This window comes from Xenopus tropicalis, chromosome 2 (genome assembly GCF_000004195.4).
Source record: "Xenopus tropicalis strain Nigerian chromosome 2, UCB_Xtro_10.0, whole genome shotgun sequence".
In the NCBI taxonomy this organism is placed as follows: domain Eukaryota; kingdom Metazoa; phylum Chordata; class Amphibia; order Anura; family Pipidae; genus Xenopus; species Xenopus tropicalis.
Window position 1 is genome coordinate 55,858,203 of NC_030678.2, and position 127,820 is coordinate 55,986,022.

The window sequence follows — 127,820 nt, forward strand, 5'->3', positions numbered from 1 at the left end:
GGTAAGCAACAGTAAAAAGAATACTGTCAAAGGGAAAACATGTTTTTGTTTAAATAGAGCTTCTCCAGCAGAATCCTGCATTGAAATCTTATATTTTTTAAAAAAAAATTATATTGGGCTAGCCATATTCTTCATTTCCCAGGGTGCCACAACCATGTGACCTGTGCTCTGCTAAATCTCAGTAACATTTTACTGCTGTGTTGCAAGTTGGTGTGATATCACCCCCTCAGCAGCCAATCAGTAGAAAAATGGGAAGGAAAATAAAAAAAAAAGTACACCATACATATCATGACACCATCCCTAATTCTCAATCTTCTCTACTCCTTCAGTCACTTCTTCCCCTCTTTGAGCTTTAATATTTGCTCAGGGCCTCCTTAGTTCATAACAGGTTTACAGATATATGGAAAAAACTGGTACAGGTATCGGACCCCTTATCCGGAAACCCGTTATCCAGAAAGCTCCGAATTACGGAAAGCCCATCTCCCATAGACTCCATTTTAATCAAATAATTCAGAATTTTAAAACTGATTTCCTTTTTCTCTGTAGTAATAAAACAGTACCATGTAATTGATCCCAACTAAGATATAAATAATCCTTATTGGATGCAAAACAATCCTGTTGGGTTTGATTAAAGTTTTATTGATTTTTTAGTAGGCTTAAGGTATGGAGATCCATATTACGGGAAGACCCCTTATCCGGAATACCCTTGGTCCCGAGCATTCTGGATAATAGGTCCTATACCTGTACCAGTTATCCTGTTAAACATGAAGGGGTATCCAGGGTATAAACAAACTCACCCAAAATTTCAACCTAATGGGTTTTCAAGTTGAGCTTCCATGAGTATCCAGGAGAACAAACACATTCTCCAATAAATGCCCAGCCCCATAGTTGAAACTGTCCGAGGACCACATTACTTAATCTCCTTGTGATCCTTCTGTCCATTTTTTCAGGTTTATTCAGTTAGGAAACCATCTTTTACCTTTGCTGATCACTTGTCAATATTTCCAATGTGAATAATTCACAAGTGAACTGAACAGAGCTATTAACACCTTCTTTCTTCTGTTTATTTGCTACATTATTTAATCAATTTCCAGCTCTGCATTATTTCCAGTATTTTATCTCCATCTTTTCTGGCAACTTGTTAATTTTACAACAACTTCCTTAAACTTTCTTTAAACAAGCTTTTTAGTCAGTTTGAGTGGTGTTTAGTGATTGGGTTTATGTAGAAAAAAGGAATTACATCTTTTCTGGGAAAAAAAAAAACTTTCTATTTCCATTTTCTTTATTCTCTAATAAAGAGGCTGTCGAAAGATGTACTTTCCCAAACACATTTCTCTAGAAAAAAACTTATCGTTTACCTAATATTAGTATTTATAGTTGGCATTTACCCTAAGCACAGATGCAGGTATCAGCAGGGGATAACAAAGTTTCCTCTCAAGGCAACTTTGGGGACAGCGGTGCCGCGTATTCCATCCCACCGGTGATTTACATTATAGTTGGTGGGATGGCATATCGGAGAGATTAGTCGCACGCAACGGAGATTTGTCACGGCGTGACTAATCTCCCCGTGTACCGCTGCCCTAGGGATTGCATGGCTGTTTGCAATACTGTTACGTCTGGACTACCACTATGGTAGAACTTTTCAGAGCTCCATGTGTCTCACCCTAAGGGCAGGGGTACATGGGGACATTAGTCGCACCGCGACAAATCTACGTTGTGATGGGCGACTAATCTCCCCGCAATACCATCCCATTGGCTAGAATGTAGATTACCGGTGGGATGGCATACGCAGCGCCATGATTTGCCAAAGTTGCCTTGAAAGGAAACTTCGGGCAGCCTAAACAAATCGCGGCGCTGTGTATGCCATCCCACCAGCGATTTACATTCTAGCCAATGGGATGGTATTGCGGGGAGATTAGTAGCCCGCAACAACAAAGATTTGGCCCACACCAACTAATCTCCCTGTGTGTCACTGTCCTATGGGTCAGGCAAGGCATAGAATAGCAAACAAGCACCTAAAGAGTTAGTATAACAGATCTATACTATCATATTATAACATCATAATCATGTTAAAGTACAATTTCATACTACTTATAAATCATTCATATGGGAAACATGGAACTCCTCAGCTTGACTCGGTTTTATAGAAGAACGGCGATATATTATCAGAGAGCGTCACAAACTACCGTCCTTCTTCACAATTTTTACAACACAGAACTGGGAGTGTCGGAGCTACACTGCACGTATGAGCGTGAGCCCGCCTTCTGCGTACGTGACGTATTGCGTCACTGCAATAGGGAAAAAAAAAAAAAAAAGATCAGCAGAGGAGAGAATCATGGCTGCCCGGAGAGGTAAGCAGGTCACCGGTTAAAGAAAGAGCCCGTGTAAGGCAAAGAGTAAATGAATTGTTCTTGTAGCTTGGCTAGATGAAAGTGTGATCATAGCGTGTGTTTATTGGCGGCCTGTGCTTAACTTCATAAGGTCTGAATTATTTTGTTTACAAATTACATGTGTGCGTGTAATTGACACAGTGTTGACAGATATATGTGAAACTGCGTAAAAAGTGTTCATTTTTCCACATTGCGCTAATAAAGCAGTGGAAAGAGAGAAGAGGAACAACCTCTCAGAAAGAAAGAGCCAATGATAGTGATGGAAACCTAAAGATACATTTTCATAATTAACTTAACTTAAATGTCCTTCTAATCCACATAAATATATATATATATATACCCATAGATTAAATGTTTTTAGTGTTATTCTAGGTGAAAGCTGTATTTTGCTTTCACTTTTGTGCTGATTTCTCCAACCACAGATCAGTTGGGTTCTGCTACATTGTTTCAATAGTTAGACCCACCAGGGCATACAAAGTAATAGATGCCGATTTGAATAGCAATTGCATAGGCAAAAAGTGATACACTTGACTATTTGCAATTACGTGTATAATTGAAACCTGCTAAGCATTCCCATTTCTTTCATTTAGGTTGGACTGCAATTTTCACCCAGTACAGGAGTAGATCCTTAATAGCTTTGAAAGCTTGTTTCTTGTGCTTAAAGAGATACTGACACCAGAAATTAAACCTTTTTTTACATCTATCATAACATTGTCTTTGCATGACCTTAATTTTTGCCATAAAAGCATTTGCCCAATGCTTTTATATAACCTGTCTGATCCCCCATGTTCCCCTATAAGGGGGCTGCCATATTTGTCTAGCAGGAGGCCGTTAGCATTAGAACTGACAGGCTGAGAAGGGACAGTCAGGTTGGCTAAACAGTCAGGTTTAGGGACTTCAAGTAACAATTATTTACAAAAGCAAATCTCTCAGCGAAAATCAATCAACATGACCTATAGGCAACTTTTAATGTACATTCATATTTTGAGGAGTCGTTTTTTAGTGTCGGTATCACTATAAGAATTACATTTCTATAACTGGTTGGTATCAACATCCTTTTTGAATTTCAGCACTGCTCAAATATTTTTACTTTGAGAATAAACACTGTATCTTTTGCTTCAGTATAGCAGGGCCAAGTCCCACTTTTGCATAAACCACTATATAGTTTTAATAAACTTGGTTCACCAACAAATGTTTGTAATATTGGTGTGTTTATGAGCTTCTGCAGGTCCTTAAAAACAACTAAATGATGCTTTGCACACTGTATTTATTGTAGCCTATTGTGGTCCAGACCTGTTCTTGTGTTTTCTTGTGTTTTGGGGTCTTTTTCTTTACTAAAAATTATAACCCCCTGGTGTAAAATATTAAGTACTTAGGGAATCCACAAAGCCAATGTAAGCAGGTAGAAATATTTTTTAAGGAAACATCCCTGACAAAGCTATGCACGTTTCATGGCGCTTGGCTGTGGATATGACACATAAAGGCAATTCACTGTTCACAATTCACTAGGACAAAAACAACTGTGCTATTGCACAACACTTTGCTGGCTCGGGTGTATAATTTAAAGTAAAGGTATGTGGTATTTATGGAGGGACAGTTTTTTTACATGCATACCCACTGAATGCAATCACTTTTTACCTTGACACTCCTCTTTTGTTAAAAAAAAAAAAAAAAAAAAGTGCCGTCCTGGAGAAATTTTCTATTGAATGCTGAGCTGCCCTTTTTTTTGATTCACAGCAATCCATTTTGGGTGACATAACCTATGTGTGTGTGCAGTATAGTATAATATCTGGCTTTAATATACTGTAATAGACCTAAGTATTTATGTATTCCTTTGTCTTTGGAGCACAGAGTAAATAGTAATAGGTAGTTTCATTTAGATGGAAACATTTTCTCAGTATATGTTTGAATTTTTCTTAGAGCCCAGCAGTGACGATGAATCATATGAAGTGTTGGACCTAACAGAGTATGCCAGACGTCACCATTGGTGGAACCGCTTGTTTGGGCGGAATTCTGGGCCACTTACAGAAAAGTATTCTGTAGCTACACAAATCGTCATGGGAGGTGTGTCAGGCTGGTAAGAAATGCATCTTCAAGGCATACCTACAGTTGTGTTAGCTCTTTCTTAACAGTTCAGTGCCACTCTGTAAAAAAAAAAAAAAAGACTTAATAAATTAGTCAGGATTTAAGAACATTCTTGGTTATAGTTATTTTCTTAAGGGCCAGTATGCTGCCCGGCCACATAGCGCATTCAGTAGACATGCATGCATGGATGCATCACAGAGGTTTCCAGCAAGGTTCAATAATATAATCCAGCTGCTGGATTACAAGTGAGTTTTGCTGATAGTTTTTATGTATTCAAATACAGTATAGAATGTGCCTATATTGTGGGCATTTTATACACAGATTTGCATGTTTATATATCATACAGACTTAGAAATCTTAGAGTATATATTGATATAACTGCTAAATGTATTCAAATATGTTTATTTTATTTATAGGTGTGCAGGATTTTTGTTTCAAAAAGTTGGCAAACTTGCTGCAACAGCAGTAGGTGGGGGTTTCCTTTTGCTTCAGGTAATAAATAACATTTTTCTTATTTTTTGGCAGCAAGTGACGATTTTTACACATATAGGATGTGATGTCTTAAAATGTGGAGCCTTACACAGTTCTGCAGTGATCAATGATACTATGGGTAGCAGATTGCAAAAATGGTCTGGGCCTGGGGGAATAAATACCTATTCTCTGACTTTTATTCCATTCTATTGCTGACACTCCTCTCATGTTACCTATTAAAGGACAAGTATTCATTGTGGGGGTGTGAATGTGTTCGACACCCTCAGTGGATATAATACCTTAGACACCTGCTCTGAGTACTAGTTCATGAGTGATTCTGCCATGATTTCCTGTTGCTCAGCAGTCCTCTCCACAGTTTTGGTGCAGTTTTAGTGCTCATGCACAGTAACTTAATACATTTGCTTTAAAGTTCCTATTTTCCTGTACAACCCATTCAGGCTGTCTACGACACCAGAAGGTTTCTGGGGCATTGGGCAGTCATGCATCCTACTTCATGGCTAGTGTCTTACTGGGGATCTTTCTGTAATTTGGATCATTGTACTTTATGACTACTAAAAAATAATTTAAAAATGAATTGAACTCAATGGGATTGTTTTGCCTCCAATAAGGATTAATAATATCTTGGTTGCAATCAAGTACAGGGTTCTGTTTTATTACTATAGAGAAAAAGGGAATCATTTTTATAAATAAAAATTATTTTATTAAAATGAGAAATGGTCTTATCGTAATTTGAAGCTTTCTAGATAGCAGGTTTGCTGATAACGAATCTCATGCCTGTTATATGGTGGGACTAAGAAGAAAAATACCCCAGGACAGATTACTGCAAGGGGTTTGTTTGTTCTTGCCTTACTTTTGTGCAGTTTCTCCTACTTCCTTAAAGGAGAACCATAGCCCTGGGCGCTAAAAGTCCCCTTAACTATCACTGCCTTGACCCCCCCCTCACCTCTCCTTTATCGCATAGTTCCTAAGTTTAAACGCTGTCCCTATCGCTAACCCCTAGCTAAAAATGCAGAGTAGTGCAGCAGCGTACCTGGCCAACTTCTTCTTACCAACTGAAGACTCTTTGGTTCTTACCGCTGACACAGACCCTGCTTGCGCATGCGCAGGTGAAGCTGATTTCCTGCTACCTTATTCTGCGCAAGCAGGTTCGTATTGGCAGAAAGACCCAAAGTGTCTTCAGTTGGTAAGAAGATATCGGCCAGGAACACTGCTGCGCTATTTTGCATTTTTAGCTAGAGGTTACCGATAGGGACAGCGTTTAAACTTAGGAACTATGCGATAAGGGAGAGGTGAGTGGGGTCTAGGCAGTGATAGTTAAGGGGGCTTTTAGCGCCTGGGGGTATAGTCCTCCTTTAATATTATTCCACAGTTCTAAAGCCAGTAAGTACTATGGCACCCCTGAATCAATAAGGGCACCATAATGAAAGTTACAGATCATGCCTTTGGACACATAGTTTATCACTGTAAATCTATGAGCTGGTATATTAGCCCTATTTAACACAATTTTAACCATTTGACTTACACCGCATACTTAACACATTGAAAGTAAAAAATATATTGACACAAAATGAAATTGGTAGTTCAGTCCTTTTGTAGTATGATGTAGACATTAATATTCTGAGCCACTTTGTATGTAAGCATATATTTATACAGCGCTACTTATGCATGCAGTACTAACAATAAGTACTGATAGAACAAACAGGGTCATTACAATAATAAATGCAAATAAATACAAAGTAAAGTTGTGCTAAATATTAAAGAGACAAGAGAAATGAGGTCCTTGTCCCACAGAGGTTTACATCCAAGTACAATCAAAAAATCTGCAGTTAATTTTGTTGTTTTTGAATTATTCAGCTTTTTTCAGTCGGGGGTTGTGTTGTCCCCCCAATTCGAAAGACAAATAAGGCAACCACTATAAAAAATGAAGACCAATTAAAAAAAATTCTTAGGAATATGGCATTCTGCAACATACTAATGGGTGAGCAAAATAGCAGACGTTTCATTCAGTCCTTTTGTAAAACCATTTTCTGCAATTACAGCTTCAAGTCTTTTAGAGTAAGTACATACCAGTTTTGTACACCATTCAGAATTGATTTTGGTTCATTCATTTATTCAGATTTTCTCCATATTGTTTGCATTAGCCGAATTACATTGATGCACCTCAATTTACTAATAATGCCCCAAGTTCTTGAGCTTGATTGAGATCTGCACTTTTACTGAGCCTCTCCGTTGTTACTTTGGTCTTGTGTTTGGGATAATGTAAAGTAGGGTGGTGCAAAAGAAGCCATTAATAAAAAAAAAAAAATGTTGAAAAGTTGTTGAAGGAAGCATTAGAGCAGCGTATGTGGTGCAAATTTACCACTGTCCACACCTCAAAATTTTCATACCTACAAGTATGGTTTTGTATCATTCTTTATGCTCTAATCTTCTATCTTTATTTTTCTTTCTTCAGATTGCCAGTCATGGTGGATATATACAAATAGATTGGAAGAGAGTTGAGAAAGATGTAAACAAAGCAAAGAGAAAGATTAAAAAGGAAGCAAATAAGTCTGTACCCGAAATTAACACTTTAATTGAAGAGGTAAGAGCCTAAAATGTTGCTTAAAGGGCACATATTGCGTGAATATTATCCCCCCTACTGCAACTGTGGGCTTATAGAAACCGCATTCCGAATGTCCCAAAGCCCAATACACTTTTTTTTGTTTTCCCATCCAGAGTGCAGGCTCTATCAGGCTGTGCTGGGGGAAGAATTATTTTTGTACAATTGGTGCCTTTAAATGTGTTTCAGAAGCCATTTATTGAAATGCAATCTTTTCTAAAGGAAAACCTAGCCAAAAATTTTTATTGCAGAAGAATAGAGCAGACATAAGTGACACAGGAACACCACCTAGCTAAGCCTTTTGTGTATTTATCTTTTACAAATCCCTTGATTTAGTATGCGGCAGAGGCACCTACAAGAGGTTACCAGCTCTTGTATCATTTCAGTGTTATACTCACAAATTTAAGTCCTTCAAAATATGCATAAAGTTAGTAGTGTTCCAGTAATAGGTTTGTCAGTATCACTGAATTATAGGTGAATAATTAGTAGATATATACCTATTGCACATCTTAGAGATACCATGTGGTGGTGTCTCTGTGCAGGTCCTCTAGTGTGACTCTTTTATAGGCTGGGGTACATATGTAACTAGTGCTACAGCCTTATTGGACAATGCCTGCAGAGAAACAGCAAGTGGTGTCAGACCCCAAGGTATCCCTGGTTTGGCATGGGGTTATTCCAACACTGAACACTACCCCACCCGTTCAATAGTGATATGGTTGCAGTTCCTGTTATTTTTAGGAACGTATCTGATGCAATATATGTAGTCCATATAACCGTGAACAAAGCCGCTATTAGTGAATGAAGTTCACTATGTTAAGTCCCACAAAACTTGTCAAACAAAAAGTGATATAAATCAATTCAGATGTGTGAGTGATTTGAAATGCTTTGGTGAACACAGTTCTGCCAAAATCTATTGGGCGTGGCCACAAGCACTTTTCACTTTATTTAGCCTAAAAGAATAAACTTGAAGCATTTTGTGTTGTATTCAAATTTCCTAATTTCTTTTCTTTTTTTCTTTTGCAGTCTACTGACTTTATCAAGAAGAATATTGTTGTATCTGGAGGGTTTGTGGGTGGGTTCTTACTAGGCCTTGCCTCTTAAGAAACTACTTGAAAACGGAGAATGGATCTGGAAATATGGACTTAAACTTGTGTAGAACAAAGGTTGTGTAAAATACACTTAAAAACTGAGTAATGCCTGTCAGAAAAAAAGACACTTTTTATTTTTTAGGATATTCGTGGTATATGCTTATATGCAAAGAGGTCGTGGCATTGCAGAGTGCCTAATCTGTACTGATGGACTAATTTTTGGCTAGTTCATGTATGCGTTTATTCTTTGCACTACTGTTCTTAATGATGTTAGTATCTGAAAATTTGTGTGTTTCATTTGGTTTTATTATGTGTTTTTGTCATGATAGACCAACAAATCCTCATGATACCTTTACTCCATAAATTTGCATTATATATTTAAATGTACATTTGTTTTTCTGAGTAGTGCCAAAACAATGTACTGTAACTGGCAATCAAACCTGGTGGTTATTGTTATTTAAAAAAGGAAAACATGCGCAATATAGATTATTATGCAGAAATATATAAGTAGCAAGAAACCACTAGGTTGTATTGAACAATGGTGTAGAGTTAAAGAAAATATAGGTCACATTGTTAAGTTGTATTTGGAACAACAAAAATGATTAAAAAGCAATTATTCTAATTATATTTGCATTAACACGAGAGGTTTTATTGATGAAAGGTGAAGCTGGAGGTGAATAGAAATAATACCACTTATTATCCTGAGAAGCCTTTGAGAAAATAGAAGCAAATCAAAGCTGTAAGATTAAAGTACTTGTTTGAAATTAGATTTGAGTAGCAGTCATTGGATTTCTCTTTTTTTGGTCTATTTATTCTATTAATAGAAAATATATTACAGCACAGTACAGTCTTCTATCTTGACTTTAACAGAGGTCCAAATAAACCAAAATCTGTTACACTTGAGCCAAGGTAGCTGTACTGCTGCTCTAAATCTGAAGGTTAAGCATGCCCCAAGGTATGTGCTCTGCCATTTCTAGGGTACATACTGAATGTGGAACAGAGCAGTTTGCAAAGCATTGTACTGACATTACGTTTATCAAACTGGAAATATAAATTCATTGGCCTGAATTCATGTTTTTCCATTAAATGTGTTTTTTTTTGTATATATATTTTTAAGATATAACATAGTACTGCCACCATATAAAGCATCCATGGCTATACCTTTAGTTTTTATATTCCTTATGAATTTGTTTAATGAAATATTAAGAGCTTAATGTATTTATAACTTGCTCACATTGACATTTAAGAATTTCACAAGCTTCCTTTGTAACTACAATTGATTAGAACAGTTGTGGATTTTGCAATATCAAGTCCCTAAAGGTGGCCATACACGGTAAGATCTGCTCGCCAAACGAGCAGATCTTCTCCTGATATCCCCACTTACGGCGGCTAATTCGGTCGTTTTGCCATCGGTTCGGGGACCGCATCAACCAGCCGATGCGTTTCCCGATCCGATGGTAAAATTAAACCTGCCCAATTTCACGCCAGATGTCGGGTCGGGCAGTTCTGTTGTTCAGCTGCCGAATTGGTCTAAAGGACTGATAGCAGCTAGAATGGCCACATTTAGTTTTCCTATAATACAATACAAACTCAGACATTCCCCTGTAATAAGCATAATTCTGCAGGTACTTTTAAATGAGAAGGAAAGCTACTGAGGCATTTTATTGCCAATAGATTAGTCATCATAGTGGAAGCTAGAACGCTATATGTATTATGCAGGATGCATTACCATACCTGAGTAACTAGCCAAAGAAGCTCTCTCTGTTTGTTTAAAGCAACAGTAACATCAAAGATATAACGTATTGTTGCCCTGCACTGTTGTGTTTGCGTCAGAAACACTACTGTAATTTATATAAAGAAGCTGCTGTGTAGCCATGAAGGTAGTCATTCAGTCTGAAAAAGGGGAAAAGGCACAGGTTACATAGCAGATAAGCTCTGTAGAACACCATTGCAGTCTACTTATTTGTTAACTGTTATGTATCCTGTGCCATTTAGCCATTTTTGAACTTAAATAGCTACCCCCATGGCTACACAGCAGCTTTGTTTATATAAGCTATAGTAATCTTTCTAAAGCAAATGCACCAGTTTTAGCAACAGTACAGTATATGTTAAAGGAACAGTAACACCAAAAAAAAATGAAAGTGTATTTAAGTAATTGATGTATTATGTACTATTGCCCTGCACTGGTAAAAGTTGTGTGTTTGCTTCAGAAATCCTACAATAGTTTATATAGATAAGCTGCTGTGTAACTGTGGTAGTATTTCTGAAGCAAATTCACAACTTTTACCAATGCAGGGAAACAGTACATTATATTATAACGTCTTTAAAATATTTTCATTTACTTTAAAACACTTGATTTCATGATGTATGTATTGAGCCTGCATTCACTTAAATTACTCAAGTCAAACTTTTAACTTTTGCAAAGTTTTGTAAAGTGCAACAATCGTTTTTTTCTTCTGCAGCATAAATGATAAAAACCATGGTGCTTCCCCATGTATCCTATTTAAAACAGGTAAGGTGTGGTACACTGAGTGACAAACGAGCAATCAGTGCATGGTTGGATGCCTCTCCCAGACACTTTTGACCTCATTATAATTAGATGAACAGCTCACTGTTGTGTATAGGGACAAAGGCCCCATCATTTAGGAAATGAGCATTAAAGGCTGGCTTCACTGTTTAAAGTTAAATCCGCCATAGATAGCAATATGATCCAGTTACTCTGATATTTACACCAGACAAAACCCAGTATATTTAAGAACTAATTCATAATTCTTACTCACAGATTGAAAAAAATTTAAGTTTACAATTCTTCACTGTGAATATGTCTCATTGCATGAGAATAGCTCATAGTTTCATTCATTAATTTAGAAGTAATTTATTTTTGTGTCAATGAGAATATAGATGAGCAAAACTACTACTCCGTTTTGAAATTGTACTTATCTAACACACACGACCAATCAGAATGCATACATTTATCTGGTAGCTTTTTTATTACAATGCATTGTCCTGCAGCTTAGGCTAATGCCAGACAGGGCTAAACATCAACCTCTATGATAACTTCAGCCTTCTCCTGTGCCTGCACGGGGAGCCATTGCATTGGCCCAGGTACAAGCATGCGCTGTGGATTTTGGTGCCAGTTACAGTGCCAAAATCCACTCTGTGTGCCTGCACCCAAGCCAATGCAATGGGTCCAGTTGCAGGCATGAGGAAAGGCAGATGCCAACATAGGGCATTAGGCTTTGTGTCATTTGGAATTATATTCAAGTAAACTGTGGGGCTTGTCCGCACAGGAGACTAAAGCAGTTGTTGGAAATCCAAACCTGAGGTAGGTTTTGAGGTGAATGCTTTTTTTTGTTCTAGACATTCGTAACGTCCCAGCCTGAAGACCAATTAGGTTAAGGCTGAATACTAATTTGATGTCCTACATATTCTTGGATCTACTGTAATGTAAATAACAAGATTTTCAGATATCTAAAACTTGTTTCAAGTTAAGGGGGGTCCTGACCAAATGATGAACTAAAAATGGTAGTTTTAGCCAAATAAAATCAAAACCACTAGGCTATTATGGAAAAATTGGTGTGCTTATATTTTATCTTCAGTAGAAGTGACTGGAAGCAATAGTTGCCTCTCACAACTGATATCTTTTCAACACATCAGTAAATTCCCAAACTAGAGGCAAGGCCTAATTTGTTTCACTTCATGCTCTTTTCTATACAAGGAAGTTTAAATGCTTATTCTGCCTGCAAATCAATCCTATCGAAAGTTTAACTCATCATACAACTGCAAAAAGGCTTTAATAGTCACACAGTAATACTCCATTTTAAAAGTATATGTTATGGTGAAAAGAATGATGAACAGTGCACTCATCTCATCTTAAAACTTGCAGTACACTAACATATCTCGCAGCTGTTTTAAAATGCAGGTCGGGTGGGGACAAAAAAAGGCATCACAAATATCCTCCAGGACCTCCATTTTTCTCATCCAGAGCCCGAACTAGGGGTAGGTAGACATAAATACATGCCTAGTGCCCCTCCACTTTTGTACCCTAAGTATGTGCCTCTTCTGCCTAACCCTAGGTAAGCCCTGATCATCCGTTAACCCATTTGCTTAGGTGTGCTTAAACCTGCAGGCGCTCAAATGTTCTTTATAAGGATCCTGAATAATATATTTTAGTTTTCTGGTATTATATTCTATTTGCTTACATAAGAGATGAAGAGTTAAATCCTGTTGTGCCATGTACAGGATCGTAGTTGTGAATGCCTGCCATGTGTAAGGGCCTTAAACCTGTTTAGGAATGTAGTGTGGGACTTCTGTCTGAGTCCCCCAAAAATTAAATGGACAATTATTTCCGCCTCACTCTTAAAGACAGAAGGTAAAACTTGCCTCAAGCAGCAGCACCCCCAGGAGCTTAAATCAGAATTTTTTTTACATGATAGGTGCCATTTAACTTTTCTTTTCACTTCTACTCAAAAAAAAAAAAAATCATTTGACTTTTCAAAAGGGAACTTCAAGAGTGAGGCCGAATAATCATTCAGGAGGAAAATTAGGCAGAAGCTTCACACTATTGTAACTATATATCCATATACATATACATGTGTTACAAATGCAAGTCTACAGTGTGCAGTGTTTTGTATAAATACTTTGTTTCCTATGTAATCAGGTTTGTGTTTGTTGTTAAACTACTGAAGTCAATAAAGTTGCACCAATAAAAAAAGCACTGTTGGTCTGTGGTTACTAGGCAACATGTAAAACAATGCTTTCTCTATAGCAGCAGGACAGAAGTGTTATATACCAGAGCCACAGTGAGAGACTCTGCAGCCTGCCAGCACAATCATTCCACAATTTCTTTAAGATCATGGCTTTGCCATTTCTGCCAGGGAATTCCTTTAATAGAAATGTAAGTATAAACAAAATGTGGGAAAAATATGAGTGCTGAATGGAATTTGTGATGTTTAAAAACAGCAAAAAAGACAAAATCACAAATAACTAGGAAGGGCACCTCAAGGGGCTAAAATAACTGATGTTTTATCCCAGGTCGAAATGTGTCAATGTAAAATAAAAATAAATTAGCACCCCCAGTGATAGATGTAAGGGAATGATTTGCTGACATTGTTTATTTTAATTTTTTTTTTTTTTTTTATATTTTCATTTTCTTAAGCTTGCCAATTTGTTTGGTTGTTAGGACTTAATTATCTTAGTAACCAGGGAGCATTTTGGAGGTTAATATAAAGGTGAATGTGCTCTTAAAGGTGCGAGAGCAGTTTTTTCACATTATATTACAGGGGAAAGAGAGTAGAACTATATCTTTTGGAACTATTGTGTTACATATCCTTTACAAAATTGTCATTAAAATGTAATCTACTCTCTTACATATCGATGCCAGAAATGCTTTGCTTATTTTTCTGGATAGTATTAAAGGCTAAAAAGATATTATGTTATAGTATAAAGAATTGCTTAAACTATATATATAAGTTCCCTTGCTTGAAGGGTTGTGCAGGGCAAGACATTATTTGCTGTCTGTTGTCCCACTAGCTAAACTAGCAAGCAGAATCCCAACCTTACAAACATTTGCCTGTTTCCTGACAATGGAGCTTATTTACAAACATAAGTCCTATATGTCAGTTGCCAATAGCAACCAATCTATTGACTGACTATAGACTTACAAAACCACCACCCTTTATACCACTGCTGAAGTCAACAGACTTGGTCTTCCAATCAAGTGGAGTCTTCTCTTTCAGCCCTAAATGCCTTTGCCCCTCTCTAAATATCTGCCTTTTTCTGCCAGTACACTCCCTTACACTCAGCTCAGGACAATTTGGTGTTCATAACACTTCACCATGACTACACATGTACTATACTAGTACCCTTAAAAGGGAGAACTGAAGCTTAATAAAGAGGTAAGCTAACAATGCTGCACATTATGTTTTGAGATTCTGTACCAGCCCAAGGCAACCACAGCCCGTTAGCAGTAAAGATATGTGTCTTTAAGGGGGGCCCAGTGGCTTCCCATCTCCTTTTCTGCTGATTCATTGCACATGCTCTGTGCTGCTGTCAGTTACCCAAGCTTAGGGACCTACTTACAATATACTGTATATACAGAATAGAAATTTCATGATATAGGGCAGTGATCCCCAACCAGTGGGTCGTGGGCAACATGTTGCTCCCCAACCCCTTGGATGTTGCTCTCAGCACCACCAAACCAGGTAGTTATATTTGAATTCCTGACTTGGGGGCAAGTTTTGGTTGAATAAAAACAAGATTTACTAGCAAATAAAGCCCCCTGTAAGCTGATAGTGTGCATAGAGGCTACCTAATAGCCAATCTTAGCCCTTATTTGGCACCTCCATGACCTTTTATGATGCTTGTGTTCGGGATCCCTGATATAGGGCATATCTGTAATTATTACAGATAATCACTACCAGCCTAGATTTGTGTCAAGGCTGAAAAGGGCAATTTTACGGGCAGCATGCCGCCCAGCCACATTTGATTTTTTTACTGATCATTGGGGAAATAGGAAAGCAGGATATTTAACTTTCCTGTGCGCCAATTCCTCAGTGCTCTGGGACCTGAGGAGGAGCATGACCAAGGAGTAGGTACTGTATGTGCAAGCAACAGGCAGTGGGGTAGTGGTGGGGAGGAAAGGAGCAACTGTGCATGTGTACAAGTGGGGGTGGCGGAGCGACGTAAAGTGGCTGGCCTAGGGCGCGAGATTCTGATTAGTGCCAGAGAGCTTGAACTACTTCCCTTCAGGTCTGAAAAAAATTCTTACCATTTCCTCATCACTGTTTGACCCTCTTGAGTAAAAAATGAATAAGGGAGAGAGAAAAAATATATATAGTGTAGTATGTTACAGATCAGTTATAATTAAACTGAAAAAATACATTCCTTAACCCTTTTACTGCCAGCCATTTTGGTCAAAGCGGAACTTGTATTGCCAGACAGTTTTTGAACATTTTGCACTGTTTCACTTTAGGGGCCTTTCCTCGGGGGGACTTTTAGTTTACCCAGGAAAACAATATATCGTTTTTTTTAGAACAACCTAAGCTTTCAAAATATGGTAGAATTTTTGTGTAATTCAAATTCTGTAACAAGATATAGGCTTCTAAAAGTCTAAAAATGCAAAAAAAAATCTAATTTTCCATAATATAATCACACATACTAGAAACAAAAATTATTTTATGCACGAATATACAACTGATTTGGAAAGTCCCATGTCTCCTGAATGTGCCAATACCAAATATATATAGTTTTATGTAGATTTTTCACTTGTATAGGTCAAAAACTCCCAGCAGTACACTACCAAATTTCCAAAGCACTGCTCCAGAAAGCTGCATACTTTAGATTTCAAGGCCAAAAATTCCACTAACAGAAGGTTTATCCCAGAAAATTGTACATTTTTGGAAAGAACAGATTCTGGGGAATACAGAATAGGCACAACTGTCTGTCTACTCCAAACTATCAAGTTGCAATGCTTTCCTAAAGGTATTGGTTTTTATCAAAATTTGTGATTTTTTAAAAAAAAAACGCTTCAAAGCTTCCAGTCTATAGTATCTTATCTCCTACAGGTCATAAAGTAACCAAATAAAACACCCTAAATATGAATGCCAGGGGTCCACTGAACAGTTTGATGCCCAATATGTATAGGTTTACTTGAGTATGTAGCATGTAGGGGCCCCAATGTGAACATACCCCATATGTACTGTCATTTCTGTTATTTCAGCTCCTGCAAAATCAACACATTTACATCATTATATGTGGGATAAAGCTAGTAAAAAGTACGCTCACCCCAGAAAGTCATATATTTTTGGAAAGTACACATTCCCCCGAATCTAAAATGGGTACCCATGTCTTTCTACTCCAAAGTACCAAGCCACATAGCTTTTCTAAAGTTAGCAATTTTGATGACATTGCCAAAAATCTCCTCAAAGCTTCCACTTTGCAACATCTTATCTCCCACATAGCATTAGGTACCAAGATAAAACACCCTGAATTTGAACACCAGGGGTCCACTGAACAGTTTGATGCCCAATATGTATAGGTTTATTTAAGTATTTGGCATGTAGGGGCCCCAATGTGAACATACCCCATATGTACTGTCATTTCAGCTCCTGCAAAATCAACACATTTACATCATTATATGTGGGATAATGCTAGTAAAAAGTATGCTCACCCCAGAAAGTAATATATTTTTGGAAAGTACACATTCCCCCGAATCTAAAATGGGTACCCATGTCTTTCTAAAATTAGCAATTTTGATGACATTTCCAAAAATCCCCTCAAAGCTTCCACTTTGCAGCATCTTATCTCCCACATAGCATTAGGTACCAAGATAAAACACCCTAAATATGAACGCCAGGGGTCCACTGAACAGTTTGATGCCCAATATGTATAGGTTTACCTAAGTGGCATGTAAGGGCCCCAATGGGAACATACCCCCATATGATCTATCATTTCAGCTCCTGCAAAATCAACACATTTACATCCTTTATGTGGGATAATGCTACAAAAAAAGTACACTCACCCCAGAAAGCCATATATTTTTGGAAAGTACACATCCCCCCAAATCTATAATGGGTAAACATTTCTTCTTGCTTCAAAGTACCAAGCTGTAAAGCTTTCCTAAGTTTGCAGATTTATATGACATTTCGAAAATCTGCAAAGCTTTCCTAAAGTTATTGGTTTTTATGACATTTCAGAAAATCGCCTAAAAATGTTGCAATTTGCCGCATTTATCTTACACAATTTCTTGCGTACAAAGGCAAGTCACCCCAAATAGGAACACCAGAGGCCTACTGAACAGTTTGATGCCCAATATGCATAGATATACAAAAATCTGCGGTATGTACTGACCCCAAAACAAAAATAGCGCATAAGGATTTCTCGCCTGCCAACTCAGCTTTTGCACACACAGCCCCCTGTCAATGTATTATGTGCCAAAACTTCCCCTAACTATACAGTGACCCCCACAAAACCATATATTTTTGGAAATACACATTCTGACAAATCCAACAAGGGTAAAGAGTCCTTTCTACACCAAAGTACCAATCTGCAAAGCTTTCCTAAAGTTATTGGTTTTTATGACATTTCAGAAAATCGCCTAAAAATGTTGCAATTTGCCGCATTTATCTCACACAATTTCTTGCGTACAAAGGCAAGTCACCCCAAATAGGAACACCAGAGGCCTTCTGAACAGTTTGATGCCCAATATGCATAGATATACCAAAATCTGCGGTATGTACTGACCCCAAAATGAAAATAGCGCATAAGGATTTCTCGCCTGCCAGCTCAGCTTTTGCACACAGAGACCCCTGACAGCGTATTATGTGCAGTAACCCCCCCAAACTATACCGAGATCCCCAGAAAACCATATATTTTTGGAAAGTACACATTCTGATGAAAATAGGCAAAGTTATTTTTGTACACCAAAGTTACACCTGGCAAAGCTATGCTAAAAACAGATTAGGAACACTTATACAGGGATAAAATGTGATAAAACCACAAAAATTGTGCAAATCAGTGAAACAACAAAATAAGTCACATGACAGTGTAATTAGTGGTCAGAATATCTGATCCAATAGTCACGCTGTCAAAATAAACAGTTTTTAGGTAAAAGAAACCAAAAAAAAACAAAGTGGTAAAATGAAAACAAAAAAACAAAATAAAAAAAAAACCAAAGTGTTTGTGTATACATGTGTGTACATGTGTAAAAGTTGTGTGATAGTGTTTAAGTGTGTATATGAGTGTAAATAAGTGTATATAAGTGTGAAAAAAAAAAATGCTAAAATGTGTGCTGTAAGTGTGTGTAAATGTATGCAAGTGTGTATAAATGTATTATGTAAGTGTGTGTCTAAGTGTGTAAATGCAAGAATAAAAAAAAAGTCCTTACCTGTCCTGAAGACCCGATCGCTCCTGTTCAGTTGGGCCGGCGCTGGGGAGGAAGTAGGAAGCAGGAAGCAGCAGACGCGATGCGATCACGTCTGCTGCTTCCTGGAGGGTCCTGCGACCCGACCGATCGCAGGACCCTCATGACAGCCCCCCTGGCACATTGCCCAGGGGGGCTGTCATTGTTAGAAGCTCTCTGCAGCGGCGGCACATTTTTATTTGTTATAGTTTTTGAGTTATTTTGTAAGGCCACTCACCGCTCACGAGGGCTCCGGCGATGTCCAGGCGTCGCAATTGCCGCGGTCACGAGCGCGGTCGCGCGCACGACTTTACGCGCGCACCGTAACGCACGCGCCTTGACGCGCGCACGCGTGCGTATTGACGCACGTACGCGCGTGTATTGACGCACGTACGCGCGTGTATTGACGCACGCTGCGCTGGCGTATTGACGCACGCTGCGCCGGCGTATTGACGCAAGAAGGCCTTTAAAAGGTCAAAATAGCTAACCATCAGTGCTCGGTTATCTTACCAGCTATCCTAGTGTTTATACTATTTGGAAACCTGTTTTTGACCCTTGCCTGTTTCTTTGACCTGTGAACCTCGCTGCCTGCCTCGACCCGGACCCGTCTGACCACTCTTTTGCCTACTCCACGGTACTTCGTCTCTCGGCCTTCCAGCCTCTCTCCACTGCTGTGCTTCCTGTCTCATCTCCAGGTTAAGCCTCCAGCCTAGTGCGAGGTGCTTGCGGGTGTCATTCTCATCTGACCAGCTCGGCCTGACATATTTGCCTTCCTCTTTTGACTTTTTTCAGCTTTCAAATGTGGGTCACCCCAGCAACCAAAAAACGATTCCTCTTTGAGGCTCCAATTGTATTGTTATATTTTATTAGTTATCTTTCTATTTAGGCCCGCCTTCCGAATACAAAAAAAATCGTATTTTTTCGTACTGTGTTTATTTTTTGCGACTTTTTCCGTAAATCTGTGCAACTTTTTTGTACTTTGCGACAAAAAGCGTGACAATATGTGTGACAAAATCGCATTCGTTGCGCCGAGTACAAAAGTTTAGGATTCATTCAAGCTTGTATCGTGACTTTCCTTGGGCCAGGTTGGAGCTGCAGAGTGCCATTGAGTCCTATGGGAGGCTTCCAAAAACATGCACAGAAGGATCAAAGTCAGAAAGGTTTTACCACCATTTACGATCGTTCGGATACGAAAATTTTGTGATTTTCGGATCGCCAATACACTAATTTTTGTGATATTTACGATCATCAGAAACTATCGTATCTAATCCAAATTTTACCCATTTCGGGATTCGAACTCTTACTTTGATGAATCAGCTCCTATATATGTTTCTGTGTGCAGACTACAAAGTGGGCCATGAAGAAGGGAAGTATGTGAATTTGGCACTGAATTTATATATTGCTATGTGTATTTGTTAAACATCGATTCATACTTTTTCTTGCTTTTTATGACAAATAGACGTCAAACTATTTTAACTGTTGTAGATCTCATGACAGAGGCCAGGTGGCAAGAGTAGGTCACAGGGTAACAAAGTCTGGGCACCCCTACTCTGAACTAAAGTTGAACTAAAGTTTTGGGAGATGTAAGATGATATGGATTGAACATAATGATCTTTTTGGGCTTATTTCTTGTGCAATGAGAACCAGACTTTGAGATTGAGTCAGTGTATGGATTTTTTGTAAACTGATCACTTTAAATGATGGCACTTTTTAAATTTCAGAACTTGTAAAGGAAGCTTGAGATTGAGTCAGTGTATGGATTTTTAAGCTGATCACTTTAAATTATGGCATTATGGCATCCCAAAATGCCCACCTAGAGATGGCGATATAGAAATGATATGATCGTTTGGCCCTTGGGACGAACAATTAGATCACATTGATGCAATACAAGTCATCGGGACGAGGAGCGCATTGACACATTGATAGGGTCCTTGCATCATGGGATGGGATTTTTAATCCTGCTTGATCAACATCTGTCTGATTTTTGTCAAGATTCTGGTCAGGCAGGCCCATTTTAGGCCCCATACAAGGGCTGATAATGTATGTATGCATGTATGTATATCTTTATTTATAAAGTGCTACTAATGTATGCAGCGCTGTGCAGTAGAATACATTAATGCATTACAGGGGGTTATTAAGATAATAATAGATAAATACAAATTATAACAATAAATACAAATAAATAAATACAAGATACAGTTGCAATAAGTTAAGTGTTAAAGACACAAGAGGATGGAGGTCCCTGCCCCGTAGAGCTTACAATCTATTGGCAGCTTTTATAGCACATATATGGCCAGCTTTAGAATATATACTGTAAATATTTATTGATATAGTATACCAGTGCTGTGTACATTTGTACATAGTGGGCAAATGGATTTTCATCTCCATATTTAAAGGCCAGATTATATTAAAGTTATGTCATACAAAGAAATGTAAGGAGCACTTGAGACAACTTGGTACCATTAAAATCCCTTGAGGGTCACATCAGGCCTATGGGCTTCCAGTTGGGCAGCCCTGTTCTACATTATAAAGCTCATTTACTAATAAAAGCTTTAGTGCAACTCACAAAATAAAAACACGATTCACAAAGTAATTTTCCCGCATATACTTGAGTATAAGCCGATCCGAATATAAGCCGAGGTACCTAATTTTACCTAATAAAACTAGAAAAACTTACTGACTCGAGTATAAGCCAAGGGTGGGAAATGCAGCAGCTACTGCTAAGTTTCAATAATAAAAATAAATACCAATAAAATTACATTAAATGAGGCACTAGTGGGGTATATGTTTTTGAATATTTATTTCAAAGAAAAACAGTAAACTAGCTCTGTAAGTGGAGAAGAGGGTCAACAAAAACAATATGGTATCAACAATGATACCTTAAGAGTACTACCCCCTTAGCTCAATCAGCAACTGGAGGGTCTGGTTGCGGGTGGCCTTATTTGCACACAAAGGACAGAGGGTGCTAGTCTGTAGGGACCCATGGCACCTGACTCGAGTATAAGCCGAGGGTGACTTTTTCAGCACATTTTGGGTGCTGAAAAACTAGGCTTACACTCGAGTATATACAGTACTTCTTGCCTGTCTCACCTATCTGATCGTGTCTTGCATTAAATTTATGGTTAATTAAATTAATTTAAAAGAATGCTTTGCTTGATAAGGTAAACAATGCAAAGTACAAGGCATATGGACTAATGAGAGCCATGGAATTAATTAACAGTTGCCTTAAGGAAGTGCTACTTCCTGGACATCCATTATGTGGTATGCCTTTACACACAAATGATTTATACCTTATGATTTACATGTAAAGGTGGTACCACCCACATTGATACTGTTGCAATGTATGCACCATTAATAAATGCGCTCTATAATTTGTGTTTGTAAATAGCAAGTAAGGTGGTTGGTACAATGAAAATGGTGAGAAAAAGTAAATCCATATTTCTATATAGGGAGTCTTGCTGTCATTCTTGCTTTTGTGGTCCCTGTGCTGTTTTCAGATATGTAATATGGCAGTTGATAACAACGTTTATATAATACATTTTGTACATTAATTTAAGCTTCACAGTCAATGCATTTGAAAGAAAATGCAACAATAATAATTAAATAGTCTGAAAACAATCCATTGCCTTAATAATTAAGGTTCTGTCACACTGGGGCACATTCACTAGAGAGTCTCTCTTTATCTAACTTAATCAAAGTTCACCTCAATTCACCAGGCATATGTTCACAATAAATATGTTCACATATGTCATATTTACTAAAAGAGAAATATGGTAAATTTTCTCCTGGCATAAATTCTCTGAAAATGCACCAGTATATTTTCCCCATGCACCTGTAGTGGGGAAAATTCGCTAGAAAAGTTTCCCCATGAATAAATGACAAATATGGGAAATTTACATGGCGCAAGTGATACAGATAATGAGATTCAAAAGTGTCTACTCTGTCTTTATAATGTTAGTTCACCAGCTTAAACATGTTGAAATTTCTCTTGGCGATAGCACTTCTTGTGCTTAGTAAATTGGAGAATATTCACTGTATAATTTCACCCGGAGAAGAGGTGAATTTTCAACAATGCAAAGAGAAATTTTACCACTGTGAAGTTAATTCTGCAAAACTTGTATTGCACTTTTAGTAAATTAAGGGGAGTATTCATTTTTGGTAAAACTACTTAAAATTTTCCCTTTTATCCTAGTAAATCATCCCCATTACCTGTTTTTCACACAACTAGGGGTTATTCTTGTCACTGAATATACAAATTAAGGCTCCAGAATACAGTTTTACTATATCTGATTTTTCCTTTTAGTTAGGAAAAGAAAAATTTCACAAATCTCAACATTTTGGCTACAGCAATGACATTTCCATGTGGCTTGGGGAAGAAAAGCCAGGAGTTGGAGGAGCGCCTCTTCTAGGACAGAATTTAAAACCTAAATTTAGTGTATTTCCTAAAGGAGTTGGCAGCGATGCCCCATCCTGGGTGGCATTTGACAAGCAGGTACATTATGGTTCTTTACTTTTTTTTTTTAATGTATTTATTTCCTGCCATTATATGGCATATAGCACTGACATATTTACAGTGATTAGACATCATTTACATCAGTCCTTGCCCCAGAGGACATGACAGTCCATTACATTCACACATACTTTGGTGAGTAGTGATGAGTGAATCTGTCCCCAAAATGGCAAAAAATGAGTCAAATACATTGATGTCAATGGGCATCTGTCCTCACTCCATATGCATTGAAGTCAATGGGCATTTTTTCATGGTGGTTTTCTTGCGTTTTTGCAAGTGAAATTTTCATGCAAAGGATTAACATGGCAGCAAATATCCATTTATCCCTAAATTTCTAACAGGACTTGACAACCTTCCTGAGCTCCCAAGTTCCAAGCTTTTTGTGATTAAATGAAGACATTTAATGCCAAAATTTTTTTGTGATTCAATGAAGACATTTAATGCCAGCTTATTCACCTATAAATGAATTATAAAACTATGCTTTCCTGCTTTTCTTCTTTCCTTTCCTCTTTCTAATTCTTCTATTGACAAGCATATTATCTAAATTTGATACAGCATTAACCTATTGAAAATAAAGTACATGGCAAAATTACATCCAAAACTTTGTTAGGTTCTTTCATTCGATGCATATTTTGAGGAGGAAGTTCACCAAAGAAGAGAAGAAACTTACCGAATACGGCAATGCAAGATATATTTCTATCTAGAAGATGACACAATTCAAGTTGTTGAACCTGAAATAAAAAACAGTGGCATTCCACAAGGTTTGTGTCTTATATTTTGTATTTGTTTTTGAAATAAGAAATGTGCCTCATTGTGTTACTAATATTACACAATCAGCTTCCATTATCCAAGGGCAGCTACTGCCCTTTTCTTTCAAATTATGACCAAATTGTGAATTGATTTATATAGTCATAACTGTATTTAAACTGTTTTTATTCTTTTACAAAGGTACAATAATTCGCCGCCATCGAATTCCTCTTCCAGCACCAAATGATGACCAGTTTTACACTGTTGATCATTTAAACCTCAATAAGGATATTGTCTTTTACTCCAAGATATATAGGATTGTAAACTGTGACGAGTTTACAAGAAATTTTCTGAGAAAGCTAGGAGTCAGAATAAATCCTCCAGACTCTGTTCCATCCGATGCCTACTCAAGTACACGGAAAAAGGTAATTAAGATACTGGGCCCTTTTTTTCAAAGGACAAAAGAGAAAATTGTGCATTAAATTTACATTGAGGAGGGAAATAAATACATATTATTAGCATTTATTATTGAAATAAAATTCTCTTCTGAAAAGCAAAATCCTGATAGATAAACATATAATTATATTGTTACTAGCAAAGGTAAATCATAGATTTAGTTTGTCAGTTTTACTATATAAATAATAGTAATTCTTTATGCTGAGATGAATAGTTAAATTGTTAAACAAGAGTATGTTATAGCAACTGTTATACAGGTTGCAGCAACAGAGAAATATGTTGTACTGTCATTTATTCTTTAAAGCAAATGTAAAGATTAACACAACAATATACAGTTTTTAGGTAAAACTCTAGTTGGAGCACAAGCAGACCCTTTACAGAACAGTATTTTTAAACATAAAGGGCAATAAACTGAACAGGTTGCTCTGGGGTATATATTAGTAACATGCTACTAAACAGTAGAAGCCAGAGTCATCTTTACCCTGCTGCTGTGGTTGGGTAATATTGTCCTGTAAACCTTTTAAGCAGCAACAGAATGCTGGATCTCTGGTTGGTGCTTCCCAAACCCATGTTTTTGGCTACTGTGGCACAGGGGCCTCAATTACTAAGAGAGCCAAAGTACAAAATAATCAGCCCTATTCACCATTTTATTTTTCCTCACAATCAGAGTAGTTTCACCCACTAAAAACAGCACAACAATTTGGATGCTCTTCTGTTTAGAAGCTATGCTGCAACACAAATTCTTTACTTTTTGCCCAGAGCATCAAGCACATTAATAGACCCAAAAGCACATTGTAGCTAGGTACAGGAAACATAGGCACAACCAGCATGTGTATGGCGTTTTAACATCTATAGGATTGAGGTTTATTATTGATATTGTTGTTTGTATCCCTACTGCTTGAAGGAAACATATATATACAGTATATATATACTGTATATGTATATACTAAAGGAGCAACTGATCGAGAAAATGAAACTCCCAGCATCCAATCCAATTCTCTGGCTGAATAATGATTGTAACTTCTTAATCTTCTTTTTAGATGGAAGAGATGCAGCCTTTACGTCCTTATGAGCGCATAGATACACTAAAGCAGTTCTTGGAACATGACAGACATGTTTTGCGTTTTTTTTGTTTCTGGGATGACACAACTCTTTTTGGTGACTCAAGAGAACTTGTTTTATATTACTACTTGGCGGATGACACAGTTGAAATCCTGGAAATCATACCAGCTAATTCTGGTCGAGATACAACTCCAGTCTTCCTTCACAGAGGAAAGTTACCCAAGGTAAACATGAACAGTTAATCTTAAAGGAGACATATCCTATACAAATTAAGAATGTACCAGTGAATTATACTCCTCTAGATATAGAAGGATTATGCTTTAAAAAGTTGTGTTTATGAAAATTCCACAAAAACCCCACTAGCCCCGCCCACCTGTTCCACTTCCTGCTGGCTGAATTCTCCGAATGAGCTGGGGAGCCGGCGGCCCTCTGTACACTGCACTGTAGGATAGGAACCAATCAGCAGCTAGGCTGACCTGATAGGGAACTGAAGCCTGTCTTTGCTTGTGTGAGTGCAGGGCTGTGATTTGCTCTCCCCCTCCTACTGTGCTTCTGGCAGGGACCGTTAGGACACGCCCACTCTTCATTTCACACTGGACAGAGAAGTGATATGATCTATAGGGAGCTCCAATAAAGGGGCCATTTTTACAGAGAGGATTAATTTTTAGCACAAAGTGAAACCAGCACCGTATATTATTCATAATTGCCTACAAAATTAGGGTTTTTCCCATTAATCCAATATGTCTCCTTTAATGATTTCTTATGTATTGGCAGTATAATAGGCCATGAATTGTAAGCAGCTCCCTAAAATTAACCATTCTAAGTGCAGGAACCTGGGCAAAAAATATACCCCCCAAATAATGAACTGTGGGAACATTTAGGGCTAGGTAATACATTTTAGATGGTGAGTGACTTTTAAATACAGGGAGAAGTATGTATAACTGTGCCAAAACAAGAAAGATTTGGGGGTAATGTGATGTAATGTGAATAAGAATTCCAGATGAGCGATTCACCACTCAAGAAGTGAGATCAAATCAGTGATCTAGAAGGATTTCCACCAGTTCAGTCTGGTTTGTGATTATACAGTTTTAATAGTATATCTCAAAAAATCACTTTTTGCTCAGCAAAAGAAGCTTTAACCCCTACTGAACATTTTTCAGTAATGTCTGTGACAGATCAGTGAAAATTGGATACATAATTACTGGCATTTATCAGATGCTGTAGTGTAGAGTGTAGAAAATAATATAAACTGATATACATTTTATAACAGTTTAAATTCAAGTAATCCATTTGTAAAACCTGAACTTCAGTAGAAAAGCAAAATAATAATAATAAATAGTAAAGCAATTAAAAATAAGACATTAATACATAATTATTATTGGAATATTGTATAAGCTGCAGATTAGGCCTCTCCGAACAAGTTGGCAATTTATTGACCCGTATACCATTGAAAATTGGCCAGACAGGTTTGAAAGTCCCATCTTTTGAGAACAGCATAGGCACATTGATGTTCTTGTCTGATAGGTCTCCATGGGCACCCCTGTTTAATCAAATAGTTTGGCCCAGTGACCTTACTAAATAAGTGGATCTTTACATGTTCGGCATCTTAATATGCTATTTTAAAATGAGTCAGTGAATTGCAATTCCCAACTGCCAAATAGCTTGGTTAAAATATTTGCAGCAGGTACATTTTTACCTCAATGACAGCTTGGAATAAAACATGCAAAAAAAGAGGTTGGGATATGTTTCCACCCTCACTTCAGTGATGTAAGTTTAATTATATCACCTCTATTTGGCTGTATTTATAACTTATTTACCTTGGCCCCATGGCTTTTATAACTTACTATACTAACTAGACCACTATTTAGTAATATAATGGCCTTTTTATGATTATAAGATCTTTACAACAAACAAAATTCCTTTCTATTAAAGTGCTTTGCTGTTACATAATTGTAAAATAGTTTAGTTTAGTTGTAGTTTACCTTTAATTTAACTTTTAGTATGTTATACAATAGATAATTATTAGAAACTGTAGAAGAATCTTTCTATTTAGATCCTCTCCTAACCATATTCCAGTCTCTTGTTCAATCCACTGCCTAGTTGTTAGGGTAATTTAAACCGTAGCAACCAGATAGGTGCTGAATTTCCAAATTGGAGAGTTGAACAAAAGCTAAATAATTCAAAACCCACAAATAATTAAGACCAAATGTAAATTGTCTCGGAATATCAATCTCTATGTCATACTAAAAGTTAATGTTAAGGTGAACGTACCTAAGGTTGCCACTGCAATGAACTACATGTATGTATGTTATACAGAAAGCAAGTAAAACTAATGCAGAATGTTTAACAGAGGTCTATTTCTGAAATTGTTTCCTTGCAGTCTTCACCACAAAATGTGCCACAGCCCGGACAGGTTACTGCTCGTACAGTTCTAAATGTTTTTGGACCAATGGGACACGGGGGTCGTTATATTCTTGATAACCTTAAGGTGAGAAAAAGAAGTGATATGTTATTCTTAGCTTAAATATATTAGAAGAGTAAATGCTTGGAATCGTGTTCATTCTAAAAACAGAATACTTTTCTGGTTTTACTAATTATTATTTTATATGGTTATAATGTTTAAACTTTGTATTAAACATTAGTAGATAGTAGTATATATAGTAGCCTTATAATATAGTTATGTGCGGGTCAAGAAACCCTCGACCTGCACCCGACCTTAACCCGCCTGCTCCCAACCCAAACCCTACCCGACCCGGCTTCTCCCCTCTATTTATAGCGTGTCGGGCGCGCCTATAAATACACAAGCGTACGGCCTGAACCCGCCCATGGGTCCCACGGGTGTCGGCCTGGACCACACATCACTATTATGATAATATACTCTGCAGTATATAATCAAGTTACTGCCAAGTCTGGTCTAATCTTGCAAAAGATGCTTCCTGTTGTCCTCAGAAACTATTCTGGTCAGCAAAGAATATATCAGCAACACAGACCAAAGCTGAATTCAGATTTGCTTGAAAATTAGTCTTTAAAGAAATTAAGTTTTTACATTAAGGAAAGGTGGACAAATAGTCCTTGCCCCCTGCCCTCCTGCTCTCTCCATGTGATGTTGTAACCCTGCCTTTATACCTCTCTTTCTCTTTTTTCATTGCCCCCCCAACATTTCATGGCACAATGTGACCCCCAACCACTGGGCGCTGACACACCAAGCTTACTATATACAGTGTGAAACAGTGATTATTGGCCCCTCAAGCACACTCTACACAGTGAATGCCAGTGCATACCCTGGGGTAGCAGTATGAATGCAGTGCCCTCTTTGTGTCCCAGAACACAAAGCAGCATTATTGGGCAAAAATTGTTGGGACGGGCTGGACAGCTTTATGTGCTTATTCCAACAGGTGTGGGGCCCTATTGGGGCCCAATGGGTCCAATTGGCCTAAGGCCAACTCTGCTACAGACTGTGGTTGCACATATGATATAATACAATCGTTTCTAATGTGAAGACTGTGACTGTACACGTTATATAACACATGTTTATGGTGTACTGACTGTGGCTGTACATGTGATATAAAACAAATATTTCTGATATTATATACAGACTGATACCAGCTACACCAGTGTCGGACTGGCCCACCAGGATACCAGGAAAACTCCCGGTGGGCCCAGGTGTCAGTGGGCCCTCCTGCTCCTAACCATTTGGCCTACTTCATGGTCATTTGCTATTTCTGAATGGGAACAAAGAAGAAAAATAGATGGAAGGATAGATGCTAGCATGTAATAAAAATAATAGGAGAATAAATATGTTCGGTGAGGAAAGGAGAAAAAATATTTTGGAGAGTAGGCCCATGGTCTAAGGTTTTCTGGTGGGCCCCTGGGGTTCCAGTCCGACACTGAGCTACACTATATAATACAAGTATTCTCATGTTACCTCTACAGACTGGGGCTGTACATGAGGAGTTTTACAAAGACAGTGATTTGACAATAGGAGCAGCCCTCAATGTATGGGGAAGAAAAGTAATCCTTTGCGACTGTGATGAATTCACCAAGAATTATTACAAAACCAAATTTGGCATTGGTAAGTGAGAGATACATTTATAATTATAATCAAATTACAGTATATTGCAAAGGAGGATTTGAATATTTTTTATCCAATGAAAAGCTTACATAAGCAAACTTAGTATGGAGCCTGCAGAACTGGCCCACTGACTGCTATCAACACTGATGGCTCATTTCCCCAGGCATGTGCTATTATCAGCTTAGCTGGTGTGCTTATAAGGCTTGTTTCACAGGGGATGCCTGGGCCTACCCCAATGGACACAACATGAATGAATTTAGTAAATGTGCACATGAAATGTTGTAAAGAATGTATTAGTGCTGGTTAACATAAGGGTTAATTGAGGTAATGTATTTAAATAGATTTATGTAATTTAAATACGGTAGGCAAAAGAGAGTTGCAGCCTGACATGTCCAATGGCATCTCCTCATGGGGTAGTTCACCTTTATTACAATTATTAAAAAATAAGGAGTTATAGTCATTTACATGATATTTGCAATTTGGTTTAATTTGAAAAAATCAATAGTTTTTTAATATATCTACCTGCACTGGTGGAGCTGCATAAAGTATCTTCACTGCCAGCCAAGAGACTTATGCTGGCCATACATGCACCGAATATCGTACGAAACAAGGTTTCGAGGCGAGGTGATCAATATCTCAAAAAGCTGCTGATATCGGTCGACTCACCAATCGGCCCGGTTAAAAGATTTTGATCGGGTGCCATTGAAGGCGCCTGAGCAAAATCTACCTTCAGGGCTGAATCGGCAAAGGAGGTAGAAATCCTATTGTTTCTACCTCCATATCTGACGATTCAGCCCTGAACGTCTGTAGAGGGCGGGAACAATTGATGGTCACACGAAAGATAGAAAATCACTACGTGTGTGGCCACCTTTAGGCTGATGCCACATGTGGCGTTTTTACGCTGCGTATTTTCTCAGCCTAAAAACGCCGCACAAGCCACACAGCCCCTGACTAAGGCGTTTTTCAGCCTAGAGCTGGTGACGTAAGCAAATCCCGTTTCCATGGTGGTAATAGTGCAAAATAGTAAAAAACGCTGCGTATTTCAGCTAGGTCTGGCAGCTGCCTTTGTGTATACATAGGAATAGCTTGCTGTGCAAATACTGGCGTATTTCAGCCAACGCTTGAAAAATCTGTGCTAAGGCGTTTTCTAGCGTATTTACGCTTTGTGTGGTTTGCCTCGAGTCTTTTCAAGTTATTTCTATGGATGATGATTATTGGGCGTTTTTCAGCCGCTGAGAGAATTAGAAAATACGCAGCGTAAAAACGCCACGTGTGGCATCAGCCTAACATAGCAGGAAGGAGCAGGCACCAATCATTATTGTGCATGCCCCTTCATTAATCTGATTGGCTGAATTGCATCAGCCAATTAGATTAACGATATGGAAATAAAGGGCGCACTTGCAGTAGAGTTCAATGCCTGGCTTCTTCCAGACTGCTTGGAACATCAGAATGATGTAGACAGGACCTTAGTCAGCCAGTGTGTCACTGATCCCATTGGCTTAGGCAGAGAGGAGAGACCCAAGGATCTATGCAGCAATACATGTGCAGGTAGATATTATTTAAATGATCAATATTTTTTTTAATTAAACCAGATTGCAAATATTATGTAAATTATTATATTTGCTAATTTTTTTTTAAACTGTAATAAAGGTGAACCACCCTTTTAATATAAGAACTCATTGTAATAGTATGTCTATGGATGCTTAAATACAGTACAGAATAATTGGCAGTAGGCAGCTGAATAGAATAGACTTGGTGGAGACTAACTTTGCTACATGGTTTCAACACTCAGAACCCCAGAACTGAAAGGGATAAAAAAAATCAAAAGAGCAATTACAAATAAACCCTTTAAAACATTTAATACATGCATATTGGAAAGTTGCTTAGCTTTACCTTTTCGTTCAGTATGGAAAAATATTTGTTTATGGTGGACATGCCTTTAACTAGGGGTGCACCGAATTCAGGATTTAGTTCAGGATTTGGCAAAGATTCAGATGTGTCAGAATCCACGCGCCTGGCTGAACTGAATCCAAATTCTTAAAATTATGTGACATCACTTAAACACAGAGGTTGAAATTTTTTCACTGTGCGCAAAGCTTAAACCCCTGCTTTGCCTAATTTGTATATGCAAATGTAGTTGCGTATGCAAATTGGGATTCTGATTTAGTTTGGTATTTGGACAAATCTCTCATAAAGGATTCGGAGTTCAACCAGATCCCAAAATAGCAGATTTGCTGCATCCCTACCTTTAACGTACATGAATTATAGATATAGATCAGATTTGCCTTTGCACCGTAGGGCAAATACCAATTAACTTGCAAATTTCTTGCTTTCTGGAGATCATAGGGGACATTCTGTTGCTTTATATGTTTGCTTTATAGATATGCTGGCTCTTAACACAGTGCATAATAAAAATATTATTATAATAATAATTTTATGTGCAGGAATCAATTCCCTGGTGGGAAATATTTTACATAACGATGAGTGAATCTGTCACGTTTTCACTTTGCTGAAATGTGCGAATTAACAAAAATTCACAAACTGCTACCGCGTGACTGTTTTTACTGCACAGCATCCTTTTGGAGCAAAAAAGTAGAGTTCATAGTGCAGGCAAATCATGGATGTACAAGTAATTTAATAAAGTAAACCTATTAGGTTAACAAAACCATAAACAGACTGGGATTTAAATTGCTCTGTTGTGTTACACTACTTTACATTGATATTCATATAAAGAGTTCCTGGATTACAAGTTCATCAACCTTTGCTCAGGTCTGCCATCAGTAATCTTGGGGCCCCATACAAACTAGCAGGGCCCAACCCCCCAAGGGGGCTCAAAACATTATACCACCTGTCAGGGGCGGGCCGAGCCGACCGGGCGCCCTAGGCAACCAGGTCGGCCACCGCGTCCCTGCGCATCGCAAACCCCCCTGTGTTTTGTTGCGCATGCGCAGTTTTCGCGATGGAGTACAGACTTAGGGGTATATTTATCATGCTGTGTAAAAAGTGGAGTAAAACATCACCGTGATGTTGCTCATAGCAGCCAATCAGATGCTTTGCTTTGACTTTCTAACTGTTGAAATCTAATTGCTGATTGGTTGCCCTGGGCAACATCACCGGTAATGCTTCACTCCACTTTTTACACAGCATGATAAATATACCCCTAGGGGTAGGCAGGAGAGGTTCCTGCCTGGCGCCCCCCAATCGTTGCGCCCTAGGCAGCTGCCCCTTCTGCCTACCCCTAGTTCCGGCCCTGCCACCTGTTACCTACGTCCCATAGGCAGTGGATCATGCAAACAAGTAACAACACCCCATGTGCTATTAGCCTTACAGCTTTGGCTATACACACACATGGTATGATAAATTTAATAGGGAGGCAATTATTTTTTGTGTTTTGGAAGTCTAGGAGGAAACATTTACAGGGAGAATATTAAGTACAAACTCCTTGCAGGTAGTTTCCTGCACTGAACCCCTGTGCTGCTCATACAATCACTATATATCACTTTAGCCTTTTCCATTATAGTGCAATGGTTTTTTTTTTATTCTATAGAGGATTTTACACCCGTCCAGTACAAAGCGCCACAGCCTCCAAGACCAAAGAAGGAATTTCCCCCATATAATGGTTTTGGCTCTGAAGCGGACACCCTTTGTTCTTGTATGGCTCTTCTACCAAAGCCACCTCAGCGAGATTTCAAGAAGTTCATGGAAAAGGACAGGTATTACTGTTGTAATGTAATGTGTGTATGATGTAGTGTGAGCAGTTTTAATGAACAAGCTTTGTTAATCTTTCAGTAATAATAGCAGAGATTTGTAATTTTGTTTAAAATGTGGCCATGTGGTGTGTCTACCAATAAATTACCACCTCATTAAAAAACCAAGACATGCCATTGGATGTTTTCATTTTTTTTTGTATAGTTTAAGATATAAGCTGTCAGTTTGGACATTTTACTGCATTAGCAGACCTTTATTCCTGGTACAGTTAAGGGATCTGTTATCTGGAAACCTGTTATACAGCAAGCTTCAAATTACAGGAAGGTCATCACCCATAGACTCCAATGTAATAAAATAATTCACATTTTTACAAGTAATCTCCCTTTTCTCTGTAATAATAAAACAGAACCTTGAACTTAATCCCAGCTAAAAGATAATTCATCCTTATTAGAGGCAAAACAATCATATTCCATTAATTTAGGGGGCCATTTACTAACTGTCAATTTTCTCCCCATTTGGATTTTTAGTGCTAAAAAAAAGTCACCACTTTTTCGAGATTTACTATGCCTCTGAATCTGAAAATTTGCCAGTTAAAACTTGTGTAGAAGTGAATGGCAGATGTTCCTTCCCTTTTCTGGAAGATCTGTCTTTTGCTTTGAAACTTTAGAGGTTTTTGGATTTTTTACGCTTTGTTGTGCTTTTTTTGTGCTTTTTTTTGTGAAAAAAAAAAATTATGGTTTTCATGTGACAAGTCAAAAAAATTTGGGGTCATCACAACTTTTTAGTTACAAGGTTTTAGTAAATGTGCCCCTTAATGTTTAAATTATTTTTAACAGACTAAAGTTATAGAGATCCAAATTACTTAAAGATCTCTTATCTGGAAAACTCCAGGCCCGAGCATTCTGGATAACAGGTCCTATACATGTGCTGAGCCAAAACATTGAGATTTCTCAGTGGATATAGGGTTGGTGTTAAACTTCTATTGATCAGAAAGTTAAAAGGTAAAAGTATTGTCAGGAATGACTGCATTAGCATTTGTGTGCTGTATTTGGCCCATCATCCCCCTAAAACAATTGCTGTGCCTGACTGATTAAATCTGTACTGTCTGGCCAACTAGCCATGTAAATGAGGAAACCTGGAGAACATGGAGGGTGTCCATACAGAAAGAGTGAATTCACCAATTAAATTACTGTATCCGGTCAGATGGGAATAAAGTGCTATATAAATATTAATATGGCAATTTCTGTTGTTATTAAGTTAGGAAGCTGGTGTCATACTATGGATTCTGTGTGTGATTTGATGTAGCCATACAAATTCACTTGCAGCATGGATAATAATGCAGGTAATAATGAAACAGTGAGATGTCATATACTGCCTTATAGTTATTCCTGGGTCTGCACAGACCTTTACATTGGATAGTGAGAATTATAAATGTTGGCTTGTCCTGTTTTTGACCCCTTCCTAAACTAAAAAGCCTTACTATTGTTTACTCCTTTTATTCCACTCCTCCAGCACTTTTAGTATTTTATCATAAAAATCTGGGAGGCCATTTGTTTATTAGTGTTTTAATGATATACATGTTTTACAAGATTATCCTTCCTACAAGCAGTCACAACAGTACATACAATTATTCCTGCAGGTCAACACACATGACCCTTTCTTTCTGTCATATTATGAATGTGCATTTATGTCACACCCTTTAATACCACAGCATTCCTAAATGTTGTCAGTTGTATGAACATTTCTTTCCAAAGGCTTCACATTGTTTCTGTCACATCAGGCTCAGAGGAGCACACTCCTTATTTGTATTGTTTGTGTTTGATCACAGCTTCTTTGTAATATTATTACTGTGTTGAGTGAAATTGATTTGGCTCAGGTTGCTTGGTGTGATTGATGGGTACAAGTGGCAGGATTTGGCTTGCTGCACCAGTCTGCTGTTTAGTTGAAATGAAGATGCTGGGCCTCTATTAGTATATTTGTTTTCCTTGCTCTTTCCCCTTCTCTGTCTTGCAGTCTTACTTTTTTTTCATTTTTAGAATGCAGTTTTTCTGGATAACAGGTCTAATGGGATACATACAATTATGTTATAATTAAATAAAAAAGTGCACGCTTTGAAAATCATGATAATATTTACTATGATGGTTAATCAAATGTTACCTAAGTTGCAGCCCTGTGTCATCAGGCCCTGACTGGCAATCAGTAGATTCTGGCAAATGCAAGAGCGGCTGTTGTAAGATGGCGCACACAGTCACTGCTTAATGGGCCTGTGGGGAGATGTTTGGGCCTTGCTGTACCTGGCATGCCAGGGTCTATTCTGATTCTCAGTCTGGGTCTGTGTATCATTATTTATTGCAGTTGCTTTATTATTTGTGATCAGCTGTAGAAGGAAGAACTTGCTGAGAAGTCTTCAATGTCAATGAGCTTAAAGAAAAACTATACTCCCAAACAATGTAGGTTTCTATAAAAATATAAAACATAAAACAGCTCATATGTAAAACTCTGCTTCATCTAAATAAAACATTTTGATAAAAATATACTTTTTTAGTAACATGTGCTACTGATTATGCCTAAATAGAAAATTGCCATTTTAGTAGATTAGCTGAGCTATTGCACTTCCACATACTTGAAATCATGGTATGGTAGGAATAAAATTAAATTCAAACCTACAGCTCTTTATTGCTATATCTGTCCCTGTTAAGGCAGAACTTATTTACAGACCTGAAAAAAGGGGTTACATGGGTTTTCAGGTGCGTCAATTACCCAGCTGTGCATGTGCGATGCACAGTCTTGTGTGCAATGTACGCCACCCACCAACCCCCCTACAGAGGAAGCAGAACTGAGCTACCCACAGTTATGGGGTCTGCTTCTTTTGTAGTTACACCACTGAATCTAGCCACTATTTTTACAAATGAATGAGTTCAATACTTTTGTTATACAGGTTTGTTTTGTTGTTACCTGCAAATGAAGGATTAAAAGTAATGTTTATTATGCTGTTTTTCCAAACTTTGCTTAGGAATGGACTTGAAAGTAATGTGCTCAGATTTGTTGCAAGACTTGACACCGACAATCCTATTGACAAAGAAAGAAAATTTATTGTATCCTATTTCTTGAGCGATGATACCGTAACTGTTTTTGAGCCTCAGGAAAGAAATTCAGGTAAGTTAAGGGATTCTTACAGTTCTTCCTAAATGCAATCCTAGGGATCCACCCTCAGGGTGACACACATGGAGAATTCACAAATGGACCTCCATGGGGGTCTCTAAAGATCGCCCCGATGAATCCCCATTTTCTTTTCTGCTGATTCACTGCACATGCTCTATGCTGCTCTCACTTACCTGAGCTTAGAAACTGACACAATATACTGTGTGTATATATAAATATATATATTTATAATATAAATGTAAACACCTTTTACAATAGAACTTAAATAAATCAAACCCTTCTTGTCTGTTTTATTTATGTATTGGTTTTATTTTTAGGAATGGTTGGCGGTAAATTTTTAGAAAGAAGTCGCGTGAAGAAACCCGGCCAACAGCTCTTCAAGAGTGAGTTATCTGAATATTTTAGACCTGAAGATCTTTTTGTTGGTGCCAGAGTCAATTTCAATGGCTTCCTCTTTATCTTGGTTGATGCCGATGAATATGTTTTCAATTACATGGAGAGGAATGCAAATGAGGTGAGCAAGATATTTCATTACTTGTGAAATAGGAATATTGTTTTCTACAAAGATGGATGAATTTGCTGTATCAGATTGCAAATAGAAATATAAAGTACGTATATTGCAAGGTTAATAATTTATGTTTTAGAAGCTGCTTTTAGAGGTAGTTGAATTACCCTCTACTCACTACAGATTCCTTCCTACTCCTGTTGTACTTTTGTTTATTTACTTCAAAACACAGTAAACAGTTAAAAAAAGCACAGAGGTTTGCCCTACTGGGAGGATATTTAAACCAAAAATTGGTCTCTTCAAAATACAGTATACCATAGCTGTAACCACGCTAAATGTACTAATTACTCCAGCTTCGAAAGACTTTTGCTTAACCCCCTTTATATTTTATTCTTAACTATATAAGCATGTTCTTTAAAATACTGTGGCCCAATTAATTGGTTATCACAGTGGCTGCTGATATTACACGGTCAGTGACCCCTTCACTGTATTTTGTAAAAGCTTGCACAGTATACAGTTTCTGGACCAGAAAACTGTATCTGTGATTATTGTAGCATTTATGCAGAATATATTAAATTATTTGCTGTATTCTAATTTAAGATTATGCAGGCCTTTTTCACATTCTTTCAGTTGCAGTGAGTGCAAAGTAGAAGGTCCCTGTTGAAGCCCCTCCCATCTAGAGTTAATAAGATAAGCACACTAATTGGGGACATTTATTAAGATTCACTTTTTTGTGATTGTCATGATTACACTACTTCCAGAGGCACATGACCTTAAGGTGCGGCTTAAATTCATGTGTGTCTGGAACACTGTTGTCTCAGACTTGCACTCAGGTAGGTAAAAAAACTGCAAGCCATATTCTGACACAAACACCATCTACAGAGCAAAATTAATGAGGGCTTAAATGCCCATTAAGTGTGCCGCTTAATCAGGGTACAAGCATGGGGAGCTTACAATATTTAAATCTTAGAATGGAGAAAATATTTTTATAGGCTTTTATTCTTGCCTGAAATCCATATCTCTAACAGTGTCTGTTTGGAAAACTCAGTTAACCATCGCATAGCCTGTGCCAGGTAACTGGAGAAGTTTGTGCACAACATACCTAAAACATTCAAAAGGATTCTTACCCAAGGCATTGACATTGTCTTCCAGGTGACAGATAAATATAACTGCTTAGAATGTATAAATTTCATCTGGAAGTTGAGCTTGGCCAGAAAAACAAGCAGATAAGAAAAGTTTATACATTTTATCTTAAAAATATTCACTATCTATAATACATCACCAGGCAGCATACCAGTAAAACAGCTTTTCTTTGCTCTCCAACGACATTCCATGGTTTATTAATTCATTTTCCTAGCCAGAAACAGCTAATTTAATTCCTTAGCTGTGTTTATGAATAAACTCAAGGGCTGATTTAAAATTTAAAAGCTTCAAGTTTGGCATGTTGAAGTCAGCACTGTTTTTAAAATTAAAATTCTTCTACTTTACCTTTTTCTGCTTAATTTTTTTAATTAGGTTGCACATTTATTCATAAGCTTCTTTTTTAATATTGTAAAGAACGAGAAGTATTGTTATCTTGCCTATATATGAAAAATAGGCATTATTAATATTTTTTAAAAGGAATGCTTAAGCCTTTATACTGAAGAGTGGGCTATAAGCATCAATGATGTGGTTAGAAAGAAACTCTGGAATAGCAGTATTGTACTCTGCATTGCCTTCAGTACCCTAGGAAAACAATTAAAATTGTGCCATTAGATATAGAAAAAACCTTAATGAATTCTCTATTTAATGATGCAGAATTTTCCCAAGGCAATAATACTGCTGATTTAAAATGGTGGGTAGGAAAGGATTCACAGGAGATCTATTAATATGGAATAGGCTGAAACCAATAAGAACATTAAGGGCTGCTTATTATATGATGGACTGTTAATTAAGGATATTACACTATATCATAACATAAAACTATCGCATTGGTTGTCCCTACTACTTCTCCTGTTGAGAGACTAAACCAGTAAGACATAATGTCGAAAAAATAAGATAATGGGAGATATGTTTATTGTTACATGGTTCAGCATTGTTGGCTTACAAAATTGATATACTCAAGTGAGCAGCTTGCTAGACATTGCATCCTCAATGTACAGTAAATCTAGCCATCTGTCCTATACATCAGATTAATGTGAATATCTGAAAAAAATGCTGGTGTAAAGATTGGAAAATAATAAAATAGTAAAATGAAAAAATACCATTAGATATTGTTTTTCTTGAACAATCAGAATATCCAAGGCTATTGTGATACTAATATCTACAGTTAGTACTAGTGGTTGTATTTATAGTTTATGTATGTGAGTGTATAGATTGGTAGGTGTTGGTTAGGTGTGCTGGGTTTACTTGGATGGGTTGAACTTGATGGACACTGGTCTTTTTTCAACCCTATGTAACTATGTAACTATGTAACTATATGTTTTCAAAATTGCAGTGTGTTTCTAGGAATTCAAATTTCCTAGCTCCATTTTTTATTTTATTTTATAAAAGAGTGTTTCTGATACCATGCCAACTGTGCACTCATTATAGAAGAACTCCTACAAAGTTTTCCAGACTTTTTTTACTATAACAGTGTACAGGTATGTCACATACCCGTTATCCAGAATGCTCGGGACCTGGGATTTTCCAGAGTTGGGATCTTGCTGTAATTTGGATCTCCATACCTACTAAAAAATCCTTTAAACATTGAATAAACCCAATAGGATTGTTTATTGTGTATGGCCTCCAATAAGGATTAATTATCTTAGTTGGGATCAAGTAAAAGGTAAAGGGAATCATTTTGAAAATGTGAATTATTTAATAAAAATGGAGCCAATGGAAATGGCCTTCCAGATAACGGGTTTGTGGATAAAGGATCCCATACCTGTACTGTAATGTCATTAAGATTAGCCCAGCAATGCAGATCCTGGTTTAGAAACAAAATCACCCTTTTACTCTGCTTAATTTACTTCTTGCTTTTCTGTAAAGGCAAATCATTCAAGTTGGTCTTCTGATGTAGTATCAACTTTATTTTGGCCATATTGGTTTGTTTCTGTCTTATTTCACTTAATTTCTGTAGCTCTGGGATGCAAATTTTTATAAGCACACATTTCTCCTCTACTTTTGTTTCTGCTGTAATTATACACACAAGCGCAGGGAAAAATACTGTATATACAACTGTCTTTATGATGACTTATGAACCAATGGAACCAAGGATATTGAATGATTTGAAAGGTTTACTAAATAGTAAAAAAATGTACCTGTGCAACTATTTTACAGTTGTGTTTTGATTTATAATATATTATAATATCTGTATATTATAATATATTATAAATCAAAACACAACTGTAAAATAGTTGCACAGGTAAAGATGTAAGATTTAAGGAGGAAAACATTTCTAAATGAAAAACAACAAGAAGACTAAAATGTTCTGGGAAATGTGTAGAAGTGCAGTTTATATGAACAGATGGTTACTGTGCAAAATTGAACAAACAATTAGATTTTCAAAAGAGTAAACTCTAGTCAGTTCTGAATAAACCATTCAATGGTAAAAAAAATTCATTTCAGAAATTGCCCTCCCATTTCACCTTCTAATGAATCAAGTGGGACTGATATAATAGAAAAACAAGTTTTTTTTCTGTTATTTTTATTCTTATAGCTCCCCTGCAATCTCCAGACAGGCAATAAACAGTTCTGAATGAGTTCATCTTGTTCTATTTATGCCTTCTGTTTGTTGGGCAGATTATTATTATTATTATTATTATTATTATTATTATTATTATTATTATTATTATTATTATTATTATTATTATTATTATTATTATTATTATTATATACAAATACTGACTGATACAGGAGGTAAGGAGGGCCCTTCTCATTTTACAATTTATATGTTCTTTTACTATGTCTTCCAGCACTGTCAACAGTTGAGGATACAGGAATAAAGATGCCTGATACAAAATGTTCTGCTGTTTAAAGGAGTAGCCCATCTGTATATTATCATTTAGTATGATATAGACAGTGATATTCTGAGACTTGTTAGGGTCCAGTTTACCCTTGCAAATAGGCAGTGGTTTGAATGAGAGGTTGGAACAAGAATAAGAGAGGAAAGAAAGATAAGTAATAAAATGAAACAATAAGAATTAAATGGTAGCATAACAGAACAATAGTTTTTTTTTTGCTGCCAGGGTTAACCCTTTTTGAAAACTGGAATGAGGAAGAAGAGGGTGACTATAAACTATAAAAAATAAAGGCCAGCTGATATACTAAAAGTTAACTGCAAGGTGAACTACTCGGTTAAGCCAGTTTACCAAAAGGTTAACATCTTTGCCAGATTTGGCAGCCCACAGGCCAAAGTTCAGATCCCATGGGAGGTCTAATCATAGTTTTTAAATGTAATACATGGTTTAAAGCAGTCCAGAAGGATTTATCATTCTCCCTAACTGATATCTGAATCATGAGCTTAGATCAGGTATTGATCAGAGAGCAGATCCCTTAGACTCATAAGATGTAGGATTGCCATGTGGCTGGTATTGTGCTGGCCCTGCAAATAAAAATAATGCAGGATAACAGGGAGGATTATATTTTTCCAGAAAAGATAGCAGCCTTAATAGGCATGTTTGTATTCCTTGGTACAACCAATTAAAAATACTGTCATTTTATTTTTAATTGATACAGTAGCCAGAATAGATTTTCAACATATGCCTTATTTATTGAGTTCATGTTGCACAGGAAGTACCATGCCATACAGACCCTTGGACAATTCTTTTATTCTGAACAACAATTCCTACAGTGATATATATTTTTTAAAGCATAGAAACTTAAATTTGACATGAAATGTTTTATGTTAGGAGAAAAGTTGTTGCCATTTATATAAATATGCAATCCCCACACTTTTTCCTAAAGAAAGAATATAATTCGAAGCCACTTTCGTATATATATATATAACAACAAACGGATAGGCACTCACGAAAAAAGAGAGATCCATCGCCTGGGTTCAGTCCAAATATAGAGACATAGATATTCACAGAAAGTTGAACCGCTTCACACAGGACTTATAATCAGCAAAAAATATTTATTAAGGCAAATAACAAAGACTAAGGGGCTGATTTACTAAGACACGAATTCAAATCCGAATTGGAAAAATTCCGATTGGAAAACGAACACTTTGCGACTTTTTCGTATTTTTTGCGATTTTTTTCGGCGCCTTTACGACTTTTCGGAAATTGTCGCAACTTTTTCGTTACCAATACGATTTTCGCAAAAAAACGCGAGTTTTTCGTAGCCATTACGATTCGCTCGTATCTTGTTGCGACTTTTTCTTATTAAGCGCTCGTATATATATATATATATATATATATAAATGACGCAATTTAAATTGTCTCAAAGTTACGTGAATATATAATTGCGATTGAAAGCAGAGCCTGTGTCTCCCTTGCTATACTCTGACAATTAAATCAGTGTACCTGTAAAGAAACATGCAAGGCATTGTGGGAAATTGATTCTTGACACTCCTCACTGTCTGCACTTCTCAGCACTTCTAAATTTAACTGTAGCAGAAGTTATGGCACCACAGGGGTTGCGGCGTCGTGACATCAATGTGTAACGTGTGACATCATCACATCATGTCTGGCAAAAAAAATTGAAATAAACAGATGCCAGAGACCCCAAATCTACCTCTGGCCTTCTAACAAAACAGTGTCACATACAAATGATTAATTTTGGGTTTGTACGCTGTTCATATAAAACCAGACGCATGTATTAATCATTCCATTATACACACTCCCATATTGCTGAATTCGAGTCACTCCCCCTGAGACTGGCAGCTTTATGTTAAAGTTCGATTTTGCACTGCTTTAAAATCTTACTAGCACCACCTAGCAATTCGACTTTTGATGGCTGCTTTGCTAGACTATCCAGAAGGATTCTGTAATTTGCATTGTAGGATGCCAGCCAACTCGCACCATGTAGAAGGTCAGTCCTACTGGTTTGTTTTTCAGCTGCAGATTGTATATCTTTCCCTTTGAAGGGCCAAGCTGTGATTGTCCAAATGTCAAAATTGCCACATCCTACTGTTCTTGTGGGGAGTTAGCCTGGGACACACTACTGCAAATTTGTAACACAGGAACCAACGTATAGAGGGGCTATGGGTGCTGAAATAAAGCGTTAATGTTTAAATGTAACATCGAAAGCCCAAATTTAAATCAGGATCTATTTGTTAGGATCATTTTAAAGATGCTTTATGTCCCTCGTAAATGAGTAAAAAGCTGATATCCCTTTCCTAAACTCACATCTTTCTAGTAAGGGTCTTAAAACAGATTTAAAAGGGCAGGAGCTGAGTAAGTAAAGGTATGGGATCTGTTATGCAGAAACCCATTATCCAGAAAGCTTTATGTTATAGGAAGGCCATCTCTTATCGACAACGTTATAAGCAATTAAAAATTTTAAATCACATTTTTTTCTTTTTCTGAAAATACCAAGTACTTGATTCCAGCTAAAGATGTAATGAATACTTATTGGAAACAAAACAATCCTATTGGGTTTATTTAATGTTTAAATCCTTTTTTCAGTAGGGTCATCCAAATTTCATAAAAGATTCTTTATCCAGAAAACCCTAGGTCCCAAGCATACTGGATAAAAGGTCCCATATCTGTATTAATTTTGTGGTACAGGGAGTTGCTTTAGATATAAGTAGTTTTTAACCCAGTATAACAGTATAATCCTTCCCCAGTTGAAAATATACCAAATATTCACCACTGGGTGGTGAACTCGCCTTGAAAATGCATTTACATTCTTTTTCTCATTTGCTTTTTGTTCAGTTGAAACGAACTTGCGAAATGTCATCTAAATTGATTGTTAGTCATATGCTCTTCACTTTCAAACTAAGGTTTTATTAGGATTGTCATTAATTATGCAGTTTCATTGTAAGATGGCAAAATTTAGGAGGGGTATTCATGAATTTTTTGATGTATTTCAATCACCTGCCTACAACAAAATATAAGGGTGAAGTTTACATTGTTTGGGAGTAAATTCTCATTCTCTTTAAAGATGAACTCACTGAGTGGATTCTGTGAGTGTTGGTGGTCTTAATCAAGGGCATATTTATGATAGGGTTCACCACACTTCAAGTCCATATGTCCCTATTCACCCCTTTAACACCAGCCACATATTGAATCCACATCCTGCATGGCTAGTTAGCAATTAATTTAGATGCATTCTGCATGGCTACACATAAAATTAGTTCAGTCTGCAGCATGCATCTAAATAAATTTGCCATGCAGGATGCAGATTCAATATGTGGCCAGTATTAAAGGGCTGGGGTGGCAACCCTAATCGAAGGATGCACTTAGTTTTCTACCTAGCCACTCATATTCCACTGTCTCTAGGGTTAGTTCCGTTGGTCGAGTGGCTGGGAGGGGGGCAGAAGTTTTCACTTCTGAAGAAAGTAAATTTTGCCCCCTTCTACAGTGGTCACAACTGAACTTCCTGTTAAGAAATAGAAGTTGTATTCACTGTGAATACAGCCATTTTGATGAGGCCATTTTTTGGCCTCATTTGTTGGATGTTGCAGTTTTGATAAGGTCATTTCAATGATGTTAACAAGTGCCTAACATTCTGTGATTTTACGGAAAACCGACATTCTATCTATTATGACTGCTGAAAATCAAAGACACCATTGTGGCAATAACACTTCTCTTTCTAGTTTCCCATGTCTGACATCAGTGTGATAACAAGCAAGCTGAGGAGGATAGGAGAAACAAAATCCAGAGAAATAAAGCAGCACTTTGAGGCTAATGATCCAACAGGCACCAGCCATATGCCGTATGAAATTTTCAGGTGAGGAGATCCTTTTCATACTAATTTACAGAAGGTTCTCTGCTGCTAGCTCATTACTTCTTAGCAGTCATTTGTATTTTGAATAACTATTTTTAAAATATTACTTTTGTGTTAATGTGTGTTTTGAATGAGCCTATGCAACATCTTGTATCCTAAGATATAAATTGTTGGTAAAGCAAAAACAACAAAAGACCTAAATGCACGTCATGTATGCTATTCATATTTTTAATGGGATCCCATACCCATAACTTTTTATCTGGAATCCTACATTACAGAAAGGTAATTGTAGAAAAATGATACTTTTTGAAAATGTTTTCTTTTTTTCTGTAAAAATAAAACAGTAGCTTGTACTTGACGGTAACCAAGCTGCTTGATTTCATATTGGTGGTCCCCCCACTGCCGTCATGTCTTTTCTGAAGTGAGCTGGGGAGACGTTGCCTGGGTTGCCTAGTGCGCACAGCTGGCCAGGCCCACCATTGCTTTGATATGTCTATGAAGGTTCTCATTCATCCAGGTCATGATATACAGTATCTAGTAGAATTATGCCTAAAATAGCTGGACTTTCTAAATTTTCTTATAAACGTTTCACCACTCACTCATGCAAGTGGCTTCTATACTACTCTGGTAACAAACCAGTGCAACTTGATTATATTTAACTGTGGCCAAGCACACGTCATGGATTCTTTGGAAAAACTGAATTCGGGGCAAAGACTAAACTCTACAGAGTGGTATTTCCCATCATTGGCAGACAATGGGAGGGGGTTCATATATCTATCTATATATATATAGACCAAAAAAAACCACATCAATTCATTTTTTGGGTTTAGATCACCTGTGCTATAACACTTGAAAAAACTTATTTGTAGGTGTAACTATAGTTGTAGTTTGTTAAAGGCCGTGAAATAAGCTTGGACTAGGAATAATGTGAAATCCTACCATACACAAACTCTTAATTAAAGTGGAACTACACTAACAAAGCTTCATCTAATAAACATGGCAAATATTTTAAATATAATAAGTGACTGTTCAACATTGCCCATAAATAAACTTATCTTAACTTAGAAACAAATAAAACACTTCTCTTGTGTATTACTATTTTCTGCCTTGACTCTCTGAAGGCATCCCACTATACTGCCTTTTCATAAATTCATTCTCTTCTAAACATTTCCACTAGTCTCTTCCATCTCACTGTTCCATATTAGCTGCACCCACAGTGCCTGTAAGAGTTTTTTTTTGCACAATGACTAGCCAACTTACCTCCCAACAAACAAGTAGTGACACTGTTAAAACTAGTTTCTACCTACTGACCCATAATTTATTTACTTTTTTAAGGATAAAATGAGTCAATGTTTTAGAATAATCCCTATACATCTAAGTGATAACAACTGCTATTGACTTCCAGCATAATCAGCTGTCTATGAATTAGTTGGTTTTGAGTCAATATGAATAAAATAGGTTAATACCTGATTACAGGCACAAATATAAGACTTAAGCCATAGAACTAAAGGCTGAAGAAATTTCTTATGAGCTTATCTGTCCCATTTTGCTTTACAAAAAAAATAGCAAAACTGTAGGAAAATTTGCAAAATGTGAAAAATCTCGAAACACATTAAAATCAATGTTGTTTTTTTCGCAGTTACACTTTCCATGCAAAATACTTTGTTACACCAGGTTTACACACAGTTAATGCCAGGCAGCAACATATGAAAAATAAAAGCAGTTTCCTTCAAAAAACTAGCTTCTAGCGCAATAAGACATCAAACATAACACAGTGACAGCAGTGTTACAAACCTCAGACAAGGTAGGTGTGTGTGGTCAGGCACATAGACCTCTATGCATCGACTTCCCAGACCTCTCTCAATGTCTATTTCACTCAGAGAACCCAGAGAGACTGCCCAGCCTGAGCCTAAGGGCCTGATGACCTGAGGCTAATCAGACCCAGCTGGTCAGTCTGTAGCGCGTCACTCTGCTACAGGAGTCTATGGGCATTTTCTCACACCAAATTTTTTCAGCATTTCACAAAAATACCTACCAATGGATAATATGGAATTTTGCTGCGATTCCATAACTGCTGAAAATTTTGCTCAGCACTACTGAAGAAACAATTACATTTGGTTCTCATTAGGTGGGCCTGACACCACTACAACAAGTTTACCTACTAGAGGGTGGAATCAAAGTGGTGGAATATGTGCATCACTACAATGTCATCACTATAATGTCATCAAGAATAAATCATCTAAAATTCTTTTATATTTTAGTGGGTTCAGGAGACCATATATGAATTGTCTCAAAGTCTCACAAATTTGTTTGGCAGCATCTAGCATTTAAGAACCCATTTTTGGTCATCTGCCTCGTTTTCTTACCTGCTGAAAGGTCAATTTCTAAGACCACCCAGGATTTGTAATGGATACCTATTAATAGAATGTGGGTAACGTTTTATGTATTACACTCTAAACTCACATTTTGATAAATCTACCTCTAATTGTAGACATGTTACACCAAGAAGCATATTTATTATAGTGTGTAAAACAACATCACCAGTCATGTTGCCTACAGCAACCAAACAGATCTTTTCTTTTGTTTTCTTACTTGTAGGTGTTGGCATGGGCAACATCACTGCCAATGTTGGCTTACACACTATGATAAATATGCCCCAATATGCGTTAGGCTTGCGGTGAAGATCAGTTCCTCCAAGATGCCCCCAGTAGCTCCCTGTCTTCTTTTCATAAGTTACTTGACCAACAGTTTACAGTATATGTGTACAATAGAAAATTCATGATAAGCCTAATTAGTAATTTCTTCAGATTCACATGTAATGGCAGCATAGAGATCATTGCATTCTTAATCAGAATTCATCAATAATCAGCCCTGTAGCATCAGCTATTATGATAGATGTAACCTCATTTTTGTATTATTTTCAGAGATCACAGAGTTTTTTTAACAGGATGGTCTAATAGGATTGACAGAGGGAAAGTCTCTGTAAACAATTTTAAGGAAATGGATCACTATAGCTATAAGGCTAATGAACCCCTGAGGTTGTACAGTAAGTTCAGAATATAAAATACATTTCTAGACATAAGGGGTAATTATAAAAGACTCTGGACACTAATGCTAGAGCACTAAAGGAGAAGGAAAGACTAAGTAATTCATCAGTCTATGTAAATACAGCCATAAGCGCTCACAGAAAAGCTCCACTGAGTCCTCTATCAAAAGAAACACAGGATTTCTTGTCTCTTTTTTTTGTAAACATGCTCTTAGGGTATCTGACTTCCTATCTCAGAAAAATCCTTCATTCCTGGGCAGTTCTCTCCCCTCTCTTTCTTCCCCTTCCCATAAGAATTCACTCCCCCTCCCATCAGAATGGGAGATTTATTCTATCAACGGTTAGAGCTGCAGCAGGAAGCTACGGAGACCAAGCTAAAATGGCAGCTGCTATCTTAAACAAACAGAGGGAGCATCTAGGGCTCTTTACTCAGTATGGTAAAGCTTTCTACAGAATTAATATAGCGTTCTTGGTGGCACTAATGTGGCTAATCTATTGGTAGTAAAATGCCAAAATGACTTTCCTTCTCCTTTAAGCAGTGCCCAATGGCCTCCCTCAGTGCTCATTCAAAAATACATATGTTTGGAGTCTTGCACCCTGCACCTTGTGCCAGGTTTTACGTATGTACAGTGCTCCATTGCACCAATCGGCACTCCCTAACTTGTGCATCTGATCACGTACAAGTTAGGGCATGGTTACACCTGTATGCCACCCCAACCCTACTGAATAAATACAGAGCAACTGAACACATGCAGCATTGTATTTATGATGGAAGTGCAGGAAGGACCTGTACCCAAAAAACATGGCAGCTCACAGCTGTGTTTTGTATTTATTTTAGGCTAAAATTCTTATGTCCTTAAACTGTATGGTCACTAGTAAAATATATAAAATTAAACTTTTTTTGTCCTAAAATAAAGTGGTTATTTTGTAAAACATGAGTCATCACTCAGATGTTCCTTAACCTAAGATTTCAGACTGCAGGATGTACAATCAGCATATTAAATATTTAAGTGGAGTATTTTTTAGTGGAGTTCAGTCTGTATGAAAAATAAAATATATTTAATGGGCTATGCAAAAATACTAATGCTATATTAGCCACCTTTAACCCAAGCATAGAGCATCACTGCAATATACACAGAACAAGCCATTATACATAACTTACCATCTCTAAAGAGTATATGTTTTAAAAATGACCTACAAATATGTGTCTGGGTCATTTCTTCTCTTCTGGGTGGCAACAGAGTTCTTTTGAATAGCTCTCGCATTCTTCTTCAACAGACCATTGTATAGTTCATCTAAATACAGCTTGGCTCAGTTACAAAGGCACTTTCCCCTTTTAAGTGTCAAACGTTCTTTTTCTGTCCCTCCCTGGAATCCTCAGTCTCACACTGTGCATTGCTCAAGTAACATCATAATGATGTGAAACTAAACATAGTGATGAAGTCATTTTTATTAATTTATTGACAGTAAGAAATGAGTAAATGGCACAAGGTGCATTTATACATCTCTTACAGTTGTCTTTGCTACATGCGCATTTATTTGTTACAACCCAAAGAAATAAGGACAGTAAATCACTGCTTGTTATATTTTGGACCCAACATTTTATTTAAAAAAATGAGGCTTGGTGACACATAAAAAAAAAATCAAAAATCAAAAAGCACATGACAGTGCTCCACTCTGTTCTTTGTACTGGATTTCTAATCTTGAGCGAGGCCCAGTCCCAGTTAGCATTTTCTTCCACTTATGTGAGTACCATTGGTAAGTAAGTTTGATGTGAAAGACCAAAGTACTTCAGGGGTTGAGTTATCAATGCATATTTTAAAACTGACTCAGGGCAAAAAGAAATACAGTGTTCAAAGGGCAAAAAAAGCCCACAGTGGGCCACAGAGGATCATTTTTTTGCACTCTGCATGCTGTGTTTGGGTGTGCATAGTCCTCTGCACTCCAAAGGCACCCTTTGCTAATACAGCTCTGGCTAATGTAGTGTAATAGTGAGGGATTGGTTTTTATACACCTTCAAGGGGGAACCCCTCTAGCTGATAATTGTACATAATGGGACTATGCAATCATCTTCACATTTTCCACTATATCCAATAGCAGTTCAGACAGGCCTGAAACAACAATGACCAATATCATTCATATTTAGTTGCAACAGGATAAATATTTTAACCTAGTTCTTTGTGACTAGGATTTGCTCCAATTTTGTTTAAATCTGACCCTTCATGTGCTTTGGGCCCTTAGAAGCAGTGAATAATATGTTGAGAGTGACCCAACCTACCGAGCCCAACATTTGCTGGAGGTAACAACTGGCAAATTCGCTAAAGAAAGCACATAGGGAAAAACAATAACAGATTTGGATTCAATTCTAGTCCTTGAAAACTGTAGAAATCATGTAGCATTTACTGGCTTGTTGTTTGAAAGCAAAAATATATATACAGTTTGTTTAAACATATACAGTTTGTTTATATGTGTTACAATTCCTGTAGCAAACTTTCAATCAGTTACCATGGTACGCCAGTGTTCTCTGCTATACATTTACAGAGATATTGTTACACAGTATGATCATTTTTGGACATTTCTCATTTAATGAAGTTTGTTGCAAACATTTATTTTGCATAAGTTACATTGGAATACGAGATAGATTGCAATACTATTTACTACATTATTAGATTTTATCTATAGCACCGACATGTTCTGTACTGCTTTACGGAAATGATACATCATTCACATCAGTCTCTGCCCCAATGGATATTACAGGTTAAGTGCTCTGTCACAGTGCTGTCCAACTGGCGGCCCGCGACCTCCCTCTGTGTGGCCCCCCACCTGTCTGGCTGCTTTAATGGCTTACCATTGTGTAACATTTAAATGATATCAGTACTGAGATTATCTGGCCCCCTGCATAGTTCCCACCTCAGATTCAGGCTGTAATTCCCCTGTATTGTTTAAATATGTAATCCCCTGTGTTGTTCACACCTTTTAATGCCTACATTGTTCACCCACTGCATTGTTCACACAATGGCTCAGACTGTAAACCCCACATAGTTCACCTATTCACCTGTAACATATAATAAGGTAGTACTGCAATTAATATGTTTTTTAATATATAGTTATTGTGCAGACTGTAGGAGCAGTTGCAACATTGTGTCACTGTATGCTGCCTGTGTGTGCCATACTCTGCCTGCCCTATACTGCCTGTGTGTGCCATACTCTGCCTGCCCTATACTGCCTGTGTGTGCCATACACAGGCAGCATAGGGCAGGCAGAGTATGAAACATACAGGCAGGGTAGGCCAGGCAGAGTATGGCACACACAGGCAGGGTAGGGCAGGCAGAGTATGGCACACACAGGCAGCATAGGGCAGACATTGTATGGCACACATAGGCAGGGTAGGGCAGACAGAGTATGGCACACACAGGCAGCATAATGCAGGCAGAGTATGGCACACACAGGCAGGGTATGGAAAGCACAGTATGGCACACACAGGCAGCATATGGCAGGCAGAATATTGCACACACAGGCAGCATAGGGCAGGCAGAGTATAGCACACACAGGCAGCATAGGGCAGGCAGAGTATGGCACACACAGACAGCATAGAGCAGGCAGAGTATGGCACACACAGGCAGCATAGGGCAGGCAGAGTGTGGCACACACAGACAGCATAGGGCAGGCAGAGTATGGCACACACAGGCATGGTAGCGAAGGCAGAATATGGCAGGTTTTTGCTGTACTACCACCATTAATATGGGTATGGTCATGTGATAACATGGGCGTGGTTTCAAGTGGGTGTGGTTTTAAAAAAGGGGAGTGATCAAAACTGTTTTTCATTATTGGCCCTCCACCATGTAGGCCGGAAAAATTCTGGCCCTCGCTACCTCTGCTCTATCACATATGCACTATGTTCAATTTTATCAGGAGCCAATTAACCTATCTGTATGTATCTGTATTTTGGGAAATATGGGAGGAAATCAGAGTACATAGAGGGAACCCTCACAAGGATGGGTGAAAATATAATCTCGTTGCAGACAATGGCCTGTCTTAAATTGAACCTAAGACCCCAGAGGTGCATAGAAGAATTCCTAACTTCTGTATCTTCATGTTTCCAAAGACAATTATTTACTACTGAGACCTACACTAATATATCAATAATATATCAATAATTATGGCAGAGATACAAAGGGATCCAGGTGCATCTCAGTCACACCCTGCTCTGCCCAGACCCTGCCCCCCTTGCTGTGCTCCCTGCTTCAGACAGATATCGATGAACTCCGGCTCTCTTCATTTCAATGAAGTGGGTAGGTTTCAGCTGCAAATTACTGACAGGGGTGACAGACCTGCTATTGCAGGTGACAAGGTAAGAAGTGCTTAAACCAGGATGGCTTTCGAAAAATATGGGCGAGTTAACATGTCTGTTATGGATATCTGTGTTTTTTTTCTACAAAATCAGAATCCCTGACATTCCTTCATATGATTTAAGTAATGTTATTTCAAGTGTGTTCGTGAAAAAAAAACATTCAAAGTATTCAATACATCAATCACTGATTAATTGAACAACCGTGTTTTGGCCCTAAAACCATGAATCTTTCTTAACTTTCAACTAGACAAAGATCCAGTTTGTTCTTGTCATGAAGGTTGCTGCTGGGTCAGTAAATCACTGGTTTTTGCAGTAAATCCCTGGAGTGCTTTTCTTCTTTTCTACTTGAATATTTACTGTGTCTGTTCTGTGTGTCCATGCACTTCATCAGTAATATTTTTTATCCTTTGCTCATATTGAGCGCCTATCCAGGAAAAACAGTTGCTTTCACTGAGTGATATTGTGCTCTGACTAGAAATGCAGGAAAAGAGTGTTAAGAATCGTCACAGATTCACAAAGACTTACATATGATTTGTATTTGACCTTTCCCCAGGTGGTAACATCTGTTTTACCATAAGTGATGTTGCAATGCAACCTTGCTACAGTCAGTTCATCTCTGTTCTTATGGTCTCATGCGATGCAAAGCTTGGCAGTGGTGTCTAGCAGTTTAGCTACCACTTCTCTACTTCATTGAAAAAGCAAGGAAATCTGGAAAAGTACATTTCAAAATGATAGATTTATGTTTAATAGCATATCCTAAATGGGGCCAAAAGCTATTTAGATGTGCTAACTATGTACACTATATTAATCCCTTATAGCATTTTTTTAAATTGAAGGGCTTTTAATTTGATTATGTTTCATATTTTTAGTCATGATTTCATATAATAACCCAAAAATGGTAAAAACAATTGTACCCATGCATCTGATTTGCTGAAGAGAAGAAAAGTTATATTTCTGGTCTATACTTGCTGCATTTATAAAACTACAGTAACTAAGGAACAGGACAGTGAGGGTCCTACTCAGAAAAACTACAATCTAGGTAAATGACTATATACAGAAAAACTACAATCTAGATAAATGTCTATATACAGAAAAACTGCAATCTAGGCAAATGGCTATATACAGAAAAACTACAATCTAGGCAAATGGCTATATACAGAAAAACTGCAATCTAGGTAAATGACTATATACAGAAAAACTACAATCTAGTTAAATGACTATATGCAGAAAAACTACAATCTAGGCAAATGGCTATATACAGAAAAACTACAATCTAGGCAAATGGCTATATACAGAAAAACTACAATCTAGGCAAATGGCTATATACAGAAAAACTACAATCTAGGCAAATGGCTATATACAGAAAAACTACAATCTAGGCAAATGGCTATATACAGAAAAACTACAATCTAGGTAAATGACTATATACAGAAAAACTACAATCTAGATATACGGCTATATACAGAAAAACTACAATCTAGGCAAATGGCTATATACAGAAAAACTGCAATCTAGGCAAATGGCTATATACAGAAAAACTACAATCTAGGTAAGTTGGTATATATCAGTGCAAGGTAGGCCTATACATAAAGGAGATTTGGGGAGAGTATGAAGAACGAGGTTTTGATGTAAATGAATTATTGTCTCAGTGGTGTGTTTAGCTCTAACATCAATTTCCCTTTGTACCCCATGTTTTAGAAACCTGCTGGTGGACATTTATGAGAATCAACTGACTGAACATGAAATCATGACCACAGGGCGATACTATAGTATAAGAGACAAACCAGAAATTGATCTTGGATCCCTTACTGCTATTGCCCAAGAGCAACTCAAGAAAAAGTCATTTGAGAACTTTAGCAAACTCAGTGATGTGTTTGTCTACAATGACCAAGAAAAGTAAGTGAGGTTTATTGTGTGACATAGCTTGTGTTAAACAGCATTTAATAATTAGAAAATCCAGTAAGAGACCATGAACATTTGGCTAACTTCCCATTGCATTAAATCCCAGATGTTACCCAAACTCAAAATAACGGACTCCAGTTATACTATGTGAGATCAATGTAAGAAAAAAATGCCTTGTAAAGATGAAGACATGTAGTGTAAAGCCTTCTGAAATCAGAATGCATTGACATGTTCCCTGCTACACACATAAGGGCTCATTTACCTCCCTGTGGTCAGTTGCACATAAAACTAATTTCATTAATGGTATGCTCCTAGCACTTTCATATAGTTACACTTGGAGCCTCTCAGTCCTTCCTGTCTTCCATCATGAATCAAGTGCTGTTGCACCTAGTAACGCAGGGGAACCCTGAAGTGACTGGCACCTCCCGATGCCTACAGGGTTCCCATAATGCCTAGCTTCAATAGTTGCAGCACACTAGCAAAGATGTTAATTGCCCAGTGAACACCATAAATGATACAAGACGGACTTCCACACAAATGTGATTTGCAGTGACGTACACACAGAATTTTGCACAATGCCCCCTTGCGACCGTAATGACACTGTAATTCTGGGAAAAAAACTCTCAAAAAAATGCTCACTGCACTTGTGGATGTATATCTGCCCTATAGCATTGCACTCAAACCAAAAATAAGAGGCTCACACTAACCCAAGGAATCATGGGCAGAGACATGCAAATCACTTCCTTATGTCCCTGTGGCCAACTGTGCATTCACTCAGCCTGATAATTCAGAGCCATAGATTCAAACTTGCAGAAACTAAGAAACAATAACTCATGCAGGGGTCCAGGGCTCAGATTTTATATTGGCGCTATGGGGCTCTGGAGGTAGGGGGAGCAGTTACATAGGTGCATTGGTTTGTAGTTTTGTCATATTATGAATCCAGCCATTGGAGTTTGCCAACTGACACTGACTATTTCTGGAGAAACAGAAAGTGCTCAGTCTACATGACAATGGAATAAACCATAATCAAAATACAAATGTTTTTGTCGAGTCTTGTCTGAACATCAGAAATGATGATTCGGAACATAGTCATTCCTATGCTCACAGGCACTTTGTTGTCTTTTTGAGGGTCAGTATTGCACAGGCGACAAAAATGCCCTGTGTACCATTCAGGTTAGTTAGCAATTATTTGTCATTAAAATCAAAATATTAAAAACAAAAAAATATATTTAAGAGTATGAGAAATATTTTGATGAAGGGTCTCTTTTTTGGTCATTTCAAAAGCAGCAGCCAAACAACAGAAAGTTGACCTTTCATGCTATCATGCTATTAAGTGCTTTCTATTGTTGAGAATTCCATTCTTATTTTCTTCATCTATATTAGCATTCTTCTATGATCAATTTTAATCCATTGCCACCTGCTAATTGCAACGCTCAGTGCCACATCTCCCACTTTACTGACTCATTTTTTCCCCCTATATATAACATTCCATAAATGATTTCCTTATTTCTTGCAGAAATGGATGGCTTTCTTTTCAGAAAACTTTAACAATTTGCAAAGCATTTAAGATTCCTTTAGCAGATGATTTTCTTCGAGTTCTGCTGGAAAAGTAAGTGTTAAACCTGTCCAGCTGAACTGAGTCTGAACCTTCATGTCATGTGACTTTAAAGGTAATGGCAGGCAGGACTTTTTGTCGCCTGTGATAAATCTTTGTATCCGCTGGTGACAAATCATCCCTTCTCACCACTAACATGCAAATCTCTGGTGATATGTGGTGCAAAGTTGCCCAAAGTTTCCTTGCAAGGAAATGTCGGGCTACCTTGGAAAGCTGAAGCGCTGCATATGTTTCCCTAACAGAGATTTGCATTTTAGCTGTTAGGAAGGAAACAAGGGGTGCTTTGTTGGCCTCAGTAGCAAATATTTATCAGGGGCAACAAAATGTCCCTAAATCTCTAAATAATAGAATTTGACAATATCTTGTGCCTATTTTTTTCAGATTTGAACAATGCAAATTAATGTTCATATTTGGTTTAATATTCAGCTTAATCTTTTGTGGATTATTCAGTATTTGGCTGATCCAAAAATTATGGTTTCAGTGTTTTACACAATATATCATAGAAAGTGGCCAAGCTATTTAAGTAACTTACCCCATACACACTATCTACAAACACTTAAATCAGCAACTAAAGGTCTTTTCACATACTTAGAATCCACTGAATCATTTTTACTGTTGCTTTAATGTTACCAGGATGTTAAAAAGTCCCAGGGATTACTCTTAAAGGGGGGTCTTTACCCCCAAAAAAGTTTTTGCATAATGAAAGAAAATGTCATTCTAGGCAACTTTCCAATCTAAATTAAGATTAATTATTCAGTGGTTTTTAAGTTATGTGGGAATGTAATTGCTATTGCTGTAAATCTGTATTTACCGTATGTATTCCATGTTCTCTGCACTGCTGGTTCTGATGTATCAGTTCTCCTTCAGGTCTGTTCATTAGACATGGCTTCATTTGCCATAGCCAGTAATACATAGAATATAAACATTTTAATAAATTTATATTGGAAATTTGCTTAGCATTAGTTTTTTCATTATGCGCAAATAAGTTTTGGGTGGCGATCCAATTCTAGATTAAAATTAACCTCTTGACCTCTTTTTTGGGGAGAGCTAGATGATGTTTCAAGTGGGTTTGTGAATGGTTGATAAAAATGTCAATGGCACATGAGCAAACATCAGCAACAAAATCATTAATTATTATTAAGGGAATAATACTCATGCTTCCAGGTGCTGTATAGACCAGAGATTTACCCTGTCTTCTCTTGTGCTGTATACTTTTTATATCTGTGTACAGAATTTATTTCAGAAATATACTTTACATAATAGCACAGAATAGGCTATTTAAATCATTGTCATCATAATAATGCAATGTTTGCAGCAGACGCAAAACCTGTGATCAGATTTCTCCCCTGAAAAGAATACACATAAAACTGTTTATTTATAGCACAAACATTTTGGTTTGTAATATAAGGCTGAACTGTCAAGCTATGCCTTGTATGATGCCGGTATGATATTTTATATCTATGGCCTGAGAGATGATCTACTGGCCTCAAACTCACTCATGGTAATTCAGGTTTAAATATAAGGCTTCCTTTGTCTAACAGCGGGTGCTAATAATAACCCATTATAGAAACAGTAAATGGTTTTATAGGTGTCTAGCTGAAACATTAAAGGCAAAGTGTTATAAAACTGCCACTAAACTGCAGTTGAACTGTTTCACAAATAGCCTTTATTATTTATTTCTTCATTGTTTTATATTGTTATTGATTTTATATTTTATCATTTATATATTCCTCAACCTAACATCTTTTTGGCTGCAACCTACACACCTGTGCTGTGAGTCACTGACAGATTTTACCTGCTCTTATTGGCTGCTTCCAGTATGAGTCAGCACTCATGCACAACTGACAAACAGCATTGTTGGGTTGTTTATAGTAGTAAAAAATGCAAGGTTACAGAAAAACACTAATAAACCATTAATATCCTATAAACAAAAAAACAATAATCAAAGCTATGTAAAAAAGAATGAATAAAAGGGGTGGTCCACATTCTGGTTCAATTTTATCTTTTTATTTAGACCCCCTCCCCTATTCATATTCCTTTCTCTCTTTAAAACCACTGCCTGGTTGCTGAGTTAAATTGGACCCTATCAACTAGATAGCTGCCTTTCTTTCAAACTTAAGAGCCGCTGAACAAAAAGCTAAATAATTCAAAAACTGCAAATAATAAAAAATGAAGACCAATTGCAAACTACCTCTAAATAGCACTCGCTACATCATACTAATAGTTAATTTAAAGCTGGACAACCCCTTTAAAGGAGAACTAACGCCTAACTAAAGAAGTAGGGCAGAAATGTTGTACATTATGTTTTGGGCTTCTGTACCAGCAAAGGCAACCCTGGACCATTAGCAGTGAAGATCTGTGCCCCAAAAGATGCCCCCAGTAGCTCCCCATCTTCTATTTTGCTGATTCACTGCACATGCTTTGTGCTGCTGTCAGTTACTGAACTTAGGGGCACAATATACTGTATATATGTCACAATATAAGGCTGATTAGTAAAAAAATACAGATAATTAGATAGCAGCTCAGAAACCAGTGCAATTAGCATCAGAATGTAATATTCATCCCTGTAGCATCAGCTTATATGAAAGGCCAACCTCATTTTCTGCGTAATAATTTGTGAGGACCCCTAAGCTTAGCTTCTCAACAGCTGTCAGAATGCACTGAGCATGTGAGTGTCACTGACACTCTCCAAAATGGGGAGCTCCTGTGACGAGTCTGAAGTCCTGGATCATTACTGCTATTGTGGTGCTGAAACTTTAGACTGATTCAGTAAATTCAGTATTTAAAATATGTCATTTTTAGCCATATTCATTTTTAGGGTTTCATTCTCCTTTAAGTACACACTACAGTTTGGGTGCATGTGTATATCAAAAGCAGTTCCCCTTTAACTTTAGTCTAGCAGAAAAGCATGAAAGACATCCAGCAATGTAGCAAATTACCAGCTGAACAACTGTAACTAAATTATGTAGCAAGCACCAGCTACACAGGTTCCACACATGGTTTTCATTTGCAATACTTTTTTTGTTTGGGTCCAAAATCAGATAAATTAAATTAGGAAACTGTAGACTTGGTTCTGTCTGATATTCAGTGGTGGGATGTTGGCTCTGAACCGAAGCCTTTTTAGCAAAATATTTAAAAATTGATACAAACTCTATAAACCTAGGATCTGCCCTGACTGTTTGTTCCCTTTATTTGTTTTCTAAAGACACACGGAAAATGGTGATCAAGTTAATTACATCAGTTTGGTGACCGGCCTCAACTGGAGAGAGAATCCAACTGCTGCACAAAAGACAGCACCAGTTAAGGTAAAACGAGTGAATGTTGCCGTCCTGAGACGCCCAATGTAGAGAAGCATTATTTGCTAAGAAAGATTGTATGGTATTCCGACTTATGTAATTCTCCTAGCAACAAAATCTCCAAACAAATGCCTGATATTTGGTGCTAAACCATGGAGAGAGAATGTGAGAACGACATGTGCCAATCACAAATCAAGCAATGTCCTTTTTTTTTTTTAACTGTGCAGAATTTAACCTATGACTTCATGATATTTCCATATCCATTACGTTTCCCTTTGTATTTGGTTTTCATTTTCTTTTCGACTCAGTTATATAAAATTGCATTTTAATAAGCACAGGCAGCACAGACAGTCTTAGTGAGATTTTTGTCTTAAGTCAAAAGATTTTTTTTTGTCCTACTTATGCCCCTCATAGTCCCTTATCATATCAGAAGTTACATAGGCTACAGCTAAAGCTCCACTAATTTGTGCCTATGGCTGCTTTCTTTTGTGATGATTGCAGGTCACTAATAAGAGTATGTTTGTTTAGTTTTATACTGGGCATGTGTCATTATGTATATTGTATATTCCAAACATACGTCTGCATACATGTTGTGAGTGGGATCAGACGGACAGATTGCAGCCTTAAGTTATCCATGTTGCAGAATAAGAAGCTCTTCTAAAAATATTTTTTGAATAGAAAATACACAAATGGAAACTGTGGGGCATATTTATGAAAGAGTAAAAATAGAATTAAGCAGAGATAACCAAAGTTCACTAGAGGGGAACTCCCCAGCGCTCTGCTGTATAGGATGTGTGGCATGGAAAAATCTAGATAGGAAGTTTTTGCTCGGTCCACACTGGCCTTTTGTAGAGTTTATACAATGTCTCAGCCTAATTGGTCACTACTTCACTCTGTGCCCTCTATTCCTGATATCTGGGAACTTTAGCAGCACTCACCTCTGTTTAAAGCAGATGTCCTGTTTTGTATTATGGCAGGGACTCTAGAGAGCCTTGGAGGTTATCTTTTTCCTGCAAAACTGCACAAAAATTTGCAAAAGGTGAAAAATTCATGACATTTTTTATGAATTTTTTTGGCAGTTTTGTGAAAAACGTTGAAATGGCAAAATGCAGAATTTTGCAGCGAATCCATACTATGTAGAAAAATTCTCGCATCACTACCTAGGATCTGTCCCTGAAAATAAAGCACAATTAAATTCCCTTTATTTGAAGGACTCCTTAATGCTAAGGGTTTTCTGTGCTGGAGATTAACTGCAAATACCCCATGGTATGCATTTTTTGTCTCAAAATCTGCCACATATGCACTGTGACCAGAGAATTCCATTCCTTTCATTGCTAAGAGACACAGGGTGGCATCAGTTGGTATTCACGCTTCAGGAATTAGGTAATACATGATTAAGCCACACTTTCTGCTTTCCCTTTAAAGTACCATGGATTTGTTTAATTTGTTTGTCTTCTATGCTTTATCAGCGATGGATATAGCAGTACTACATTATAACTGTAACATTTATAAAACACACTTTTTTTTATGAATATGGTGAAGCCCTATGAATCCCTGAAATAAGTTTATTTGATCAGAAACAATGAGAAAACACTTTTATATGCTATTAATAGTACTGTGGTCCACCCTCCACAACCTGTCTATCACAGCCTTGCTCCACCCATTACAGCCTGCCTCTCTCAGTTTTGCTCCATTCATTGCAGCCTGTCTATCACAGCCTTGCTCCACCCATTACAGCCTGCCTATCTCAGCTTTGCTCCACTCATTGCAGCCTGTCTATCACAGCCTTGCTCCTCCCATTACATCCTGCCTATCTCAGCTTTGCTCCACCCATTGCAGCCTCTCTATCACAGCTGAGCTCCATCCTCAGTCCAACATGTGCCTTTCACAACAAAAATGAAAAGCTGTGCTTGGAGCAATATTAGAAAACAATATCAGCTTGACCTTGTGATTCAAAATAGGTCTAGACTGGGATTTAAAATAGTCTCTGGCACACAGAGGTCCAACAGCCCCTCACCAGCCTAATAACTAATGACTGTTTATGGCATCTTACAGCAGCCCGTCAGAATCACAGATTGCCAGCCTGGGACCGATGCTAGACAACTGGCATCACATTCAAATATTTTATAAATGTTTAGGTATAAAAGAAACCAACTTAACTGTTGTGAATCGACCCAGTGGCATAACTAGATGCTATTGGGAAGATGGTAAGTTATTTATTTAAACTCTGTATTTGTCAGAATCCTCAGTAGGCCTTCTATACTGCTGGGCCCCCAGCAGCTGCAAGGTCTGCTGTCTGCATTGTTTAACCTTTGTGATACAGCTGCTTTAAGAAACTCTTGTTTACTTGCTCAGCACACAGGGAGGTAGGGGAAACTGCCTAGAATGAAAGGAAGACAACAGAAGTCTCCTATTATTTCTCTTGGTTCACATAGCTGTTTGGAAATACTTGACTGTGTTTTGCTAGAACCAGTCAAAATGAATAGATTTGCTCATAAGGCGATTCCCTGCATATATACATTTGGCTTTCAATTATTGCTTTCTAATTTTCAGTATGATCCTGACTGGAGTGGACAAGCCACAGCTAACGCAGTAAACAATGTCAACGTTCTGCTTCTTCTGGACGATTTGTTCGGAATAGAAAAATGATTCAAATGAAACTTGAAAGGCTCATCCTCTGAAAAACATTGGTAATAATTTCCACGGAGCGTGACACCAAACAACTAAAAACAAACATTGCCTGGCATTCAGAATGAAGAATAAATTTCATTAGAAGCAGATTGTTTTGTATTTGTCATTTTAACTACATGAAATTTGCAAAATGAAATTAGTCATAAATTTGGCTAAATTAATGTTATAGATGGACAGAATTTAAATTCATGACAATTTCTACACTGGTTCATGAGTCTAAAATATATATAGGTATGAAATTTCCTTTGTATTTCAGTAATTTAATGTATTGCATTGTATATTACTGTTAAGGGGGGGCACATTTATCAACAGCCTGATTTTCGTGGTTTTAGAGTATTTTGAAACCACAAATAAACCCATTTCCACTAAAACCACCAATGTCTAGTCATTTACTCAATGATCCCAATCAAAAAAGCATAAATGAATAAAATGCGAGACATAAACGAAAGGAACACAAAAAACACAATTTTTGAGGGTTTATAAGTTTTTCCACGAATCTTCAGCTTACAAACGAAAAACCTCCCAAAAGCCTCTAACACTATGAATGAAATCAAGTTTGTTACAATTTGCCAAGGGCAGTTCCCAGTGACTTCCCTCTGACCTCGACAGCTTTAAAGTGGCGAAGTTATGCAGTTTTTACGTTTAATAAATCACAAAAAATCATGTTTTTTACATGAAAAATGCAGGCATAGTTAATTGCTAAGCAAATATTTGCAGGGTGCCTTGCATAGAAAATTTATAGAAAATTTTACAAACAAAAAAATGAATTGTGATTTGAGAAAAGTCAGTTGAATGACTGGTGAAACATCTTCAAGAAAAAAACAAAGCAAGTCCAGTTGATTACTATGGACATTGACGTTAATAATAACATTAATAAGGGTTATGATTAACAAGGGTTTTCTGAAAGTTGCCTGACATGCTAGTTAAAGGAGACGTAAACCCTAAAAATGAATATGGCTAAACATCATATTTTCTATACTGAATTTACTGCACCAGCCTGAAGTTTCAGCATCTCAATTGTAGTAATGATCTACAAAGTTGTCACAGGTGCTCCCCATCTTGGATTTTGTTTCACATGCTCAGTGCGCTCTGGGTAGCGTTTGAGCTGAACTTAGGGGTTTTTGCAAATTGTTAGAAAATCAGAAAATATGGTTGGTCTGTAATTAGCTGATGCTACAGTGCTAATTTTTAAATTCTATATATTCTATATATACAGTATATTGTGAGTCAGTCCCTAAGCTCAACTGACAGCAGCACAGAGCAAAAGACCAAAATCTCTTAATTGCCCCTTGTGCCAGTGCCCTAATATGCTACAAGGGTCCATTAGTAGTATGTACTGATGCTATAAGGGGTGGGGCCAGATTAAAACAGGTATAATACATTTTCCAGAGGCATGGCTGCCCCCCTATAGGCCTCGTTTACGCAACTATTTTATTTATTATTATTATTTACGTAACTATTTTATAAAGTCATACTGTCACATATTTTTACAGATCAATGAATATATATAAAGTAAACTAATCTAAATAGGGCTGAGACAGACACAGTTTATATGACTGACAGGGGAACCCGTGGCCCTCCAGGTGTTTTTATTTTACAACTCTCACTATTCCACTGTAAGCCATAGCCTATTGGGAGTATGCTGGCAACTGTAGTTTAACAAAATATTCAGGGCTGCACTAATTTATACAGAACTGGAAAGCAGCATAATTAGAGATTTCTGGACCTCACAGAAAAATCTTTAAAATCCCCTCCAAGGTTCAGTTAGATAACCTTATCTTATTGCCAAACATGCTGCACCTGGGGGTAGAAAGGGGTTTATTTATGGATTGGGTTTTTCAGTTTACTGCTGATTTGTTTTGAACATGATCATATAAACAAAAATTACATACATATTATCTTCTGTAAGATAACCTTTTTCCTAAATATCTATTGAAATTGCTTTACAGTCAGAGCCAGACTTCACCCACTTCAATCCTGGGACCCCTAGGAGTTGTAGGGTTTGCTTCATCTTGATTTACCTTTAAAAGCGACACTACAAACTCTGTATATTTATTAAAGGGTCAGTGTAACCCCAGGGGTGTTCTAGCCATGAGGCAAGGTGGGAAACTGACCTCAGGTGGCAACACCAATCAGGGATGGAAAAAAACTTCTTCTGGTACCTTGAAGAGCAGCACTCTCTCAGTAGCGATACAGCCCTTTGTTACCCCTGTAGAAGTGCAAAAAGCATTTGAGATGGTGATCATGGGAGATTGGGGGTGGCATTGATAGCAGAACTGTCCCACTATACCCTCATCTTCAACATGACCTCAATGAACTTACTTTTTGCCTTATGTTTTTGGTTATTTCTGGCAGTAAAACAGCAAAATCTGAAAAGGACAATAAAATCACATTCTACTCCATGTTCTTCTAAGCACAGTATAATGAGCTGCTCCTTATCTTACAGCCTAACATGCTGCAGCAGGGGGAAGAAAGGGGTTTATTTATACAGTGGGTTTTTCCGTTGGCTGCTCATATGAACAAGAAATACATACATATTGTTTATTTAAAATAATGGGGAAAAAATGTTCAGCAAATTGCACTCATCTTAAAAAAGTGCCTCTTTATGCCTCAGGCAGAGCAAGTTAGGGCAAGCAATGTCACTAGAGAACCAGAGAGGAGGTGAGCCAAGGATTAAACAGAGGCAGAATGTGAGTCACTGGACATGCATCTTAGTGGGAAGTCTGGCAGAGATCCTACTCATGACTATGACATGAACACTAGTGGTGCTAACATTTAGAAAGCGGGACCTTAGGGCGCTTTATTTATTTATAATTTGTATTGTTATTTTGTGTTTTTAATAAAAAAACAGTTGGTGAATATTACTGACAAGGTTCACATAGGGCTTAGTACTATAATTATGAAGAACTCTTCAAAATTCATTAGGAAGTACTAATATAATTTCTTTTCAAATACACGCTTTGCAGCTTTGAGCTTCTTTCAGCGAGAAAATGATGACGAGAAGATGCAAATAAAATAAATAAATATCTAAATTCACCTGTGAATCCTCTAAAATTATTATAATAATGATGAACCGTTTTTTGTTAAAACTACAAGCTACTTTCATTTGTACAATCAACCTACCCCGGGGGCAGCACTGGAGCAGCCTAGCAGAATACCAGGCAAGGACCCTGTAGGAATTCATTCCCAATTCTTCATCCTCTTACTCCCTTTCCCCTCCCTCTCTAACTCCTTGTTATGTTAAAAATAGACAAAGGCTTTCTCCACCAGCACTGCCCAAGGGGCTTACAATAGAACTCAGAAATACAAACCACACATAAATATTATCATTATTAGTACATATATTGAGGTCAGGCTTGCTGAAAATATTGAATTACCCAGTTATGGTACTTTTTCCATTTTTACTAACATTAACTATTTCAGAACAGTTTCTCGAATAAGGCTGTTGAGTACAGTTGATCAAAACTTCTTGGTTCTGGAATCATTAGTTAAATAAAATGTTGTTTCTATTCAGTGGTACATTTTTCCTTTATAAAGCTGCATATTTACATGAATGCGTGACATTTTACTATTCATTTTTATCCCTTATTATGGGCATGCGGACCTTTTGGTTTGTACAAATTGACCTGAAATGTGGAATCAATATAGTTCTATGCTTAATACAAAGACACTATTCATTCACATGGGTCATGCTGTCACTTGAGGTTGGCTTTGTGGTGTTTGAGCTTATTGAAATATGAAGTTACAGACAAATATGAAGTTTCTAATAAAATTATCCACACTGGTAAATTGAAGAAACACCATTGTATCACCTATGGTCTTTATTTTCCACATTTATGTGCAGCGCTAAACATCTGCTTGAAGATAATGTCAAAAGCATAACATTTTGTTTAAATCAACTTCTGAGTCTTTAATAGATATGTGTTTATAAAAGGGAACTATTGTGCTGGTGTGTAAATATATACATGAAAGTTAACCAGAACTAATTAGTAGCAAATTGCCTCCAACCGAGAAATCGACTTAAATCGGCAAGTGTAGAGTGGTGCCAATATGTCCTTGTCTATTACCAGGGCTGAACAGCACCGGATCTTGTCCTGCCCCTTCACTCTGTGATCAGCGCATGGTGAGAGCTCAGTGATTGGTCCTGGTTTTGTGCACATGCTCCAATTGGGGCAGAAATAGGACCCCCTCAACCCCAGGCTGGATTTAGCCACAAATGTTTTTAAGTGCTTTATTTATTTTCCATATAAAGACCAGAGGATACCATAATGCTGTCCTAGGCATGGGTGTATATATGGTAAATATAGCCTTATCTATCACCATTCTAAGGGGTTTATTTGTCAACCTTCATTTTTTTCCCCACAATTTGGCAACCACCAGTGATTTTTACCTTTCCTTTTACTTTAAAAAACAGAATTTTTTATATTTATTAAGCAAAAAAAAGTGCAAAAAAATTATAAAGTCATGTAAAAGTGAATGGGAGCTGTCCTTGGCAAAATTTAAAAAATGTAGTCAGTTCAGATTGGTCAAATTTTTTGCACTTGTTGACCTATTAAAATCATGAGAAAACTACAAATGTGACTTATTCAAGTTTTTTTATTTGATTTTTTTTAATTTTATTGTAGTTTAGTGTAGTGTGATGTGCAAATCTGTCCCATTTTGCTCCACTGAAAAATCTGCAAAACAGCAAAAAAAAAACTCAAAACACATTGACATCAATGGGCTACCACATGACTTTGTTTTCACCATGCAACTTTTTTCTGTGCCCATTAGAGTCTATGGGCATTTTTTTCATGGTTGAAACCTGACCAACAATTTCACTCATAACTATTTGATTGTGTTTGTTTAATTTGAATTTTTAATAAATAAGGTAACAACTGTTTTTATTTTTTTAATTTCAAGGTTATTCAAAAACACCAATTTTGATAAATTACCCAATAAGCTTTATGGCATTTACAGGGTTAAGTCAGTTGTCCTGCTGAAGTCAGGCAACTGTTATTAAGCGCTGACTCAGCCTGTCTAGCGTTGAAGCTGTCCATGTGCCTCTGGGCATCTCTGAGCTGGAAAGCGTGTAAAATCCCTGTTGTTTAGGCACTCGTGTGTAATAAAAATGCATAACATAAATACATGCAGCCCCAAAATGTACAATACATTTTTACAAAATAAATTAAGTTATTACTCCTGGTGTACTGAAAACCTAAAAGAGAGAGAGAGAGGGATTGATCAATACACATTCCCTGGTCCCACTAATTTAGTATCTATGCTAGTGTGTGTATTTTCAAAAACAGGGCATTTCAGTTACAAAGTTATGATTATGTAGGGATCCCCAAGATTTGGGTCCCCTAGGATGGGTTCTCCTTAGACAGGCACTAGAGGGTGGCCTTAGGGAATTGGACACCTAAAGGTGGCCCTAGGTGTTTTTCTGCTAAAAGGGAGTCTCCCCTGCATTTCTCACCAGCAACCACTAGATGGGGTGCTGGGATATATAAAGGGATGCAGCCATGTGCTGGCAGACATTTTAGCCCAGGGGCTGCTCAGGTAGTGTGCACCCCTGGCACAGATAAGATAGTAGTTTGGTAATAGGTCGCTCTAGGAGTGACATGTAGGTCACCAGGAGTTTAGAATGGGCGGACATTGCCCCTCCAGGAGTGGTAGTGAGGTTAAGACCTCCCAGCGTTACATCTGCTGGAGTGCAGGGCCACAAGTGGCTAGGTAGGTGGACAAGGTCACCGCTAGCCCAGGAGGCTGGATCTGAGGTTGCTTAGGCGTGAGTACCGGAGTGGGCTGCCTGTGGTGAGGCTGCCTAGCGTGAGTACCGGGAAGGACCCCAAGAGGGGGTGCCTTCTGGCGTGAGTACTGGGGAGATCACCTAGAAGGGGACACTTGGCGCGAGTACCGTGAGTTGCCCAACAGGAAAAGGCTCTCAATGAGTAGTAAGGAGATAAAGCCCTGCATGCTGTGTGAAATGATATGTGCCACTCCTGGAGAGGTCCTGCCCTAATAAACCGATTCATCTGATTCATCATATTCCTTGTGTATCTGACTCTTTCCTGCACCAAGGATCACCTACCTGCCGGTAAGCAACTACCCCAGGGAGGGGCAAGGTACCGGGGGCTGTGTGTGGATCCCAGGCAGAGGTACTAGTGACTGTTAAGTTCCCAGGGGGTGGATTATAGTTCCACAACACCATCCCTGGGTGGAGGCACGCCATTTAGGGGAGAGATTCCTGTAAACCCCCATAGTAAGCGGGGGCTCAGGACTCCTGTAGCGCCAAAGTACAGTAATCAGCAGGTAGCACCACAGAATCTTGTAAAGTGGGCTACAATTATATATTTGACAAGCCACCATACCACTTAAAGTTAACCCCCCCTATGGTGGACCTAAGAATTATTTTTGTTTTTTTATCTTTTCATAGGCTTGCACCTCCCTTCACAGTAACATTTCTTGGGGTAAGTGCCTCCTGACCAAGGCACTGGTCTCACTGAGCCTGAAATTCCCCCATGCCTTGCAGCTTGTAAAGGAGAGATATTGCCCAAAGCAACACCCATTTTTTAAAGGCATAAGACCCTAATCAGCATATGATCGATTCCCATTTAAGAACATTTATATCTTATAAACCTGTTGGGCACCTTGGATCTAGTGGTCTCAGTAATGCAAATGCTAGAATACTAGTAGTTATAATGCACTGTAGTGTTCTTTCATTGTTTCTAAATGTTAAAAATATGCAAGTTGCTGGCCACACCTTGCCTTCATGTTGCCAGAAATCAGCCCACGGTGTAGACAATTCATGTTTTTCTTCAAAACAGAAATTCAGGAAGATGTACATTATAAAAATCATCTCCACTTGATGAATCCCATCTGTATAGCAAAGGTTCTGTTTTATAACAGCATGCTAGCTCTGATGCTATGCCAAAACATCAACAATGAGAAAAAATCTAAACGTTACTTCATTTTTCCCTGTGCGCCATTGCTTATTTATCTAGCGTGTGTACAGCATTCATCTTATCTTAATTTGCTTCTCTTTTCTCCTAACACTTCCTGATTTTAACAGATTTGGCCTAATGCTTATACTAACCAATTAAACTCTAATGAACCTGGGTCAGTTTTTGGTTCAACTTTTTAAATACCAGGCAATATATCATAAACACACACGTGGTAAACTGTTCCTGAGTCTTTTCCAGTGTAATTTAACAAAATCATGTGGAAAAACTATTCTACTAATTCGTAATTTTACCCTGCAGACTTGGACTATTTGTTTGTTTTCTGCGCAACTTTGCAAACTTTCTGACCATGGGAAACAATTTATTTCCACTGCTTTGAACATGTTTAATCAATAGGGCTTGAAAAAACTGTGTAAAATCCCTGAATCTGTGCCGCATGTGACATCAAAGCCCATCTCCAATATCACAGCCCGTTCACCAATGTCACCATCCCACCCACCAATGTCACCATCCCACCCACCAATGTCACCATCCCACCCTCAACGGATGTCACAGACCCATCCCCTTTGTCTGGCTTTTGTAACTTAGATTTTTATTGTTTTTTTTATGCATTTTAGTCATGACAGGCATTCAATAGATCAATAATGGCAATATAACAATACAAGATTGACCATATCACAAAGTATAGAACAGGCCTATTTCTCGACAATTGGCAGCAATCATTAGCAATATAATGTAAAAAGTAACAGTTGCAATTGCAAATAATACTGAAAAGGGAGGAGAGGGGGAGGTGAGGGAGAGGGGGGACAAAGGAAAGGGGGGAATATACAGGGAAGGAGAAGTATGGGTCCCTTGGGAGGGGGAGAGTGGAGGGTTATGGTTGTAGGTCAGATAGGGGGTAGGTCCTTTATAGGGTGTGTCTTACTTTATCTCCTTATGTTGGCTATATAATAATCCCATCTGGACCAAACCCTCTCCCATTGTTTACGTCGGTCGTAAACATTGGCCGTCATGAGTTCCATCTCCCTCATGTCTCTCACCTTCAGGAGCACATCCCCTAATCTAGGGGGTACAGGGTCCTTCCACTTTTTAGTAATCGCCAGTCTAGTGGCTGTTAGCACAAAGTTTGTTAGCTTCTGCTCCGCGGCTGTATTATCTAAGATTGGCCTACCCACAAGAGCAGTATAGATGTCAAGTGGAGTCTCTTTGAACAGGATTCGAGAGAGTATGCCCTCTATTTCCTTCCACAGTGGTGATATTATGGGGCAATGCCACATGATATGCTGTAAGGTTCCCTGTTCACCACAATTTCTCCAGCACAGTGGAGAGGTGCCCGGGAACATATGGCTAAGTTTAATGGGTGTATCGTACCAGAAGAGCATAGTTTTATATATGCTTTCCTTTTGTCTGACACAAGTCGCCGTTCGTCTCGCATTGTCCCAGATATCTGCCCATTCATCTAGGGGAAGGGTCGTGGAAGTGATTTCTTCCCACTTTAGCATATAAGAATGTTTGGGGAAGGGATCCTCAGGGAGGCTAGTTAAGAGACTATACAAAGTGGAGATCAAGGCTCTCCGTGGGAGGCCTGTCATGCAGAGTTTCTCAAAGGTGGTGAGAGACAGGAGGGATGGATCTTTTGGAAGGTTAGCTTGTATAAAGTGGCGAATTTGTAGGTATTCAAAGAATCGTGAGTTGGGTATTTGGTATTTGTTTTGGATTTCAGCAAATGACCGCTGTTTCAGCGTCAGTGGGTCTAGTAAGTCATAAATCCTAAATACTCCCTTTGGGCCCCAATAGTTTTTAAAGCTCTCAGACATTCCCGGGGTAAAAGAGGGATTAGCCAGGAAAGGTTTCACCACTGAAGCCTGGTTTGCTAGGCGATATTTGTCTTTGCATACTTTCCATAGAGTAAGGGTAAAGTGCATTGGGTATAGAATATCCGAGATGCCCTTTCCTTTTCCATCCCATAGTAGTGAGTTAGGGTGGGTTGGGGAGATCCAGAGGGATTCAATATGTGCCCATTTGGTGGAGGGGGCGAAGGTGGTCCAGCCCAGTATCTGGCGTAGGTGAGAGGCTTCGTAGTAGGCTTGCAAGTGGGGGACTGCCAGACCCCCTTGGGTTTTGCTAGCCATCATTACTGTTCTAGCTATTCTATGCCTGCGTTTACCCCATATAAATTTGAAGATGGCTGCTTGCAAATCCTTGAGGGTCGTTTTAGGGACTCTGACCGGGAGGGTCTCAAACAAGTATAAAAGCTTTGGGAGTATTGCCATTTTAGTTACAGTGATGCGTCCTAGCCAGGAAATTGTGAGAGTATTCCATTTATGTAGGAGTGATTTAATTTCTTGTATGAGCGGGGGGAAGTTGGACTGGTATAGCTGGTGATATGTTTTAGTTAGCTGGATTCCTAAGTATTTGAGTGAATGGGTTTTCCATTTGTAATGGAATTTCGTGCTTAAGGCTTCCCTAGTTTGGCTGGGGAGGTTAAGTGGCAGGGCTTCTGTCTTATCGACGTTTAATTTGTATCCTGAATGTTTGCTGTATTGTGTTAGTAGGACATGTAGATTGGGTAGGGATATCGTGGGATTCGTTAATGTTAATAGAATATCATCAGCAAATAGAGAGATAACAAATTCTTGATCTTGAATCTTGGGGCCAGTTATATCCTTATGATTTCGAATGGCCGAGGCTAGGGGTTCAATACTAAGTGCATAAAGGAGAGGGGACAAGGGGCATCCTTGTCTCGTGCCATTGCTGATGGGGATCAGGCCATGGGATGCTTCAGGGAGTTTGAGAGTGGCCGTGGGTTTAGAATATAAGTGTTGAATTGCTCTAAGGAAAGGTCCCTTGCCTTTGTCTGGCTTTTGATTCACACAAAGTAACCCTAATATTATCTATGGCTTCTGTTATTTCTTGCATTTAACAGGGTTAAAACACACTTCTCAACAAAAACCAACCACCCCTGGATACATTTGCACAGAACAGGCTACTGCTACTTTGTTTCCAGGGTGCTGTGTATTCCCTGTCCTGATTCTAGCTGGGTGCTACCAGTGCAGAAAACTGTCCAAGGGAGCCTGGAACAACATGACGACATTGTGCTCTGCATAAAAGTACCCCGTGGCTATAAAAAATAAAAAAAATGGAAGTGAAACTGAAAAGTTATCTTTAAGCTTACAAAGGAGAGGGCACTGATTAATGCCACCATGTTACATCAAGGTTAGTCCTCCAAAGGCAGATTTTTTTCCAGAGAAACAGTTCCACCTTTTACCAGTTAGTACCACATCTTTGCACTCTCTCCAGCTCATTAATATTCCTAAGGACTGGAGCCTAAAACTGCACCGCATACTCAAGGTGATGCCTTACTTGAGACCTATAAAGAGGCAATAATATGTTTTCATGACTTAAGTCAATGCCCTTTTTTTATACAAGACAGCACTTTATTCCACAAAAATCCCCTTGGGATTTGCATTTTTTTACTTAACTCGGTCTCCTTTATTATGAGCATTAGGAAAGGTAACTGTGCAGATCGCAGCTCGCGGGTTTCTGCTGTCTCCCACTTGCTGGTATCCCTTGGGACAAGAAAGCAAATGATTTAGCCAGCAAAGCTGCTGTGTAGCTATAGGGGCAGCCATTCAAGCTGGAAAAAAGAAGAGAAGACACAGGTTACAAAGCAGATAACAGGTAAGCTATGTAGAACACAATGGTCACCTGCTATGTAACCTGTGCCATTTAGCCCTATTTCAGTTTGTATAGCTACCCCATGGCTACACAGCAGCTTTATTTTTTATAAACTATTGTAGGGTTTTTAAAGCAAACGCTCAGTTCTTACCTGTTCAGTGCAATAGTACATTATATTTGAATTACTTTGATACACAATTCATTTAACTTATCAGAGAATTAGACATTGTTATATTTCTATATCTGGTTTGCTGCTCAGCCTTTCATGGGCCAATGAATCTATAAAAACCAATCACTACTAGGTACAGTCATATGCAATAATAGACTACTCAGATTTTAAATGTATACATCCCTTTTCTTTTTTTTCTGAGAATATTTCCTTGTCTCCCTTTTTCAATAATGGGTTTATTATCTTATGTTTCCCTTTTCTGAATCTGGAAATTTGCCTGATCACAATATCAACATCAGAAGGTCGATTCTGTTTTTCATTATTTCTACAATGTTTTATATTATGTGTAAGTCCCAAGCACTTCAGCTTTAAGCCCCAAGGAACAGGAATCTATTTTCCTAATGTTTTATGTCTTATTATTTTCTCTCTATCATTGCTTTGTGCTGTGTTATTGCAGGCCCGGTGTGTATTTCCGCTTTAGAATGAATACAAATCTAAATTAGAATAACTTTTATACTAGGTATATATTTATTTCTTTTTAAGTTAAATATACATCACAGTCAGCAGGACAGTTCCGTCTCTGGTTGTTGCTGAGCTCCAGCTCCCACAATTCCAAATCCCAGTGAAAGGGTATTGTAGGTAATATACTTTTATATTTTTTTGAATATTATAGAAGACCTTTTACTCTAGGATTTGCTAGCTAAACAGCATGAAACAAGAAGAACAGCAAAAAGAAAAGTGGCTCAATTGGAGTAGATTAATTTCAAAGAATTCAGACAAATTACACAAACATTTCTTACTGGGGATCAATTGAAAATGTATACTATTCCCCTAGGTGTCAGTAGGCTGAGGGCACACAACTGACCATCCCATTCCCAGAAAAGTAAATGTATGCTACTGGGGAAGAAAGGCATTATAACATATTAAGCTCATAAATTAAAATAATTAATCCTGAGGTTCTATGTTTAATTATCATTCCCTTCTATATCACACACAAGGCAAAGGCTGGTTTTATCACAACTTACTTGCATAAAGAAATGCATCTCTAAGCTATATTTGAGGTGCACCTTAGCAGGGGATGTGAAGCTCACACAAATGTGCCCTTTACTTTTTTTTTTAACCTTTTTCCCACTCACCTGTGGTCTGGCACATTTAATTAGGATCCGTTTGACACCTGATTCATGGTACCAATAAAGAATGCTTTTTTAGAGTTATACGGAATATCTTTCCTGCAGACAACATCCAACCCTCACAATATAACTTTAGGAGGGTGGCCCTTGGGTGCCTATATATTAAAAAAAATATGGTGGTCAAATCCAGTGAGGGATCTGCGGGGTACCTTGGGGGCTAGTAGTAGGCACATGCACACTGCAGAAATTCTACACTGACAAGCGTGTGGGGGTGCAGGGTAGGGCAATGCTGATCTGGTGCCTTGGGTGGCAAGGACCTGAAATGCAGCCCCGCCAAAGCTCTAGCAGGAAAGATCTCACAATATAAAGACAGAACACACTGAGCACATGCAGTGCCACTGACACTAAAATAAGGCCTACAAGTCCCAAGATGGGAAGCTGCTGTAGACAGCTTTGAAGGCACAGATTATTGCTGTTATACCAACATCAGTCGAAACATGTCTGAAAACATATAGTGCCAGCCACTTTCATACAGAAATGTTTGTAATTATACAACATTTTCAAGAGTTTAGTGTGCAATCACAAATTTCCATACTATTGACTAAAAAAAAGCAGCCTTATATGAATCACCAGTGTGGCTGCATTTCTAATTGTAATTTAGTTGGGATCAACCGATCCATAATGACCCATATTAAATCTGTTGCTTAATGTGCTTCTTCATGTGATCTTTAAGTCTATCTAAAAGAGAGCACGTATTATACTAGAGGGCTACTAGAGTGGATACCGGACCACTAGAGTGGATCGGTGGGACTAGGTCCATGGTAGCGGAATTAAAAAGATAATTTACTAAGCTGTGCAGCTGGCCTAAGAGGTACTTGGAAAGAGAAGGAAATGTATGTACCATGTAAAGTGCTCAACTTCCTGCCTGTGCAGTGTTAGCCATCGGCTGTGAATAAAAAGTTATTTGCATGAGAAAGAGTCTACATATTTCTTTCTGGGCAGAGTTGGACTACCGTGTAAAGGTAAGGGCACTGTCCCTTTAAGGAACTGTCACACCCACATCCTCCTTACAAGCTCAGGCAATTATAAACCCTAAGTATTAATGGGCCAGCAAAATCATTTTGGGGCATTTGAGCCATTAGCAAGACATTTTTCCTATACATACAGTGTATTAAAACTGCTTATCAGTTAGTGCCTATTTGGCTCGCTATACCTCCAGGGCCCACCATCAGTCCCAGATCTTCTTCTATAGTTAAAGCCTTGATTGTTTGTCATTTAGGGGCTTTAAAGTCACACAATTGTAATGGTTTGGATTCAGTTCTTCCAAACCCCAAAATATTTTGAAATTCAAGATTGTTTCCTTGATTTCTGAAAAAAACCCACAAACCTTCTATTTAAGTCAATGGGAGGCATGATCAAAAAGACCTTGATCAAGTTTATTATTTATTGCGATTTTTCAAATAAATTGCCTTGGTCTTAGCAGAATGTGGCCAAATAAGGACTTTTTCATATTTTCTGATAAAAGGTTTCAGTAAAAATGCTTCTTCTGCAGGGATATTGCCGGGACCACAAATGCGCTTGAGGACTAAATGTTATTAAAATGAAAAAAAGCATAAAAAAAAAAAAAACAGCAACTAAAACCTGGCAAAAAGCTGGCCTTATTTATGATTGTCTGAGCTTTTGGATTTATAAGGGAAACCCCACATGAGTTTACTAAGTCATGCTGGGTTGCCTGCAGTAAAAGCTCTGCAATTTCTGTAATTTTTACTGAATAGGTAAAAAAGCTACCAAAGCTTTTCTGCGTAATAAAAACCTGTTTGGTAAGAATTACGGAAATTGCTGGGCTTTTTTTTTTTGCACAAAACCCAGTGTGAGTTAATAAACTCATGCAGGGTTTCCTTTATGATTAACCTGGGCACGGAATTTCGGCCAATCATAAATGTTCCCCTTAGTTATGCCATTACAATTGTGTTTCTCCCCTTTCTATAAATAAAGAAAAACATTTGGGAAGTTTGCAATACCATATTATTATTATTGTGTACTGAACCTCAGTCCTAATGAATTGCAGGCCCCATGAAATAATGACTCTTTAATGCTTATCTGAATGTGAGTCAGAGCTCAATGTTTTACAAAAAACATCTCAATGCAAATAGTTACATGTTTAAATCTAAAAATATGTTTTATTTCCTTATGAAAAAAATAAATTAACAGCTCATCCCTAAGCTTTGTCCCTATATTTTGCTTTGACCGAAGCGACATTTCTTTGCTTAATGACATTCCGGCTAACATCCCAATCAGTAGTATTTATAGCTACATAAACTGTTCCGTCTTGTGTACAGAAACACCGGGGTCATAAAACTAAAGAAAACAAACGAAAGGGCTCACTTTGCATATAGCTTTTAGTTGTTTTAAAGCAATGAAAATAAACTGAAGAAAGGAGACAAAAAAAAAAGTCATCCCCTGAACTGAAGGAACTGAAAACTAGCTCTTCTGCCAATTCTGATGGGTTTCTCCTCTGATTTGTTGCACCAGATTTGGATGTAAAAAAACAAAATAGTTCAGGTTGACTGTTTCAGTTTGTATGCCCCATAAATTGCTAGCTAGCTAGACTTATTGCTAGGGAGCTCCCACAACCCCTCCACTTCCTTTATCACTTCCTGTTTACAGTTTATGTAATTCGCAGGTCTTATTATGCAGTGCATGTGACTAGTTATTTATCCATCTAGATTTAGATTTTGGAATGTGTCTGCTACATACATCTCAGCATCTTGGTTTTGGTGCCTCCATATAGTCTTCTCTGAGTGTAGACCCATCCCACACATAGAGGCCAATTTTTCAACATTCTCATTATTCTGGTTCTAGACCTGAATTGAAAAAGCACACATGAAAAAAAAGAATACATATTTTTAGTACAAAACCCAGCTCCAAAACCCCCTCAAAAATATCTAAAACCATGAAGCAAGGAAAGGTCTTCCAGCTGTAAAAAGGACACCTGTCATTGACATGACCTTGACAGGTTTTAGATTGTGTATTTTTAGTTCCTAGCTTCCTTCCATGTATTCTTTACAGAATACACAGGTTTTGTTGTATAGCACATGATGTTGCAAGGTAAAGTATATTTTCATAAGGGTTTGGGTCCTTCTGACTTACCAGGTTATGCAATATGCAAATACTTTAATGGTAATACTAATCTTATGTATACAGTAAGAAGTAGTTACCTTTTTTATTTTCCTATAAATGTTCAGTTACACACATTGGGGAGATATATGGATGTTGGAAGCATTTCTCTTTACTGCCCATTCCATGGAGTCAGAGTTTGATTGACAGCTCTAATACATCATTGTTGTGTTCTCTCTTTGCCTAGACCAGGGCTCTCCAACCTTTTTTACCCCTTAGCAACATTAAAATTATAAAAAGTGGGGGAGCCTGCTAGCAGATTACAAGAGGCTTTGTTTGGAAGTACACGGGATCTTTTAAACCTCCAAAACCTGTCAGAAATTTAAAAAATGGTCACCTGCTTTTGTATTATACAAATATCAGTGATCAGTAGCAGGATTTTTCCTTTCTTCTGATTAGGTATAGGAGGTGGAGGCTTGAAGTACATCTCTATCCATCTTTCAAAAAACTGTAAAACAATCTTATCTGGGCCAATTTCTTAAGTGGCAATTAGAAAATTAAGGATTTTACATTTATATAGGACATATATTGAACACTTCCAAATTTTGGCACTTGCATGGAGGCATGACGTCTGTTAAATTGTTTAAAAGAAAATTAAATTCAGTCTATTACTGTCTTAGAAGTCCTGTCCATCAGGATAAATGAATGGGTAATATTTTATAAAGTGAATATTACTTTGGCTTTGGTTCCAGTCATTGGTCAGACACCTTTATTTAAATGGTTTACGCATAGGATTGCTGTAGCTCATGTTCCCAGTTTAACAGCTCAATGTAGGCTTATTGTAAGTATTACAGTATGTAGTGTAATGTACACTAAACTTCATACTGCTTCTAGAAGTCACAGTTTTCACTGTCTTTTGATTGTATGTATATATCTGTCCCTCCAAACCTGCTTGGCACCTTAAAAAAAAAACAAAACTCACTCTGTTTTTCTGGAACATTTAACATAGGGAAATCAAATTGCATTCTATTGCGTTCTATTAAATTAGCTGTTTTTTGACAGACAGTAAAATTGACCAATCAAGGCACAGATGTAGGCTGGGCTGGGGAGATATTACAAATTGAAGGCAGTGCAGAAATCAGGACCGATAAAAAGGATCTGCAGGCTGTAACCTTTACCTAAGAATCTTAATTTGAACGTTTGCTGCAGATTACATCCCATTCCCACAAGTACTATAATGTATGTTCTAAAGGCTTTATCACTAGCTGAAATTAAATATTTTTTGTCACCTGGCATCTATAATATCCCTATCACCTTTGTTCCAGTCCTAAATCAACTCTTTCCCCTTGAAAAAGTTAATTGTGCTTTTTTTTGTTGTTGTTTTTTGCACTTACTTTCTTCTTACTTTTGTCATTGTTTTGTCCATTTCTAGTTAGTTACAGTGGAGCCCTCATGAGACTGCATAGCTAGGAAACAAACCAGTGATGTGTATCAGTGTTATAGTGCTAGGGCCTGAATATCTGCAATCAGTACCCACTGCGTCTCACTGCATATAATGTGCTTGTTTTGTAAATATAGACTGCATTTCACTGTATTTAATGTGCCTGAGATGTCAGTACCCACTGCCACTGCTGTTGTGTAGATAATTTGGAAATCTAACTTCTCTTTGTGTAAAAGAGAGAATCTACATTTCTTGGCTAACTAACTTTTAATGAGGGACTTTATGCACTACAGTCAGCCTCAGAATGCATAAACAGGCCTATGCAATTATTGGTCACCTATTAAAATGTAGCTGTATGCTGGTAAGAGGTCTGATGATTTTAGGAGCATACAGGAAGCCAATAAAGGTATCAAATGTTCCAATTTGTGATTCTCTAGCCTCAAAGTAATAAAAAATAACAGTTTCCCATTTCTTATTAGCGTTTAAAAGGGCCTGCAAATTGTCAGGGTTTCTAAGTAAACTATATAATGTTTTACCTGAATTAATGGAACACTCCAACCCATTTTCCTGCAATAGAAAATAGTTTCAGTAAGCTCCTAAGCATCAACAGTTTCATCCATAATTGCATTATCTCAGCATCACATTTACTCAGGCAGTATAAAGTAAACACAAAGGTAGTAAAAAGTATAAGAAACACAGTTACACTGATTAAATGTGACTTCACTGTTCAAAAAATGGTGTTGTTTTAGCTGTTTTTTAGAGACAAAAGGTTTTAATCATTTCCAGGCTGTTTAAGCCAAAGGAAAGCAAACAGTCTTAATTCTTTCTGCATAAAAGCTCAATAAATTAAAGACAAACAAACCAAAAGAATCACATCTGGGCTCCAAAGTTCTGATTTATTTGAGCTGCTCTTAAAAAAAGTGAAGTGATAAATGATTTTAGGTAGATGTTCCTTCGGAGAAATTGTTTGTGATGAATAGTCACCAGTTGGCATTCCACATTATACTGTAGGCTCTCTGGAACCCCTTGGGAGTCTTCCAATTGACTATAAAGGAGATAAACTGTGAAACAAACATCTGCTTAAGAATGTCTTGGTGGGTGTCACGCTCGGTATCCCAAACCCAGAACAAAAGCTGAGATCCCGGTCAAAGCTCACTCTTCTGCCTATAACAACCACCTTTCGCTTCGGGTGGAGCCCTCCGCTACTCGGGTGCCGCCAGGACTTGTTGTGAGAGGATCAGGGCGAATGTTCTGGGCAGGCAAGGGAACCTTGCGTTTAACGTAAAGTTTTAGGAAGCTGAGACGAAGTGGAGCAGGCCGAGGTCAAAACCGAACAGGCAGCGAGGTACAATATCGAAATCCGGAACACGTAGTCAAAAACAGGCAAGGGGTCAGTTCAGGCAGCAATCAGGCAAGGTCAAGGTCAGGCAAAGGGGTCAAAACAGTAGTCAGAATCAGAATAGCAGAAAACAGTAATCAGGAGGCAAAACCGAAGTTGGGCGACGAAAATATGCGCAGGCGCCTTTAAATATTTGAATTTCGCGCCTTGCGCGATGACGTCATACGTCGCGCCGGCTCAAGAGGGAGAGCGAGCACCGCCGCTCGCCAGAAGAGCCGGACGCGCGCATCGGCGCGCAAGGAGAGGCGGGCGTCCCCGCCTGGAGAGCGGCGGGCGTCCCCGCTGCCCAGGTACTTTTACATTACCCCCCCCTCTAGAGGGGGCCACTGGACCCCTTGGTTTCTCAGGGTGTTTAGCATAAAATTGTCTGATAAGGCGGTCAGCCTTAACATTAGTGGCAGAAATCCATGATCTTTCTTCAGGACCATATCCCTTCCAGTGAATAAGGAACTGTAACCCCCCCCTGGATAAGCGTGAATCAATAATCTTTTGTATTTCATATTCAGATTGACCATCTACCAAAACTGGAGGAGGAGGAGAATGCTGACGAACCACCCTGGCAGGCTTTAAAAGAGAGACATGAAAAGTATTTGAAATTTTAAGTTCAGGGGGAAGTACTAGGCGAACAGAGGAAGGGTTAATGATGTCAGAAATTACAAAAGGACCAATAAATTTGGGACCCAATTTGGCAGAGGGAACCTTAAGTGAAATATTTTTTGAAGATAACCACACCTTATCACCAACCTGATATTCTGGTGACTCCTTCCGATGCCTATCAGCAGCCCTTTTTTGGGTGCTCACTGCAGAAGACAGAGAATTTTGAATTCTCTGCCAAACTTTTGAAAAATGCTCCACCATAGAATTAGCCGCAGGAACAGCAGAAAAATGTTCTGAAAAAGAAAAACCTCTTGGATGGAAACCATAAACAATATAAAAAGGAGACTCCCCGGTGGAAGCATGAGTGGCATTATTAAAGGCAAACTCAGCCCATGGAAGAAACTCTGTCCACTGAGACTGATTATTGGACACATAACACCTCAAATACTGTTCCAGAGATTGGTTAGTTCTTTCAGTCTGACCATTAGTTTGAGGATGGTAGGCCGAAGAAAAGGACAAATCAGTACCTAAAAGAGAGCAGAATGCCCTCCAGAACCTAGAGACAAACTGAACCCCCCTATCAGAAACAATATTCAATGGAGCTCCATGGTATTTAAATATATTAGTAATGAAAAGACCAGCCAAAGTTTTGGCAGAGGGGAGGGCGGGAAGGGGAATGAAATGACACATCTTGCTAAAGCGATCTACTACCACCCAAATAACAGTATTACCATTAGAGGACGGCAATTCAACAATAAAGTCCATAGAAATATGAGTCCACGGCCTCTCGGGAACAGGAAGTGGTTGTAATAACCCCTGAGGCAGAGTCCTAGATGGTTTGGAGCGTTGGCAAACTGCACAAGAGTTAATATAATTGCCAACATCTTGTCTCATAGTAGGCCACCAAAGGGAACGAGATAATAGTGAACAAGTCTTACTTTGGCCAGGATGCCCTGCTACCCTAGAGTCATGAGTTTCAGACAAAACAGCCTCGCGTAAATTTTCTGGAACAAAAAACCTGCCAGATGGTATGTTTCTAGGCAAGTTAATTTGAGCCTCAGAGAGAGAGGCCAAAAGGTCAGGACTCAGGGCAGCCACAATCACTTCCTTAGGAAGAATAGTGTCAGGTTCAAGGTTTTCTTTATGACATGAGACAAAACTCCTGGACAGGGCATCGGCTTTTAAATTCTTGGACCCAGGTCTATATGTTAGGATAAAATTGAAACGGGTAAAGAACAAAGCCCATCTTGCCTGCCTAGGGTTCAAACGTTTAGCAGATTCAATATACAGTAAATTTTTATGATCAGTGAATACGGTAACAGGATGTTTGGCACCTTCTAGCAGATGTCTCCATTCCTCAAAGGCCCATTTAACTGCCAACAGTTCTCTGTTACCAATGTCATAATTAACCTCCGTAGGGGAGAATTTCCTTGAAAAGTAGGCACAAGGATGAACCTTACAAGTAACAGGGTGACGTTGTGACAATACCGCCCCAGCCCCCACCTCAGAAGCGTCAACTTCAACGAGGAATGGTAAGGTGGAATCTGGGTGACGCAGAACTGGCGCAGAGACAAAAGCTTCTTTAAGAAGCTTAAAAGCTTCAATTGCGTCTGTGGGCCAAATACTGGGATCAACCCCCTTCTTTGTAAGGGCCGTGATTGGGGCCACCAGGGAAGAAAACCCCTTAATGAATTGTCTATAATAATTGGCAAAACCTAGAAATCTTTGAATGGCACGTAAGGAGAGAGGTTGAGCCCACTTCAAAATACCCTCTACCTTGGTTGGTTCCATTTCTAAACCTTGTTGAGAAATGATGTACCCCAGAAAATGAACAGAAGGAACCTCAAAAATACATTTTTCAAACTTGGCATATAATCGATGCTGTCTAAGTCTCAGTAGTACTTCCTGAACCTGACAACGATGATCCTCCAAATTAGAAGAATAGATCAGAATATCATCTAGGTATACTACAACATAGCGTCCAAGAAGGTCACGAAAAATATCGTTAACAAATTCTTGGAAGACAGCAGGAGCGTTACATAACCCAAAAGGCATTACCAAATATTCATAATGCCCATCACGAGTATTAAAGGCTGTTTTCCACTCATCGCCTTCCTTAATCCGGATTAAATTATATGCACCCCTGAGATCGAGCTTAGTGAAGATCGAAGCACCCTTAACCCTATCAAAGAGCTCTGAAATCAAGGGAAGGGGGTAGCGATTTTTAACCGTAATCTTATTTAGATTTCTATAATCGATGCAGGGCCTAAGCCCACCATCCTTCTTGCTTACAAAGAAGAAACCTGCCCCCGCAGGGGAAGAGGATGGTCTAATGAACCCTCGTTCCAAATTCTCTTTAATGTATTCTTCCATTGCTTGAGTCTCAGGAAGAGAAAGTGGATAGGTTCTACCTTTGGGAGGAACAGCCCCAGGAATTAATTCAATTGCACAATCATAGGGTCTATGTGCAGGTAGTAACTCAGCCGCTTTCTTAGAGAATACATCAGCGAAGGCTGTATATGGGGAAGGAAGACCCTTTAAAGTGGTTGTAGCAATGAGAACAGACCCTTTTAAACAAGATACTACACAGTGTGGTCCCCAACCTTGAATTCTACCGGAGACCCAGTCAATCTGCGGTTGTGTTTTTGTAACCATGGGAGACCTAGAATCACAGGAGTGTCAGGACAATTGATTAGATAGAAAAATAACTGTTCCTTATGAGAACTTTTGATAGACATGACTAGGCTCTGAGATCTGGAAGACACAAACCCACACCCTAGCGGATTCCCATCAATAGCCAGTAACCTGACTGGGGGAACTACAGTGGTACAAGGAATCTTAGCATTACCGTACTCCCAATCGAGGAGCACGGGAATGAAGATTTTAGAGGAAACATAATGGGGAGTAGAAACTGCATTACCCAAACAAGACTCCCCAGACTTGTTTAGGCTTTGCAGTTTCCCGGCCTCTTTGGACAATCTTTGCGGAAATGACCACCCTCACCACAGTACATGCATAACCCATTAGTGCGTCTGCGGGTTCTTTCCTCTGAAGATAAACGAGTAGAACCCAATTGCATAGGCTCCTCTACTGGCATAGGGGTAGCAATGTTACGTATAGGTTCAGGTACCAGGGAAGAAGAGGGGTTTAAGGAAGAGGCCATTCTTTCTTGACGCCTCTCCCTAAGTCTCCTATCTATTTGAATGGATAGGGACATTAATGCATCAAGGGATGAAGGAGCAGGATAATTAATGAGACTGTCTTTAATGGCATCAGACAGACCAGTTCGGAACTGACTACGAAGGGCTGAATCATTCCACCCTGTCTCCACTGCCCAGCGGCGGAACTCTGTACAATACTCCTCAACAAGCCTCCTGCCTTGCTTGAGGGCACGGATGGTAGAGTCAGCAGAGGCTGCCCGATCAGGGTCGTCATAGATAATAGCCATGGCTTTAAAAAAGGCTTCTAGAGAGTATCGGGCAGGGTCAGATGAGGACAGAGTGAAGGCCCAAACCTGAGGATCACCCAACAGTAAAGTGATCACAAAATTAACCTTCGCTGTTTCAGTAGGAAAAGAGCGAGGCAAAAAACTAAGATAGAGTTTACATGCTTCCTTGAAAGCAAAAAATTTACTCCGATCCCCAGAGAACTTCTCGGGGAAAGGTATCTTAGGCTCTACAAGGGAAATTCCCAAAGAGAGCGGGGTAGGAGCTGGATCATCAGCTGCAGGTTGCTGTTGGAGAGAATCCAACCTAACGGCCAAGCCCTGGAGGCATTGGACAATTTGGTCTTGTTTGGTCTCTTGCTCCCTGAGACGCTGGAGGAGGTTTTTAAGCATGATCTCTGGAGAAGCGGACGAAGCAGAGGCCCCTTCAGCATCCATTTTCTTTTCAGGCCCAACTTACTGTCACGCTCGGTATCCCAAACCCAGAACAAAAGCTGAGATCCCGGTCAAAGCTCACTCTTCTGCCTATAACAACCACCTTTCGCTTCGGGTGGAGCCCTCCGCTACTCGGGTGCCGCCAGGACTTGTTGTGAGAGGATCAGGGCGAATGTTCTGGGCAGGCAAGGGAACCTTGCGTTTAACGTAAAGTTTTAGGAAGCTGAGACGAAGTGGAGCAGGCCGAGGTCAAAACCGAACAGGCAGCGAGGTACAATATCGAAATCCGGAACACGTAGTCAAAAACAGGCAAGGGGTCAGTTCAGGCAGCAATCAGGCAAGGTCAAGGTCAGGCAAAGGGGTCAAAACAGTAGTCAGAATCAGAATAGCAGAAAACAGTAATCAGGAGGCAAAACCGAAGTTGGGCGACGAAAATATGCGCAGGCGCCTTTAAATATTTGAATTTCGCGCCTTGCGCGATGACGTCATACGTCGCGCCGGCTCAAGAGGGAGAGCGAGCACCGCCGCTCGCCAGAAGAGCCGGACGCGCGCATCGGCGCGCAAGGAGAGGCGGGCGTCCCCGCCTGGAGAGCGGCGGGCGTCCCCGCTGCCCAGGTACTTTTACAGTGGGGTTTAGTTCAACAAACAAATCCTGTACCTTTACTGGCCTGATACAAGGCAATTCCTCAAAGCCTGTAGTCCACAAAGAATAACTTATAAATTACTAAACAAAGTGCCTTTATCTGGCGAATGCTCACTGCACAGAAATGTTAACACCTGCTCCAAATGAGCAGCTGGAGAATAGAATAAAAATACATTAAATGTTTTTTTTGATGGTTTAATTTTTTTATGTGAATTGAAAAATACCCTCTAAAATCACATATGTGACCTGACCAAACCATGCTCATGATAGCCCATGATTGCCAATGATAGCCCAGACCTGACTGGTGGCATCACAACAACCCAGATTACCCATTGGAAAACCTGGTTTGCATCACATCAACTAAGACTATCTATTGGAAATGTAGACATTGCCATGATGCCACTGCTACAAGCTTGTCAAACTTAAAGGCTGACTGTACAGCTGTGGTGTATATTGAATATAAATAACACACAGGGGTAACTTAAGAGGTACTGGTTGCATGTACAGTATGGGACCTGTTATCCAGAATGCTTGGGACCTGGGGCTTTCCGGATAAAGGATCTTTCCGTAATTTGGATCTCCATAACTCTGCTAAAAATAATTTCAATATTGAATAAACCCAATAGGTTTGTTTTGCCTCAAATAAGGATTAATTATATCTTAGTTGGGATCAAGTACACGGTACGGTTTTATTATTACAGGGAAAAAAATTAGAATTATTTGCTTCTAATGGAGTCTATGGGAGATGGCCTTTCCGTAAATAGTAACTTTCTGGAAAACAGGTTTCCGGATGAGGGATCCCATACCTGTATATCTCAGAATAACTATATGTATCTCCAGTGGCGTTGAGTCCAGAAGTTCATGAGAAGTCCGTAGAGGTCTCATGTATATCTTCAGAGATCCCAGGCATATATAGTGGTTTAAAGCTTATGATGACTCTGGAATTGTCTCAGAGGTTCAGTAGTATCTACAGAGGTTCCAGATGTGCCTGTGTCATTTCAGTTTAGTTGCTTTAAAGACATAATAATTGTAAATAGATTTGAGGTAGCTCAAATTATCTTCTAATTGGGGAACAAAAGGATTTAATAAGAGATTTCACTGCAATATCACAGTAACTCCAGAAAGTGATAAACTCCAGCCCCAGTAATAATGATTTTATTTTAAACAGAAGCAGAATACTGTGAAGCTGACAGGCTGCCCAGCAGGTGAAAGGGAGAAATACCTTTTCCATATGTTTGCATGGATTTTTATCATGTAATCGATTTAACACAGGTAATAACTTTAGTTTGTTCTGTTTGTAATTCTCCATTGATATTCTCTTCCATCAGGCGCATTATGGACATACACTTTTGGAAAAGATATACAATTCTTTTAATTCAGAGTTTTAAAGCACTGTCATTATTTTGGTTCAGGAGTATCATATGAGTGGCCAAACTATACGGTTGTGGAACAAATTTAGGGGCCTATTTATCAAACAGTGTAAAGAATGGCAATTGAAAACACCATATGTGACTTCTGATCACCATATAGCAAGCTGTGTATTCATTTTTGATTCTGGTATAAAAAGCAGTGGCTGCTTGAAAATGGCATATATACATCCCCAGCTTTTTTATACAATTTACTACCACTGGAATTTTCTTGTCTTTAACTTACACCTCATTTGCAGCATAATTACATTTACACGGCATGATCTAAAGGATTGTTATCAAAAGTTTTACTCTCAGTGGTTCTGTTTAGGTATGGAATAAATACTTTATTTGGATAGAATACTTAAATTCAAAAACTATTGATAAAGAGTATAATTCTGTTTGGCTTCCTGGTTTCTGTTCTCAAGCTAGCCTCACTACTACCCTGGCCATGAGGGCAGAGCCACCTGTTTGTGGCGGATAAATGCAGGCCCAGAATCTGCCATGTTTGGAATTAGCCTTGGGTAGTAAAATAGAGTCACTTTAAAGAGATAAGAACTGATTTTACAGCCAAACTGGGGGCTCTGCCCTTAAGGCCAGGGTAGTAGTAACCAAGAGTTCTCCTGTGTCAATAGGAGCAGCACCGCCTATTGTGGAACAGAAGGCAGAAAGTGAGCAGCACAGAGCACTATTACATGGGAGTGATTTTGGCACAAGTACCTTAAATGAAAGTTGTGCTACATGCAATTCGGAAGTCGGAAAAAGTGTAAATTGGCCACTGCACCTCTGAAGGCAAATTAGCTCTTATATAAACCCTGTGATTTTCTTGTTCAGGGTTCTGACTCACAGGGAGCATAGAAACCACAAAACTTGTGTCAAATAAACAATCACTTGTCTGAAACCCAGACTCCTAATTATAGGAAGACCATCTCCCATACAGACCATTTTAAGTAAATATTTTTACTTTTTTTTAATTAGTTTTTTCTTTGTAATAATAAAACTTTCCATTTAAGGCTTCCCAGAAAGGCAACATTTTCTCTATAGGAAGTCTTAGGCTGCTCCCATAAAGCTGCCACCTTGCCACCTGTATATAAAAAACTGGCCTGCCAGAGCTGTGACTCTTGAATCTCACCCTGTGTGCTTGATCCAAGCTGCTGGCTATGGTCTTGCCATCTGTTAATTTTCCCCTCTGCAAATAACTGCTCAATTACACGTTTTCCTCAGCCCCACCCTCAAGTTTTCTAAACCACCAGACTTTTATCTCTGACTTTGTGCAGCCAAACACATATGAGGAAAGTGATTTGTGGAAAGAGTATGGGCTGTGGCTGTCGTAGCATCCATCAGAGAAAATGGAACACTTGTGGGCCAAAGTGTTTTTATTATTAGGGATGCACTGAGTCCACTATTTTAAGATTTGGGCAAACCCCAAATCCTCCATGAAAGATTTGACCGAATACCAAACCAAATCCAGATCCTAATTTACAAATGCAAATAAGGCAATTAAAGGGTCAAAGACAACAGCAAAAATTTTAAACCGTGTTTATGTGATAAAAAGTCATGTGATTTTAAGAATTCGGATTCGGCCAAGCACATGGATTTGGACGAATCCGAATCCTGCCGAACAGAATCCTGGGTTCGGTCCATCCCTAATTATTGTTAAGATCTTGATTGGGTATATTGATTTAAAAAATATGTCTGTGCTCTTTATCACAACTGCAATTACTTTTTATTTCCAGCTAATTTTTTTACACAACCGTGTTTCTTTTTTTTTTTTTCAAAAAAATGTATTTATTAATTGAAAAAATGCAACCATGAAAAAAAACACTAAAACAATTGAAGCTGTTAGTGATGACTGGTATTATATAGAATTCTTAGGACCTAGGGATCTCTAGATAGAAGAGAAATGTAATAGGATAGTTTTGCCATAATGTTAGATGATTTATTATGAGCTAGATAGGAGATCTCCCATAGGCTAAAGCTAGACAGGGCGTTTGTCCGCAGGCCAAGAGTCAGCCTTTATGCTGGCATCAGTCACCCTTTCCCTGTGCCGGCACCCGGAGCCATTGCATTGCCCGGGTGCAGGCATACAGAGCAGATTTCAGTGCCAAAAATTATGCATTTTGGTGCTGAACATAGGCGGAGGGTGACTTTTTTGTTTGGGGAGGCTACAGATGTAATATCAACCCAACCCTGCCTACATCTGTGCCTTGATTGGTCAATTTTACTGTCTGTCAGAAAAGTTGTGTTCTGATCAGAGAATAGTAAAGGATTTTTTTCACATGTACACCCAGACCTCTCCATCTATTTCTGCTCAGTAATTGTGGGAAACGGCACCCTCACCAATACTGATTACCTCCCCCAAAAAATTACCGGCACAACATGACGATTATATGCAAGGCATCACCCTTGAATGTTTATTGCAGAAAAGATGTAACATTTCAGGAGTTGAACCCTTCGTCAGACATGTCTTCTCTGATTGGAGAAGCCAATCAAATCAGAGCACAACTGATTACAACAGAACCGGAGCTTACAGGAATGCAAGAAGATTTCCCCAGTGTTAAAGGTTCCAGAACACTGCAAAAACAGAATGAGTTTTTTTTCCCTGCTGCCAAGCAGGTTTGGGAAGGCTAAGCCTCCCTGAGCCTTATTGAAAATCCACCTGTGCTGCTGAAATATGCTCTGTGTGCCTATGCAGTGGATCCAATGCAGACACAGGAAAAGGCTGATGCATTTATCTGCAGCCCGAGAATCAGCTCCTTCTGGCATTAGCCTTATTACTAAGCCTTATTACTAAGCAACTCAGCCAAAACTGTATTTGTTTAAATGTAAGGATGTAGGAAATTGCATTGCTGTATTTTGGAGCTTTCTGGATAACAGTTTTCGTTTGTTGTGTATGGCCTGTGTTCATGTAAAACAAATCAATGTTTAGTCTTTATGGAGAACTGGTTTTATATAGATAATTCACTAGACAGATAAAGATAATAACTATGAATATCTAGCCAGGCAAGGCCACAAAGGCCCGGGCCTAGGGCGGCACAAATTTAGGGGCGGCCTTAGCTTTGCTCACATACGGAGCACTGGGACCAGGTAGTGCAGAAACTTCAGCGCATCCTGTCCCCAGTGCTCTGCATGCAGGATCCTGAAGAGAGTGGAGGGGGGGGGGGGGAATGAGGGTAGCCTCTGAGCACCTTCACAACAGATCTAGTGCTGTTGGGGTTATTCTGCTTTCAAGTTGCTGAACATTGCAACCAGCAAGCATTTAAAGTTCAAGTTAAGGGTAGATACATTCCCAATAGCAAAGTATCTGTCCCATTAGAAAGTGAATGCAATCACTCTGTTTGTAATAACTATTAAAAAAAATCCATACATACATCCATGCATTTAAAAAGTTTTTAAAGGTTAAAGGGGACCTGTCACCCTAAGAAATAATTACAAATTGTTTTTTATTTTGTTTGTCAAGCAAAATAAACATCACTTACACCATATAAATTATTTTAAATTTATTTCCTTCAGCACTGGAATTCACAATTGCAGAAAACAGGCAGGCTCCATTTTGTGGACACTGTTATTAAGGCAAGCTGTGCACCCTGCTAAAATCTTGTTTCTTTGCCAGTATGGGGGGGACCTGATGCCCATGTCCATGCACTGGTTACACAATTAGATGGAGGAGGGAGGGGGAATGTGAGAAGTGCAGTGACATCTAAGAAGCTGGGACTTTTAAATGCTTATATAATGGGTATAGATGTGGTAATATAAAAATGACTTTGGGTTTCATGTTTAATTTGAAAAGGGCTTTTTTTTTTCTATTCTAGTTTTATTTAGACAAAAACATCATAGAAAGATACATTTTGTACATTAGTTTTCTTCTCATTTCTATGTACTTTCTATTTATACCTGGGGCTTTTATTATACAGCTTTTTATGTCTGGGTGACAGGTCCACTTTAAAAGAAAAAAAAAGATTTTATTTCTCCTTTAAATATGTAAACAGAGCCAGTCACTACTGAGAACATTTGTTTATACTGAGCGCTTGTACCAAGTCATTTTCCAATAACTGCTTTTCAATTAAAGCATATTATAAGGTTTAAATGATGTGTTCTTGCCCTTGTTCCTGCCTCATATTTACATTATTGTAGAGTAAATCTTTACATTTGTCAATTAGCACATGAAATGCAACAACCGCATTTGTCCAAACACAGTCCTGTTTTCACTTAATTTCCCTTCAGCTTCTTTTGTTCACAGGCATTTTATATTATTTAGAGCTAAGCATCTGTTTAACAGAATTTCACTGCTGTTCCTTTTTAAAAAAAGAATTGCATTGCTATGACCTCTAGTTCCCTTAGTCTGGAAAAAAAAGTATCCCGACTTTCTGAGAATTAGGAATTATGAAAAATTCTCATCCGTCTCCCAGTTTATTCTTTGTAGTTCTGAATAGTTCTCTAATTTGTTTTCATCATTTACACTAGAAACAAAGAAAAGGGTCTGTATTTATCTCTTATTTGAAAACTCGATATCCAGAAAGCTCTGAATTACTTTCAAAAACGATTTCCTTTTCTCTGTAATAAAGAAACAGTACTTATATAAAATAGTATTCATCCTTAAAAACAATTCTGTTGGGTTTATATAATATGTAAATGTTTTTTTAGTGTCTTAAGGTATGTAGGATTTTTATCTAAAATGTATGTAGATCAAAATCATGGAAAAAAAACCCTTATCCAAGATCTCCCCAGGTCCCAAGCATTCCAGTAATAAATCCCATACATGTATCTTGTACTGCAGAGACATAACAAGATTGAAACCTATATTCAGCTTTATGGCCCCACATTTGCAATAGTGTCTGTGGTATTATACAAATAACACAAATATGAGGCACAGCTTGCATGGCTCCACCCACAACTCCATAATAAGTGGTGTGAGGTAATGCAAAGAGGCATGGGAGGATCTCATGTTTGAACAGTATTTAAAGGAGAAGGAAAGCTACTGATTTTTCCCCAATAGATTAGCTATAGTGATGAGCGAATCTGTCCTGTTTCGCTTCGCCGAAAAATTTGCGAATCTTTCAAAAGATTTGCAAAATGATGGAAAATTAGCGAAACAATGAAAATGTCGTGCGTCAAAAAAAATTGCCGCCCGCAAAACGCGGAAATTCGACGCGAATCCATGCCTGCCGAAACATTTCGCCCATCTCTAATTAGCTACAATAGTACAAGCTAGAATGCTTTATTTATTCTGAAGAATGGGTTACCATACCTCAGTAAACAGTTTTAGAAGCTCTCTGTGTTTGTTTAAGATAGCAGTTGTCATATTAGCTTTTGTGACATCACTTCCTTCTCCTGCACCCTTGAGTCTATGGCTGGCTTGTAGCTCTGGGCTCAGATTATTGCAGGGAGGAGGGGAGGAAGAAGGGAGGGGTGAGGGAGAGAAGAGCAAACTGCACAGGGTTACACCATTGCCCAGGAGGTTAGAGCTGAAAGAAGTGTATGGACCACTATTTTGTATGCATCTATAGTTTTAATATGGCGGAATAAAGGTGAATTTTAAATATTCAAATCTTTGGTGCTCTGTACTTTCTGATACAGTATCTTATGCATATATGTAGCATATATATATGTAAGTTGAGCTGTGACTCATAAGTGCTCTCATGAATTAATTGTATGACATGTTGAGCTGAGAGAAGGAAATCTCATACAGAAACCCATGTGAACACAATAGAAGTAAAGGAATTCCATATTTCATTTAACAGGGGCCTCAGACGGGCAATACTGTTAGTGTTAATTGGTGTATTTACATAGACCTTTCTTAAAAGCTTACTTAGTTTTACTGTATTTGGCCTTAAGTCTAGAACCACATTTAAATCATTTGGCCTCTTTGGGGGAATGTACTTACAGTGGCCTTGAGAAAGCTGCAAGTGTGGAGGGAAACATGCATTGGCCTACAATATCACTAGCGGCAGCAGTGACCAGAGGGTACCTCCTGCTTGAGATGGATGGGAAACAGCTTTGAGAGGCAATGATGTAAATGCAATCCCCAGTGAATATAAGTGTGGGATCCAAATAAAGTGACACTGCCGAGAGTAACGAGTGACTCTTCCCCCTAAACATTTTCACTGACTTTAAAGCATCAGCAGTGCAATGGGTCACTAGGAGGTGTTGCCTCTTATGAATAGACTGTTCGGGGATGTGAGTGATGTGCACATTGACACACTGGGATCACGCTGGAATAATTACTTTATATGAATAGCTGGTGATATGGAGGACATATATAAGGGATAAGCCCAAAGTAGCCTTGGACCATTGATTAAGAAGGTGGCACTGGATTGTGTTTATATACTGGCATAGGGGTACACAGGTGGGCAAAATATTTGCAAACATTTGTTCTAATTATGAATGTTCTATACTGGGACATAATGTTTTAATGCACGTTAATAAATATATGTTTTTACTCAGTTTCTGGAGGTTTGCGGTGTTTTGTGACACCCTATTGATGGTTATTTTTACACTGACCTGAGTACCAAATGTTGGACTTATTTTTTTCTTTCCGATTTTTGGATTTTTATTTTAGTTTGCAACGGTACACTATCCCATACTGTGTTAGTACTTGAATGGGGTAAAGGTCATATTTCATTTGAGGCTCTCTCCCCTTTATACAATACTGGGGAAGCAGACACACAGTTTGGCAACCTCTGCCTAATCCATGGAATCAAAAGGCCGATAGAGGACACAAACCAATGTATCAGAGTAGGGATTTATTGCTTCCCCTATTAGAAACATATGTTGGACTGGGATGCCAGGGGACCACTCTCACTCTCCAAACTATATCTCCTTCTCTCCTCACTCAACCTCTTTATTCACCTAGTCTCTTTTTTTACATACTATATTTTATTATTTATCTATTCAACCCATATAGAAATAGGGATTAAATATAAAATAGGGCAAATGGTTGGAAGCAGGAAGGTCCACTGACACCTGGGCCCACCTGGAGTTTGCCTGGCGTTCCAGTGGGCCAGTCCAACACTGGGAAAATACCTATAAGGGTTCAAATTCTAGAATATAATAAAACTTGTTAAGGAGGGTGGAGAATTTTCTTTTCCAGTTTCCTCATTTCCTATTGACTAGGGGTGCCAGGTGTCACGAATCCATAAATAATCCAGCCTGTTTGGAGTCCACTTGCTGGAGGGATTGATGGGATTTTTAAAGAAAGTTTTCACATCTCTGTAATTGAGTCATTAGACTTTTTGAACCCTTCTGCAGAACCTTGTGGTTAATAATCTATTAGTTTGTTTAGAAGTTTGTATAGTTGAAATGTAAAATATTAATATACATCTGTGCCATTTCTTTTATGGTAGATTGTGTCTGAAATATGTTTTTGCTGTTTAATGCCTTATAAAATAAGTACAGGTATCGGACTCCTTATCTGGAAACCCATTATCCAAGAAGTTCAGAATTACGGAAAGTCCATCGCCGATAGACTACATTTTAATCAAATAATTCACATTTTAAAAAATGATATCCCTTTTTTCTGTAATAATAGAACAGTACCTTCTGCTTGATCCCAACAAAGATATAATTAATCCTTATTTGATGAAAAACAATCCTACTGTGTTTAATTACTGTTTAAATAATTTTTTTGTAGACTTAAGTTAGGAGATCCGAATTACAGAAAGACCCCCTATCCGGAAAACCCCAGGTCCCAAGCATTCTGGATAATGGGTCCCATACCTGTAGATGGAATATGCAGATTGCCTGCGACACAAAGCAATATATCCAGAAATTCAGTTTGTCTTGGAAACATACTGGACATAAATTACATTTTACTACTACTAATAATAATGCTAAGAATATATTAAGAAAAAAATCCTCCATGTGTCAGCCATCATCTGTGAAGTCTTTTTGGTAAAACATTTTATTTTATAGTAGGAAACCTCAAAGGGCACATTTTCAATATATGAATTAAATATTTGTTGAGTTATAAAAAAAATTAATTAAAGTAGAACATTTTAAAATCTGAAAGGTAATTAATTTTTCAATATAATGTGGATCCTCATCTAATTTATTTCCTTTATTTTTTCCCTTTTTTTGCATTTATTATCCCTATTTATCTTTATCTCTCATTATATTCTGTCTCCTATCCCCTTCCATCACTCCTTGGCCTAGTACTGTTACCATTCATCCCATTCCTCTATTGTTTTTTTTATTTCCTCTTCTGATCTGCTCTTCATTTTTTATTATATTGAATCCTGAACATGTTTCTTCAAAAGCACCTTTTCTTTAATCTAACATGTATAACACCTTTTTGGCCGTTTAGGGGTTAATCCAGGCTAGTATATAGTAGAGCATGTGTTACATGCGATCCCCCTTTCCCAGGATGGGCCTCCGCTAAGTGGGAGATGGCCTATAGGAGCTATTTTGGAGATGAGGATGTTGTTAAACTACAACTCCCTGAAGCTGTATGGTGTAAATGTAGTAATTAGGACGCCAGAAGGTTCTTTGCTGAATAACTGTAGAACGTTTATTGTCGCAGACAAGGTTGAAGCAGGATTATACTCACAATAGTTGAGGTGGTTAGCACAGCAATTAGTGGCAGTTGTAAAAGGCAAAAGCAGAGTAACACCACAATGGTGACAGACGTGGAACAAGCAGAAATCCTAGGGATGATTACCCTTTACTGGACCGGATCCCAACAGCCAATGGTGGATCAGGGGTAGATACTGCCTGATACCTGTGTCTGAACTGCGGTCCCTACAGCAAGGCAAACAGAGCCTGGGTATGCTGAACCCTTACTTTCTCCTATGTTGGAGCCAATACTGCTCTTACTAGATAGCCCTAACTATATCACACTATCTAAAGCGTGCTATAACAGGATCTATCCTACCACTAACTTCACCTCATTGACGGGGCCCTGTCCCCGACTTTCACTAGAGCACCAAGGGGCTACTCTAGGGCAGGTGGCTTTACTGGGGCCTATTCTGATCCCAGGCTCTATGGAGTTGTTCCCTGAGAGTCAGAAGGCAGCCAAAGAGGAAGCCACCCCTCCTTGCTAGACACTTTATCAGTCTGCAAGGGGAGTGGTCATCCTGGCATAAGGTATAGGAATAAGGCATAAGGTATAGGAAACTAGATACATGGGACTTTGCCCAGCAACAGTAATAGGAGAGAGGCAGTAGGGAATTAAAGCCATAATACCTGTAGGGATCCATAGGGTTAACTAGTCCCTATGGCTTTAAACCCTGCAGCTTCCTGGTTTTGTGCTGTTACTGGGCAAAGACCCCTGTATCAGTTTTGAGTTCAGATGTGTGATTATTGGTTCACAGGGAGACCACTCCCTTGGCACTCTGATATAGTGTTTAGCAGGGGGGTGGGTCTGCCTCTTTGGCTGCCTCTTTGGGGAAGGAGCACTGTGCTGGAGGCAAAGGAACTAGGCCCCCAGTAAAGCCATGTGCCCCAGAGTGTGTCAGCCACTCTGGTGAAGTCGGGGACAGGGACCCCGTGAATGAGGACCAGTTAGATAGCAAGTTTTGTGGAGCACTTTCTAGGAAAGTGAGATAGTGAGGGAAGAGAGCACGAGCAGTTTGGCTCAGAGGAAAGTAGCTGTGGGAGTACCCTTCCAGACAGGCATTGTTGCCTTAATGTAGGGCCACGGTTTAGACCTAGGAGGCAGGTAGATTGAACCCTGATCCAAAGTTGCCGTGGGGCCTGAGGAGTGTGGTATCCAGCTAGCTGTTCCACAGAGTGAGCAACTGAACCGGTGGCACTGATCCTGCCTGGCTCAAGGGGAGTTGGGAGGAGCGGGTGTGCACCCTCTCTGTGCTGTCCTCAGAGAAAGCTATGCTAACTGATGTGTGAGTATATTGTATAACCCTGCAAGTTACTTGTCTCTGACAATAAACCAGTTCTACTGTTAAACTGCAAGAACCTTCTGGCGCCCATTTGTTATTCTGCACTGCACACAGCTACAGTGGGTTGTAGTTGCACTACACCATAGCTCCGTTTGGTTACTTCCACATAGCGAAGGCCCATCCTGAAGGACTGAGTCACGTGTACCCCATGCTCAAGGCCTATCTAGCCGTGCTGTTGGCTTGTTACAGCCAAGAAAGGGTTACATACCTATGGGTCCCTACACATGTATTTGGTTTATGCAATGAAAGACATTATGGGGCACATTTATTAAAATATGAGCTCACTACAGAACTCTTTCACCCATTGATAAATACACTTAAAAACCCTATAGGACTGAATTACGTGTGGGTAAGTTTTTCTGCAGTAAACCAATTAGTAGGTAGCATTTACTGGTTGCCTGTTAAAAAGCTGGTTGCTATAGGTTACTGCTCCTGGGCAAACTTAGTGCCTTTTAGGGTGATTCTCTATGCAATTGTGCTGTGCCTACCACAATTGGGGCTGATTCTGCATGAACATCTTGCTGCAAATTGGATTAAATTGCATGGAAGTCTGTCCAGGCCCGGATTTGTGGAAAGCCCACAAAGGCCCGGGCCTAGGGCGGCACAAGTTTAGGGGCGGCATGCCGCCCTGCCGCAACAGAATTTTAAAATTTGGCTCCCATACGGAGCAGTCGGGACCTCTCCCCACTGCTCCGTATGGGAGTTTAAATGTGCGATTGCGCATGCGCGTTGATCACGCATGCGCACTCGGGGGGAGAGGGCACCGCGCGTTCGCGCATGCGCACTCGGGGGGGGGGCGGGGCGGGGGCGGCCTCGGGGTGCCGAGAACTTAAATCCGGCCCTGAGTCTGTCTGGCATTATTTCCAGAGTCATGTGAATGACGTCTGGGCCGTATTCTTTAGGTGCCTATTGACGTTGAACTCTAAGGGAACCCTGGAGCTATTTCCTGGTTAGGAGGTGGCAGTAGCTCCAAATTTTCCATGTGTCAATAGGTATGGCAATGCCTGATTTGAATTGGAAGGCAGGATGGACTGAGCGACGCTGAGTGTAACTATATAAAAGTTCAGCAAGCACAGTTTGATGCAACCTGACTGGGGAAATTGTGGGTATTGCAACTGTACTGGACATAAATGAGTTATATAGTCATACATGTAGAACTAAACTATGCAATTAATTACAAAATAAAGGACACATTTATAGGCAACCATATTGTTTGACCATGTACCAAAGCTTATTTTTCCTATAAGTGGTGCCATGCATATGGAAAAGTCTCTGCTTTCAATTAATGCAAAATTTTCCAAGCAAACAACTAGGAACATTTCAATATGTTGACAGCTTTTTATGGAAGTTCAAGACCTAGAGGTAACGCTTTTCATAGGGTCAGGGGTTCAATTAAAACAAATATTAAACTTACAGGAATTCTCTAAATATTTCAGTCCATATTTTTAAAATCAGTCTAATTGCAAAAAACTACTCAGCTTTAACTAAAGGGCACAGGACAGAAAATGAAAGGTTACTATGGCAGATGTAGCAAGGCATTGGTCTATTACATTGCTCATGTCTGATACTTTCCGCATGGGAATTCTTGAATGTTATAGTTTAATTACAATTATGTTATGCTAGCCTTTACAAATGTCATTGCACCATATAATTATAATGCTTGCTATTAACACTGCACATTTCCTGGGACATTATGACAACAGTAATTTGCCATAATTGATCTTCCTATGTGTAATTGGGAGAAAACGTGCTTTTTGGTGCCCCAAGGAGCAAAAGTAAAGGAGCCTAGAAAAGTGTGAATTTCTATTCTCTTGTGATTTGTCAATTAAATAGACAGCTGGGCAGGATTCTGGTTAACCTAGTCCTCACACCCACACTCACGATCATAATTCTAGCCCAGTAGTATAAGGGAGCTCACTGAGCTGTGCTTTAGGCTATACAACTGATGGACTGTATATTTTTTGAAATAACTGTAATCTTAACTGGGATCCTCTGTTCATCTAAATATTATCTTTAATCTGGCACTTGATTTTGTAGCAGACCCTGACAGCTAATGCTGTGTGATTGGTTAGGTGTGAGTAGCACACTAAAAAGTTATTACCCAAATGCATAAGGGCGAAGACACACAGCTACTTAGTAGCAGCTACTGGTCACAGTTACTAAGCACCAGAAAAATACCCTACCATAGACAATACTAAGACTTGCCTCTGCTAAAACACACATAGCTAGGTGTTACTAGGGTTGCCATCTTTTTTGGAAAAAATACCATCTTCCCTATATCTTTGCCTATTTTCCCTATTAATAACATTGGCATCAAGCATCATTTTTACTGGCCAGGCCGGTAAAATACTGACCAGGTTGCAAACCTAGGTCATACTGAGCCCCACAGCAAATTCAATTTAGGGCCCAAAAATAAAGCAAGCAGAATAAAGATGTGGTCCTGGAAAGATAAGTCCTTCAAATGTTTCATGCAGGGTTACATTAAATCATGCAGCCTATTGCAGTGATTCTTCCTGTAATGTCATCAGTGATGTTGGACTCCTGTACATAAATTGTACTGACCCAACTTCCTACAGCAGACAGGGCCATGTCTGCTGCTGACATTGTTGCTTATCTGTGAGGTGTGTATGTATGATTGTGATATACCCAGCATAACAAAGGTCATCATAGTAAAAGATGACCTTCGTAACTAGATGTTACTGGGCTCCACAGCAAATTCAATATAGGGCCCTAAAACATTGGTAAGTTGACCGATTCTACCAAGATAAATGAAAACTGAATATTATTTAGGGCCTTACTGGGCCTTTTACACTCCTGGTCCCTCTGCAACCGCAGGTCTACGCTCTCTGTTGTTATGCCCCTGGAAAAGATTAACAGAAGGTTAACAGAACCACAATTAGATCCTAGAGGCCCTTAGAACAATTTCTTGATAATGTCCATGTTAATCACAGTGTAGGGTTCATAAATGTTGATATGAGTACAATAGAAATTATATTAACGCTGAACCCTTCTATGCAAGGAAGCCAAATTAATTTAAATTGGCTTTGCACTGCAATCCCAACTATCAAAGAGTGGAGAGAAGTAGTTATGAAATTCCTATCTTTAGTTAAAATTATGTAGTTCTCTATTGGTTGCCCCCCAAAATATGATAATGTTTGGCAAGCAAAGGAGGACGCTTATGCCTAAAGGTAGCTTAGCCTAATCTACTCACATTGTACTCTGCTGTATAAGTATAATATTAATCAGCAATTTCTGCTAATTTCAGGTCTGCTTATATATACCCAACACAAAGTACATGGCAAATTTGTACCAATCAGTGCTAAAATGTATGTATCTGTAATTTACTGTTGGCTTTATTTAACAAAAATGTTGATGGGAGCAGACATACAAATGGTGTTTCTTTGCTCAAATATCTGTGGTTCTTCCATCTCATTACCCTTAGTATATATCTTTTCACTAATGAGACCTAACAAAACCAAACAAACTCTGAGTGTTAGATTCTATCTGTGCTAAAATACCACTGGTTTTTGGAGCTTTGCTGGCCACAGGGTCATAAAGGAGTCATTTGTTGATAGTTAAATCCAATCATTTGTGGTTTATGGGTAAGGTCCACGAGGCGTATAAGCACAGGCTCACAATGCTCACATATGTTTAGGGACCCATAGGGTTAACATGCCCCTATGGCTTTAAACCCAGCAAGTTCCTAGTTTGTGCTGTTACTGGGCAAAGACCCATGTATCAAGTTTATAGTTTTGGATATGTGCCTTATTGGTTTACTCCACCCTTTGCACTCCAATATAGTGTTTAGGAAAGGGGTGGGTCTACTTCTTTGGCTGCCTCTGGTGTCTCAGGTGGAAGGTCCACTGAGCCTGGGATCAACAGGGCCCCAGTAAAGCCATTTCTACCCTAGAGTACCCATCTATACTCTAGAGAAGTTGGGGACAGGGACCCCATGAATAAGGACCAGTTATACAGTTACACTCCCTCAAGCACTTTCTAGGAAAGTGAGGTAGTTAGGCAAGGAAGCAAGAGCAGTTTCTGGCTCCAACCAGGAGGTTAGCTGGAAGTACCCTTCCATACAGGCACTGTTGCCTTAGCATAGGGCCACAGTTAAGACGCAGGATACAGACCAGTACCTAACCCTGATCCATAGTTGGCTGTAGGACTCTTTAAAGCTAAAGGTATTCAACCTGAGGACTAAGGTATTTATCCAGACTGCCCTCCATAGTGGTGCCGAGCTTACCAGGTGCCTTTGCCCTGCCCAGTCTCCCAAAAGAGGTGGGATAAAACCGGTGGGCATCCTCTCTTGTTGTCTTCAGAGTGTACTACTTTTCTGCATTGTGAGTATGATCAACCCTGCATACTAATTGTCTTTGACAATAAACCAAGTTACTTTTTGTTCATCTGCAAGAACCATCTGGCGTCCTTTATTTGCTATTTGCTACAGTGAGTTGTAGTTGCACTACACCCCAGGATATTTCCACTTAGCGAAAGCCAATCTGAGGGATTGAATCCTATGTACCCCATGCTCTAAACCTATCCTAGCTGGCGCTTGTCTGTTTTACAGCCAAATAGAGGTTACATATGCTCACAAATTCTTCTTGTTGTGCCTGCAGCTGGAAGCATTGAATCTGCCTGGGCCTGGGTGCTGGCACACTCGGCCGATATCCTTGGCGTTTTTTGCGTGTGAAGGCACAATTAGAAGATTTCTCAAATGTACAGGTGGACGGTCATGCTTTGCTTATACGCAGGCTGACAATTCACCTCATGGGGCCTTACCCTAAGGAGATGCTATGTATGAAGCACAAGGAATACATTCTATTTAGTTATTTTGTAAAATCCTGTTTCGATATCTTGCACTTAGTGCTAACCAGATTGAAAAAGGCTGCCTGCATGTTTGCATTTAAAGTTCTATATGTTAGGCTCTATATGTGCTAATAAACCACTTGTATTGGATGCACAGCTGGCCACAGGGACATAAACAAGCAATTTGCCTGGGTCCTCCTGTGATTACTATAGTGACATTTAAAACCCCCTCGTTTTGTTTTCTTGAAACATATTTTGGTCTTAAACAGGAATTAAGGGTTTTGTGGTCTTGAAAATGTAAATTGTGTGGTTGCAGTAATCTTAATATCTTTTAATGTTGAAATTACCAGGCAGCACTTGCACTGTATATATAAACTCACTAAAACAAACTTCCTTATATTTATACGACCTAAGGTGTTCTTAAAGCAAAACTATCTCAATTAGTAAATATTGCCATTTTATAGCTTTACCCTTGAGCCACCATTTTGGGATGAGCTGTGCCCCTCAGAGATCACCTGACCAGAAATAATGCAGCTGTGACCTAACATGTATGTGTGCCCTTGGTTTGTTCGTGTGCACCGAGACTTTTCTATTTAGGATTTAGCAAGTAGAATAAAGATGGGGTCCTGGAGGGATAAGTCCTTCAAAGTTTCATGCAGGTTCCTGAGTTACATTAAATCATGCAGCCTATTGCAGTGATCCTTCTTATAATGCCATCAGTGATGTTCCCTGTGCACCGGCAGCCATACATTGTGCTCACCCTGCTTCCTACAGCAGATAGGGCCATGCTTGCTGCTGACATAGTTGCTCATGTGGCCCTGGTCTGTATGGAAGAGAATAAATAATCCCTTCACATACTGTACCTTATTAATACAAATTAATGTAAAATTATTTTCCATTTCATACTAACTTTGAATTGGAAAATGAAAATGATTGTTTTTTGTAAATGTGTGTCTCATCTTTTTTCACTTTCTTACAGACTCTGATTAGCTTTCATGGGGTTTTTTTCCCATGGATTTGAAATACTGGAGTAAGCATCACAAGATGCCAAAGAAGTTTAAATACTCGGGTGTTTACAGAGTTGCTTTTATCACTTTATCAAATTTATTCTGGCCTACTGCCAGTAACAGAATTTTGAAACATTAAAGTAAATGATAGTGTTCTGCAATACTTCACCAAGCAGTTCCAGTATCAAAGTTTATTAAACACTATCACTAAATATACATACGAACCACTTGTTTCTAATGCACATAGTCTTGTTCGTTTTAATCTCAATAGATAAAAAAGAGATAACACATTATGAAATTAAGCCCACAAAGTCAGAACTGATAGCCCACACTGAATAAATGAAGAGCTTTGTCTTCTTGGATAATAACTTTTTTGAGTTTTTGTGTCTGTACTGTACAGTGGGAATTCCATTTTAACAAAATGTTTATATATTATACTAACAATAGATTGCTTTGACATAAGTTTGATGAAGATTATAACAGAAAAAGTTGGCACAAAAACATTCTGGACTACAGCCAGTTTTTGAGCTAGGGCTGGTAACTCTTAAGGTAGCCATACATGGCTTGATGCCATATCAGTGACCATGCATGTTGAACATTTCATTGAGGTTAAGAGCCCAAACCATTAGCTCTTATAAAAGAATCGCACAATAGTAAAATCCAGCCAACTGCCTTGACCAGTGCTGGCTAAACAAATATATTTTGTGGAGGCTAAAGGGATTTTCTGGCTACCTTGCCTTATTCCATTCAGTGTAGAACTTGCTGCCACACGTAGCATATGGAGTGTATTTTGGGCAAGCCAAAAATACGCTTCATAAGCTCAAAAATGCCCCTACCTGTGCCTGCCCCCGAACGAATTGAATACGCTCAGGTACAGGCACATGTAGCCGATATCTGCCAAAAATATGAAGTCTCGCATTTTTTGGTGGATATCGGCTACATGTGCCTGCACCCAATGTATTCCATTCATTCGGGTGCAGGCACAAGGTAAGCTGAATTTACAGTATCAGGGTGTATTCTCAGCAAGTGTTTTTGGCTTGCCGAGAATACGCCCGTGTGGCATTAGCCTTAAGCTTAAGGGTATGGCACATGGTGCTTGGTGTCCCTCGGGAAAATCACGCTCAAAATCACCAAAAATAACCTCTCCACTGGAATGAACATTAATTGCCTTGGGTAAAATTGGTCCAATGACATTTGGTTAGTCTGGTCAAGACTTTACTTAATGTGGAATAGAAAACAATGTCCCCTTGTTTGGAGCATTTAAGAAAATGTTGCAAATTGGTTTAGGCATATTAGCAAGGGGGCTGTTTTACTAATATAGATGCTAAATTTTGCCACAGCAGTTAAAAGCTGATTGGTATAAGGAGTCTATTTCAAGTTAATAAATTAACTCAAGATCGGATTGGGTACTAAATCTCAGTGGTGCAATTCTAATAAAATGACTCAGTAATAGAGTGTAAAAATATGTTGTTTTTATAAAGTTACCCATAAAGTATGTGTTGTCCTTTCCCGTGAACAACATTGTTAAAGGGATAAAGGGATACTTTCTTGGAATTTCAGAGGTACATTTCAAGAGGTTTTTTAATTTTATTGTCAACAACACAATTTATGAAAGACATATGTAGAACTTTCAAAAATGCTTTGAAAATTCTCCAAATTATGGAATTTGCTTGCAGCGTACCAGAAATAATTTCACTTGAAAGAATTAATTGCTGCAATATGGTGGTTAGAGCTAAATCAAAATAAAAACAAATTACCAAAATATCAATGCCAATAAATAGTTGTATTACAAGATTTACATTTGTCTCACATTGTTCTTTACAAGTTGTATTTCCTGGATCTTTTTTATAAGGGCTAAAGAATAGTAATGAGCGAAACTTCTCTGTTACTTTGCCAAAAAATTGGTGTCAATGGCCCCAAATGCATTGTACTCAATTATCACTTTTTCTCACATCAAATGCATTCGAGGGAATGGCTGTTTTTTTGCAATTATTTTTTTGTGAAACAAATTGCCTCAATTAAGTTTAGAATTTAAAAAAATTCCTCCCTACTAAAAACAGCTTGAATAGCAACGAAAAAGAAAGTAATTGACTTACGCTAGTGGAGTGTGTAACGTGCAATTTTGGACCAAACACAGCATGTTTTTGACCCTGAATCCAGTTCCCCCCCAAATTCCAGCATAATTCCAATCACAAAGGGCATTTGCTTCTGATGCATTAAAACTAGTGATGAGCACATTTTTTTGGCAGGTATTGATTCGAATGGAATTTCTGCATTTCGCCATTGGCGAACGGTTTCGCAAAACTTCGACAAAAATTTGGGCAAAAAAATCCTTTGCTTGTCAAAAAAAGTAGCGGTCGCGTAAAAATGGGTGTGGGGAATTGGGGGCGGTTGTGAAACAGCAAAAAATCTGAGAAACACGTTTGACGCACCGCTCATCTTTAGCAGATTTTTCGCCGCTTTGCGAATTTTACTGCCGTTTTGCGAATTTTACTGCCGTTTTGCGAATTTTCCGGCAAAGCATAATAGGACAGATTTGCTCATCAATAATAAAAACACTTGCAATTGTGCTTATGTTTTGATGCAAATCAGATGCAGTTCTTTAGGTGCAAATCCATAGTGTGTATTGATTTAAGCTGGGCTTTATATAAGCTTTAAGCATAATGCAGGGAGTGCTATTCTGCAACAATTTGCAACTGGTCTTCCTTTTTATTATTCGTGTTTCTCTAATTATTCAGCTTTTTGTTTAGCAGTCCTCCAGTTTGGAATTTCAGCAGCTATCTAGTTGCTAGGGTTCAGTTTCACCTAGCAAACTAAGCGTTTAACCTTTTCTTCTCCTTTAAAGCTCTGGACAATATTGATATTAAATACATTGGCAGCATTATACAATTAACAAGGAGCTTACCCTACTTATAAAGCATTGCTAAGCAAAAACCATATCAACCTAATTCTTTTAATAACTGCAAAGACACCTCTTACAGCTTCAAAAAAACATATTAATGGTATTATATAATCCATACATTGCAAACATTACAGATAATGCAGGCATTCAACAATAAATACATATGTACAGTATATATGTAAAACATAGATACAATTATGTACCACAGCATCTAAATCAGTAGATAAATACCTGAAAAAAATATTAATATTAAAAACATCAATAAAATCTTATAAAAAAAGATTTAACCCTTTAGACTCTAATAACAAAAGAATTTAACCCTTTAGATAATATTGTTTGGAGTTTGTAAATCCAACAACTTTTATGTGTGAATGTATTTTTTTCCAAATCTCCACCTATCCATTTATTCTCTACTGTCTCAATTTCCCAGAATTTGTGTTCATACCTGTAATACATTTTGAAATGTTTAGATACTGTATGTTTTTTCGAATCCTTACTTAATATTACTGATATGTTCTTTTATACGATCTTTAAATTGTCTGTTTGTTTTGCTGACATATTGAAATCCATAAACATCACCCACTTGTAGCACTCCCCAATGTTATTGCATAATATTACAGATTGCCATAGGGGTGTATGTTGTTACAAATGGTACACAATCATCCCCCACTTCTTCTTTTTTTTATTTTCTATTTCACTTTACTTTCTGTTTCACCTTACAGAAGACATCTTTAGAATATCCTCTCTTGTTAATCCCATCCCAAACAAAACTTTAAACACTGTACTTTCTGAGCAGTTCATTTTGATCCTGCTCAGTTGGCCCAAGGGGATTTTTTTCACCCATTGAGGGTGATAACTGCTGTTCTGTAATACATAGTTACATACGTCTGTAAGGCCACTCACCGTCCACGGGGTCTCCGGCGATCTCCGGGGGAACACACGCGCCGCGTGCGTTCCAGTGCGCATCGGCGCCGCAACTGACGCGGACGCGCGCCTTGCCGTATGTGTATTGACGCATGCGTATTGACGTATGTGTATTGCAGTATGCGTATTGACGCATGTGTATTGTGCATGCGTATTGACGCACGCTGCGTCGGCGTCCTTACACGGAAGGCCTTTAAAAGGCCAAAATAGATAACCATCAGTGCTCGGTTATCTTTACCAGCTACCTAGTGTTAGTACCATTTGGAAACCTGTTTATTGACCCTTGCCTGTTTCTTCGACCTGTGAACCTTGCTGCCTGCCTCGACCCGGACCCGTCTGACTACTCTTTTGCCTACTCCACGGTACTTCGTCTCTCGGCCTTCCAGCCTCTCTCCACTGCTGTGCTTCCTGTCTCATCTCCAGGTTAAGCCTCCAGCCTAGTGCGAGGTGCTTGCGGGTGACATTCTCGTCTGACCAGCTCGGCCTGACAACGTCACCTTTTTTTCAATGAGTTTTATAACGTATTTGTGTGTTTTTAATATAGAGCTCTAGTGTAGGTCCTAATAGGTTATACTTTTTACGTTGGTGGCTGCAGTAAATTGTAAATTTCTATCATTTTGGTTCAAATGTTCAAATAACTTAGTAATTCTATCTCTGTTCCTTGTACAGACAATAATAACATTGTCGATGTACCTCCTCCAAAGCACAAGACTCGAACCCAACAAAGCGGCAATATATTGTTGCTCACAATAGAGAAATCAACTCTATAAAACATGCAAAGCACTATGGGAATGCAGGAATGGGAGCCTTAATTGACGGAGAGCTGACTATCAATATCAATACTGACTATCAATACTGTGTGTGGAGGAGAGATTACTATCAATACTGTGTTGTAAAGGTACCAGGATGAACTTTTCTTTTACTATCAAAAAAACTGTTAAAATGCAAGCATATCTACACTGTAAAATATTCCGTTTTTATTATGCATATGTTTTGACAAACCCAGCTTTACATTATTGGCGCTTAAGAGAAAAAAATAATGTACTCAACTTATACAAAACATATAAAAACAAGTTCTCATCACAAATATGTTCCAACATCTGCAATTCATAAAGTATTCTTATCTCCTTGTCATCATAATCTCACCTGATAGCTGGTCATTCACATTAAAGACTTGTAGAACAAAAAGGGCAATGACTGATTTCATTATCTGGCCATTTGCTATGTTGTAAAGCAGGAGAGAAACATATAACAGATTGCTGTGCTGATCGAACTATTTGCGGATTGGAGATTTATGTGGTAGTAGAGTGATAAAGGGTGGGGGATTTTTTTGTTTTCACATGGAATTGTTTAGTAAGCCAAACCCATATTATTTCCCTGATTTATTGCATTTAATCTGTGGCTAAAATTAAAAGGCAAAATGGCTGTAAAACAGATTGTTGGTGAAATAATGATTTGGATGTAAATTCTCAAATACAAATGTAAACATTTCCATAATATCCAAAAATTCCATTATGCTTGCTGTTTTTCATCAGGGTTTTTTTCTCTCTGCATTTCTTATACTGTGTAAATGCTACACAATGATTTTTTCTATACTAATGCCAACAAGTATTTTTTAGAAACCCAAAGATTGGGTGGGGTGAGAACACAAATCTGGTCTCCAACATACTTCGCATCCAGTTTATAACATGTATAGGAATGATATTAACCTGTTTACAAATGAGGAGCCTGACTTTACAAATCAGTTATATAATTTTAAGCCTGGTCTCAAACAAGGTCCCCTGTGATGTAGCTTTAGGTGCTCCTTATAGAAACAGGTTGCATGAAGTGAAAAGATATTTTTTCAGGCTATGGGTAGTGGGTAGCCCAAAGCTTGCGGGAACAAGTGTGTGCACATGGTGATGACATGAGTGGGGAAGAAATGCACACACCAGGGACGGCCAGTGGGAGAATGAGGACCCAGACTAGGAGTAGGCTGACTAAAGAGGCATCCCCCACTATATTTGTGCTCCAGATATGTGCCTTTTCTGCCTACCCCTAGTTTGAGCCCTGAGAGCAAGAGGGTTAGTACTGAAGGTGTCATCCACAGGTGTAGGAACTCAAGTGGTTAGGCTCAGGGACACCGTGAGTGCTTTGCACTCCTAGGATTGGACACTAGCTGTTCCTAATACCCAATCTTTGCCAAATGGCATCAAATATGTGACTACTGAATATTAAAGGAGAAGGAAAGGCTAGTAAAGAGTTAATTTCAAGCTGCAGGCATACCTTCAGGCATACCTTCAGTTGTTTCAACAGTGCCCTTAAGTCTCCCCATATTTCACATGTTCAGAAGCCAAACAGGAAGAAAAAACACTGAGCTGGGTAGAGAAGATTCCCATAATGCAATGCTCCTGCACAGACACTATGACCAGATCTTTAGTTAGCACATGCGCGCACATCATCAGGCATCATCTCCCTAGCGTCTGGTTGCTATTGCGATGCAGAAGAGAACGCAGCCGGCAGGAGCTGTGAGCGGTGGGGGGGGGGGGGGGGGGGGTTTGGTGGCGAGTTGGTTTATGAGCCAGACAAAGACGCAGGATGTTGGGGAGGCATGCGCAGTAGAGACGGTGAGGGAAATGGAATGGGCATCCCTATTAAAGATGGCGACGCCGTTCACTGAAACAAGTATGTAGTTTGTAGTATGTGTATCTCTGTAAATCTTTCATTAGGCAAGCCAGAAATATAGCGTTTTTACACATCAATAGTAGTACTATTTAATAGTGTGCTTAATAGATTTTGACTTTCCTTGTCCTTTAGGGCTCTGACACACGGGGAGATTAGTCGCCCGCGACAAAACTCCCTGTTCGTGGGCGACTAATCTCCCCGAGTTGCCATCACCTGCCATCCCACCGGCGAAAATTTAAGTCGCCGGTGGGATGGCACATGCGGCGGCGTGATTTCGGCAAATCGCCGAAGTTGCGAGGCTTTTTCGCCGATTTGCCAAAATCGCGCCGCCGCGTGTGCCATCCCACCGGCGACTAATCTCCCCGTGTGCCAGAGCTCTTAAGGACTGATAATATTTTGTGTAATCTGTAGACACTGTGTGAAATGGGTAGGAACATGCCCGTCGATGAACACCAGTAGTCAGTGTGAAAAAACCCTTCCTCCATATCTACAGCAAGGGCTCACCTTACAGAGAGAATTCTTGGTAAGAATGCTGTGGTGGGAGTTAGAGGGAGTATACGTGTTTAAAAAGAGTTTAAAACTCCCACATTGTTGCCCTACTTATTGGGCACCACATGGCCCACCTGGCAGAAGTTGGGAATGATGGGAGGTGCAACATGGAGCTGACCACTGTTCCTGTATAACTGACAGCAAAAAAGAAAGTTGTGTTCACCACTAAACAAATTTAAACTATTAGTCGGAGCTGCAATGACTGTATGACCAAAAAAGAGCAGAGAGCAGCACTTCCTGCCACTCCTACCTTGCACATCAGGGGGTGCCGCCCCTGTCCATCCATTTTGATTTAAATATCAGTCCCCGGGTGTCTAAACTCCAAAACTGAGTGCAGAAGCCTGCTGCTATTTGCGTAAAAAAAGGCTGCAATCTGCCTTTTTTGACACTTTGCCCACTGTGTAAGGACATTGTAAATAAACCCTAAGACAACATTTGCACTCAACCATATCAATAAAATGAAGACCATGTTTATTGTGTACTAACTATGCATAACATATGGCATGGGAAGGGGAATTTTATAAAATCCATTTCTGAATCTAGCCATTGTTATGCTGGGAATAAGAAATATCTGTGCACATTTCTTATTTTCCCTCTATGATTAAATCTAAAGGAGCATTGCGAATAGTAGCCATATGTTCACTATTGTCCTGCATGCTTGTCTGGTTTGTCATGCTTATATATAAACCTTACATGAAAACTGTAAATAATGTATTTCATGGACTATTTTAAAGTTCACAAAGAGATGTAGGTAACATGACTCTTTTACAAACCAGTAGGCGATTGCACACCAAACATTTTGCACTTGTGCCCAGTAGTTGCAAAACTTTTTACCATTTCTCTGGAAAAGCCTTTTTTACTGCATCTGACACAAATAGTGCTCAAGAGAGCCAATAAGTACATGCATTTTGTACATGCAGACTCTACTGATTGCACCTGCAATCACATGCCAAAGGCATATTACAACTATTTAGGTGTTTGGGGGGATGCTCTGAGGGAAAATATGGTGCTTTGTATCTCTTTTTTTGCACTTTGCCCTGTGCACCTCTGTTCTTGATTTAGCCATACTTATATAACATTTACAAGATGTTATACAACATCTGCTTACCAAATATATATATATATAGTATATATATATTTGTCTACAACAATCTAATAATCAAGGCTGAACCTCATAGTAAAATTTCTTAAATCCTCCACCTTTTTTTAAACATAAATTAAACTGACACTAGGTAGGACACTTTGGGGCCCTTGTACAAGCCTAGGACCTGCAAAATTTGCAACCCATCATTTAGTTAATTTTAATAATTTTGCCCACAACACTCAAAACACAAAAATAAAAAAAATGTTAACTGCTCCCTTTTAATTACTTATAGTTAATACTATATCAATTAAGGGGGTTGTTTTTACAATGGGAAAACCATGGTTAGCAAATTTCAGTGCAGAACAGGATTAATTAGCATTACTAATATGCAGATACTACTGTATGTACTGGGCCATCTCCACCAGGAGATGGTCCAATTTAGCATTTGCCTAATATTGGTTTGCTTCTGTATTCGTATTTTCTGTGAAGTATCAGTTCAAGGAGCAGCAAAGAAAAAAAAGCAACGGATCTTTAATTATACCCATTATTCCAAAAAGAGTGGCACTAAGAAGGTTGGTTATCAATAACTATCAATAAACTATAAATAGATCCTATAAATAGTCCATAAACAATTCACTTATCTAACCAGTTCAGTTATCTAACCAGTTCTCTGACTACATCTGCCATTAAAAAAAGCAATCATATGTTTTAGGTATTTAAAAATCACTGGGCACTCTACAGTTGTACCTTGTAGACTTTCCTGGTGGCAGTCATGTTTCAGATATTAATGAGATAATAACTCCAACATTAGTGGGCAACAATACATATATATATATATATACTGTTCTTAAGAATTGAAATCTACCCACTTGTATGTTCAATAAAAGTCATCTATATCTATTTTATTGTCCTGGCTCACCATCATCTCTCATGGATATTGTGGACAGGTTCTCATGGAAATTGAGTGCATGGTAACACAATGGGCAGTGAGTCATGCTGTTTGTGCTGGGAGGAAATAGAGCCATTGTTATTTTATGTTCAAACTAGGATGTCTCTATTCTGGAATTTCATCAGTTTTCCTAGAGATGACATGAGAAGCACTGGGTTTCAATTACTGATAACATAAAACATGGTCTCCATATGAAGCTGGAGTCTAATAGTTAATTTTTCAAAGATCTTGGGGTCAACATATTTATGAAGTTTCCAGGTATATTCATTCATCATGTGTCTGTACTTTTGGGGCTGTAAGCTATTAACTAATACATTTCAGACTGATGCACATGCCCATTTTCCAGGGCCAGAGTTGGAGATGCAGGAAAACCAGGGCCCCAGTCAAAGAGGGAAATGTATGTAATTTAGAGACGTTCAACCTATGACCCTTCTGCCGTTGTTGAGCTACAATACCTGGCATTCTTGTTGTACTCGAATTTCCCTTTCTGTCATACTATAAAAGTCAGCCCCTTCAATTTCAACACAAAAAATGAAAATACAAAAATATTGCTGCCTACAATTTCAGTATAGGATTACAAGTTCTCTTTCACATCTTGAAAAGAAAGAAAACTTTTTATTCATTAACCATTTAGTTTGCTTTGGATAACAACTAAAAAAAAGAGAGTATACAGAATACAGCGCTACACTCTGCTTGCTTATGTAGGGGCAAATCTGCCCTGTGTGGTGTTAGCCTGATACTTACATTCAAGGCCCTTAACAATGAGCAGTGTTGAACTTGAGGAGGTAGGGCCCACCAGGAAACCAAAGGGCGCCACCACTCCGGACGCTCCCTTCCTCCTTCTGCCAAGGGCCCACCGCTCCTGCACACTGCCCGCAATGATTAAAGCTGCCACAAATGAATGTAATTACACAAGCAGATTGTCGCCCCCTAGTGCTCTAACTTCACCACACAGGACCACCAAGTCAGTGGGGCCCAAAAAGACCAGGGGCCATTGAGTTTTCTCCCAGTGCCCAGGTGGGGCAGTCCAACCCTGACAATAAAGCCCCTCCCTATATCTCAGCTCTGATCTCTAAATCTTCATGCAACCAATGCTCTGTTTCTAACCTTTGCCTCTCTTCTCCCTACATTATTTCATCCCAGTTCTGACTGCAAAACTACTCTCCTTCAGACTTCTGTCTGTCTCTGGAACTCTCTGCCATGAGCTATCAGACTCATTAGTTTAGGAAAAGCATATTCAACGTATCTTGATTCATCAGACATCATCTTATCAAAAATATTTTGTTTGAAATATATCCTAACCCTTTAGATTATAAACTCTTGTGAGCAAGCCTTTCTGATCCTATTTTTATTCTGTAACCCTTATTTGTTAAAGTATTGCAAGACCCCAGCTTGTTATGAATTAATGTACAGTGCTGCGTAACTTGCTGGTGCTATGTTAATAGATGATGAAATCGGTGAAGTGGAAAGAAGGTTTGGTTATAAGATTCACCCACAGTTGTCAATAGCAACGAATTAGCAATCAGTTCACAGCAAGTTGGAAGAAGGAAGCAAAGACCTAACCGTTTGCTATGGGCATTTGCCCCAATGTTTGTACATCATGCACTTTAGTATTGTGCCTGTTTGGGTCCATCCAGATGTGTGAGACTTCCCACAGGACAACTTGAAATGTCTATGCATGTAAAAGGTGCCTCTGGGTCCCAAAATATTAGACAAAATAAAGATCCCAGATGGGGAGGAGAAGTGATTTAATAACTTTGCAAAGTTACACAAGGTTAAAAAAATTGTGTTCTTTATCTCACTCTCATTTTCTTGCGTCACTTGATTATTTCCCCTCACTTTTTATTGCATCGAAAGATCTCACCTGCATATTTTATCTAGGTTTTCCTTATTACTTTAGCTGAAACTTATTAGATTGGCTCCATGGTATAATGTACCTGATCATTTGTAAAATCATTTTTATCTGTTGTATAATTAACATTGTAGGGCAGAGCCCTTGCTTACTATATTAACAAAAAAAATCATATGTAAAAAGAATTCAGAATTAAAGGACAAGTAAAGTCCTATTTTTGGTTGCCTCTTTCATTGATGTAAGGCACTCCTTCACTGGGCTTGATGACATGCATCTATGACAGATCATTACTCATGGTTTATCCAAGTTTTTACTGAAGCCTGCTAGGCCATACATCATACCTTGACTTTCACCAACCCTCTGAGTGCCACAATATTTCTACACTAGGGTATGATATCAGCAAGTTACCATCTTCTTCAGGGAACTTTGGTATCTTGACCTCTCTTCAATGCTTGACGTAATTTAAGCTATATTTGTCCCAGAAGGAATGCAACGGCCAGAATATTCTGTCTGTCTGTAATTGAAATAAACCAGCAAGTTCTGATTTCCAAAGAACACCGACAGGTAGTCACATTAGAAGTACGTTTTTTAAATGCATTTCTGCCACAGCTTAAAACCCATGTTTAGTGAAAGGCATGCAATGGTATTTATTATTTAATCATCTCCAAAATGAAATATATAATGCATTTGTGCTTTTATACCATTTAGGTCTAATGCACATCCCTGCAGGATTCTAGGGGGATAGACATGTAGGTATGGGATCTCTTATCTGGAAACACCTTATCCAGAAAGCTCTGCATTTCTCTGTAATAGTAACAGTACCTTGTACTTGGTGGTAACTAAGCTGAATAAAACAATGCTATTGGGGTTATTTAATGTTTAAGGGGGATATACACCATCAGACAATAGTCTGAATTTGAACAACCCCTGTAAGGAAAAACATTTTTGTAATTCACCTTTATTATTTAAAATATTTTGTTTTGAAGCTACAGACCGTGATCAGTGCTGCTGACAGTCTTCTCTGCCCTCTCCTCTGTCTTCTAAAGGGATCAGCGACTGCAATGTGCATTCTGCTCAAAACAGGAAGTTGGCACTGGACTGGTTACTGCATGACTTTTGCCAGCCAATGGTATCAAACATATGCAAATAAAGCAGGAGAGGGAAGGCCTGAGCAGTAACCAGTTCAGTGTGACCCTTTTTTTTGGCTGCCTGCCAAGTACTCCTGTGGGAAATCTCCCACTGAGAGCAGAGAGAGTATTGTCTGAAGGTGAACATCCCATTTAAATATTATTTTTAGCAGCTCCCAAGCTTTCTGGATAATATATCCTATACCTGTATAGCACCAGTCAGGTACTCGGCACTTTTTATTAATGGGATGAAACTTTTGCTCAATAAGTCTTGCACACTTGCATAAGTTGAGTATCATATTTCTAAGGCACCTCTTTTATACAGATTCATTGTTTCAAGGCTTTGTACCATATATAGGTATTGGACCTGTTATCCAGATTGCTTGGGACCTGGAGGTTTCCAGATAAGGGATCTTTTTGTAATTTAGATCACCATACCTTAAATCTACTAAGATATTATTTAAACATTAAATAAGCTCAACAGGATTGTTTTACCTCTAATAAGGAATAAGGATTAATTATACAGTATCTTAGAATCAAGTACGAGGTACTGTTTTTTAATTGCAGAGAATGAAATATGTCTAAAAATTCTAGATTATTAAAATTGAGTCTATGGAAGGGGGCCTTCCGGCTATTCAGAGCTTTCTGGATAATAGATCCCATACCTGTATCATATATAACCCGAATTTGCATTTCTGAAATGTTAATGTACCTTGAATATTTTGGGTTGCTGAGCAGCAGATTGCAAAAGTGATCATTTGCCTTTTCTGATCATACTGATGGTTCATATTGGTGCCACTGACCCACCTGACTGTAACTATCTCCTTAACTACCTATTATTGCTCACCTTGGTCTATTTGACTGGTTTGGTGTCAGCATTTCAGACTTTTTTAAACATATGTAAAATTGTGTTATGCTTTTATTAATGCTTACATTATCCATTATGTCTATAATTAATACTATATCCATTTTAAGAGGAATCATGCAAAAAATATAATTTAAGATTTCAGCTTTATATATAATTACATTCATCCAAGATTAAAACTTTCACTTTTTTGTAGCCATATATGTATCTATATGTATCTATATGTATCATTACATTAATCATTACGTTTCTGTATTGTCTTTAATACTCTATAGAAGAAGTTATCACCAATATTTTCAGTACAGTACAGGCCACAAATTACTTGTTTGGTTAGGTTCTAAACATGGTGGAAGCAGGCCGTATATCTGTCACCATTTTCTCACTGGTTTCGAAAATAAATCCTCTATCATTAGCCTTGTAACGTCAGTTTCCCAGAGTGTCCATAAAGGCATGGGTGAATAATAATGGTGGCTGGAAGGGAACAAAATGAATTCAAGTTGTTGGAATATGTTAAACGTTATGAGATAAGCAGCGCAGGTACAAGGGGAATCTGAAACAACACCATCAGCAGGTACAAAATCAGGCAAGCCTGGCCAGAGTAAAAGTTCAGAATGGGCAAAAAGGTATATGTAAGGATAAGTCACCATCACACCCTGGCCTCTCACAGAATGATCAGCCAGGTGCACAGTGTGGGGGAACAGAACCCCCTAACTGGCAGAGCTTCACAGGAAATCACTGGCACGACAGGTCATTTGCAAGCAAGTTTAACCTTGCATGTTTATTTCAAACATGACGTTTCGGTGACAGGTCCCTTTATCAGATGACGTTTCAGGGACAGGCTCATCAGACAAACGTCACGTTTTAAATAAACTTGCAAGATTAAACCTGCTTGCAAATGACCAAATGTGCAAAAAGGTATATGCCCAGCAAGAAGTGAAAAAAACCCCAAACATCTGAATATAAAGAACATACATGGCATAGAAAGGGAGAAAACATAACAGGGACAAAAGACAGAAGCTGAAAACCCTGATGATAGAACACCCTTATAAACCCAGAATCAGAAATAAAACGGGTTTCAACAAAAGTATATAGACCTGCTAAATGCATTGCTCTAACGTCAGGATTTATTCTGTATATGGGATGGATTTAGTCTTCTCTGTCTTTTTTAAAGTTGTCACTGTTCATTTCTCTTTCATTACACATCTATATGCTGCTGCATCACGTTATTTCCTGTAGGTCTCTTTGAATATGGTTTTATTTTATTTGCATGACACATAGTTCTTGATAGTAGTTTATGAAAGACAAAGAGATCTATGCTAAGGGGACAGAACTAGGGCTAGGCAGAAGAGGCACCTGCCCAGGGTGCAACGATGAGGGGTGACCCCTAGTCTGCACTCCCGTGTCATTGTCAATGACTCCCCCCGCCCCGCGACAAAATTGTGCATGGATTGAGGGATGTTGCAGGGGCTAGGTGGCCCACCGGGTTGCCTAGCGCAGCTTGGCCCGCCTGCATTCCTGTGGGATTTTTGGAAGTGTATTTATCAATGGGTGAAATTTATATGGTTTTATTTATATTATATTATATTATATTTTTAGATGATAGACATGCTTGAGGGCCATAATCAAGTGGGGGCCCTGCACACCCCCAGTCCGACCCTAAATCAATGTATCGGTATATAAATATTTAATAGCTAAGGGAATGCACTGCATGCATTGTTTATTGATACTGTTTAATTGAATAATACTGGATTTTCAGGTTACTACATGATAACATTCTCTGGCTTACTTGTGGCTCAGAGAGAGAAATAATTATGCCTGTATATATTGATGGTACCTCTATGCAGAATAAGTACACACTTAGGAGGTTGTTTGGGTTGCAGATATGGCTGTAAGATTGCACTTGTAATTAGCTATGCCCCTAGGATACCACTTCTCTTTACAAATTGTGACATGCACAAAAAAAGGTTCAGTACACACATAATTTAGTGCTTATTTATGCCCTCCCACTGCTTTTGCACATAGTTTACGTAAAAAAAAACACACACACACTAAATCTATGTTTAATTTCATCTTGTGAAAGCTAATGGAAGGAAAACTGGATTCCATACTAAGTGCTCGGTGACAATTAGTGATGCTGTGTCTGATTATACATGATGCAGCCTTCTGAGCAGTACATATTGCAGAAATATGGGTCTACTAGTATAACTAGTATCTACTAAAGCATCACACTATTTGGTTGCAAACTCAGAGACCAAGGAAGCTCTGATGAAGTCATTAATGTAATGTCAAGCCCTTAAGCTTCCCCAGGCATGGGCTCTCAGGTGCTTATATACAAATTACAGCCCTAATGTTTGTGGGATATAGTATGGAGAAGCCCTAAGTGGGAAATTTGCAGATAGTGGCGTAGGGACATATTTGCCAAATGGAAAACAGACAGTACACTATAGTTCAATAAATAAATCCAATACAAGCAAATATTGGAGTTCCTCTTTCACCCTTGCATAAATATGCCCCATAAAAAAAGTATATTTTAATAATAACTGATTCTGCTCTGAAATTGAAAGTGTAGTTTACCTTAAAACTAATTTTTAGTATGTTGTTGTCCAAAGACATTTACACAGTGTTGTGCTGGGGTGTCCAGGGCCAAAGGGTTTGCCACCTTAAGGGCCCTCCACCTGAGCCACGGAGGCCCCGATGCAGTCACAAATCTCCTGCCCTCCCCACCCCCACCCTCCTACCTATCCTCACCCCCTTGGGTACCTCCGAGTCGCAGCATTGCAGCTGCAGTCAGATTTACCTGAAGGGCAAGAGATTGGTTTGGAGACCCACAAGTGCCAGGGTCCACTGGGTTGTCTCCTTGTGCCCAGTTTGACACTGCATTTGTAAAAAATTAGCAAAATAAAAATTGAACCTCACTGTAAATGTGTTTTTTGGTTGCTAGGATCAGTGTAGTGATTCCCAACAATATTTAGTTCTGGGCTGCAACGCTAATTGTTAGTAATGGATCAGTCATTATGTCAAAGGCTTTGCACAGAGTTAATACAGTGCGTACTCTGTGCTCAAACTTTTCTTTGTTTAGACAGTATGACATAAGCGTTTCTTATTTCAAAAGTCATGCGCCCAGATTAGTTACCACTGAAAAAGATATTGACATGGTATACTAACTGCAACTGGGAAGGTATCACGTTAGCTTTGCTTTAGAATGATTATGTTCCATTTTAGATTGACATTTACCCTTGGAATAATGGCAGTGGCAATAAACCACACGTTCAGCTGAAATATAGAGTGAGAAAAGCTGCAAATTGGAATAGTTGGAGACATCCACATTAAGGAATATTACTCATTTCCTTTGCCATCTGTTGCTGAGCTAGTAGTGACTGGGGAGAAAGAGACAGCCATGAAGCATAATGAAACTGTTGCACATATTTCTGAGTTATAGGATTACTAGAATATTTTCCTTTTCTTGCCAAAGTAAACACTGGTTATGTCCATTCGGTGATGACACCTTCGTTTCTACTGTGGATCTCAAAATATTTTTTTTAAAAGCATTTTTCCTTAATTCAAAGCATTCTGCTGTGTATATATATAAAAAATTTAAAGGGGAAGCTCATCTTGCAATTACATTTTAATATATTATAGACTGGCCTATATTGAACATATTATGTTTAATTTTATTTGTTCATGTTTAATTATTTGATTTGTGATCCTACCCCTTTGCAATTTTAAGTTCTGCCGGGTTGTCGGGGATCTCTAACCCCTGGACAGGCCTATACTGGCAATTGCCAGAGGGGCTGCTGTAAGATTCCATAGACAATCACTATTTATTGGGCCTGTGGGGGGGGGCTCTTAAAATGCCAGGGCCTATTATGAATCCCAGTTTTGACCTATCCCTGAATCCAAAAATTGATACACTGAAGCAGTTAATTTTTATCGTTAACTTTATTTGCTTATCTTTCTATAAAGGCCCATTCTTATTTATCTACTTACCTGAATTCCAAACTAGTGTCTGCTTGGGGAAACGCCCGAATGCACCACACCTGCATCCGCCTGTCGGTGCACATACATTATGCATTTCAGCACAAAACTGTGTATTTTTATGTATTTCTTTCACCAACCTCTATGACATTAGCCTCACAGCTATTACTATGGGGTGTCTTAAAAATATATAACAGAGTACAGTAACTGTAAATAACATGAAAAAGAATTAGTGAAAAAAATACTGTAATAGTAATACTTTGTCTTTTATATTCAAGTTTTATATATTCTGTTGCCAACCCTCTGTGGTTTTATATAAAACAAAAGGAGGAATAACAAAATACCAGCCTGGGATAATGATACTGTGAGAAAGCCGACCTAAGCCTGTGTTAATTACCCAGTGTATTCCCCACAGTTGCTAATTAACCTGCTATATAAATAAATGATGATGAACACTGAACTTAGGCTGACACTTTCAGAGATTGCATGTATCATAGCCATCATAGGCCATTTGATAGGTAGTATGTAGAACAATCTAGTGAATTCACTTTTCACCATACTCACTTGTCCATAAATATTTTTGCTTGTAGATCTAGAAACGTTACTCACTAGTAGTAGTAGACACTGACAATGCAGATACTGAAAACGACATTAACCTTATGCTTGTCCATTACCTGATACAGTGGAGGAAATAATTATTTGACCCCTCACTGATTTTGTAAGTTTGTCCAATGACAAAGAAATGAAAAGTCTCAGAACAGTATCATTTCAATGGTAGGTTTATTTTAACAGTGGCAGATAGCACATCAAAAGGAAAATCGAAAAAATAACTTTAAATAAAAGATAGCAACTGATTTGCATTTCATTGAGTGAAATAAGTTTTTGAACCCTCTAACAAAAAAAGACTTAATACTTAGTGGAAAAACCCTTGTTTGCAAGCACAGAGGTCAAACGTTTCTTGTAATTGATGACCAAGTTTGCGCACATTTTAGGAGGAATGTTGGTCCACTCCTCTTTGCAGATCATCTCTAAATCCCTAAGGTTTCGAGGCTGTCTCTGTGCAACTTTTGTCTTTGTTGCCTTTGCTGTATGTTTTGGGTCATTGTCGTGCTGGAACACCCATCCACGACCCATTTTCAGTTTCCTGGCAGAGGGAAGGAGGTTGTCGTTCAGGATTTCACGATACATGGCTCCGTCCATTTTCCCGTTAATGCGAATAAGTTGTCCTGTGCCCTTAGCAGAAAAACACCCCCAAAGCAAAATGTTTCCACCCCCATGCTTGACGGTGGGGACGGTGTTTTGGGGGTCATAGGCAGCATTGTTCTTCCTCCAAACACAGCGAGTTGAGTTAATGCCAAAGAGCTCTATTTTGGTCTCATCAGACCACAGCACCTTCTCCCAGTCACTCACAGAATCATTCAGGTGTTCATTGGCAAACTTCAGACGGGCCTGCACATGTGCCTTCTTGAGCAGGGGGACCTTGCAAGCCCTGCAGGATTTTAATCCATTGCGGTGTAATGTGTTTCCAATGGTTTTCTTGGTGACTGTGGTCCCTGCTAATTTGAGGTCATTAACTAACTCCTCCCGTGTAGTTCTAGGATGCTTTTTCACCTTTCTCAGAATCATTGACACCCCACGAGGTGAGATCTTGCGTGGAGCCCCAGAGCGAGGTCGATTGATGGTCATTTTGTGCTCCTTCCATTTTCGAACAATCGCACCAACAGTTGTCACCTTCTCTCCCAGCTTCTTGCTAATGGTTTTGTAGCCCATTCCAGCCTTGTGCAGGTCTACAATTTTGTCTCTGACATCCTTGGACAGCTCTTTGGTCTTTCCCATGTTGGAGAGTTTGGAGTCTGCTTGATTGATTGATTCTGTGGACGGGTGTCTTTTATACAGGTGACTAGTTAAGACAGGTGTCCTTAATGAGGTTGACTAATTGAGTAGAAGTGTCTAACCACTCTGTGGGAGCCAGAACTCTTAATGGTTGGTAGGGGTTCAAAAACTTATTTCACTCAATGAAATGCAAATCAGTTGCTATCTTTTATTTAAAGTTATTTTTTCGATTTTCCTTTTGATGTGCTATCTGCCACTGTTAAAATAAACCTACCATTGAAATTATACTGTTCTGAGACTTTTCATTTCTTTGTCATTGGACAAACTTACAAAATCAGTGAGGGGTCAAATAATTATTTCCTCCACTGTATACAGCTTCTCTACTAGGAAACATTTTCCTGTGGGTTTGGTGACTATTAGACTAGGAAACCCCTAAAAAAGTGCATTTTTCAGTAGTAAACTATGGCAAGCAGCAACCATATTATTCAAAACGTCCCCATGCCACAGCCCAGTCTCAGGCCCTTGCCAATAAACATAGGAAAGTTGACTGTATATTTTGACATGTGAAATCAAATAATTTGCACTATAATAATCTTGTTTAAAACATAAAAGATGTGGTTTCTCTTTATAGCTAAGCAATTTAAGGTTACTTTATGTGAACAAAAGGGAAATGAAGCACCAGGTGCAAACTAGCCAAATATTTATACAGAAATTATATCAAATACATCAATAAAACTGTCTGCACGGTACTTAATAGCGAATGGAATGGAGCTGTACTAAAAGATATTCTTATGGGCCAAGAAAGTTTCAGATGATTTTTGTGTTAAAATAATATTTTCATGTAAACAAGAACTGGATTTAATGAAATAAGAGCAGACGATGCCAGATCATGTGATGAGCAAGCGACGGGCAACTCTTTCATTCCAAGCTTTATGTGTTACTGTCAATACTTATGTCAACCGACTGCTCTCTGAATAGAAATGTAGCATATACAGCATCAGTTAATATTAAAGGCATAGTTCACCTTTACATTCATTCTTAGTATGATGTAGAAAGTGATATTCTAAGACAGTTGGTCTTCATTTATTTTTTTGGTGATTTTTTAATCATTAGCGATCACATTAAGAACCAGGCAGTAGTTTCAATGCCAACTGGAAAACATTTTGATTTGTAAGCTATAAAGAAGTAGAGGAGGAAAGCAAATACAGGAGTGGGATCTCTTACCCGGAAACCTGTTATCCAGAAAGCTCTGAGTTATGGGAAGGCCATCTCCCATAGATTACAATTTAAGCAAATAATTCCAATTTGTAAAAATGATTTCCTTTTCTCTGTAATAATAAAACAGTACCTTGTAGTTGATCCCAACTCAGATAGAAATCAATCCTTATTTTAGCAGTGGGTTTATTTAACGTTTAAAGGATTTTTTGGTAGACTAAAGTTATGGAGATCCAAATGATGGAAAGATCCCTTATCTGGAAAACCCCCAAGCATTCTGGACAGCAAGCCCCATACCTGTAATTTGAAAACTGTAAAAGTAGAAAAACAACTGAAAAAAGTGACCCAGGATAGGACATTCTTACATATAAACAATACACTGAAAGGTGACCGATCCATTAAAAGAATCATAGAGAGCAGTGGCTTGCAGTGATTGCGTTTATGTTAAAAAAAAATATTTAAAATTAAACCAAACAAAAGGCCTACAATCACGTGAGTGTCAAATGCCTTTTTAAATTAGGTTTAAAGTATAAACAACATGTGGCATATAGGGTTTACATAGGTCTAGACCCCAACCAAGAGGCACAGGGAAAGTAAACTCTCTATAGCAAGTTGCTTCAACCATAAATTGACCTCCCAGCATGTGACAGCATATCCACCTCTCAGGTCTTGAACCAGAAAATATGGTTTTGACACTGACTCTGAATCCTGGACAAAACTCTGTTTCCAAATTGTGTGTGTCCCCCACTAACATCAACTCCCTTCTATTCACACCATAACCACTCCCCCTGATGTGACCAGAGTCACTGTGGCTAACACTGGGTAAATATTTACAATCATCTTCACTCATCTTCCTATTAAACAAAGAATAGTGTACAAACTACTTCTCTTAACCTTCAAAGCCCTCCATTCCTCTGCCCCTCACTACATCTCGTCCCTTGTGTCTCTCTTCCCGTACGTTCCTGGCCGACTCCTTCGTTCCTCGCAGAGCAACCGTTTGGTTGCGCCCCCCACTACTACTGCTGTTTCCCACCTTAAACCTTTCTGCCTTGCTGCCTCTTACATTTGGAATGCCCTCCCCGATTTCCTCCGGAGAGAATCCTCCCTCAGTCTTTTTAAAACTAAACTTAAAGACTACCTTTTGGAGCACTCGCCCAGCACCTGATCTGGGAACTGGCACTTATATTGTAGTGTCACCCACTGTGACCTAAAGCACTTACATTTGCCCATTTGTGTCTGTTAGTTACCCCTCCCATATAGATTGTTAGCTCTACGGGGCAGGGACCTCCTTCATCTTGTGTTTCTGACTCTTATTGCAACTGTACCTTGTATTTATTTGTATTTATTGTTGTACTTTGTATTTATCCATTATCTTTAAACCCCTGTTTGTATTAATGTATTCTACTGTACAGCGCTGCGTATATAAGTAGCGCTTTATAAATAAAGATATACATACATACATACTGTACTGGGGTTATATGGGTGTGGTAAAGGATCCCTTACATGTTTAATTATGCATTTGTTGAAGGTTTCTATACTGAAGATTTATGCACTCCATGCACATGCAATATATTTTGAATTTGCAGTTACTTGCTTTGGGTTTTGTCATGTTCAGCATGTATATTAATAGATACACAATGAAGTAGATGGGTAGTGTAATTAGGCATTCATATTAGGGCTTTAGCTACCTCCATCAGAAACATTAAAAGTAAGATATGGTGCTTAAGCATCTCTTTGATGATGCTTTTTAGAAAATCGAACTCTTTATAATATGTCAGTAGTATGCTACAACTACACCAGGGAACACCACTGAATAAATTAAAAAATAATTTTAGGGGGACAGAAAAAAATTCAAATTCGACCAAATTCCTTTTCTCGAACATCTGATATTATATCGGAATAGTGTCAGTGTCAGTTGGGCCCACCAAAACCCCATAAGCTCAGCAGCCCGAACCCCCACTATATACATAGAAAAGTAGGGCTGTCTCAATAAAATATGGGCCAAAGTAAAGCTTGGGGCCCCAAATAAGTTATGGAGATAGGCGTGATAGATATTGTATAGCATACTGTATATAGTATTACATTTATAATATGCAATGTGTTATTTATTTTAATGTTTTTATCAGATGTTTTGATAAACAATTACACCACACACACATGGTACATTAAAACAAAGAAGGATGTATTGTATAGGCCCAGTTTTTTACCCCTTAATATTTTATTTAGCATTGTAATATAATTCTTTTCTTGTAAATTCTGTAGGGACAAAATCCTTCTGTAACAGGGCTGCTCTTCCTAAATGCTGCTGTGCTGTAACTTCTAGCATACTCAAACATATTATCAAGGGAGCACGGATGTCACCCAGCAACATAAGGGAGGGATTCTTAAAACAACACTGTATACTAAAACTGTTTCCTCAGCTGAAGCAACCAGAATTATGTCAGTCATCTTGTTCTTATTTACTATAGGGAGTTTACTGGGAATTTTGCTTGCCGATACACACACAATCCAACATCAGGAAGAGGTTTGTAGGGACTTCAGCATTTGGTTCTGCCTTGTAGCTCTTTTAAATCTACCTGTGTTTTTGTTTTGTTTTTTTTTTCAGTTTGTAGAATTCTTAACATTTGGTTTTAAAGTTGAGCTACAACGTAATTAAGAAGTAGGGCTATAATGTTGTACATAATGTTTTGTGATTCTGTACCAGCCCAAGGCAACCATAGCCCTGTAGCCTCTGTGCCACCAGAAATGCCCCCAGCAGCCCCCATCTTCTTTTCTGCTGATTCACTGCACATGCTCCGTGCTGCTGTCAGTTACTGAACTTATGGGCTGATACACAATATACAGAATTCAGGCCAATTAGTAAATAAATTATTAGTACATAGCAGCTCAGAAACCAGTGCAATTAGTGTCACTAACACTTCTAACAGAATCCAAGATGGGGAGCTCCTGTGCTAATTTTGAAGGGATTATTACTGGATTATTACTACAATAGATATGCTCAATATTTAGGCTGATGCAGTAAATTCAGTATATGAAATATGACATTTCTAATCATATTCATTTTTAGGCTTTAATTCTACTTTAAATGCAAAAAATACCTTATGTAAGTTGTAACCTTAAGGAACAGTGTGTATAAATATCCAAATATCCTCAGGTATATAAAAATATGTCTACATCTAGGTCTAGGTGTTTTTTTACATTATGTGTGGAGCCCTGCCTTAGGCAAATGTTTTACCTCAGACATATACTTTTCTTTTTTAATATAATATATATATAACCAGTAGAAAGACTGAAACTATTGCTTTCACCAAATGTATTATTGCTCTTACATACCTTCTCCAATTCACAGTACATTTACATGTAGGGCAGACTTTATTTCCCAGAACTCCCTTCCCCGAGCACTAACACTACGGGGCATATTAACTAATCCATGAATACTCTCGAACGCTCCGAGCGTATTTTCACCGAATTTTTCGATGCCCGCACAACTTCTTCGTACGCCATGCAACTTTTTTGTACGCTTGCGTGACTTTTTCGTACATTTGCGTGACTTTTTTGTACGCTTGCGCTAAAAAATTGGAAAGGTTTTCCCGCTGTTTACAATTGTGCGGTGCAAAAATTTTGTGACTTTCGGATGGCCAATACGATATTATCGTGACTAATACGATTTTTTCGTAAGCATTTTCGTGATATTTGCGATCTTTAGAAATTATCGGATCCAATTCGAATTTTTCCAATTAGGGATTCGAACTCGTGTTTTAATGAATCGGCCCCTATGTGGTAGGAGCCTGACTGAAACCAGCAAGAAGAGGGTCTCTATGGCTAAAGATGAAGGTAAGACTCTGCTTTAAGAGGCTACATATATGAAAATGAAATAGCACAACATACAGAAAAATGTGAAAGAGACTATATACAAAATATTCACAGGTGTCAAGGTATAAAAAACAGATGAAAAAAGAACCGGTAGCTTAATTTATAAAGGGGAGGTAGGATTCTCAATCAAAGATTCTTGTTCATTAAGTGGATATAGCCCAGCAACATCAGGAGTGGGTTCTTAAAGCAACCTGGCCTATTACAACGTTTGCACAGCTCTCTGGGCCAAGCCCCAATACTTTTAGGCACAAGGTAATAGGGACATTTTGGGGAAGGTTCATGCCCCATTTAAATCAATGAATACATTTCTCCTGACCACTTACTTCATATTTGCGTGGGGTGTGAGGGGTCAAAGAAGGCATCCCGGACTGCATAAGTCTTGTGCTTGTCACTATAAAGCAAAAAACTGACAAGACATCCTGTATTCTCGATTTTTAATACTGCACCTGTTAAATTAAAATGATTATGGAGGTAATTGTAAATGTAATTGCCATTGAAAGTAGGGATGCACCGAACCCACCTTTTAGGGTTCTGCTGAACCCCCAAACCCACCCTGATGGATTCTACCGAATTCCGAACCGCATCCGAATCCTAATTAGCATTAGGGATTCGGTGCATCCCTAATTGAAAGCAGTATTTGTCATTATTTTTGGGCAGAGTTACCCTTTAATCCAACATATGCCCATTCTAGTTTTGCCTTTTCTCAGTCGGTTTACAAAAATGCCTGTCGGTGCTTATGCTAATTTACTTGAAACAAAGCGACGTTCCTCCAGTCATAATGCACATGCATTAACTGATAACATGTGGAACTAGACTAAGCCCAGGGGTTACTAGGACAGTAAGTGGGGGCATTGTGAGCTTGTCTTTGTTTCTGTTGAGCTGATATAAATGAGGTCACTGAATGTGCGCGAAAATGGATTGGCAATTACTAGGCAAAATGTGAATTGCCTTAGCATTGCGATTAAAATTGCCCAATAGAAATTACCCCTGATACAACAGCTCCATAACCCATGTGTAAGTTCCATATTCATTGTCATTTTTTAAACCAAAGTAACCATATAACTGGTGCTACCAGAAGCCAGATTTGGCATTTTCTTCAACCTGGAAACCAGGCCTGACATGTTTTGTGTTCCTGCTTGCACTTAAGGCTGGGAATGCTGGATGTTTTTCTATATATACAGCATCAGAAGGTTCCTGTCCAAATAGATGTTGATATTGCAATGGAAATGTAATTAAAATAGTTAATGTTACTGAAACAATACTACTTGAATAGCGTGCCAGTGACTTTGACAAAGCTATTGTGGAGTGGGAACATTTTCATTATTTTTAGCTAACTTTGCAAAAAGTTGTTTAGCCGCCTAGAAAAAAGTGGATTTTTTAGAGCTGAGGTAGAAAAAGAGATGTTGAAATTTTCACATAAATTGTCATTATCTTTGTAAATTGTAAGTTAATTGGAAATTGAAATAGCAACATGTTGAAAAATGATACATTTTTATATAACTAGAGTTTCAGAGTTATGTTTTTAAAAGACGTTCCAGATTGTACAGTTTATAAATAGGGACCGCCTTCCTAAATTATATCTCACACTATTCTAAGACAGTTAATGGCCCCAGACGACAATGAAAAGATGCTTATTAAAAATACATTGTTCAGGTCTGCACATGGTAATATTCAGCTGTGTTGTGCATTATTTGTATGAACTCTTGATGCTTGGTCCTCTTAAGCTGGCCATACACGTGGCGATGGTCGCACGAAACATCGTCAGATGTGCCACACACCATTCAGGGCTGAATCGGCAGGTAAGGAGGTAGAAACATTAGGATTTCTACCTCCTTCTGCCGATTCAGCTCTGAAGGGAGATTTTGATCAGGCGCCTTCTATGGCGCCCGATCAAAATTTTCCAACTGGTCCGATCGGCGAGTCGGCCGATATCAGCAGCCTCCTGCGATTTCGGTCGACTCGCCGACATACCATACACGCACCGAATATCGTACGAAACGAGGTTTCGTACGATATTATCGGTGGGTGTATGGCCACCTTAAAGGAGCAAGGTATGTTAAAGGACCAGTAAAGTAATTTCTTTACATTTAAATTTATATCTGTCAATTCAGCACCTACAAATAAACAATTTCTTGGCAACAATGTCATAAATGTCCTGTAGAAATCCATGAATGGCAATTTACCCTGGATATCCTCCTGTCTAAAAATGAAACCCATTGTATTCTACAGAGCTTATCTGTTATCTACTATGCAAACATGAGCCTGCTTGTCCTATTCAGCTTGAATGGCTGCCCCATGGCTACGCAGCAACTTATTTATATACAGGTATGGGACCCCTTATCTGGAAACCCAGGAAGTTAAGAATTACA

The 127,820-nt window shown here is 38.6% G+C and overlaps 2 protein-coding genes across 2 annotated transcripts; both read left to right on the forward strand.

Moving 5' to 3' along the window:
* Positions 1–2,330: 2,330 nt before the first annotated feature.
* Positions 2,331–9,421, forward strand: fundc1 (FUN14 domain containing 1). The gene is made up of 5 exons (NM_001127004.1): positions 2,331–2,351; positions 4,311–4,467; positions 4,892–4,967; positions 7,420–7,548; positions 8,590–9,421. Exons 1-5 carry the CDS (start codon positions 2,336–2,338, stop codon positions 8,665–8,667), a joined length of 456 nt encoding a protein of 151 aa, NP_001120476.1. The 5' UTR covers positions 2,331–2,335; the 3' UTR covers positions 8,668–9,421.
* A 4,025-nt stretch (positions 9,422–13,446) lies between these two features.
* On the forward strand, positions 13,447–61,619 carry efhc2 (EF-hand domain containing 2). The gene is given in 15 exon segments (NM_001142661.1): positions 13,447–13,551; positions 22,859–23,047; positions 23,676–23,826; positions 24,014–24,237; positions 25,309–25,554; positions 27,711–27,818; positions 29,264–29,402; positions 32,950–33,115; positions 36,124–36,266; positions 36,590–36,786; positions 44,501–44,634; positions 53,727–53,924; positions 55,447–55,539; positions 58,751–58,850; positions 61,395–61,619. Coding segments are annotated over 15 exon segments (2,226 nt in total). The 5' UTR covers positions 13,447–13,509; the 3' UTR covers positions 61,491–61,619.
* The last annotated feature ends 66,201 nt before the right edge of the window (positions 61,620–127,820 follow it).

What these genes read in the sequence shown, in the direction of transcription:
- fundc1 (NM_001127004.1), top strand. An exon ending in ATGGGAGGTGTGTCAGGCTG is followed by an intron (nt 4,468 to 4,891) that starts GTAAGAAATGCA and finishes TTTTATTTATAG; the next exon opens with GTGTGCAGGATTTTTGTTTC. An exon ending in TTAACACTTTAATTGAAGAG is followed by an intron (nt 7,549 to 8,589) that starts GTAAGAGCCTAA and finishes TTTCTTTTGCAG; the next exon opens with TCTACTGACTTTATCAAGAA.